We start from the raw sequence: 104,368 nt of genomic DNA, 5'->3' as shown, positions 1-104,368 counted from the left end.
AACCCCTGCCATGGGCAGGGACACCTTCCACTAGAGCAGGCTGCTCCAAGCCCCGTCCAACCTGGCCTTGAACACTGCCAGGGATGGGGCAGCCACAGCTTCTCTGGGCACCCCGTGACAGTGCCTCAGCACCCTCACAAGGAAGAACTTCTTCCTTATATCCAACCTAAATCTCCCCTGTTTCAGTTTGAACCCAGGTCCTGGCATGGCCGGGGAGAAATGCCAAAATTTAGGTGGAATCTGGTGCCTGTGGTGAGCAGCCTCATGCCCTGGGGCAGCCTGCAGTGGTGGGATGCATTTCTGGGTGGCCAAGGTGACACCAAGGGGACGTTCACCTTCTGCTATCAGCCCTGGCTCACACACTTGGCATCAGTAAAAGCTGCAGCATGTCCAGAGGGCAGCAGCAAGGCCGAGATGTCACTGCCCAGCTCAGGGCAGCACAGCATGCACCAGCTCCGGCACAGCCCACACCAGTTGGCTGTATGGGGTCAATGCTATCTGGGTGGGTAAACGGAGTTTATCAGTTCCTCTCTTGTTTTTTCCTTTCCTTTTTTGTTCAATGCAGGCACAAAGGAAAGGGAATGTTTCTACAGGGTAACTGCAGTGAGAGAAGCTTACGTGCTGGAAACAAGGGAGGGACCTGTTCCCACATCCAGCACTGAGGCACTGCACATCTCTCCCCAGGGCCTGCCCAGAGCAGTGGCATCCTCTTTGGAGCCCCTCCCCACTGCCATCCTAAACCTGACCCAACTCCCCAGCTGCAGGTCAGGGCAGAGGGCCATTGAGTGAAGCCAAACTGGCCGGAGAAATGGGTGACCTCTAAGGGTGAAGTAGCAGCAGAGGGAAGTTTGTGTGCCCAGCAGTGAGGAGTGAGCAGGGATTATTTCCCTGGTGCTAAGCGGGCACATGCTGCCCCCAGGTGCTGTTCCAGCACTGGATATAGGGTGGCAGTTAAGCATCCCCTGAGCAATGCTGGCAGGGACATCCCTAGTGTGACCTCCTGCTGAGAGCAGGATATAACCAACACAACACCAGTCATGGAGATCCCTCCCCTTGGTACCTGTATGGGGCTGCACATCTCCCCTGCAGAAACTCTTCTTGCTGAGCATCCTCAGCCTGCTAGGCTGCAAGCAGCAGCCCTCACCCCTCATTACATTGACTCCAGGATGGAGCTCTTGGGTGCTGCCCACAGCCAAGCCCCACGTGCATTTCAGAAACAAAGCAGCAGTGAAATGTGGTGGATACAGCACTGGATTAAAGACTTGCATCCAGCTGCGTAGCCTGCAAAGTCCCTTTGCTCCTTGGAGCTTAAGTCCCTCCATGTCCCACGGAGGTCATACCACCACCCTCCTCTGCAAGGAGGTGGGAGATGGCTCATGGGAGGGAGGCAACACTGGAGCTCTGAGAACCGTGTGGGGAAGAGTGGAGAAAGAGAGCAGTCAGCCTGACCCTGCCACCACTGCTCATTAAAGCGGGAACAGATCCATTGTTCCGCAGCAGCGCTGTCACCAATCCCCTTCCTGTCAGGGCTCTGAATCCCAGCAGATGCCCCCAGTCTGGGACAAGGCATCAGTGGGCACCAGGGCTCAGCTGGATCATCTCAGTGACTTCAGCTGTGTTGTGATCCCAAGACATGCAGGACTCCTGCAGTGCCACAAGGGAACGCCACTCGTTCCCCACAGCCCTTCCTGCGGAGGGCTCCTCCAGCAGGAAACTCTACCGGCGTGATTCATATCTCCAGGTTTACAGCCGTTTCGGTCAAACAGGTAAACCGAGCACCTTGTGGAAACAGGTTCCAGTGGGGGGAAGGTGCTGCAGCACCAGCTCACGCTCCCTCGGGGACATCGCCTGCCTCCAGCTCAGCACTGTGGAACACCGGGGTGCATCCCCTCCTTGTGACTGCCGCAGAGAAAGAGAAGCAGGTTTTGGCCTGTCTCTCTTCTCCCTGGTAAACACGAGGAGGACGGAAGCATGAAAACCCCCAGAGGCAGCACTGCAGGAGCCTCTGCAGGCTGAGAGAGATAGATTAAAAAGCCTTTCTGCAGCAGCCTGATGAAGAGATGCCTGCACGGCACGCTATTAAGAGGGGAAGTGACACCCAACGCTCCTCTCGCACACCTGCCCCTTGGGCTTTCTCCATCTCCTTTGCCAGATGAGGCTATGAGTCACTGCAGGGTGCCCGGTTCAGCCCTGCTGCTGCTCCACACCCCAACAGCCTGGCACAGCTCACGAGGGGCCCCCAAGCAACCTGACAGCCAATTCCCACCAGCTTCCTCCAAGGGCCTTTCAAAATTCCCTGCAATCTTTCCCTGGCAGGGCTCCAGATCTTCCCAGCCTTGCTTCTGCACACGGATCCTTTATGGCTTTACCTACACGGACTTGGATTGGGCGTGCATAGCGTGGGCCAGCCTGCTGGTGCAGGCAGCATGCGGGTGATGCATGCTTGGCATCACCCTTACGGAGGCACATCTTGCCCCATCATCTCTGGGAGATGATGCGTGTGCTTTCTGAGGGTGACTGTGCTGTTGCAAAACCCACCCACACCAACAAAAGGAGCGTGGGGACATCACCCTTCCGTGATGAAAGCTACTGGATTCAATTAAAAGTGCAGCAGGAACGTTGCTGGTGTCAGCTCCTCAGCCTCCTGGAGTTCTCCGTTGGGAGCAGCCAGGCTGGCAAACAGGCCAAGCAGGGATGGAGCTAACCCAGAAGTGAACTCACTGGCACCCAGTCACCTCACCAGTGCACCCTTCAAAGGGAAGCCCGGCAGGCAGCAGAGCTCATCACGGAAGGACGTCATTCCACCACCCGGGACACCTCATCTTCCTGGGGAAACACCCTCCTCCCAAGCGCTCCCGGCGGGACAGCCTCTGGAAGGTGGCCAGCCATGGTGCAGAGCCCTGTTTAACGTGGTTAAACCCCCATGCTTGCCTCCACCAACCCTTGTGGAGTCCTTCACAAGACCCCATCATGTGCAGGGAGTGGATGAAGCCCGCTCCTGGCAAGCCCTAGGTGGGCTGTCCCCCTGTATGGCTCCGGCAGTAACTTTTCCCCCATCCCCTCCAAGGTTCAGGAGGTTTTCTCTAACCCAGCACCGTCTTCCACCTGCATCACTGTTCCCTATCAAATGGCCATGCTTGAGGTTCTGCCCTGCTCCTAAGAGGAGCAGGGGCACCCTCACCCCACCCAGACTGTTAAAAGGAGCTTTTATGTCCTGCTCCTTAATCCTGTTTCTGGAACGAGAATGTGTTTTAAAAATCAAGGGGAGGTTGCTAAGGGACAGTGAGCTCAGCAGGGACATCGCTTGCAAACCCGTGGTGCTCAAAAGCAGGAGGTAAATAACTCGAGATATTATTAATCCTTCGCTGCCCACACGATAAACAGAAATTTATTATTCTTGTCGAGGACAAAGGAGCCCATATTTCCCTGTAGCCGAGGAGCTGAACCAGCAAATCTTTTGGATTCAGCCCCACAGCGGGTTCAGCTGCGACTGAAGTTGTTCCAGTTCAGTTCCCGTTCAGGCCAATAATGGTTCATTAACTGTTTGTTAACCCTGAGTCCATTTCAGCCAGCTTAACCTGAAAAACACAGCCTGCAGAAGCAGTCATGCGATGGGGACTGAGCCGTTTTCAGCCCATCTGTGGTTTCCAGGGCCTCTGCTCCCATCCTGGTTGGACATCAGAGCTTCTCACGAGCTTGGCAGAGCTGACACATGGGGCCAAAGGGCAGAAAAGCTCAATATTGGCCTGGGAGCACGTACTGTGCTGTGAGGGAGGAGCTAGGTCACTGGCAAACTGACCTGCTGGGTCTATTCCTCCCTGAAACCAGCACCTGCATAAGCATGGTCAAGGCATCAGCTCCTAAACCACCAAGTGCACTGACAGATTACATGTTCCCATCATCGGACTTGGAAGTCAAAACACTCCAAGCATTAAATACCCTTTAATGGCCCAAAACCTGAATCTGGGGACAACCAGTGGCTATTTAGCAAGAAATCTCCCCCAGCAACAGGCTGACGTCCTGGGAGGCGGTGAGGTCTTGCGTCAGCACCCACTGCATGGCCATGCAGCAGCACCATTTACTCCCTGTACAAAGGCATGCATAGGGCTGGGGTGTTAAAGGACTGGGTGCCCCAGCCTGGCTGCCCCCCCCCCGCTATTCCCGGAGAGCACCCAGTGAGGCTTTATCCATGATGGTGCCTCCAGAAATAAAGCCCCCCCCCCAGGACGGCAGCAAGGGGAGAGGGGCGTCAGCCTGTTCGCATGCGGCTCGCTGCACGCCAGGAGACATCTCGGTTTATATTTATCATCTGGCGGTCCCGGCTATATTTAGAGCGTTGCTGCAGCTGCGAGGTGAGTCAGCCGGGGGGGAGCTTCACCCCGAACTACCCAAGTCAGGGTGACCCCAGCGGCCCGGGGAGCTCCGCAGTGCTGCCCCTCGGGGCGCTGGCAGAGCCCCTCGCCTCCTTGCTGCTCGGGGTATCCCAGCAGCCATGAATGCTCCCACACCGGCACCGGGGGGTCCGTGTCTATGGGTACCGTGCCCGAGGGGCCGTGCCCGGGCCCAGCGCCCCCAGAACAACCGGGCTGGGGTCAGGGCGATGTCACCCCACCCTGCCCCGGCGCTGAGCCACGCCACGCCCCCTCCACCGGCGGCCAATGAGAAGCCGCTTCTCTTGGCCACGCCTCCTTCCTTGCTGTCATCACACACCCGCACGTGGAGGGGGCGGAGAGAAGGCTCCCGGCGTCACCGCCTCTCCGCCCGCCCATTGGCTGCACGGCTGCACTTTAGCCCCGCCCCGCGCCGTGCCCCGCCCAGAAAACCAATCAGCGTGGGGCAGGCGGGCACAGGGGGCGTGTCCACGCCGGCACCCGGAAGGAGCGGACGGAGCCGCGCAGCAGTCGGGGCCGCGGCGGCGGCAGCAGCGGCAGCGGCAGCGGAGGGGGCGCTGGTGGGTCCGGCGGGGCCGCGGCGGGCAGGGCCGGGGCACAAGGAGCAGGGCCGGGCCGCCTGTGCGGTGTGGGAAGCGGGGGTGCGCCCCGTCCCCGCTAACTGCCCCCCAGGTTGCAGGAGGTTGGGGGGGCCGTGGGAGCCCTGACCGGGAGGGGCCACGGTCGGCGGGGACCGTCAGCGCGTAGTACCGGGGAGGTCGTGATGGAATGGGAGGATGTGAGCTGGGGGGGGGGTCACCGAAATGGGAGGCTGTGAGCTTGGGGGGGGGGGGAGGAGGGGAGGAGTCCGGTACCAGCATGGGAGCCTGTGAGCTTGGGGGGACAGTGACAGGGATGTGGGGCCGTGAGCGGAGGGGTCCGTGACAGGGACTGGGGGCTTTGAGCTTGGGGAAGACAGTGACGGGAATGGGGGCTGTGAGCCTGGGGGGGGGGGGGGGGACGACAGGACAGTGGGGGGGCTAAGACCTGTGGGGAGACCGGGGGGGGCTGTGCCCGGCAGTGCGATGTACCGAGCATTGGACGGAGTGTTCCCGGGGGGGTACCGGGCAGAGCACGTTTGGGGGGGGGGGGGGGGCTGGGTGCCCTCCCTCCCCCATTCCCGCCTGGGGTCGGTGCTGGGGGGGCTGTGTCAGGACAGTCAGAGGCAGGGCTCGGGGAACCGAGGGGTGCTGCACTGCGGCGGGGCGTCCACCCCCCCCGGATCCTGGCTCCCAGCCGCCACCGAGCTCCCCGGCCACGTCCCCTCCGCAGTGACACGAGCAGGGACAGCCTGCCACGGCTCTGCCTGCGGGATGGGGCCTCCCTCCGCCCTATTCCTCCTCCGCGCTGAAGCTACCGCGGTCGGGACTCGGTGGCTGCTTTGGTCCCCCAGGACCATTATGGGGGGGGGGGGGGTCCGTGTCGGTGGGGCCATGCCGGAGACTACGGGGGATGCGGGGAGCGGGAGACGCGGCTCCCCCCGCGCTGCGTGGCCGGCACCTGCCCACCCGGTGGGTGAGCCGCAGGCTCCGAGTGGGGCTGCGAAAACAGCGCTGGAGCGGATGTGAACGGCAGAGAGGCCTGCTGCCCTCTGGTGACAGCCGCCACGGGCGGAAGGGACGGCGGGGGGTGGGTATTTACCCACCCGACATCTGCAGTTACAGACCTGGGGGGGGCAGGTTTGAAGCGTTCCGCTGCGGGCGAGGCACCCCATTTGTACGTAAATCACACCGCGTGCTCTGGGCAGTGCCAGATGTTGCGTGATGGGAGCTGGGGCCGTGGGCTTCCTTCCAACCCACCTATGAACGGATCCATCAGATGATGTGGATGGGGGCATGGAGTTGTCTCTGGGGTTTATAGGCTCGGTTTTTATGTAATGGAAGAAGTGTGCTGTGGAGCTGCTGTATAAAAGCCTATGGTAGAAGAATGCTGTGCTGTTGTCTTCAGGTATTTTAAAAGTCACTTTCCCCTCGGTGCTGCTTTAAAAAGCAGCAGACAAAGCAAAGGTCTCGTGACAGACCTGTTCTCTGTCTGAATTGCCTTAGCAAAGAGGGGAATCTGGGACTTTGTGGAGAGTATAGCAGACTTGAACCTGACACAAAGGAGAGCCTGAGCAAACTTGGTAACACACACAGAAGGTGAACAAGGTCTGGCAGGTGAAACAGGGGAAAACTCCCAGCGTCATAGCACTGGAGTCACTTTTGCCTGTGCTGTTTTTTAGGCAAGAGGCTGAGGATGGGGAGAATTAAGTCATCCTGTAAAGCCTTGTCACCGCCTTGTTGCACAGCAGCGATTCCCATCCTGCGGGTCTCGGCGTGAGCGAGTGGTGGGGCCCTGGCAGGGACTACACGTCCCAGCATGCAGCTTCTGCACAGCCAGACAGCAGGCTGGGAGCTGCAGCCTCCTGGCAGCTCTGCATGTGCTGAGGGCAGCAGGGTTCCTACAGGGTTTGGGTTGGAAAGCAATGATTGCAGAGGAGACAGTACCTGCCTTTGCCTCCTCTGCTCCCACAGTGTTCTGATAGTCTCCTGCTGACTCTCATGGGGCCCAAATGCATCCCTCCCCATGGATGCTGGGGTGGCCAGGGTGTGTGGGGAGAGCAGAGGCCTCCTGTCACCTCAGCTGTAGAGCTGTGGTCCTTGGGGAGCTTGTGGAGTGAGGTCTGGCCTGCAAGTGGGGCAGGGCTGGGGCTGTTCCAGCTCTGCCATTCACCACCTTGTTTGTGTTCCCTGTATGGGAGATTTCTTACTCACTGCCAGAAGGAAAGCGGGGGGATCGTTCTGCACTGACGTTAGGAGCCCTGCCTTTTGCAGCAGCTTGGGCAGAACAGCACTCGGTGCTCTGCTCTTCACATCTGCCCTCTCCAGGAATGGATAGCAAATCATTTTACCTTTACTGATAGTGTTGCTTCCTCCAAGGCAGATTGAGCCCCTCGTCCATACATCCTCTCCTGTGGTGCTGAGCTTTCCCAGCCTCTGTTCTTCCTGCTGTTTCGGGTCTTCTGAGCAGTCAGAGCAGGAGGAGGGAAGGAAGCTGCTTCCCTGTGTTCAAGGCACTTCTGAGGGCAGAGAAGCACATCTGAACCCCTGGTCTTCCTACCAGCTGCTTGCCCTGACATGTTTCTGTATGGCCATGCTGAGTAGCAGAGGCCAGAGATGCCCAAACCTTCCTCACTGCTTCTGAGTCTGAGGGTGGTTCAAGGGGATAGTTATTGATCTGACTCTTCAAAGTCAATGGCTGTCCCCTCTTCACAAGTCCTTTACCTGCCCTTACTGCTCTGGGTCTGCGCATGCTTGTCCCCTGTTAGATTTGGTAGGCTCCATAAGTGTTCTGTTTGGAAACACACAGTGTTTGGGGGCCAGGTCGCTTCCTGGGTGCAGAACAAGAAAACCTGTTGTTTGTAGGTATGTGAAAAGAAAAAGTGCAGCCATTTATGTCCTCAGCACACGGTCAGTGGAGCTGTAATCAAATTTTCAGAGGCTTCTGTGGCTGGAGGAATTAATGAGTCAGGTTTGAAGCAGGACAAGGCAAGGTGGGAGAAATCCCAAAGGGAGACATTTGTGCGTTAACAGTGGCCTGTGGAGGGTGTTGTTGCAGGTTACTTGGCAGTGAGTTTTCTGTAGTGGGGGGGGTTGCCTTATCCCTCCCCACCTTGCATCACTTCCAGGGACCACTTCCTCTATGGAATTGTGTGGTCCCTGCATCCTGCTAACACCATCAGGCGTTCCTGTTGCTTCCTTCAGCCTGCAGTGCCGTCTGTCTTCTAACCAGCTCTCTTCCTTTGTTTTCCCATTCTGCTTTCTCTTGTGAACAAGCGAGCCAGGTGAATGTACCCTGTAGAGAGCTTGGTCCCACGGAGTTTGAGGTTTGCTTTAACAATGGTTTTCTTTGACTGGTATGTGTCGTTGCAAATCTTTATTCTCCCTTTGGCTTTGCTTCTCTCTTCCACAGTCTCCCTTGCTTGGCCTCCTGAATGCCCAGCTGCCAATTAACATGTTTTCCCCCTGTTTCTCCCAGTGTCTTCAGCTGGTTGTGAATCCTGAATGAAGGGCAGCTGAGCTCACATGCTCTGCATGTCAGAGAGCTTTTTCAGGACTATCCAGCGGTTTGCAGTCACACTCGCCTGCGCTGTGGCCTGCACAGCCCCCCAGCTAAGCAGCATGGTGGTAGAACAATACTTGGATGGGAAGCCTTCAGAGGAGTCCTGTGTGAGCCAGTGATTCAGCTGCAAGCGCTTTCTAGTAATGAATCAGTGTCCCAGGCCAGGACTGATGTCAACCTTGTGATTCTTCCTGTTGGAAGTGGACAAAGATGCAAAGCCCTTTATGCAAGAGCCTAGGTGATAATCCAGATCCCCTGGCCTCAGTCCATGTAGGGTAATTGCATTCTTCCTGCATAGTGTTTTCAACCCATTCCTGTTGGATGCATTGCTGTTGTGTCCTGGGCTGCAGCAGCATGTGCGTGGCAGTACTTCAGCCATGTCCACAGCGATTCTTGTCACTACTCAGGCATAGAGCCTTTTGAGCCTTCTCTGGAAGTTACTGCGGTAGAGCAGGGAAGTGGTGGAAGGTTTTATATATCTATGCTTACACACACACATGCAACACTTACTGCTTAAGCTCTCCAAAACCATATCCCTGGTGACTAGCTGGTACAGCTTGCAGGTGGGACCTCTCATGGACACTGGTGCAGGTTGAACTGCTAGCTGTGTAGGTGCAAGTGACATGGAGCACAGACTTCCTGGGTGTCTCTGTGACTGTGTTAAGGGCTGGTGCACCAGTAAGCTGTTGTGGCAGTGCCTACCCACATTCACCATGTAGATGCTGTGCTCTGCTCACTGGTGCTGTGCCTCTGGTCAGAGCTGAGTGTTGCAGTTTAAGCCCAGATGGTAACTCAGAACCATGCTCGCTTCTCCCTCTCTTCTTCTCCATGGCTCCTGGTGGGATGGGGAGGAGAATGGAAAGAATGTAAATCCCATGGGTTGAGATAAGAACAGCCCAGTAACTAAGGTATAACACAAACCACTTCTATTAACTACTACTACTAAAAATAATGATAAGGGAAATAACAAGGGGAGACAATACGGAACTAAAAAGGGAAGGAAAATAAACCAGCAATAAACAGCAGTGATTCACAATACAATTGCTTACCACCCGCTGACCAGTACCCAGAACGACCCAAGCAGTGATCTGTGTCTTCCAGGTGACTCCCCCCAATTTCTATGTTGGGCATGACGTGCTGTGGTATGGAATACCCCTTTGGATAGTTGGGGTCAGGGGTCCTGTCTCTTCTTCTTCCCACCTTCCGAGCCCCTCCTACCTGGCAGAGCATAAGAGACTGAAAAGTCTTTGGTCAGGGTAAATATTATTGGGCAACAACTATAAACATCCATGTGTTATCAGCATTGTTGTCAGAGTAAAGCCAAAACACAGCCCTGCACTAGACACTAGGAGGGAGAAACACAGCTGTTACAGCTGAGCCCAGGGCACTGCGGTATGCTGCCGGTGGTACCATGGGGTGGTGGCCCCTACAGGAGGGCAGGCTGGGGAGCCGGGTCTGCCCCTAAGCAGCTTTATCTCATCGTGCCTGCAGCCAGGGGAACGTCGGACCTGGTTTGGGGAGGCTGATCCCATCCTGGTTTTCAGGACCTCCTGGGCACGAGGACCTAACCCTGCAGTGCAGTCTCCAGTAGTCTGTAATTAGAGCATTGTGAGCCCGGGGAGCAGGCTTAAACACCGTCTTTGTGACGGTGTTGGCAGGCCCCTCGGAGATTTCTATTAAGCAGTTGTCGTTTTCCCCCTTTGTTGTAGCCTGGGAAACGCTGCAGTGCTGGATTTGGCTTGGTCTGATTTGGTTGTTGGGAATGGGGTCTTTCCAGCAGTGATGCTGGCCCTCCTGCCCTGGCTCTATGTCTCTGCTAGGTGGTTTAATGGGTGGCTTGTGAGGACCACAGCTTGGTTTTGGCACCCACTCGAGTACCAGCAAAGCCTGTGTGGTAGAGCAATGTACAGCTTCTCCACCCTTCTTAGGGTGGAGGAGAACAAAGCAAACACAGAAAGGCCTCTGCTTCCCATTGGAATATGGGGAAGGGGGATGGTGGACGTGACCATAGCAGCCCTCCCTCGGTGCCAACCAGGCATCTACCCGGCGTCACACAGGGAACTGAGGTGATGACTGGGATCCCAGGAAGGAGTCAGGGCTGCAGCTGGATGGGCAGCCTCAGCACTGGTAGAAGATGTAGTGGGATATTTAAGGTGCTGCCGTGCTCAGGGTCTGTCTCTTCTGTGCGCAGGCCTCTAACTCACTTGGTTGGATGAGCAGTTACTGCCCACCCGGTGTTTGGAAAGCCTTATTGTGTGGACAGGACATTCCCAGCCAAGATGAATGTGTATCTGTGCACTTGTCTTTCCAGGTGACTCAAGGATCCAGAGCAAGCAACCCCAACACCACGCTGTGGGTGCTGACACCTGAGAGCTGCCCTTCCCCTCTGCTTCAGCCCTACACCAAGGTTAGCACCTGTTCCATCATCACTGGTTTCTCTTCCTTCACCAGGGCTGTGTGAAGAAGGAGGGGAGCCCTGTGTTCTCCTCTCTGTGGCCCACAGGGGCAGCTCTGCAGAGTACGTGTCACCCAGGTGAGGTGTTCCTACAGCCCAGTGGGTGCTCCGGCCTCCCACCTGGCTGGCAGTGTGTGAAGGGAACTGGGATGTATGCACCCAGTGCTGCCAGGACTGCTGAACCCTCCACCAGTTGTTGGGAGCTCAAGGGCAGTGAGTTTTAAGCCCCTGGGAGCTTGCAGACTGTGCTGTTCTGCTGCACTCATGCTTCTGTGTCCTGACTCTGTGGAATGGGAGCGTATCCCAGCTGTTGGTCTCTGCTGGTTGCTGTTCTTCACCTGAGCAAACAGAGATAAGGCTTCACCCAGAGCTCTCAGCAGACATGAGCTTGCTCTCTATCACAGAGTTATGAAATGGTTTGTGTTGGAAGGGCTCTTAAAGCTCACCCAGTTCCAACCTCCTGCCATGGACAGGGACACCTTCCACTAGAGCAGGTTGCTCCAAGCCCCGTCCAACCTGGCCTTGAACACTTCCAAGGATGGGGCAGTCACAGCTTCTCTGGGCACCCTGTGCCAGTGCCTCAGCACCCTCACAGGAAGAGCTTCTGCCTAATGTCTCACCTCAATCTCCTCTCTGTCAGGTTAAAGCCATTCCCCTTTGTCCTGTCCCTACAGGCCCTTGTCCCAAGCCCCTCTCCACATTTCTTGTAGCCCCTTCAGGCACTGGAGCTGCTCTAAGGTCTCCCCTTCAGGAGCGTTCTCTTCTTCAGGCTGAACCAGCCTGCACTCTCTCAGTCTCCGTAGCAGAGGTGCTCCAGCTCCTGGATCATCTTCGTGGCCTCCTCTGGACTCATCCACATCCCTCTTGTGCTGGGGTCCCCAGTGCTGACCACGGTACTCCAGGTGAGGTCTCACTAATCACCAGTACCTGCTCAGTGGTCTCTTAGTGATGGTAAAGACACATGTTATGTTGCTAAGAACAGATAAAAGGATTGCCCTCCATTCTGATGGAGCTGCTTGCAGATCCCAGTCCACCAAGCTCACAGCACCCTCTCAGGGCTCCGCTGCCTCTTGACAAGAGGCATTTTAACACAAGGCTCACCATGTTGGATCCACTTTTCTTCCCCCACCCTGCCCTGCTGAGCAAACAGCTTGGTATTGGACAACAGATCTCCTATATATGTGTAATGCAGCAGCTTCTCCATTTCTTATTCTTGGTATGGACCTCTTCTCTGGTTTGGATATCGCCTAACCCAGGTGATATTAGTGAACTTGTATTTGAACTGAATTAATCATGTTAGTTCAGTTTAGTGCAGCTGGCATTAGTTTGGAAGCTGGTACAACTTGCACACCCTTGGACAGACCTGCAGTGCCTGTCTGGAATAGGATGGAGTGCTTCACTGGCAGACTCAAAAGATTAGGCACAGTGGAGGTTATATCTCCAATAGAAAGTGGTCAGCCTAACATCCTTCAGTCTGCTCTTAGCTTGTGTGGGCTGCCATCACTCCTTGGTCCGACCAGCTCATCTAAGACTAGGTCTTTTTTCCCCTGGAAACACCAAGAAAATGCTGCCCTCCCCTTCAGAGATGGGGTCCTGTGTCCCATGTGAGTATTGGCACTGGAGTTATGCAAGGAATCCCCTCTTTGCCCTACCATCTCTGCTGCAAGTAGGTCGGGCATTCGAAGACCCTGTTCATGGGAGTGTTGGGACAGCTGGATCCTTGTTCGGTTCTTGCTGCTCCCAAGAATGGAGCAGAGGATCATCTGCTGAGGCTAATTTTAGGTCTCCGAACGTTGCCGGTGTCCCTCTGAGCTCCTATTTGTGTGCAATCCCACAGCTCCCTGCTAAGAGCTATGTGACAGTCCCGTACCCTCATGTGTGAAGGTTTTGCTGGAGCATAGTGTCCCAGGGGTTAGGAAGAACTTTGGATTCCTCACTTACCTAAAGCATCTAAGCCATATCAGATGTATGTGTGACCCCTTTTTTTAGCCTTAGCACCGTGCACACTTTGGACCTTGCTTTGTGGGTGCCCACACACTGTGTGGTGGGAATCAGGCTGCAGCTTTCCAGTCTTTTACTGCTAAAAATGCAGCATTCAGTTCCTGTTGTCTCAGATGAGTGCTGCAGAACCTCTGGGTATGGAAATACCCCAAAGCCCACAGCCGGGAGTGATGAGAGCCCAGCTCTAGCCCTCTCTGTACTGCTGAATGGCTGCTGCACATCTGCCATCTCTGTTCCCCAGCACAGCACAGCGTGAATGAAGCCTCTTGGCCTTTATCTTGTTTGTACACCCAAGCCTTTTGGCCTCTGCACTTTCTGTGTTCCACTCACTCAAGTGGAGCTTCATTAAGCGCTGAGCTTTGCTAAGTTTTACGTCAAGGCAAGATGTGGCTCTGCAGTTTTGGCCTGTCTTTATTTTTAGCCTGTGTAAGACATGGTTGATGATATCAGAGGGAAGTTGCACAGTCTTCTGAGCTCTGTGACTCATGCTGGATCAGGACTGAGGCTTCAATAGCCTCTGCTGTAACCCACAAGTGATGTAACTGGATCTGATGGGCCCTGCTAGATCTGGGGAAGGACAGAAGGGAGAGGGAAGCAGAGCTTTAGAAGGTTTTGGGTTTTTAAGCCATTCTATTAAGTCATTGGATTAATTAATTAAAAGATATCACATATTGCACGTGAGTGTGGTTCAGGAGGGTCCTTTTTCTTCTCCATGTATCTTGTACCCATATGGGAGAGGTGAAAGGGAGAGGAACTCTGTTTACGTGCCAGGTTAGGTAAGTGTTTAGCAGCACATAGCAACAGTAGACAGCAGCTTTTAGGACAGGAAGCAAAGCAAGATCCTGTCTCTTAATTCAAGCCCACAGAGAGGTCTGGAGCAGCAGAACAGACCAGCCTGAAGTGGGAGTGGGCTGGGACTGGAGAGCAGACACTCAGGAGGTACCTGCCAGGCTGCAGCAAGAAGAGTCTGGGACCCCCATTTCCACCAAAAGCTGGTACTGAGACAAGGTGGAAAGAGCTCCTCACCTGTAGGCAGATGTGTTGTGTTTTGCTGGGCTGAGCAAGGGCTGTGAGTCACCACCATGGAGAAGGCAGCATGGGACAGTCAGTGATGCTGAAGCATCCCTGCCTGCCACAGCACAATGGGGTTGCAGCTAGAAAGGCCTCTACACCCCAAGTCTGGCTGCTGTGTCATGCAGACACAGTGGGGTGTGAGGCACCAGGTACAGAGTAGGCACCTTGCCCAAGAAACATGTGGGGATGATGCTTGGGGAGTGTGCTTCCACCTCAGCTCCCTTCCTTCCTCAGGGTGATGAACAGCCCTTCAGGAGCACGTTGAGGCATTTGGATGTTGTGCAGCAGGTTTTATGTGTAGGGGAGCGGGGAGGGGACAGCAAGGTTGGGGGAGCAGAGACAAGGGAGGCAGGAGCATTCTTGGGGGGATTGCTATGGCAGCTTGCCACAGCCAGCATTGCTGCTGTGTGCTTTCTGCAGCGCACGGTGAAGGAGTAGCCAGGGCAAACCTACAACCTGCCACAGCTCTTGATGCAGCCCCATCGCAGCCATGCCATGGGCTCAGCACCACTGGGCTCCTGCATGACATCTAGCATCCAGAGCTGTTCCCCTCCACCAGCAGCGTTTTGTCCACCTCCTCCCTTCTTTCGCCCCTCACTGGGGAAGGGTCAGGCAGCTCTTGTTTGCAGACCTGTTGTGTTTGAAGGCTGGAGTTGCAGAGCAGGCTAAACCAGAAAGAAAACCAGTCTCCTGAGCCCTCTCACTGCACCACCGAGGAAAGCAAGTCATTCTGCTGCCCTTGCTTATCCTCAGTTAATCAATGTAAGTGGCTGCAGTCATGCATGTGTCTTCCCAGGATGCCTGGCCCTGTACAGAACCATCCACCTCTCACAGCCAGTTTGCCTTGCTCTGGGGTATCTGTACTGTGAGGGAGAGCAGAAGCCCTAGTGTGCCCTCTGAGGCAGGTAAAGGAGGGGTTAGATGTTTCTGAAGCTGCCTTTGGGCAGACCCACTGCCACGTGCTGGTGGAGAGCTGGCTCCTGTTGCTGAAGGAAGCAGGGAACATCATGATACCGCTGTGCACAGAGAATAGGTCAGGAAGCCAGCTCCAGCCTGGCCATGTTGTGTACTGTGACTTGACCTGTTATCCATTATGTGCCTAAAGCCCTGCGTGCGAGCCGGGCGGAAGGGACAGGCTGGCTGCAAGCGCAGTTTGCCCATCTCAGTGTGGATGGCTGTGTGATCTGTAGAGCTCTCCCATTACACCTCCCAAAGGTCAGTGCTCACAGAGCTGCAATGCCCTGCCTGCAGCTCTGCGCCCAGAACAGAGGGGAAGAAGCCTGCCCCACCGCTTCCACCTTCAGAGGATGCTCTGAGCTCACGTATGTGGGGTTGTCATGGGTTGCTGCTGTGGTGCCTGTGATCAGTTTGTCTGGGGTTGGGACGTTCAGGCAGAACTGGGGAGGAAAGGACGCCTGTTTGTGAGCTGCCCATCAGCCCTGTGCTTACAAGTGTCACAGCCTGAGCTGTTACTTCTCCATCCACCCTGAACGAGGGGACAAAGCCTCAGAAACTCCCCTGAAAACCATTTCACCATTCCCAATATGCCATCATGTCCCTCTCCTGTTTAGGGTGATTGAAAGATCTGTAGAGGCTGTGCAATGCTGCAGTTCCAGATCACCCATTCAGTACTTAAAAGGGACCTATAAGAAAGATGGGGAGAGACTTTTCAGCAGGGCCTGTTGCTACGGAATGAGGAGTTATGGTTTTAAACTAAAAGAGGGAGATGGATGTGAGGAAGGAATTCTTTACAAAGGGGGTGTAAAACACTGGCACGGGTTGCCCAGAGAGGTGTGGGATGCACCATCCCTGGAGACATTCAAGGGCAGGCTGGACATGGTTCTGGGCAACCTGATCTAATTGAAGATGTCCCTACTCGTTGCAGGGGAATGGACTAAATTGAGCTTTGTGGGTCCCTTCCAACCTAAACCATTCTATGATTAGAACTCCTGAACAGGTTGGATGCGTTTGTAAAATGTCCCCTGGACTCTGGACCCTGGTGTTCCCAAGGGAGAACACCTCCTTATTTAGGAGGTGGAAGCTGGAACATGGTGCCTCTGGGAAAGCTGTCTGCAGCAGAGAGCAGTGTGCTTCCTCCCTCCCTCCCACTTCCTGCAGGTTCCTTCCCTTTTCAGAGGGGAACAGCTTGCTTCCCATGGAGGATGCTGGGACGCTGGTACCTGACCCTGAAGGCAATTCCAGATCAGCATCTTGAGCACTGCTCTTCACATATGTGACCTTCAGCACCTGGTATGAGAATTGGTGTTTATAATATATTACGGGTGTGGATGGTGGTGGAGAGTGGTCAGAATCCAAACTGTACTTCCCTCTTACCCCTCTTATACAGCCTGTTGTTTCTGATCTGCCTTCCAGACTGTGGCCTCAAGATGTGCCATGAACCATAGCATGAAGTGGATGCAGAGCCCATGAGAGAGGGCTCTGAGTTATGGATGTGTGCTGGGGTATGAATGTCGGTTTCTAGGGCAGGTGGTGCTCTTTCTTTTGCCATTTTTACAGCACCTTGCCTGAGACTCAACTCCTGGGTGCTGTGACCTGATGGGGTATAACTGTGTCATCTCTGAAGTGCTGCTCCCTTTTACTGCCTTGCCTGTTCCTACTGCAAGCACATCAGAAAAGCCCGAAGGTGGTGTGGTCACATACTCTTCTCCCAGTCTGGGGAGTATTTAAGACAGGCAGTGCTGGAATAAGCATTTAGGGAGAGGCAGCCAAGAGAGATTTCCTCCTGGCTGAGCTGCGGTGTTGAAGTTTGGAAAGTCCTGTGTGGGTTACGTGCTGCTGCACTTCACCACTGCCATCGCCTTAGGCAAGTCGTGGACGTGCAAACCTGCTAATAGTCAGTGGGGACACCGTGCTGAGCAAGTGGCCAGTGTCCTTTCGGGCATCAGGAGCAACCTGAATGGTGCTGCTGTGGAAACAGAGCTGGGGATTACAGCAGAGAGATGATGGATCATTGGAACCAAGAGGAAGCTATGACTCGATGGATGTTTCTGCATTCCCTAGCCTGTGAGATGATAGCTGAGCCCAGCAGTGCTGTGTGGATTGCCCCATCTGGAAGGTGCATAACAAATAGCTTGCAAGAGCCAACTCTTTGCTCAGCTTGGAAGTGGAGAAGATACCTGGACTCTGTGCAATGGGGGTTTCTTCCTGCCAGTCAGCAGAGCTGTAGCAGTGCAGAGAGCACAGCACAGGCAGGTTAGCACGGTCACTCCGGTCCTTTCTACACCAGTGTTTGCACTGCTGGTGAGGTTAACATAGCTGGGCTGGTGGTGTAGGGAGGGCAAGCTCAAAGTCCTCACTGCTGTGGCATCTGGCAAAACAAAGCTGCCATGGCATCAAGTACTGGGTCTGAGCTTTGCTTTCAGTTCATCTTCTAGGAGCAGCAACAGCTGAAAGTACGAGCAGTTTTTGAGGAACTAGAATGTTCTCAGGCTTTTTGTCTGTGTCTGGTCTGCTGACATCCTCCCTGCGCTGATGGCCTGAGATCTTAAGGTGTTTGCAATGGTCTGGCCTGGTCCTGTGATAAATCTGGACAGAGAGGACACAGAAACCAGCGGTGTCAATCTGGCCCCCTGAAAGTGCTCCTGTTGCTGCTGCGCCTGTTCCTTGTAACCGAAGGGGTGTTTCGTGGCTTAGATTTGCTGAGGAAACAGAGCTCCTGTCTTTCTCCTGTGCAGCTATCTCCCTGGCAGCTCAGGAGGAATGATTTACTATAGATCACAGCTCTGCTTAATTCTGTTTCCCTTCAATATCATACTGTTAGAGCAGCAGAGCAAAATGCAGTAGTGCTTCCGGAGGAAGGCTGCTATCAGAGGCCACCTCTGTAGGAAAGGCTGGAAGCAAGGAGGAACAGTTTACCAGGAAATGCCTGTGTTCATGTGCTGGTCACTTTTGGGAAGAAAAAGGCATCTCCCACTTGAAAGCTTCCTCAATACACAACCCCAGGCCTTGGTGATGGAGCTGCACCAGTGTGAGCAGTACGGAGAACACTCAGTTCTTCCCTCCAGAGCCTGGGAAAGGTCTGATCAAAGCTGTGGTCTGAAAGAAAAGTCAAATTCTGTCCTTAATCAGCCTTAAAGTGGAATTTTTGGAGTGCTTTTTGGGTGGGGGGGGAGGGTTGATGGTGGTGTTTTGATTTGGTTTGGACTTTCTTTTGCTACCAAAAAGTCATTACTTGCACAAATCCTTGTAAGGAAAGAGCAGGGAATTTCCTTTGGAATGAGCCTGCCTGACACTCGATACGTCTCAGATGTGTGTTAACAGAGAAATGAAAAGATTGCGCCATAAAGTGATAGGGGATAATGAGTTTAATCTCTGTTTTGCTGTCCTGGGAGACAGAGCTGGGGCAAGGGTATTGGCACTAGCGTTATGGTTTTATGGCAACCACAGAACTTACCACCTTAACGTGTTTCCCTGGGGAAGGGTCTGTTTTCAGGGTCCCCAGGAAAGTGGAATAAAGGAACCAAAAGACCTGAGCCTGGGTAAAGATGCCAGGAGATTTTCAGATGAGAAGGGTATAATACCTGTGTATTTTCTGCAGCTTGATCTCTGCTTTCCCATTCAGCGGCCCAGAAGGGCTCTTAACCTCACTGTGATCTTGAGAAATGCAGTAAAAAAACCCTTAACTTTAATAATGTTGGTGACATGTCTAACCCAGGGCCTGAATGAGCAAATCTTTAGCTTCTCTGCCAGCAAGGCAGATAAATGGGTGGTGATTTACTACTGCACCAGACATAGGGATTTTAAAGGATGCTGGAGTGGGTGAGCACTGTTGTGGAAACCTTAACTGGAAAGCAGGCCCTCAGAAGGGTTTCTGGAGGTGTGTGGTGGAAGCAGAGAGGCTGACATCAGTACCTGGAAACTCATCAGCTCTAGAGCTGGACCAGAATATCCAAGAGGTTACTCAAACGCATGAATCTTTTCAAGTAAAGATTGCAACCACTTGCTGTCAAGGAGCGTCCAGTCCCCTACCAGCCTTTTGGGATCCAGGACACTCTTCTGGTTTATAATGCTCTGTCTGGGTCTTTAACTTGTTTGGGTTTGGTTTGGGGCTTTTTGTTCCTATGTGCCATACCTTGCTCTGGGCCATGCTAAGTTACATGCATTGGTGCAGGGCCCTGCATGTTCCCATTCTCTCTGGCTCCAGGGAGCATGCGAGTCAGTCCATGGGAGCAGTTGTAGCCCAGCAGAGCTGGGTGCAGTCCGAATGGCCAGCAGCAGAATGGGGCCAGCTTCTGCTTCAAGGGAGGTGGGAACACAGGAGGCTTGTAATTCAGGTAGCTGATTAATGTGGGGCATGTGGGTATCCTTATCTCTCCCCATCGCTGGGGTTTTAGAGGTGTCGATGCCATCCTCGCCCTACTCCCCATGCTGTGCTGGGTGCTGCCTCCCTGCTCTCTGTCCTTTCACTGTGACTCAGTTTCCCTGTGGCGGAGCAGGACCGGAAAGGGGCATAGGGGAAGTTACAGCAGCTGGTAGGAAATGGCATTTTGGGGTGCTGCAGAGCAGCCCTATCCCATCCTGTCTACAGAGGTGGTGTTTTGGGGTGCAGCAGTGTGAGCCTGCTCTGTCTGCTGTGGAGCTGTGTTTCAGGGTGCTGCAGGGCAGCTGTGTTCCATCATTTTGGGATGCCACAGAACAGTCCTTGCTGCATACCGCCTTCTCCTGTGCCAGGGATCATGCTAGGGGAAGGAGGGCTAGCTGCACCTTCCATCCCCTCTGCATTCCCATGTGCAGGGCATATGATCATGATAAGTCCATGGCACTGCTTCCTCCCTCGTGTGATTTATGGGCTGCTGCTCGGGATATGGGTCTGGGCTTGTCTCAGACAAAGCAAGAATCCGGAGTGCTGTCACCACACTTACCTATGTGCAGGCTGCAGAGGTGACAGCATGGCATCCCTCGCTGTCTCTGCTTTGGCCATGGAGCAGTGGCTGTAGCTGAGGACAGGAGCAGAGGATTTCCTGATCCTATCTGCTTCTTTCCTCAATCCCATTCCTTCCTTGCAGCCCCAAATCTGCCTGCATGGAGCCTGCTTTGCAATAAACCTGCTGAACTGAAGGCAGGCAGAGTAAAACCAGCAGGCTATAAAACACTGTGAGCTCAACCCATGTGTCTGCAGCAGTGTGGGGCACACGGTCCCCACATGCACATGTTGGTACTTGTTTGTACTGATGATGAGGACGGTCAGAGCATCACCCCGTGCTGCCCATTGTGTGTATCCAGTGTGTCCTGCAAGCCACCAGCAGACTGTCAGCACAGCTCTTTTGTAGGTCCAGCTTCCCATGGATGCTGCAACCCGCCTTGCTTGTCTGAAGCAGTCTTTATTTGAGGCAGTGCCCTAAGGGTTAAGCCACAGTTGTGGGATAGGGTTTGTAGCAGGAACAAAGAGGGCTTTTAAGGTCTGCTTTGGGCTGGGAATAGAGGGAATGGATTGAGCCTTTCCCAGTGTGTTGAATTACAAAGGTCATGGAGACCCTTTTGCTGAGAGGCAGCAGTGGTTGAGGTCGCTGCTGGAAGAGGGAGAAAAGAAATTGTGAAACTCAGTGAGAACAACTTCATGGGGAGCTTTAGGAGCAGAGTGAAAACTGGAATTGTATCCTGAGATGAATGAGTGGTGAACACAAGCCTGGGAGCCAGGAGGCCAGGACTGCTGGCTTTGTGCAGGCCTTCTGCCCTGGGACTTTGGGGTGGGTTGGTTTTGTTTTCCCCCTCCATATAGCATTTGCAGCTGCCCTCACACATGGCATGTGAATTTGCAGCATCACTCTTGTAGGCAGCTCTTGGGCCTCTCCCACCAGATCTGGGCAGATGGAGGCTGCAGAGAGTAAAAGGCAATGCCTGGAAGGGATGATCTCTCCAAAATGGAGACAGAGGAGACAGCTCTGGGTGCCTGCAGGCACATTTTGCCTGGACAGAAGAGGGAAGTTGACTTTTCAATGCCTGCCCAAGCTAAAACCGTATTTCTCACATGTACTCAAGGAGTAAAGCCCAATTATAGCCCCTCTGCTTCATGTCATCTATTCAGGCTGCCGTGCGGGGGTCCAGCAATAGAAGCCAGGGAAGGGATGGATGGCAGAAACATCTGTTTCCCTTCCCACAGCAAGGTGGGAAGAGGACACAGCCCGTTTCCATCTTCAGCTTCGGATGGCACGAGCCAGCCGGCCGGCCCACCCAGGACGTGTATGGAGGGCTGCAGGATGTGCTGAGTCAACAAGAGCATCCCCTTGCTGAGGGCGGGGACCTGATCAGGGCTGTGGAACAATAAGGGCTTCCAGCCTGCAGGAAGGATGAGCACCAGCTGTGAAGCACACGGTGGGCTTTCCAATTTTAGCCAACTTGGATTTGTGTTACCGACCAGAAAAGGCGGTTTAGTCCTTAAAACTTGGCACTTGGCCTTTCAGCTCCATTCGCTGGCGCAGGATGATGGAGCTCCCCCGTTTCATGTAAAGAAATTCCACATCTGGTCTTTATGTTGGATCAAACGACCTTGGATGTGATTTTTGGGGCAAAAGGCTGATGCTTCGTTGGGCTCCGTCTAGGAGGTGAGAGCTGATCCCAGGGAATACTCCATGAGGGCCACTGCATCCACCACCTGACCTAGCAGCCTGGAGGCTGCTCTACTTTTCAAGCACCAAGGGAGAGCTGTAGGGAGCACAGAGCTGCTGTGAGGAGAGCCCAGAAATGGAAGGCTTCAGGGCTCCCAGAGACCATATCATCTTCTGCTCACCTTTGTAGATGGCCTCAGATTTGTGCTCCGTGTGCCTGTTCTTGTAACCAGGAACCATTTCAGCACAAGGGTCAACTTTGTGTACTTCTTGCTGCTTAGCGTTGACATTGAGAAAGCCTGAACTTCCTCACCTGCTGTTGCCCAAAATCCTCTCTTTCAGCCCCATCTTCTGGCATCACGTGTGCTGCAGAAGCATGCGACTAACGTAAAGGTGGGTGAGTAAACTCCTCTCTGCTGACAGGTCCCAGCCTGCTGACCTGAAACCTGCTGTTTGAAGGCAGCAAGGTCTAGTCACTGTACTTTGAAGGGATGCTCTGCCACTCTTCTTAGCCCCCTGCACTGCAGAAGGGAAACCAGAGGCAGTTGCAAGGGATTTCCTTGGTGTGAGAGAGGTGTCAGAAGCAAGAGCAGCTTGCTGTCTCTTCTCTGCTCTTCTGGGTGTTGCAGATGGGGTGTTACCCCTCTGTTAGTCACAAATGGGGGGCTGGAAGGAAATCATCATGGTCTGTCTCAAATTGGTCTGTCTCATACATTGAGCACTATGGAACCCCATCCTCCATCCTCCTTAGAAGGACCCCAGGGACTGAGGCATCCCAAGAGAGGAGGGTGGTGTGCAGGGGAACTGTTGTTTTCTTTGCCCCGAGAAGGGAGAAAGGCTCTGTTTGTACATGGTGAGGGTCAGGAATGTAAAAATCCATTAAGAATCACCAGTTCTGACGTGTAGTCCTGAGCTTTGGCAGAAAATTGGGTTTTGTCTCTTTTAATGCATGATAGCCCAGCCCAAAACATTGTTCCTCCTCCCTGGCTAAAGGACAGTTAGTCTGGCTTTAATTCCTGGATGTCAGGGCCTCCTGACCCAGCTGGAGCTGTGTGACCCTGCTGGAGATGCGCTGGTTGAGTGACTTGTCCTGTTGCAGCACCAGAAAGCTTTGTGTGAGCAGTTCCATGTGTAGGCAAAACGCTGCAGCTGGCCAAGTGCTCCTGGGTGGAAGGGATTGGAAGGGACCATAACCACCCCTTGTCAGCGTGACTGTGACACGTGGGATGTGGGGAGGAAAGAGTGAGAAAAGAGCCTGTGTCTGATCCTGAGTGATTTCCTCCTGTAGTCAATGGGAAACGGATCCTACAGCTATGACAGGCAGAGGCAGAGGTCCGTGACCGGGTGTGCTGCACAGGCTGGTGTCTTGTGTGTGCGCCGGCGCTCTCGTGTGTTCCTTGACACAGATGGATGTGCTGTGGTACGCGGAGCTGCTCGCCGGCTGGGAGGTGTGTGCTGCAGCTCTCAATGGGCTCCGGCGTGGCTGCAGTGTGCCGTCCGCCTCTTGTCGCCTCTGCTGCTGTGGTCCTGTGATGCTGGGGGAGAGGTGGAGGGAAAGGATGTGGGGTGAAGCCTGCTTGGGCTTCAGCTCCTAGAATTAGGGGCACTGCTATCAGGAAGCAGCCTGCGGAGGATGTGTGTGCATGGTATTGTGTGTGTGGCTTGTACAAGCCATATCCAGGAACTGGACTGTGCAAGCCTGTGGGCCCTTGTCATGGCTTAAGCCCAGCTGGTAACCCAGAGCCATGCAGCTACTCACTTATCCTCCCTTCTTCTCCCTCAGATTCGGGTGGGATGGGGAGGAGAATGGAAGGAATGTAAACCCCACGGGTTGAGATAAGAACAGCCCAGTAACTAAGTATAATGTGAAACTACTACTAGCAGTAATGGTAATTATAAGGGAAATCACAAACAGAGAAAATATGAAACTAAAAAGGGAAGGGGAAAAAAAAACAATAAACAGCAGTGATTCACAATACAATTGCTCACCACCTGCTGACCAGTACCTAGCATGACCCGAGCAGTGATCTGGCCCTTCCAGGTGACCCTCCCCAGTTTCTATACTGGACATGGTGTGCTGTGGTATGGAATACTCTTTGGCTAGTTTGGGTCAGGTGTCCCGTCTCTGCTTCCTCCTGGCTTCTGGTGTCCCTGGCAGAGCATCAGAGTCTGAAAAGTCCTTGTTCAGAGTAAACATTACTGGGCAACAACTGAAACATCCGTGTGTTACCAGCGTTGTTCACAGATTGAAACCAAACCACAGCCCTGCACCAGCTACTGGAAGGAGAAAAAATAGCAGTCACAGCTGAACGCAGGAGAGCGCTGCATGTGCAGTGGCACCAGCTGATACCCACCATAGCCGTGTTTAGAAGAAAACCCTTTCTGTCCTCCAGGAAGCTCCCAGTCAGACTGGGAAGCGGCACGGCCCCATGGGGCATGTTTGGCTGTACCCGAAGGCTGGTTAGTGGTGTGGATCCAGGCTGCGGCAGCACCGGGTAACCTTCCCACAGCGGGAGGGTTATGTGCTGATAAAGCACACGGGCTTGCCTGGAAGTCAGGCTCGGAGGAAGCCCTCCTCCAGCATCGCTCCTTATCTCGGCAGCGCTGGCACAGGGCAGTGCTCCCAGCGTGCCCCGGCTCCCGCAGTGGACCAGAGCCAGCGTGGCTGTGTGTGTCTGTGGCTGTGTGTGTGTGTGTGTGCTGCAGGAGGCACTGAGCCTCTGTCACGGGCTCCCTGCTCCGTTTGGTGCCCTGCAGAGCGTGTGGCACGGCCCGAGGGCTGCGTCCAGGGCGCACGCAGCGGCACACGTGTGGATGCACAGGGCTGAGGCAGCGGTGGGGTGAGTCAGGCAGGAGGGTGTGAGCAGAGGCGATGAGTCAGCGGGAAGCAGAAGGCATGTGCTGGCCCAGGGATGGGCTGTAAGGGAGCCCAAGGGGCCTGGAGGGTGCTGGGTCTCCAAGCGATGGAGTAGGGGACGGAGGAGAGCTGTGGAAGCCGGAGGATGTAGTGTGTTGAAGCAGTGCCCGTGGCTTGGGAATGGGCTGGGATCTGACTCAGCCGTGTGCCAAACGTGTGCCTTGCCCACGTGGAATCAACCAGGTTGGAAAAGACTTTCAAGATCATTTTCAACTCGTTCCCTGGGACTGCTAAGACTAAACCGTGTCACCGAGGGCCTCATCTACACCATTTGTGAACACCTCCAGGGATAGTGACTCCAGCACTGCCCTGGACAGCCTGTTCCAATGCCTGAGCACCCACTTGGTAAAGAAATCATTCCTAATATCCCGTTTAAACCTCTCCTGGCTCAGCTTGAGGCCATTACCTCTTGTCCTATCACTTATTACTTGGGAGAAGAGACATCTCCAGCGATGGGTACGTTGCTGTCCTAGGGTGGGCTGGGGCATCCTTGATGCTGAGGCCTTCACAGGAGGGACCAAAGGAGCAGAAGGGAGCAGTGCAGTGACCAGGTATCCCAGCCACCGGTGCATGGGGTGGATCTTTGTCCCTGGACTGTTCAGTTTCCATTTAGCTCAGTTGATCTCTTCAGAGTTTGGCTGCTGATGGTCCTGCTTATCACTGCTGAGGACAGGTCACTGGTGGGCGTGATGGAGATACCACAGCACTGAAGCCAAAGCTCTCTGTATTTAGGACCAAACTTCTCAGAGCAGGTATTTGGGATATCCCAGCTCAGGATAACCTATGTTTGTTGCAGGTTTGCTATTGCTACTAACCAGGGCAAGGATCAAACACTCAAAAACCAGCCCCCACTGCTCTCAGTATTGAGGTGAGTCTTTATATCCAACATCCCCAAGGTGTGCAAGTGCCTGCTGCATGCAGGTACCTCCTATTTGCCCTGCTGGCACCCTTGGCTGGGCAGGATGGAGACTTAGAGGCTCCAGCAGCCTCCAGAGATGCTCTGCCATGTGGCTTCTGATGTACTGCAGCAGGCAGAGCCTGAGAGCAGTGGGTTCAAGCAGCCTGGGAAAGGGAAGGCAGCAAAGGGGGCTCTCACTGCTGCCAGTGGCTGTGGGTTTGGAGAGAAGCTGGAGCTGAGCTCTCCTGGGAATCGCCCAGGCACAGGATGAGCATTAATGGCACAGAAGGGAAATTGCAATTAGATATTAGGACAAATATTTCCCCAAAGGGCAGTTGGGCTCTGGAGCAGAGCCCAGAGAAAGGAGGCAGTGTCCACATTTGGAGACACTCAGCCCTTGGCAAAGGCAAACCTTAAGCAACCTGCTTGAGCTTGGCCCTGGGACCAAACCCCCTGATGTCCCTTCCCACCATTGTTATTCCCAAGTTCTGGAGTTCTTGGGGTGCTTGGTGATGTAACTTCTGATGTTGGACTCAGCAGTCCCTTCTCCTCGCTTGGTTCATCTCATCCATGTGGTATTAGCAGTGCCAGGAGATGGAGGCACTGCCTTAGCAGCACTGCCCAGCTCTTTGATTGAGAGAGAAAGTTTAGACGTACTATGAGTCTATTCAGGCAAGCATCGAGTAGGATGGAAATCAAATATCACCTGAAAGAAGGCAAGCTTTATTTTAAATTGCCTAAATAAAATCTGCACAATGAAAGCAAGGAATGAAAAATGTTCCAGTTATATCAAGCACAGGTATTCTTCTCTTCTTAGGACCAGAGCCTCTGGATCGCTTTGTAGTACATGCCCCTTTTCTTTGACTCTTCCTTTAGTTGAACTAATAAGCTCTCAAATCAAAGAGAGCTGCAGCACCCATCTCTCCGTTGTTCCCACCCTGTGTGAGCACAAAGAGCCAGTTGGCAGTGAAGCTCGGGGTGTAAACCACTCGCCCTGCTCTGCTGGCAGTGCAGAGCTGTGATCAGTACCGGGGTGCTGGTGCTGTTGGGATGCTGGGGAGGACTCTGGCCCCAGCCCTCCGGCTGGAGGGGCTGCAAGTTTATCTTCCCCTTGTCTGTCCTGGAGACAGTGGTGATTGCAGGGGCAGTCACCAGTAGCCTTTCTAAAAGCTCCAGCTGCCTGACCATCCTGAGCACATGGAGGTTGAGATGCGCCCAGAAGGGTGTCTGGAAAGAGTTATTTGCTCACGGTATTTTCTGTTTCTTTGCCAGCCTTTTATTCTCATGGCTGCTCTTTTCCTGATCCCGTCCTGCAAGGCTGGCTGCTGCAGCCTTGTCTTCAGGAAAAATCTTTGGTCAGCAGTTTATTGTGTCTCTGAGCTTTGACCCTGCTGCCTGATGTTGCAGAAGCCTGTGTCTGGTGTGTGAGTGCTCAAAAGGGGTTTAGTGTTCGCCCCATCCTGTGTGTGAGAGTAATAAACCAGAGCAAAGGGGGCTGTGTGTAGCCATGGTGCCTGGGTAGAGCTGACCTGCAGCAGTAGCTACGTCTGCCTCCCCATCTGTCAGAGGCTGGGACGATGTCCAGGCTCCCCAGATGCTTTTATGTGGGTTTTCAAGGTCTAGGACATTCCCATGAGCCTGTGTTAGTCTCCAAATCCCTTCGAAAGTTGTTCCTCTTAGCCTTTCCTTGGGTTTTCATTGATGCTGGGCCGCTGTCTTGCTCCAAGTCCTATGTGTTCTCCCTTCCTTGACAGTCCGCTCATTACCCTGTGATGCTCTTGGCAGTCTTGTGTCGCTTGGATATCCCTGTTACACCACCTGAACACATCAAGAGCAGCAGAGGCTGGTGGTCTGAACCGAGAAGCCCCTGGGGTCTGTTTGCCGCAGCAAAGGTGGAAACAGCAGCATCCCTTTGTGTCCAGGATGAGCTGATTCCCGACAGTCCATGGAGAGCTCTCAGGTGTCTCCCTAAGAAGACCGGGTTTCAGGGGACACCTCTGTCCCCAGCAGCATATCTGCCACCAAGGCTTAAGGTGTTTTGGACCCATCTGCTGTAGTTCAGCTGTTTTCTGATGTTTCTGAGCTTTGTGTGCTCCTGCAGATGCAGCACAGCAAAGCAGGGGCTGCACAGTGGCAGCACGCAGTGCTTCCATGGAGGCTTTCACCTCTTGCAGGCACCAGCATGGGGCTCATGTTCAGTGCATGGGGGTTGTCTGGGGATGCATCTGCCTTTGGAGCCTGTCCCTGTCTGCTATTGCTTCTGTGAAGACCCAGGATGCTGATATGCCGGTGCCCTGGTGCTCTGTATTCCCTGCAGGCTGCACGCACCAGATAGCCCTGAGGACACGTCCTCTCCAGCCTTCTCTTGACTTGAAGCACCCACTGAGCCTTTGCTTCCTCCATATCCATGAAGCATACAGTGCCAAGCGGGTTCCCCCTTCCGTCTGGAGGGCATCCCTAGCTGTGTGTGTTGCTCATTGGCAGCCATGGTGAACGCACTGGGCAGAGGGCTCTGCTGTTGGTGGGGACACTGCAGGTGGTTCAGGGCATGTGGACTGGGAGTTTTGCCAATTTCATGGGATGAAATAGGAGCCAAACTTTGTCTCCCAATGCCCTGTGTATGGATATGCCTACAGTCAGACATGCCAGTCCCTTCGACCCCCTCGTTCCCTTTCAAAGGGGCTTGTGCACTCATATATTTGCCTCCATTATGGGTAACAGTATGCTTACATGACAGCTGTGACATTCTTTTGCTAATGCCAGTAGGATGTTCCTCTCTCACCTTCAGTCCCATGGGAAGGAAAGACTTTCCATTTACAAGAGAAGGCACAGGGACTGAATTCATGCTGAAAATCCCCCTTCCCAGCAGCATCCCGCAGCTCTGTACGCTCAAAGATGGACAAAGCCTCAATCCCCGCCCAGCCCTTGTCACCATTCTGGCCTGTGCTTGAGCCTCTCTAAATTGCTGCTGGGAAAGGAAGAGTTGGGTGGATGAGCATGGCTCTGTGTGTGTGTGTGTGTGTGTGTGGTATCTCCTCCATCTGTGACACACAGATGTCTACCACAGGGAATGGAAAAGATGCTGAGTGTCCCCACAGCTGCAGCCTTATCTGCAGGCTGCAGCTTGGTAACACCAAGCCCGAGGCCTGATGCCTGTGGCCAGGCACCTCCCTTGGAGGGCTTTTATGGTAAAAGGAAGCGTATTGCAAGAGGGGTTGCGGTGGGGACAGGCGGTTCCCATGGGGCAGATGCTGCAAGCACAATCCTTGCTGCCCTCCCCACTGCAGGCACTTCACCTGCTCCTTCTTCCCATCCATGGCTTTGGAGTCTGTGCCCAGAGGTGACTGGGGAATGCAACATCCTTGGGACCTTCTCCACTGCTCTGCGGTGTCCTGGTGACCATTTTGGGAGGTATGGAAAGGTGACACTGCTGCGGGCTCTTCCAGATGGGCATCAGGGACTTGTTAGTGTGGTGTGTGCTAGGCGGATTGGGCTGGCAGAGCTGCCCGGGGATGGGATGGGAACAAATAGGAGGGTGCAAAGCCCAGTTGCCCTGTGAAGGATGTGGGGAAGGTGAAGTATTGTGCATCTGGGATTGGGCAGTGTGGATAGCTACAGGGTCAGGGTACAGAAAGAGTTATCTTGGTTAAGGAGGAAAGCTGGGGCTGTGGTTGGTTGTGGTGGTGACTGGAGAGGAGACAGCAGAGGTGGGAGCAAAAGGTGTCTCATCACTCGCTGATTGCTGTGCTGTCTTCTCTTGGCTCGCACAGCATCACCTTGGCTGTTGGAGCTCCCTGTCAGAGGCTGATACTTCTGTAACTGGCTCATAATGATGGAGAGCTGGCTGGGCTGTTAACACTTCGCACATAGTATGGCCTGGCACAGGGAGCTTATGGGAGGGGAGTTACCAGCAAGTGATTGCCTTTCCATTGGTGTTGAGTTAAACCAGTTAGTGTAGGGTTCACAGGGCTTCTGATTCAGACACCAACCCCAGGGCATCACTCCCCTGGGGAGATCAGATGAAAGGGACTGTTAATACTACATCACTCAGTGTGGTGGGGGTCTAGTCCTACTTAGACCTGGAGCGTGGCTCCCTCAGACAGATGTCCATATTGAACTCAGAAAATGATGTGCATTGGTGCCTTGGTTGTGTCCAGAGCCCCCAGGCATTGTGCAAGCACAGAGCAGAAGTGGTCCCTGCCCCTCTGCCAGGACCTGTTTGCCTTCTCACGTTCACCCTATGACTGGCTGCACAGGCACCTGGCTGTAATCACCGGCGATGGAAAACTTTCCATGGGTGGCAGTTGCCACCAAGGTCTGGAGCAAAGCAGCTGCTCTGTGCCCGCACCCAGTGCCCAAGGTCTGTGTCCCTCAGGACACTGCCCCTGGGGAGGGACGGGAGGACGGGAATGGAGCTGGCTGACACATCCCTGTCCCTGGGTGGCCGGGAGCTTACTTCACTCTGTGCATGTTCTTTGTTGCTCCGGGGTGATGCTGAGGCCACAGTACCACTTGCAAGGACCACGCCACTGGCGTCCATGGTTTTCCCTGGTGGCAAAGCCTTGCGGGCTCAGTGCTCCTTCCCCCGGGAGCAGTGGTGTCAGCAGCAGATACCCCGAGGGGCAAACACACAGCTTTCCATGAAGCAGAGCCAGCCTGGAGGAATGTGTGGCCAGCTGTTGTCCTGGGCCTGGCTTGTGTCCTCCAGCACTTCCCACCCGGCACTACCCAGGGGAGGGAAGCGGGGCTGGCCCACCCTCCGGGCTCCCTGCACAGGGCAAGCGGGTACCACCTCGGGCTGAATAGCCACAGTGGAGCCCAGCAGCATCCTGCTGCCTCTGCAGGGATCCTCTTGGGCAGCGGAGTTTTCCCCACCCCCAGCTCTGCCGCTGCCTCTTTGTTTTCTGGCAGAAGCCTCTGTGCCTTTTCATTGCCGTTGAGGCGGCAAGCAGGAGCCTCTCCGTGTGCAGTAAGTGCGCCTCGCCGGGAGCGTGATGCGGGCTGGCAGTCCTGCCGGGACCGGCATCTCCCTCGCAGGGCTCAGAGCCCACTAGGCATCTTCAGGGGTCTCCTTTCCAGGGGCTGTTCCTCCGGTCGAGCGAGGCTTCGTTCGAGGTCACCGCTTTCCTCCTCACAACCCCTCTCTTGCGCTGGCAGCGTTTCTGCACCTTGCCACAAGTGGAGTAAGTTGGGTGGGAAGGGGCCGGTGCCCAGCTCGGCTCTGCTGCGGTCCTCCCTCGCCCTTGCTCCCTGCTGAGGAGATACCTGAGATTAGAGCAGAGACAGGGGCTGCGGAGCCGGAGCCGGCGGTGGCTGAGGATTGCTTGTGCTGCGCCTGCCTCTCGGTGTGTTTGATCTCTCGACTTCCAGCGGGGACTGAATTCCTGTGCTGGATTCTGGGCTCGGCTCTTGTGAAAGGATCCAATTATTTCAGGGCTTTGAGCATCTCCATTTGCTGCCCATATTTGCGGCGCCCGGGTCTGTGCTGGCTGGAATTCCAAGTGATTAACGTGGGCTGTGACAGCCCTCCTAGGGGTGTTATCTTTGCTCACTGTCCCCCACCGCCCCTCTCTTCCTCTTCCAGCAGCCAGCGAGCGAGACAGGCAGGCAGAAACAAAGGTCTGTCCTCAACCTGGGCTATCCTCTCCGTGAGCGGCTGCTGAATGGGATTTCCCTGCCCTGCCTGCTGCAGGTTTCCTGGGCTCGAAGGCTGGAGGTGGGCAGCCGAGGGCTGTATCGCTTGAGGTTTGATCCTGCTCTGGTGCTGGGTGGGCAGGGGGCTGCTGCCTGCTTTGGAAGAGCTGCCCGATTGTCATGCTGCATTTTAAGCTGCTTTTCATTCTTTGTGGTTTCCTGGCAAGAGGGGCAGCGGTGCATGGAGGGGAGGCTTGGCTGGCGCGGAAGGCGGGTTGGACGTGGGGAAAAGCCATACACAGGTGTCTGTTCAATAGCAGGATCTGCCTGCAGACCCTGCGAGCCCCCGTTCCCAGCCGCGGGCTATTGTCAGCATCGCCGCCCGCACGTGGGGCACCGGGGCAAGGTGTGCGGAGCCGATCCGTGCCAAGACGTGAGGCATCAGATGGAGCAGGGGTGAGTCCCCAGCCCGGGAGCTCCGCTCCTGCTCCCCGAGCTCCCGGGAGAGGTTTCATTGTGTTATCCAGGCTCAACCAAGCGGAAGGGCTCAGTCCCTGCGGCACCTGAGCGTGGGGCTGGGAGGCATTAGCATTGCTGGGCAGACCTCAGCCCCTCAGGAGCCTGCGGCAGCCTGGAGACCAACCAAGGTACCCTGTGGAGAGGGCCCCCAGGGGCTTCTGCACCCCATGGGTGTCCCCTCCCGTGGGATGGGAGGAAGGGCAAAAGCAGGACCTCGCAACATGGGCATGGGTGCTGAGGGGCAGAGGGAGGTGTTGGGTCTGTCTCTGTAGAAGCTGTCTCTGGTGGTTTATAGGAGCTCACACTCCTGACATGGGCACTGCCTCTTGCCCCATCTTCGTCTTCCTCTCCATTGTCAGCACAGGAGCCAGCACTGAGCGAGGCTTTGTGGCTGCATGAATCTGGCACTGCAGGGGGCCTCCTGAGGACCCCCAAAGAGCAGCACTTGCGCTTGAGTGGGGCAGGGATGCTCCTTCCCTCTTCATCCTCCCTCCCTCTCTCAATCCCAGCAAGTGTGAGCTTCTTCCTCTCCAACCTGAATCGCAGACGTTGCCAGAGCCACGTCCATGTGGGTCACCTTTCCCTTCAGGCACAGTTTGTTCCTTGAGCATCTCTCTAACCAGCTTCTCTGCAGGATTACCACCTCTTCTAGGCATGGTGCTGGAGGTAGTCCCCAGTTTCATATGTCTGTGTCTCTCCTCGTGTTGATATACCTGGTCTCTCACGCTATGGTGAAACCCTTCTCTGGTGGCAGCATTGCTGCTAGTGCTGCTGTTCTTCAGGGTTGTGATAGAAACTTTCTGCCTGCTGGAACTTCTCAAGCTCTGCTCTTAGCCTGTGCCAGGAAGCTTCTGGGTTTGCACTTGCGCTGGTTAGATTTCCTTCCTTCTCCTTGGGTTCAGATAGAACCAGCAGAGCTGCGATTTATCCTCCAGACAGTCTGTTTCCAGCAGCTTCTATTGCCTCTTCTCTTGCCTTGTGCTCTGCTTGCACCAAGGGTGATTATTTGCCCTCTTATAATGACTGCCCCTCTCCTTCTTAGCTGTGTGATTCCTGCTGGGCTGGCACGGTATGGTGCAGCCCCTTGTGCCAGGTTAGCGCACTGCTGCCTAGTGCTAGCATCACCTGGTGACCAGTGTTGAGGTGTCAGCTGGGATGGATTTATAGTGCCTCAGCCCCTCCTCATGGACCCATTTTCCTGAAAGGCTTCTGCTGCTTGAGAGCAAAGGTCTGTGGCTGCAGAGGGACATGGGAGGGACAAAGAAAGAACGCAGGTGAAACTGCTTACTTGTCCCAGCAGAGACACGCACAGGAAGGATGTGGCTTTCTCCTGCTGCACTCTGCTGACTCTTGCTGCCAGTGCTGATGTTGCTTCCCAGTGGTTGACTGTGCCATGCAAATGCAGTACCAGTCTCTCCAAGGGATAGAGGAGGGAAGCAGGAGCCTTCCAGGCAGGCAGAGTACAGCCTGTTACCACCTTGGTATCTGCCCATTCAGGCACTCAGTTGCTTTTCTACCTGCCCTGGTGCAGGCCCCATGTAGGGTGCCATGAGCAGCCAATCTTTTACAAAGGGTTTTTGCTGAGGTTTCGGACCAGAGGTTTACGGTGTTGATTTCCCCTGCTGCAAGTGCTCCTCGGGAGCTGGTGTATTGTGTTTCTGTTGTGGTTGGTCACCAGCAGTGCCTTTCCCATCTGTCCTGGGTTCAGCCGTAACAGGTATTATTCTCCTTCCAGTAGCTGGTGCAGGGCTGAGTTTTGGTTTCAGCCTGGGAACAACGCTGATAACACCGATGTTTTCAGTTGTTCCTTGGTAACGTTTACCCCAATCAAGGACTTTTCAGTCTCTCATGCTCTGCCAGGGAGGAGGGGAAGCCAGGAGGGAGCAGAGACAGGACACCTGACCCCAGTTATCTGAAGGGGTATTCCATACCACAGCATGTCATGCACAGTATAGAAACTGGGGAGAGTCACTCAGAAGGCCCAGATCACTGCTCGGGTTGGACTGGGTATCAGTTGGTGGGTGGTGAGCGGTTGTATTGTGAATCGCTGCTGTTTATTGGGTTTTATCCTTTCCCCTTTTAGTTTTATATTCTCTCCCCTTGTTATTTCCCTTATCGTTATTAGTATTAGTAGTTTTACATTATACTTTAGTTACTGAACTGTTCTTATCTCAACCTGTCATGTTTACATTCTTTCAATTCTCTTTGCCATCCCACCCAAAGTGGGAGGGAGGAAAGGGGAGGATGCATAGTTCTGAGTTACCAGCTGGGTTTAAGCCATGACACCAGCAGTGCTGATTATGCCTTTTGGGCTGGCTGACTTTGAGCGTGCCTGTCTGATGATTACAAATCCTATTGGAAATGTAATGAAAGAACAGCCCATTTCCTGGGGCAGGCGAAGTCAGGCAGTGAGCACACTGAGTGACCCTGCTGAAGCTGTCTTCACACCTGCAGGATGATGGGATGCAGAACTGGAGCATGGTACCAGAAAGGGGCTGCACTTGGGTGATCGGTGCCTTTAAGCATCCCTTCACGGATTTTGATCATCTGCCTGGCCGTGCTGTTTCCAGCCTTGAGCAGTGCTTGGTGCTGGGGTGGGATGCCCAGGGGGACACACGGTGGCTTGGCTCTGGATGGCCGCTACAGTGAGCCCCACACTGAGGCTGCATGGGAAGGGAGGGCACAGTCCCCAGGATGGGCAGCATTTCCTCTTTCACATGGAGGTTCCTGGGCCATCAAAGCTCATGGGCTGCCCCTGTGACAGAGGGGCTGAGCATGGAGTGCCTGAGGACTTCTGCCTACCCTGAGAGTGTTGCACCACAACCTGCTGCCCGAGCTGACTCTCCTCCTTGCCTTCTTCCAGACATCAAAGCTGCGGTGCTGGTGGATTATGACTGCAGGGGAGCTGTGTTGAATCTGCAAATCTCTGTTGTGCATCAAGGACACATCTGAGCAGGTGAGTGCTGTGCACATGAAAGGACTTCTGTCTTTGTGCTGGGGAAGCTGGTGGGGGGCCATCATGGCTCAGGGCTGTCAGGCTCCTGGTTCCTGCCTTCCCTGCCAGGGATCTCAAACTGGAAGAAAACATTTGCAAAGCTCTTCTTGTTTGTAGGGCCAGAAGGCACCCTTTGATGTTGTGTGTGCAGGAGGCAGGAGGTGGACATGAGACCAGCAGCTAGCTGGAGGCCCAGAGGTTGCTGGTGATCTGCAGTGTCTTGGGGAGCAAGGCATGAACTGGTTGCTAGAGCAGGGATCTGTTCATATGCACAGTGTTTCATACAGGAAGGCATGAAAAAGGGATGTAGAACATGAGCCAGGTATGAGAGTTCACGGCTTAGCTGAAAGTATTTGTGGCTTAAATGGAAATCAAGGTGATAGCACTGCCTGAGATGGCCAAGATGTATGTGGCCTTTGGGTTTGGGATGTTGGAAGAGACTGAGCCTCAGTGCTGCCTTCTTTGTCCATGTGACCCTGCAAACAGGCATCACCCTCCTGCCCTTCTGGAAAGCATCTGAACCACCCCAGCCCTGCATCTCCTGCTTTCCTTCCCTCAGAGCCACTGTGGAAACCGAAGAGCTGGAGAGGACAGTGTGGCAGTTCAGAGGCACACCGTGATGGTGGGAGCCATTCCACGGCAGCCACGCCGCTTCTGGGGGGTGCCTGGCTGGCTGGTGTCTTCAGCTAATTGTGCCAACAGCCACCCCCTGCGGGACAGGGAAGTTAATCCGGAGCAACCTGGGGTTCTGCTGCAGAGAGGTGAGTGTGGGGCAGCCAGGACAGGCTGCACTGTGGCGTTACACGGAGGGGATATCTGGAGGTGATCTGGTCCCTCTGCTCAAGCAAGCGCACCCAGAGCCATTGCACAGGACCATGTCCAGACAGCTTTTGAATGTCTCATAGAATCACAGACTGGTTTGTGTTGGAAGGGACTTAAAGGTCATCCAGTTCCAGCCCACTGTCACAGGCAGGGATGCCTTCCACTAGAGCAGGTTGCTCCAATCCCCATCCAACCTGGCCTTGAACACGGCCAGGGATGGGGCAGTCACAGCTTCTCTGGGCAACCTGTGCCAGCGCCTCAGCACCCACACTCTTTCTAAGAAGTGAGGGTGGTGAAAAGAACTTCTTAAATTCCTAAGTTCTTATAAAAATTTTTTCCTAATGTCTCACCTCAATCTCCCCTCTGTCAGGTTAAAGCCATTCCCCTTTGTCCTGTCCCTACAGGCCCTTGTCCCAAGCCCCTCTCCAGGTTTCTTGTAGCCCCTTTAGGCACTGGAGCTGCTCTAAGGTCCCCCCTTCAGGAGCCTTCTCTTCTCCGGCTGACCCAGCCCAGCTCTCTCAGCCTGGCTCCAGAGCAGAGCTGCTCCAGCCCTTGCAGCATCTCCATGACCTCCTCTGGACTCGCTCCAACAGCTCCACATCCCTCTTGTCTTGTGAACCTAGAGCTGGAGTTCCCAAGGATGGAGATTCCACAGCCTCTCTAGGTAGCCTGTTGAGTGTTTGGTCACCCTCACAATAAAAAGAATGTTTCCTGATATTCAGACAGAACCTCCTGTGTTCCAGCACCTTCTGCCTCTGGTCCCATCGCTGGACATGACTAGAAAAAACCTGGCTCTATCTTCTTTGCACCCTCCCTTCAAGAATCTATATCCAGCCTGGCCTGCCACTTTCCCATCCCCATCGAGGCAGAGCCAAAATACCACGCACAGCCTGAACCAGATAGCCTTGACCCACTCAGAGAGCTGATTTCCCTGTTGCTCACCTGCCCCTAAGCCTTTGCTCCACAAGAGCAGGCAAAGCTGTGTGGACAAAGGGCAGAGCTGCCACGGGCAGTTTGTCAGTTTGTCTGGAGCTCCTTGGTCTGCAGTGATTTGTGCAGCATCTCCTCAGCTCCTGCAGCCATTTCAGTACTTAACATGCCAGAAAAACTCGTGGTCACGATCCTCACAGCTCTCAAACTGGGCTGAAAATCAGAAGTGAGGTGCTATGCCTCATGAGGGAGGTCAGACCCTCAGGGCAGGAGCCTATGGTGGGTTCTGCAGCCCCTGGTACCACCCAGATGCTGACTGAGGTGGTGGAGGGGCAGGAGATAACTGTGATGTTATGCCAGGTTCCTGTACTCTGTATACGGGGTACAGCCCTGCCTAGTTCAGCTCATGTGGCCAGGACAGGTCTTCTTGGTGAGCAGGGGGAGATCTTGTTGCTGTTGCCCAAAGGGGTGATTAGAGGCCAGAGCCCCTGGGACTGGTCTGACTTGCCTGACTCCTGCTCTCTGGAACAGTGCAAGCATGTCCCTGGCAGAGGGCAGGCTTCCTTCTCCCCACTTGTCCAGACTTGTCCCCCATAGTCTCCAGCCTCCTCTATGTGCCCAGGCTGGGGAGGAAGTGCTGATCCTGCAGATGGGTGACGCTGCAGGGCTCCCTGGAGAGCCACAGCAGCATGGTTCCTCTTCTCTTCCTGGCAGAGGAAGGTCTGAGTGAGGCTGTATGAGGACCTGTCTGTGCCACAGTAGGTCCCTCGTTACCAAAAGCCAAGATGAGCACAATATCCGAGGCTGACTCCCATCCTCCTGCTCTCTCTTTCCAGATGCTGTGCTGCAGTGTATCTCATAGTGGAGGGCTCACCCAGGCATCCTGAGTGAGGGGAGGTCCAACTCCCACCCCCTGTCCTCATACCCTGTCCTGTGGCACTTTACAGTCTCCTTTCTGCTACTGCATGGGCTGTTGTGACTCCGGCTCCGCTCGGAGTCCAGGCAAGTGAGGCTCCATGCGGCACATCCACGCGGAGACGTCCCTGCCCCCGGAGCACAGCGCAGACCCCAGCCTGTCCCAGCCCAATGGAGAGGCACCCTTGGAGGCTTCCTCGCAGCACTGCACCCACCGCAGCATCCTCATGGGGTACAACGAGACAGAGATCAAGCGCCAGAAGGTTTATCAGGTCTCCATCTTCTCGCATCTCTCCAGCTCCTCAGGGAGCGCAGAGCAGCGGGCAGGCAGCCGGACGGCTGTCAAAAGGGGATATCCCGAGCAGCGAACTACAGAGGGAGGGCGAGACCCCAAACGAACTCAATGGGGTGTTGGAGGGGTGGACGGCAAATGCGATGTGGACCCTGGGCAGGCTTCCCTGGATGATGATGATACCTTTGAGGACGGTCTGTTGGTGGAGGAGCTCTCCCTGTGCGGCTCTGCACAGCACTTCTCCCACAGCGGGCTGCGGGTAGTGGAGCACCGGTGTGAGAGCAGCCCTATCCACAGCCCCAAGGCCAGCAGAGAGGACAAGTTGCAGGACGTCTCCTCTTCCTCCTGGCCCCAGCACATTGCTTGCAGTACTTTGCACACAAGAGACAGTTGCCCTGTCTCTTCTGGGGATCAGCCCATAGACTATGGGCAGAATGGAGAGCGGGCAAGTGGCCACAGCTTGCTTCACCTTGATTTGCACAATATTGCACACACAGCACAGCTGGACTCTGGTGGGAAGGAAGAGAAGTTGGGGAGCAGTCCGGCACACAGCAGCAGGGCTAGTGGAGGAGAGGGATGGTCAGCAGTGCCCAATGGGTGCAAGGAGCCGGCAGCTCCACAGACAGTGCTCAGCCCTGAGCCCAGCAACCTGGGCTCCCTGGACAAGACACCCTGTGGGAGCAGCCAGCTCAGTGCCAGCAGCTGCCCGGCCAAGAGGAAGCTGCTGCCCGCTGGTGAGGTTGTGGCCGACTCCTGCTCCGAGGATGAGAGCCTGTCCCCACCAGTAAGGAAGAAGAGGGTCCTGCTGTGCCATCCTGTGCCCACAGCCTGCCGCAGCACTGATGCCAAGGGGGCTCCTTTCTGGAATCACCTGCTTCCCACGGCCAAGGTGAGCATCGCTCATGGGCGGGATGCAGGGAATGACCTGAGGACACCCAGAGCACTGTGGCACCATTCCCTGTGTGTCCCAGTGCTGCAGCACTGGTGTGAGCAGGGCAGCTCACACACACTCTGTAGGTTATCATCACCTTCTGACGCCTTGGAGTTGCTGCATCCTCTGCTTGCAACCAGCTGTTTAGCCTGGAGAACCTTGCTCGGGCAGGACATGACCCCCCCTTGACACATGGACACATGGCGTGGGGCCACACTCAGTATTGACAGCTTCGTGTTAAGCTATACTTACCAGAAGGCTTGGGAGGAGTGGCTGTCCTCTGTCTACGTGATGAGGGAGAAGGCAGAGGTGTGGGACGGCTTTGGTCCCTGGCCATGATATCCATCAGGACAAGGGTTTGGTGGCAGGGAGCGGGATTGGACATGCTCTGACCAAGGAGTGTGAGCCCCAGTGCTGTGTGCAGAGACACCACTGTCTTTCGTGTGGTTCTGGGATGCACGTGGCATACCCCCGTGGTGCCACCAGCTCTCAGAAACAGGGCAGACTCCAGAGGTTTGCAACCAGCCTGGCAGCCAAGGAGCTGCCTTTGATTCCTCCCTGCTTACCCACCCATCCTGACCAGCTTCTTGCCCTCACTGTGTGCTGCTGGCTGAGGCTGCAGCAGCCTTATGCCAGAGCTGGCACTCTCCTCTCTTTCCCTGGGGCATCCCACAGTGCTGGCACCCCTCGAGGGCCCAACAGCAGAGCTTCCCTGGCTTGGAGCTGGGATACGCCATCCATGGGACACAGCTCCATCCCTGACCATGTGCTCTTTGTGGTGCCCGTCCCCCAGCCCTGCTGCCTCCACCACTGCCCTCCAGCAACTTCCCTCAGTTTTCCTGCCTGGTCATGCCAGCCAGCGCCATCATTCCTTTGTGTTCTGCTGCCCTTTGTGTGGCTTCCAGAAGGGAAAACCCCTGAAAAGGGGATGTCTTTAAAAGGAGGCTGCAGTGTGGCTCTGGCCCCACACCCTAAAGCTGTAGGAGTCTGGGGTGGGCAGCACGACTCTCTGCCTGGTGGCACTACTTCGCATGAATCTCCAGGGGACAGGGCTGTTCGTGGGCTGGTCAGGGAGCTTCATTGTATGTGTTACCATTCCCTGGGAGGTACAAGGGGTGTCACTGCATGGCTCTTATGGGGGTGTCTTGTCAATGGGGCTGGTCCCAAGACCTGCTTTGTGAGGTAGGAGTTGTGTGATGCACCCTCAGCTTGGGTACCAACACCTTCATCCCCAGCAGAGCCACTCTGGGGTTTGGGCAGCCCCATGTCTCCACCAGACACCCCACCCCTGCGGAGGCCAGTGACAGCTCCCCATGGATGAGAGCCTGTCTCATCCTCCTGGAGCTATGAGGCAAGGCAAGGGTTGATGGCACCTCCCAGGGTCAGGCCCTGGTTGCTGCCCTAATGTGATTCTCACTTCTGTGCCCCCTCCAGAGCTCTGTGGGCTGTACTGCAGTCGGGAGGAGGCTGAAGAGCGAGCTGCGGCTCAAATCGTGAGTGTCCTGGCAGCCCTGTGGGATGGACATGGGGGCTCGGGATGCCCAGACACCCCAGCACCCTGCAGCCCCATGGGAGGTTCAGGCTATGGGGCGGTGGGGAGTTTCCTCTGCTCCTGAGGGGTAGGAAGGTGTGTTCAACCTCCACCAAAGAAAGGGACTGGGGATGTGGAGAAGGATCTCCAGGGACATGGGCAGCTCTCCAGTCCGACACAAATGTTCTCTCCTGTTTCAAAGGCGACATCTCCGGAGCAGCCTCCGGAGGGGCACCAGGTCCTCCTCAGCACCCTGGGCCACCACCACCATCAGCCATGCTCTGCTTGGCAACTTTGAGGTAACAGCACCCATCCAGGGGCTCCAGGCTGGGCTGGTGATGGGCATGAGAGGCTGAACCTGACCAGAGCCCTGGTGTGGGGCTGGGCTGAGTGTCCCCAAAGCCTTGTTGTGTTTTAAGCCCAGTGGCAACTGAGCACCATGCAGCCACTCGCTCACTTCTCACTCCCCTCTCCCTCGCAGGGTGGGATGGGGAGGAGGATTATAGGAAGGTAAAACCTGTGAGTTCAGATAAGAACAGTTTGATAATTGAAATAAAGTGAAATAAAGGGTACCTGGACCCTGCTGAGACAGCTGCTGCTCTTCCTGCTTCTCTGCGTGAGATGGATGGCTTTGTGTCAGAGGAAGCAGCCAGGGCGCCTTACAGGTAGTGTGGACACATGAGAGCAAGCAGAGTTGTGGTTGCAGCAGGGACAGGGGTGATCTCACCTGCAGCCTCGAGGCGAGGGGCAGGGCTGGTGTTTGAAGGTCCCTAACATCCCCTTCCTCTCTCAGGAGTCCATCCTGAAAGGGCGCTTTGCACCGTCAGGGAGGATCGAGGGGTTCACAGCAGAGATTGGCGCCAGCGGCTCCTACTGCCCCCAGCACGCCACGCTGCCCGTTGATGTCACCTACTTCGATGTCTCCGAACACAGCGCGCCTTCGCCTTTCCTGGTATGCACACGGGAGGGCTGGGACCACGGGGGAGGTGAGTGAGGGCTGTACCCGGGCACCATGCATCCTGGGGATGTGCCTCTCTGGATAGCGTGGCTCAAGCAACCCCCTGCCTGAGAAGATCGCCACTGTGCTGGGAGCGGTGCTTAACCCACGAGAGCAAAGAGGGAGAGAAGAGGGAACCCCTTGCAGTGTCATGGTTTAAACCCAGATGGTAACTCGGAATCATGCAGGCACTCACTTGCTCCCCCTTCTTCCCTCCCACCTCTGGGTGGAATGGGGAGGAGAATTGAAAGAATGTAAACCCCACGGGTTGAGATAAGAGCAGTCCAGTAACTAAGGTATAATGTAAAACTACTAGTACTACTAATGATTATGATAATAATAATGATAATAATAATAATAGAAGAAAATAACGAGGGGAGACAATATAAAACTGAAAGGGGAAAGGAAAAAACCCAATAAACACAAGTGATGCCCAATACAATTGCTCACCATCCACTGAACGATACCCAGCCCAACCCGAGCAGCGATCTGCCCTTTGGGTGACTCCCCCCAGTTTCTATACTGGGCATGATGAGCTGTGGTATGGAATACCCCTTTGGCTGCTTTGGGTTGGGTGTCTGTCTCTAGTGCCTCCTGGCTGCTTGCAGCACTGGCAGTGCATGAGAGACTGAAAAGTCCTCAATCAGAATAAACACTACTTGGCAACAACCAAAACATCCGTGTGTTATCAGTGGTGTTGTTCTCAGACTGAAGCCAAAACACAGCCCTACACCAGCTACTGGAAGGATAAAAAAACCCTGTTACAGCTAAAACTGGGACATGCAGGCATAGTAACAGGCAGGCTGCTGCCCAGCTGTGTCATGGCTGTTGCTTCTCCATAACCTCTGTATTGCTGCTTGTTCGTCCTCTGGTTTGAAGAGGGGCTGAGATGGGCATCCTTGCTGCCCTGTGCCAGGTGTTCCTAGCAAGGGGAGCTCTTAGCCCCATGCTGGGCTCCCAGTGAGGTTTCTCTCTCTCACACATGCTGTTCCTTTTGCCCCAGGGAGTGATTGACTTGGAGGCCTTGGGAAAGAAGGGTTACAGTGTCCCCAAAGCTGGAACCATCCAAGTGGTGAGTCCTTCCCTGGCCTCCTCCCTCCCCTCTCCTCTCCTCTCCTCTCTTCTCTTGTCTCTCCTCTCTCTTCTTCCCTCCTCTCTCTTCTCTTCTCCTCTCCTCTCCCCTCTCTTTTTCTCTCTCCTCTCTCCCCTCTCCTCTTCATGGCAGTGGGGAGGGCAATGGTTGGGCTCTGCTTCCCCCCCGGGTGGATATACTCCATCACATTGCTTGGCAGGGCAGCAGTCAGAAAGCTTGTGCAGAGGTGGTAGTCTGCCTACAAGAAATCTGGAGAGGGACTTTTTAGAGAGGAATGTTCTAGTAATAGCACAAGGGGAAATGGCTTTAAACTGACACAGGAGATTTAGGTTGGATATAAGGAAGAAATTCTTTCCTGTGAGGGTGCTAAGGCCTTGACACAGGTTGCCCAGAGAACCTGTGGCTGCCCCATCCCTGGCAGTGTTCAAGGCCAGGTTGGACACAGGGTCTTGGAGCAACCTGCTCTAGTGGAAGGTGTCCCTGCCCATGGCAGGGGTTGGAACTGGATGAGCTTTAAGCCCCTTCCAACCCAAACCATTCTGTGATTCTACGATATATGGTCACCTAGACGGTACAACCGAGGTGAGCATGGGGTCCCTGGTGTGCTGGCAGGGAGACAAGGTGATGGGAGATGCAGGGAAGAAGGAAGATGGTGAGGGGGGACAGGGTCTTCTGCAGTGGGGATGGAATGTGATGGTGTTGGGATCACAGGAGTGGAGGTGGGTGGAAAGGAATAATATGTGGGCTCAGGCTATGCCCTCTGGGGCTGGTGCAGGGCTCTCTGGACCCTTGGTGCTGGCCCCAGATACCCCATCCCTGCCCTATGGCTCCATCCCTATATCCTTCCCAATCTCACTCCCTACCCCTTTGCCCCCAGACCTTATTTAACCCCAACAAGACTGTGGTGAAGATGTTCTTGGTGACATACGACTTCCAGGACATGCCTGCCAACCACATGACCTTCCTACGCCACCGCATCTTCCTGGTGCCCGTGGGGGAGGAAGAAGGGGCCACCATGGCCCCCAGGGACCCATCAGGCTCCAGCCCACCGCGCAGGGTGCTATGCTACCTGATGCACCTGAGGTAGGTGCATGGAGGGATGTGTGCCCGCCCCACGGTCACCCCATGGCTCCTCACCCGTGTGTCCCTGTCTCCCCAAAGCCTGCAGCTCAAAGCAAGGGGGATGGCAGCCTGAGACCCTCCCCTGGACCTGGGGAGCAGCAGGGACCCTGCCCAAGGGTGTCTCTGTCCCTCTGAACACAACTGGAGCATGGTCACCTTGACCCAGGGGTTAAAGGAGGTGAGGGGATTGTGCCTCCCACCGAAGCTGTCCTGCTCGTGCCCGGTGTCCTGACATCCCTGTTCTTGTCTCCATGCAGGTTTCACAGCTCCAAGTCGGGGAAGATCTACCTTCATGACGACATACGGCTGCTTTTCTCCCGCAAGTCGATCGAGGTTGACTCGGGCATCCCCTATGAGCTGAAATCCTTCACGGAGATGCCGAGGAACCCCTGCTACTCACCCCGGGCCTGACCTTCTGCACCCTCCAGGGCCGCTGGGGAGCCTCCAGCCCAGCACTTCGGGCAGTGATGAGTGAAGGGCCAGCGAGCAAGCACTGCCTTGAAGGATCACCCGCCCCAAGTGCCGCTGTGCTTCCAAGCAGTGTGGACACCGTGCCCTGCAGCAGGGCTGGCGTTACCAACCAGGCTTGCGGAGCAGCCCTGGCATTCCAGGGACATGCCCAAGCCCTTCTGGCTGCGCTGCTCCCACCTTGGACACTTGTCTGTAGCTGTGGGGGGAGTGAAGAGTTGTGCTGGGGGGCTCCGGGTTAGGCTGCCCACGCTGGTACCGGGACTGGGAGCAGGAAGTGTGGAAGAGTTTGTATTTATTAGTATTTATTGTTGCTGGGAGCCCAGAGGAGGCTTGTGCTGAGGGTCGGAGGTGCTGTGCTTTCTCCCCCCCATCCTGTCGGTGACGGATGAGGCCCCCCGGCAGCGCAGGGCTTGGGGCAGGGATCATGAGGGTGACTGGGGACGGGGAGGGTGAATGGGGATGTGGATGCTGTGCAAGAGGGGGTGAGCTGCCAGCAGCCGGGTGCGACACTGCTGCGCTGGGGCTGTGTTAAACCCCTCCGAGGGGCTGAGATCTGCTGGGCACGGGAGGGAAGGAGCAGCCTGGGGAGGCGGGGGCCTGTCCCCTGACCCCTTTTAGACCAAGCCAGACCCCAAAGGGGCTGTGGCTGGCAGGGACGTGGTCATTGCTGTGGTCCGTGGGCAGAGAGACGTGCATGGGGGCCTGGGCTCTGCGGATGTGGGGTCTGGGATGAGGTGGAGATTGCCAAAGAACAGGGGCCTTGTACCTCTGCCCGATGCGTGGAAGGGACGTGGGGCAGCGCTGCGGGGCGGTCAGGAGCCCTGGGGAGTCCGGGGGAGAGGGGACATCAACCAGGAGCCGGGACGGACCTTCATGAGGGGGTTTGGGGATACACGGAGCATGGGGAGCCTCCCGTGTTTGATTCTAATTTAATAAACACCACTTCGGAAACCGACCCGGCTCCTGCCGGCGGAACCAGCGGCAGCGGCCGCCGCGGAGGCCCGGGCGCTGCACACGGAAGGGGCGGTGGCTCCCGGAGGCCTTCCGGGGCGGTGGGGCAGCGCGGCGGCACGGAGCGGAGCGGGGCGGAGGGGAAGGAGGGAGGGCGGCGGGAGCGATGCTGGCGAGGGCCGCGCTCCGGGCAGGGCCAGGCCTCGGGCTGCTGCAGGTGAGGCCGCGGGGGGGGTGCACAGGAGGTCTGGGGGTGAATGGGCACGGGGGGCAGCGGTGGGGTGGGATGTGGGGGGCCGGGAGGGCTGAGGGAGCACCCGTGGGGAAGCGGGCCCTGGAGCAGGGCAGGAGGTGGGGAGGGACAGGGGAGGTGGGGTGGGAGGATGGGTCTGGCCAGGGAGGCCGCATGGCAGCTCTCGAGTGCCTGAGGGGGGCTGGCTGCAAGGGTGCTGAGAGGGACTCTTCATCAGGGACTTTAGTGGTAGGACAAGGGGTGATGGGTTCAAACGGGAGAGTCGGGTTAAAGATAAGGAAGAAGTTCTTCATTGTGAAGGTGTTGAGGCGCTGGCACAGGGTGCCCAGAGAAGCTGTGGCTGCCCCATCCCTGGCAGTGTTCAAGGCCAGGCTGGACACAGGGGCTTGGAGCAAGCTGCTCTAGTGGAAGGTGTCCCTGCCTGTGGCGGGGGGTTGGAACTGGATGAGCTTTAAGGTCCCCTCCAACCCAAACCATTCTGTGATTCTAGAGTGTAGGGCCTGAATGGGGCAGAAGAGACCCACACACACCCTGGCTGTGTCAGGGAGGCATTATTCCTCCCCCAGAGTGGGGATGTGAGGGAAGGGGGGACGTGGAGAAAGCTCCAGCATGAGGGTGAGCCCCCATGCCTGTGGGGACAGCCCAGGAGCACTCATACTGGCTCTGGGGCCCGGTTCTGTTCCCTGTAGGGGCCGCCTGTGTTCCTCACACAGCACGGGTGGGCTTGCTGGGGGCATCAGAGCTGCCCTGGTGTATTAGGGCTATAAGCAGTGATTCCAGATGGGAGACCAGGGGTCGTGCAGGGCTCTGAGGTGCAGCCGGTCCCAATCCCTTTCTTTCTCCTTCCTGCAGCGCTCCCATCAGCTGAAGCGTGCAGCATGGCTGGCCCCAGCTCCACACCGCTTGAACTCCAGCTTGCCTATGAATATTGGGGTGCTATTTGTGCCGCAGCAAGAGGCTTGGGTGGTGGAGAGGATGGGCAAGTTCCACCGAATCCTTGAGCCTGTAAGGAGACACTCTTCTCCGCTTCTGGATTCTGCGGGTTCCTAAAGCTGTGCGAGGATTCAGGGGTTCCAAGCTTATTCTTTCAGATCTGTCTGTAGACTAATTTCCCTTGGTGGAGTATTGAAAGCACTGAGAAACCTAAGTTTTCCCCATGTGTAAAGCATGTTTGTTTTGCCTGCAGTATCTGCAGCTTGTAGCATACTTTGTTTGCACAGCTTTTTATGTGGGGGGGGGAAGAGAACAGATTAGAGTGCTCAGCCATCTAATCCCACGCTTTTCCCAGGGTTTGAACTTCCTCATCCCTCTGCTGGATCGGATTCGTTATGTGCAGAGTCTCAAAGAAATCGTCATTAATGTCCCAGAGCAGTCAGCTGTCACACTGGGTAAGGAACAGCTTCCGTGTCCTGCCCCTTTCCTGCTGCTGCATCTGGGGCAAGCAGAGGACTTTGTGGGGACAAGCGGAAATGGCCCAGGCTCCTGCACTCAGCCCTGTCCCTGGGTTGGCTATACTGCTGGTCCTGAGCAGTATAGCCAACTGCAGTATAGCAGGACCCAGGAGGTCCTGACAGCCCTCTTGGGGCTGCAGCTGCCTCTTCGTGCTGGATTGAATGTACTAAGGTAGCAGTCTGGTTTTTAGATGTTTTCCTGTCTTGCACCACAAAAACCCCTCTGTGTTTCTGAAAAAAAAAAAAGATTTCAAATCAAGTTAATGGGCAGCTCTGTTAAAATTCTAGTGTTACAGTTTTGTTGTGTCTTGTTTTTCCTCTGTTTCTATCTTTATGAACGTAATTAGGGCATGAAATGTTTTGCTCTGGAAACCTGAGACTTCTTGTTTATTAGAATAGTCAATATACAGTGTTTTCTGAGGCACGTCCTTTTTACAAAGCCTCTTAGACAAGGAGATCTGTTTTCGGCCAGTCCTTCTTCTGTGCCTTGCACCTTACACCAGGAAGGAAAGGGATGACACTGCCCAGCTCTGCTGATTCTGCTGAGGGAGGGGGACTTGCCATGTTCTGTCTTTGCTGCTGCAGTAAACAGGATGTGTTGTTCTCTCCTGGCAGATAATGTCACTCTCCAGATCGATGGCGTGCTCTATTTGCGGGTTATGGACCCCTACAAGGTATGGCCAAACTTGCAGCCTCTGAGCTATGCCCCACATGGTTTGTGTGTGATGTGCTGCTCAACTGGCTCCCTTCTTCCCTCAGCACACGCCTCACCCTCTGCCTCGCTTGCTGTGCCCCGTGAGGCGGGTGGGCTGAGCACCCAAATCCCTCCTGTGGCTCCAGACTCTGCTTCTCTTTGGCAGGAGTGTCTGTAGCAGGTTTCTTGTTTTCCCGTCCTGCCTTGTTCAGGGGTTTCCTTCTCAGCACTGCCATTTGACTCTGTTGTTTGCTCCTGCTCTCCAGGCCAGCTATGGGGTGGAAGATCCCGAGTACGCAGTGACCCAGCTGGCCCAGACTACCATGAGATCTGAACTTGGCAAACTTTCCCTCGACAGAGTCTTCCGGGTGAGCTGGGGAGGTAGATCACAAAGCAGCCTCTCCCTCAGCCCCAGGGCAGGCTGATGGGCTTAACAGCAAAACGCCCTTTGCTTAGAGGGCTTCTGGCTTCTGTTTCCAGTTGACCTATTAGTGAATCCTTTGAGATGGGTCCTGTTTCGGTTATTTTTTTCTGGCAGGAGCTATTTTTTACCCTGCCCTGGGTTAGTTGGAAAGGCTGATGGGGTGGCGTGTGCCCAGACCCAGCTGGTCCAGATGCGTTTCTCTTGAGACAGTGGCACTTTGGTCAAGCCCAGAATTAATGACCTGGGTCATGGCGGCTGCAACCCTCATGCTGTGTTTGCTGAGCAGGAACAGGAGCTGTTGGCATTCCTGCACAGTGTTTGCATCCATGTGTACACCAGTGTTTGTATCCCAGCAATTTCAGTTTGGGGCACTGCCCTCCTTAGGAAATGGAGACCCCTTCAAGAGATGTGGGAAGCATGTGACACTGCTTTATGCCTGCGGAGATGTTTTTTTTCTGGCTGTTTGTGGCCAGAGGGACGGTGTCTATTTCCCCCTTGATCTCTGTTTCATCCTAAGCACCTCTTCTTTGCTCTCTGCCGTTCCCTTTGTGCCTCCCAGGAGCGTGAGTCCCTCAATGCCAACATTGTGGATGCCATCAACCAGGCTTCAGACTGCTGGGGCATCCGGTGCCTGCGCTACGAGATCAAGGACATCCACGTACCCCCACGTGTGAAAGAATCTATGCAGATGCAGGTTTGGCTCCCTAGGAGAGTGGTCTGGAACAAGAGGGAAAAGTCTCTTGTCTTGCCCCATGGGTGGGATTTCTCCAGCATGGCCGTGGTGTCCAACCTGTGTTTGCAGGTGGAGGCAGAGCGACGGAAGCGGGCAACAGTGCTGGAGTCAGAGGGGACGAGGGAATCGGCTATCAATGTGGCTGAGGGGCAGAAGCAGGCCCAGATCCTGGCATCAGAAGCTGAGAAAGCTGAACAGATCAACAAAGCTGCTGGTAGCGCACCTAGGCTAGGATTTGGGGCTCCATAGCCATCTGCACTGAGGGGTGATGCTCCTGGGAAGAGACCGCATCACTGTTTGTGTGCCAGGCTTCCTCAGCCATGCTGATCCTTCCCTGCTGGGGCCTTCAAAGCTGTCTGTGGCTGTCCCACAGCCTGGAGCAGCGGGAGGTGTCTGGCAGGAACACAGCCATGCTGCTGTTGGGGAGGAGGAGGTTTTGCACGCGTGAAAGCCTTGATTTTCTCCTTGCAAGTACTTTGTGGCAGTTCTGATCTGTGTTCTGTTGTGGTTCATTGCAGGAGAAGCCAACGCCATGCTGGTCAAGGCCAGGGCAAAGGCAGAGGCTATTCAACTACTGGCAGCTGCTCTGGCACAGCAGGTGAGTGATGGCTCCTTGGGGCAGCCACCGCTTCGGTGCTGGGCAGGTAGAACCATGGCTGGTACCTGTCTTTCTCTTGGGCACTTCAAAAGCAGCAAGCAAGGGATGTGCTGTCCTGGGGACCATGATGAGCCAGGGGTGGGGGTCTGAGTGATCCCTTGGGGGTACATGACCCAGTGCTGAGCCCTGTCCCTCTGTCCACAGCATGGCAGTGCTGCCGCCTCTCTCTCAGTGGCAGAGCAATATGTGAATGCCTTCTCCAATCTTGCAAAAGACTCCAACACCCTCCTGCTGCCCTCCAACACTGGCGATGTCACCAACATGGTCGCACAGGTTAGTGTGGTTGGACGGACCTTGTCTCTTGCCTGATGGGATGTGAAAGGGGCAGCCCAGTGGGATCAGGTCCCCTCCTCTTTCATCTCCTCCATGGGGCTCTCATTCCCTCCAGGCCCTGGCCATCTACAGCACATTGACCAAGCAACAAACTGTGAAGACCCAGGATGAGGCACCTCCAGCCTGTGAAGAGCCCCAGCCTCCCACCACCGAGGTGCTCAAGGCAGAGCAGGCTGGCTCCAGCTAGCAGAGCCAGCAGCATCTCTCACCCTCGCTCGGGACGTGCTGGGATATGGCAGTTCTCTTCTGCTGTCTTCCCTGGTCAGGTGTTCTCTTTCCCTCAGTCCTTATTTTGTATTTGGATTTCAGTCATGGAATAAATGGTACCAGTGCTGCTGCAGTGCGTCCCTGGGAGCCTGACCCCACCATGTGCCAATGAAGAGGGGCTGTCGCTCCTAAACAGGCTCCTAACAGGAGCTTGCACAGACACACAATGATATACAGGAGGAGCTGGGCAACCCTGTCCCAAGGCAGAGAGGACTGATCCAGAATGGGCTGGATTGGAGAGGACGTTTAAAGCTCATCCAGTTCCAACCCCTGCCATAGGCAGGACACCTTCCACTAGAGCAGGTTGCTCCAAGCCCCATCCAACCTGGCCTTGAACACAGCCAGGGATGAGGCAGCCGCAGCTTCTCTGGGTAACCTGTTTAGGGCTGCAGCACCCTCACAGGGAAGAACTTCCTAATGTCTCATCTCAGTCTCCCCTCTGTCAGGTTAAAGCCATTCCCCTTTGTCCTGTCCCTACATCCCTTGTCCAAAGCTTCTCTCCAGGTTTCCTGTAGCTCCTTTAGGCGCTGGAGCTGCTCTGAGTCTCCTCGGAGCCTTCTCTTCTCCAGGCTGACCCAGCACAGCTCTCTCAGCCTGGCTCCAGACCAGGGCTGCTCCAGTTCCCCCCGGGGATCCTCATTGTCCCCTTTCTCTCCCACTAGCTGCCCCTGCGAGACCGCGGCTCCTCTGGAGAGTGCAAGGAGGGGGACACCCCTAGCAATCAATCAACTAATTAATTAATTAGGAGAGGCGCCGCGGTGGAGCTGGGGGTTGTCGGGGGTGCCGCAACCCTGGGGAGCTCATCGGCTCCACCCCGCCAGGGGGCGCTGCCGTTCCCAGCGCCGCCGCTCTAGGGCGCCGGTGCTACTCGCGGCGCTTCCGGGGGAAGGCGGCGGGGCCAAGGCGGCCGCAGGTGGGACGGGACGGGACGGGACGGGTGAGCGAGGCCAGGGGGGGGTCTGGGGGGTCCTGATGGTCTGTGGGGGGTGTGAGGGGCTGGGGGACAAGAGGGGAGGCTGGGGTTCGGGGGTCCAAGGGCTTGGCTGTGAGGTGGTGGCCCGGGGTGTCAGGGAGCAGCCCGATAAGGCGGGGTGCTCCGGGCTGGGCCGCAGCGTGTCCCGGAGTACCGGGGCCCGGTGGTATGCGGTGAAGCTGGGGTCTCAGGTTGGGAAGTGGCGGGGGTGGTGCCAGGCCCAAGCCTGCTTGTCCTCCCCTTAGGATGCATCGGTGGCCAGTGCTGCTGTTCCTGGCCTGGGTCTGCCTTCTTTTCTTTGCTGGCATCGGGCTCTTCATGAGCGGCTTCCTGCTCACCCGCATCGAGCTTGCCAGCAGCAGCTCCTGCTCTGACCCGCTGCTGCCGCCACCCTGGCAGAGACAGAGCCTCCCACCGGGCTCCTGCTGGGCACCCCAGCGCTTCTCCAAGGCCGTGCTTGTCATCATTGATGCCCTACGCTTCGAGTTTGCCCGCTTCAACCCAGCCAAAGCCAGCCCGCTGCCCTACGAGAACAAGCTGAGTTTCCTGCACCACCTCATAATCTCCCAGCCCCGCCATGCCCGTCTCTACCGCTTCCGAGCAGATCCCCCCACTGCCACCATGCAGCGCATCAAGGGCCTCACCACCGGGTCACTTCCCACTTTCATCGATGTGGGAAGCAACTTTGCCACCTATGCAATCCAGGAGGACAATCTGCTGGCACAGCTAGTGCAGAACGGTAGGTGAGCAGGAGCTGTGGCCCACGGGAACAGGGCAGATCACTGGCCAGTGCTCACACAGGACCTTTATTCCACTCTCCTTTGAAGGAAGCTGCTCACAACACCTCCACCCTATCAGCTAACTCTTTAGCCCTACTCAGATGACAGTAATCATGTAGTCGGGGTTTCTCCATCTTGTACTGAGAGTAGGAAGGAGTTAGGACCATGGCTTCATCATCTTCAAAGATGATGAGAAAGCAGGTGAAAGTGGCTGTGCTGATGGCGACTGCCACAAGGTCACCTCCACGAGTGGCTGCACTAAGCCAAGGGCAGTCGTGTCATGTTTGCATTCAGGTGAGCTGCACTATGAGGGAGGAGCTGGTGCCTATGAGGAGGCATGTGCTGTGGGGCTGTCCTTCAGGCACAAGCCGGCCTGGCTGGCTGCGTGTGGCTGTTGGGCAGCAACCTCATTGCATTTTCTGTGGTGTTTGGTGCTTAGTGGAGCTGTAAAAGGCTTGTTAAGTTAGAACAATGGAACAGAGAGAAGGGAATGGGACACAGTGTTATCCCCAGAGATTTCCTTCCAGGGGTCAGAGTGACACAAATACTAGTGCTTGGGATGAAGTAACATGGCTGGGTTATCCCCTACCCTGTGTGCAAGCGAGAAGGCCAAACTGAGCAAATCATTCAAGTTGAAAACCAGAGGCAGACCTTGTCATACAAGAGCAGCAGCTTGCAGGAAATAGTTCTTCTCCCAGGCCAGGGAGGCTGCGTGGAAATGTGGAGGGTTTGGTAGTAGCAGGCAGAGCAAGCAGAGCGAGGGCAGTGGGAAGGACCAGTGGTTTTGCCTTCTCTTTTTTGTGTAGGAAAACCCACCACCGTAGTAGTATAAGCTGGAGGCAGGGCTCATGGCTTCTGCTCACCCCCTGTCAGTGGTTATCTACTGCCTTGTGGTGTGCAGGGGGGCCTTGAGCAAGGGTTTGTCTGCTTCATGCTGAACCTTCCTAAGTGCTGTGTTAGGGTAAGCAGGTACTGTACTAACAGGCCTGCTTCCTGACCTGTTCAACCCACTGGTCTTTCTGTTGGGGTGATGTGTCAGAGGTGGATTTGGTGCAAGTGGACTTGGTGTGGGGAGCCCTGTTAGGCTCAGAAACAGGGCTGGTTGCTGCCTCTATTCAAACTCATTTATCATCAGCCAGATGGTCATTTTAATTTTAGGTCACTTTTGAGTGTGTGTTGAAGAGGAGCCAGTGCTCCAGGCCCTGACCTGGATCTGCCCAGGCTCTTTGCACTAGGTTGGATAACAGCATGACTTGGGTAAGCTTCCTGGTCTCATTAATTCCTTTCTTGCTAACTCAGGAAGAAGAGTGGTTTTCATGGGTGATGACACTTGGGAAGGACTCTTCCCAGAGAAGTTTTTCCGCTCGTATTTCTTCCCTTCTTTTAATGTGAAGGATCTTCACACTGTGGATGATGGGATCCTGCAGCATCTGTATCCAACTGGTAAGCAGCTCTTTCCCCAAGTCCTGGTTAAGTGCTGTACCTGGGTCAGGGAAATCCCAAGCACAAATACAGGCTGAGTGGAGACTGGGTTGAGAGCAGTCCTGAGGAGAAGCACTTAGGGTGTTGGTTAACAAGAAGGTCACTATGACCTGGCAATGTGTGCCACGAAAACAGTCACAGGGCTGGAGCACCTCTCCCATGAAGAAAGGCTAAGAGTGTTGGGGTTGCTCATCCTGGAGAAGAGAAGGCTTCAGGAAGACTTTGTAACAGTCCTCTAGTATCTAGAAGAGGCCGACAAGGAATCTGGAGAGGGGCTTTTGACAAGGGCAGGTAGTAACAGGACAAGGGGGAATGGCTTTAGCCTGACAGAGGGGAGATTGAGGTGAGGTGTTAGGACAAAGTTCTTACCTATGACAGTGGTGATGCCTTGGTGCAGTGTCCTGAGTTCAGCAGTAGCAGTCATTTTTCTCCTTCTTAGTAGCTGGTGCAGTGCTGTGGTTTTGAATTTCAGCGTGAGAACAACACTGATAAGACCAATGTTTTTAGCTGTTACCCAGTAATGTTTACTCTGATCAAGGACTTTTCAGTCTGTCATACTCTGCCAGGGAGGAGGGGCACAGGAAGCCAGGAGGGAGCAGAGACAGGACCCCTGACCCAAACTAGCCAAAGAGGTATTCCATACCACAGCACGTCATGCACAGTATACAAACTGGGGGCAGTTAACTGGAAGAGCCAGATCACTGCTCGGTCGGGCTGAATATCGGTCGGTGAGCGGAGAGCGGTTGTATTCTCTTCCCTTGTTATTTCCCTTATTATTATTATTGGTGGTAGCAGTAGTGGTTTGTGTTATACCTTAGTTACTGGACTGTTCTTAACCTGTGGGATTTAGATTCTTTCGATTCCCCTCCCCATCCCTCCGAGAGTGGGGGGGAGGAAGAAGGGAAGGGGTGAGTGAACGACTGCGTGGTTCTGAGTTACCGGCTGGGCTTAAACCATGACACACAGATTACCCAGAGAAGCTGTGGCTGCCCCATCCCTGGCAGTGTTCAAGGCCAGGTTGGACAGGGCTTGGAGCAACCTGCTCTAGTGGTAGCTGTCCCTGCCCACGGCAGGGGGTTGGAACTGGATGAGCTTTAAGGCCCCTTCCAACCCAAATCATTTTATGGTATTTTTTTCATTTATATGGGGGTCCTGCTGCAAGTTTAGGGTAGGGCTGATGATTTTTTCCTATTACGAAGTGGCACTGGGCGATCACACACTGCTGCCTGAGAATTATAGTACTCTAGCTGATAAGCCAGCTTTTTGGGCCTGTAAACTGTTCCTGTAAATACCTTTCCTCCATTTGAGCGAGGGTGCAGCTTGATGGGATGAGGTTAGGCATCTGCATCTGTCCTAGATACACACTGCCAAGATGAAGCAGGAGGAGCAGCTTAGCTTTGACATGTGGGTTGCCCAGGCAGGCACACAGTGCTCTGGGAAATGCAGCCAGGATGTTGGGGCACAGTACTGCTGTCAGCAGAGCATGGATAGCTCCTAGTCCTGGGAGGAAGGTGACATGTGAGGTTGGTTTGTGAATTTTAGGTGATTTCAGACTCCTCTCTGAGATTCTGGGACCCAGGGGAATGCTCTTTGCCTTCTCTATGTATGAATGTAAGTGAATGAAGGGTGCAGTGGCCTTTCTCAGAGGTGTCCTTGTGCTTTGTGGTTCTGTATTCATTGTTTAACTACAAATATGCTGGTTTTCATATGTCAGAGCCCTGAAGCAGGAGTAACTTTCCTGGAGAGGCTGGAGTAACTTTCTAGCTATGAAGGGCGTTGGCTGGTGTTCTGCGTCCATATCCTGACTGGGATGCAGAGGGGCATGTTGATGAGTCCAACTTGAAGTATCTCCAGGCGAGGACTGGTGTTCTGGGTTCTCTTTTTTCTGACCATCCCTTTGGTTTAGCACAGTTTGTGGGTGTTTGAGTTAAGGGTGTTTCAATGTGACTTGGGCCATTCTGCTACTGCAGGATGGTGAATAAAACCCGTGGATACTGGGGCAGTGCTGGGCGTTGAACTCCCTGCGGTATTGCTTGGCACCTGCAGACCAAGAGTGTGCCTCTTAAAACCTGCATCCATCTGCTTGAGAGCTGGGTGTGACAATGGCAGGAGGGGAAGAAATAGCAGTTTCCAGAGGCAACCAGAAAGCTCTGATGAGAGGATCCAAGCATAGAGCCTGTTCTGAACCCAAGGCTAGCATGTGATAAGGGTGCTCTTGTTCTGCAGTGGACAGTGGTGAATGGGACATGCTGATTGCTCACTTCCTCGGCGTGGACCACTGTGGACACAAACATGGGCCTGACCATCCTGAAATGGCAAAGAAGCTCACTCAGATGAATGAGATGCTCAGGTGATCGGTGCAGTGGTGCGGGGTTGCCAGCTGGCCTCTTCCTTCAAGCAGGCTGGTGGGGTCTTCCTAGGGGATTTATGGATGCAGAGGGCAACAGGGAATGCTTACTGTGCCTCTTACAAGGAGAATGGCTTTGACCAGTGGCAGCTGAAACCCCAGCTGTGGCGCAATCTTGGTTGCATAGACACGTGTTCATAAGAGGTTTGGTTTCAGAGGTAAGGCTGTATTCAGGCCTTGGAGCTTTGGTTCTCAACCAAACCATCAGGTGGTGGTGCAGCTGCAGTATGGCTGAGTGTCACTCCTTCGATTTCTGAAATGGAGACTGTCACATTGAGGCTGGCTATTGTTTGAGAATCAGCTGGAGAGCCCTGGCTTGGGAATGCTGCATTTACTCGCAGGCCCATGATCTGCACCTCTGTGGTCAGAGGGCAGAAATCCTGATCACACAGCCATGCCTCAGCTCAAAATGCTGCAGCTGTCAACTCTGAGGACTGCTTTAATTTTTGATGTTACAAGGAGCAGGTAACTTGCCCTTCTGCACCTGAGAGTGCATGCCTACAGCATACTTGAGGGACAAATCCCCCCTTTTTTCCTTAAAAGTAAGAGATTGTTCACACAACATGAAGCAATATATAGGACCCAAATAGAAGCAGCCTAAAATTCATTCCTGTTGGGAATCCTTCTTTTGAATTGTGTTTTGTCACAATCCCTGAAGGCACTGAGGAATCAGCTGCCATTCACTGGGGCCGAAGCAAGATCAGTCCCCTCTGGCTCAGGGCTCTGCATTTCCAGTTTGGTTTTAAAGTATCTGTTGCCCTTGTACTTGGCTCAGTTACAGCTCTGCATCAGCACCTAGTTTTCCCCATGTCTTTTTGTGGACTTCACCTCTGTGGTGCAGGCAGATTTGGTGGGCATATGTCGTCTCTTACTTGGGCTCTTTGGGCCTGTGCCGAGGTAGGAGCTAACCTGCCTTATCCTGGTGACAGGTCCTTGGTGGATCACCTGGGGAATGACACCCTTCTTCTGGTGGCTGGGGACCATGGCATGACGGAGACCGGAGACCATGGTGGCGAGAGCGAGAAGGAAGTGAATGCAGCACTGTTTGTGTACAGCAGAACACCCCTATTTGCCACTGGCCCTCCAGAGGTGAGAAGAAGCTGATGCTTAGTGGTCACTGCCTGAGGTGGCATCCGGGGTGAAAACTGCATCCTGGGGTTACAGAGCATAGTGGTTCTAGTGGGATTGTTTAGGTTGAGAGGAGTCTGTCACCTTACCTAGGAGAACAGTGGAAGAGCTGACAAAGGATGCAGGTGGGTAAAGGGTTTAGGACCTGTGTTCAGGCTCTGAGGGGTTTTGAGGTGAGGCCAGGTGAGCTGTTAGACAGCCAAGGCCATAGCCAGAGACCTCCCCTCCACAGGGCCCTTGGGGATTCCAGAGCTTCTGCCTGCCTCTGCGTTTTCCACTCCTGGCTTCCCCAGATTCCCCTCTGAAGAGCGGATTATCTTCCCTATCACCCTCCAGCCCAAGTGAAAAGCTGTGTTGCTGTGTGATTCCTGAATTTCTGATTCCTCCCCTGTCTCTCCAGGAGCCCGAGGCCATTCCCCAGGTGAACCTGGTGCCCACTGTGGCCCTGCTGCTGGGTGTGCCCATCCCCTACAGTAACATAGGGGAGGTGATGGCTGAGATGTTCTCTGGGGACGGCGACACTATGTCTGCAGCCTTGCAGCAGCTCTCAGTCTATCATATCAACGCCAAGCAGGTACGCCCTACAGCAGGTCTCCCATTGTACCAGAGAGGGGAAGGAATGGTTGCTTAAGGCCAAACCTCTTCTGTTTGGTGGAGGTGGGGCAGTGACATGGTGTTACCTGTATGGAGAACTTACTTTGAAGAGTTACCTTTTTGAGGTGTTTTCTTCAGTAAAAAGTGGCACCATTTTCCAAACAGAAAAATGAGATACCCATTTAGTAAACCCATTGAGGTATACCCTTTTAGTGCTTGGTGTTCAGTGCAGTGGTGAGGAAAATACTGCCAGTGAAAGTGGCATTCACTTCAGGATGAGGGTTGGTTTCCAGTAGTAGGAGGTGGATTTGGTAACTGGGGAGGCTGGTGGAGAGGCTGGTTCCTCAAGACTGAAGATGACTAGAGGCAAGTCTCATTAATGGGGATTCAGAAGCATAAATGGGTGTTTTGATGCTGCTTCAGTTCTGGAGGAGAAACAGGGTTAGCTATTCTAGATCAGTGGCAAAAGGAGAACAGTAACTAAATACGAACCATGTAACGTGACAGTAAAGTGGGATAGGGAAAGAACAGTTAACAGCAAGCACAACAAAATACAGAACCCCAAAAGCTGAATGACAAAATTTGAGAGTGACTGTACCAGGTGTAAAAGAAGTCCAGGCAATGAAGCAGGCCACGTGCCAGGGAAAGCCAGAGCCTCCATGGAGGACGTGAGGGCTGTCTTGTGGCTCTCAGCATGCCTCGGAACCAGATTTGCCACACGTGTTGCAGACCACATGTCAGCAAAGTGCCAGTGTGCCTTGGAAGGACTCCTGGATTGCAAGGAGCACAAGAATAACTCCTCCAGCCAGCTTCTCAGTGTGCCAGGTGTACACCACTGGTGCAAGTCAGTGAGGAGAGGATATGGCTGCTGATGGGAAGAAAGAAATGTGCAGCCTCTCTTCTATGTATTTATAGGTCAGCAGAGTGCTTTGTCATTTGGAGGTGATAGTTTATGTTACTGAGGATATTGATTATCATCAGGTATAAATTAATTGTTATCCAGTCTGCCTGCTTAAATACTTGCACTCATTTGAGGTTTCTGGCTCGATCATGTTGGTGTTGAAGAAGATTTTGCATACCAGGGAGGTCGTGCAGGCCTGCAAGAGAGCTGGTGCATACATTTGCCATTCATGGACAGGAACAGATTGATTCTGTCTGTGCTCCGAGGCAGCTGTAAGGCATGTGAAGACCTGGGTGCATTTTTGGGCTTGAGCAGATCTACTGTTATGCAGCTGGATGTTTGTAAGAACACCCTGCCCTGGTAATGCCTTTGTAAGACTTTTTTTATGACTTTGGGGTCATAGCTGCCTTTACTGCTGTCTTCTTGAAAGGAGAAGGAAACAAAACAAACTTTCCTTAGACTATACTACAGTGTGTTAATGTGCCTGTATTGAAGAAGGGGGAACAGTTTGATTTGATCCACTACAAGCTCTTTAATTTGATATCTATCCTCAGCAAACAAAATAAGATCAACACTGAGTGCAGACTAATGGCTAGTAATGACTCAAAGTTTTGCGGGACCTATACAAAGACTGTGTAAAAGCCCTTGGTGATGCCCAACGTTACCAGAGGTAACCCTGCAAGTGAAGAACTGAGAGGAGCCAGTTTGGCTGTTGGCGTGGATACTTCAATTGAGAGGGATGTCACTTTGCCAGAGGGACTGTGTTCCTGCCAGTAATATCCTGGATATAGGTGACCACCTCTGGGTAATGCAGCTGGAGCTAGGTCTGTTCCTGCAGGGGACAGCATAGAGGGCCTGTTTCCATTCTGAAGGGGTCTGTGTAAGGCAGTGAATCCCATTCCCAGTGTCCCTATCTAACCCTGTGTCCTCTCCCACAGGTGGACCGCTTCCTGCAGTCCTACTCACTGGTGGCTCAGGACCTGCCAGCAGAGCAGCTCCAGCGCCTGCAGGAGCTCTTCTCTGGCGCTGTGGAGGAGCACACTCAGCTCTTGGACCAGGTGCAGGGGGCAACGTTGGTGCCTCCAGAGCTAGAGTCCAGGCTGGGAAGTCTCATCAGTCGCTTCCAGCTCTACCTGCGGGAGGCACGGGCTGTGTGCACCCAATCCTGGGCCCGCTTCAACTCCCTGCGTATGGTGGGGGGCTGCACCCTTATTGCTGCTTCCTGCTTGCTCTGCTACATGGCTGCAGAGCTGGCTGCATCATCAGACTCCTTCTACCGCAGCTGCCTCCTGTACCCACTGCTCTGGGGCCTTGTGGTGGCTGTTCTGCTTGGGCTGGCCCATGTCTTCACCCAGGAGGGGCCGGATCTCCTCCTGGTGTCCTCGTGCACAGCCGCTGCTTCTCAGATGGGATTTTTCTGGCACTGGTGGGGTCGGCATCCCAAGCGAGGCCTTTTGGTGGGCAGTCAGCCACCTTTGGCCAGCGTTGGTCTAAGGCAGAGGCTGCGAGCCTGGCTGGGGCTGGTATTCCCCATGGGCATTCTGCTCTTCCGCTGTGGAGCCATGTTCTCCGATAGCTTTGTCGTGGCCGAGGCCCGGGTGGCCCCATTCCTGCTGGCCTCGTTGGTGATGCTGCTAATAGGGAAGCTCCACTGGGATGGCCGCCTGACTGTACCAGAAGGCCCCAAGCAGCAGGTCCTTGGCTTTAGTTCTTACCGGCGAGAGATGTGGTACCTGCTGTGCCTTGTGGCCATGCTCCTGGTCTGCGTGCGCCTCTCTGGTTTCTTCCACCAGTGCCGAGAAGAAATTCCTCAGTGCCGGCCTTCTCTTTTCCTCTCCCCGCTTGCCAGCCTGAAAAATACACGGGCCAAGAACCTCTTCTACCTCCTGTGTGTGGCCTTGCTGGCCGGGCTGGTCTATGCAGTGCGGAGCTGGCTGCGACACTATGGCAACCTCAACAGCTCAGACCCCCTTGTGCTCTTTGTGCGCTGGGGTTTCCCACTGGTGGTCCTCTGCATTGCCTGCTACTGGGCAGTTGTCTCCAGCGCTGATGACTCTCTAGGTAAGCTGCAGGAGCTGGTGCAAGTGGCAGTTCTTGTCTTTCCATGGGCTGTCTATGGGCTAGCATCCGTGGGGCTGCTGCTCCTGTTGTGCAATCCGATGACAGTGTTTGCAAAGGACACATGGGAGTCGGCAGGATCCATCATCACTCCGTACCTGGGAGTTCCTAGCTCTGAAGTGGACTTCCTCCACGTCATCCCTCAGATCTACAAGAGGATGCAGGAGTCTCAGAAGAGCCGCCTGGAGCGGGGCAGCTGCAGGACCACTATCGCAGCATATGGGTTGGGCAGCGTGTATTCAGCAGCCCTGGTCATAGCACTCACCCTACTGGGCTTCCTTCTGATGCTTCTGCACAGTGAGCGGCTGAGTCTTGCCTTTCTGCTCCTCTTCCTGGAGGCCTTCGTGCTGCTGCACATCCACACGCGTGCCAGAGGCCTTGCTGGAGATGCTGGTGAGTCAGGGCTCAGTAGAGCATCCTCTGGGTATGAGAGCCGGGGCCTTATCTGCTGTGACTGTGTCTTATTTCCAGCAGGAGCAGCAGGGTCCAGTCTGCTCTTGGGGGGTGGTGTTACACTGATCCTCAGGGATCCTCCTAGCTGTATTGGAGCTGCTTCAATCCTCTAGCAGAGATGCATGCAGCAGGGACATAATGCAGGAAGAGGAGTTGTCCCTTGTGTCAGGGAAGGGGGCTCTATACCTATTCCTTCTCCCCAGAGTGCAAGCAGGCATCAAACCCCACTGTTGCTGACTGGTTCCAGCAGAGGGAAGCAGAGGCATGCGTGGCCTTTCACTGTATCTGTGGTGGGAGCGTTACTGGTTTCTGTCTTCAAAGGAGACAGCGTGGAAAAGGAACCTAGAAGAAAAGTCAATAGCTGTTTATTTTTGCTATGGATCTGTCTTGTTCCTCAGTGTTGATCTTTCTACCCCCTCCCTTTTTATTTTTTTTTTGTCTCTCAGAGCCTTTTTCTGTGCCCTGGTATGCAGTCATCTCCTGGCTCCTTGCTGCTTCCCAGTTCTTCTATTCCACAGGCCACCAACCCGTCTTCCCAGCCATCCATTGGAATGCAGCTTTTGTGGGCTTCCACCTTGACCACAGCACCAACCTCCTGCCTGCTGTCCTGGTGGGCGCCAACACCTTTGCCTCCCATATCCTCTTTGCAGGTAAATCACTTTCTTCCTGGGCTGTTGAGCCTGAGCAGACACGGTTCACTGCTTTGCCTTGTCTGGAGGCCTGCAGGCTGAGCACGAGGCGATGAAGGCTCCAGCACCAGCTGAACAGCAGTATCTTCACTGTCCCCTTCTGGGGCCACAAAGATGCCCGTGGCCTGCAGCCTCCATGCAGTTATGCCTGAACAGCAAACTGGAGCTGGGGTATATGCTTCCTGCACGTCCAGGGCATGATGGCAGAGCCTAGACTGCTCCTTACCTCCTGGGCTTGAGTAACTTCATGTGCCTTTGTCCTTGAGGTAGTTGGCTGCCCTCTGCTCCTGCTTTGGCCCTTTGTGTGTGAGATGCCCAGCTTGCAGAAGAAGAAGCCCAAGAAGGAAGCCCGAGAGGGACTGCAGGAGATGGAGGAGCACATGATGGAGATGAGGCTGCGGGAGTCCCCAGAGAAGTTCTCCACTGCTCTGCTGCAGCTGGGGCTGAAGTACCTCTTTGTCCTTGGGGCACAGGTATGGACAGAGGTGGGAAGGCTGCAGAGAAGGCTGTCTAACAGGACACTGGTGTGCTGTGGGAATTGTGGGGCCCTCTGATGAGGGAAAGGGGTCAGGCAGGGCACAGACAGGCCTAAGGGTGACATGTCTGGTGGAAGGGCAGCTGCACAGGTCCTCTTTTCAACCATGCCATTTGCTCTGTGCTTTGAGAAGGGCTCCAGCACAGAAGCCACAATGCAGATTAAGCTGCTTTTCATACCTGTCTGCTCAGAGGGGGAGCGTCTGTTCAGAAACTGCAGGGTTGTAATCCTGCTCCCTCTCTTCCCCACCATGCCTATCTATTTTATTCCAGCTCTGGTTTTCATTTGATCCTGTGCTGTGGTGATATGGGGGCTAAACACCAGAAATCTAATCCTGTGAAAGAAGCCAATAACTTTCTGGGATTTAGCTCTTCAAATTATTTTCCTGTATGTCCAGACCAGACACAGTGCAGGGGAGGGGTCAGGCCCTGTAGCAGAGAGCAGGACTGTTCCTCTGAGTGAAATACTGGGTCAGGTTAGCCCCAGTGTGAGTCCTCCTCTGTACTGTCCCAGTCTGGCCTCAGGAGGGCCTGCGTGTGCCTCAAACTGCTTCTGTTTCCTGACTTGAAGACACAATGGAAGGGAATTCTGTTTGGGATGCTTATTTCTGGTGTGCACAGTTTAGTAGAACCTTTAGATGTGAACAGAGGGCCCAGGAGGTCTCTCCAGGGTAATCTGTAATTTGTTTTTCATGATCTCCCCTACAGCTTCTGGCCTGTGTTTGTGCAGCTATGATTCTCAGGAGGCATCTCATGGTCTGGAAGGTCTTTGCCCCCAAGTAAGTCCCAGGAGTTGCTCTGATGCTGGGTTAGGGCTTCTATCCCTGATGTCTTGACTAGAGTTCATAGACAGTATGCTGGAAGAGACCCTGTGATCGGTCTTCTGACTCTTCCTGCCTAAGCAGAGGCTACAGGACTGTCCTTAACTAATTCCTGCTTCAAGTTCAGAAGCTGGACTTGAACTAGAGCCTGGAAATTTCTCTCCTTATCTTGATTTCCAAAGACATACAGAACCCACCTGGAAGCTAAGAATATTCAGGGCAGAGAGCCAAAGGCAGGGATACCAGACCAAAAATGGTAAACTCAGAAATGCTAAACTAGTAAACCTAATAGATTTGTGTTGGGTGGACTTAACCTCTGAGCAATTAAGAAGCCCACCTGGGTGTTGTCCTGAATGGCCTCTAAATTAGAGGCATGCTTGGCTTACAGCTTGCAGGCAGCAATTGCTGGGGAGTGAATGTAATTCGTGTTTTAGGGGCTGGGGTTCTACCAGCCTCTCACTTTCAGGATAACCAGCCTGCTGGGAATGAGGGTAGCAGCCTGTCTTTGCAGGCAGTTCAGCTGCCATACCCTTACTGCATCTGTTGTACCTGCAGGTTCCTCTTTGAGTCACTGGGCTTTGTGGTGAGCAGCATCTGCCTCTTGCTGGGGATCTCCCTGGTGATGCGTGTGGACTGTGCTGTCAGCACCTGGTTCAGCCAGATTCAGCTCAGGTAGCGTTGGAGATGTGGGGAACCCAACCTGCTCATCAGCCGAGGCTGTGGTTGTCTCCTTTCCTTCCTGGGGCTGGGAAGGATCCATGAGCCAGCAGGTATGAGTGCCTGCCGACAGCAGACAGGGTTTATCCCCAGCTCCCTGCCTCAGCGCTGCACAAAAGGACTGGAGCCAACTGTTGCCCGCTCGTCATGATGGTGTTTCTCAGCAGTGGAGGTCAGAGCTCTCAATGGGTGTTCGTTGGCAGCAGGAGGACTCTGCTGCAGGAGCCCAAGAAGTGCTTCTCTGGAGAAACACCAGTGGGGGGGTGGGGGGTCTTGCTGCTACTTTCCTGACAACTGTACCCATTGTGCAGCTTCAGTGGTCAGCAAGGTGTCACTGTGCCTGTGCAGAGACAGTGATTCATGGGAAAGGGGCCTGCTGACAAGGGGAGAGGAGGTTGGGAGGAGAAAGAAGGTTCTTCAGCCACCACTTCTCTTCACATGCTCAGTTTTCATGCTGGAAGCAAAGCGCACACGGTTACACGTGCACAGAGTTCCTGGGGTCTCACTGACAGCTGCTCCTCTGTAAAGTGAGTTGGTTGCTCTGTAGTGAGGCCCCTCCTGCCCTACACTCACTCCCATTTTCCTTCCTCAGCCACAGGGAGGACACTTGGGAGTGCTCTGGGCTACCTCATACAGCCTGAAGCAGGCTTAGCTTGTTAGGGAGTGGTAGCCGGGAGAACTCTGTCCATGACCGAGGAACTCTGCACTTGTGGTCTCGGCCTCTTGGTGTCCCCATGGGCTAGGCTGTGCAGCCAGGGCTTCCGATGTCTTCCTGAGCTTGTGCTGCTGAATGCCAGTTGTTGATTGTGAACAATTAAGATGCAGTGACAGAACATTGGCTCATCCCCTTATTGGGTCTGGTCAGAAGGAAAGGGGAGTCTGGAGTAGTTGTCCCAATGGCAGGAGTGGCCTTGGCATGAGCTCCAGTGTCTGGTGCTTATCTCACTCTTGACCTCAGTGTTCTGCATGGGACTTCATGCCACAAGTGAGCTACCCCAAACCCGCCCTTAGCTGCTCAGTGTGTATCTTCATGAGCAAAGACTGAGGACAGTGACCATGCTTTCTGGACACATCCCAGCTAAGTTCCCCCTGCAGTTTTGATGGGAGCTGGAAATCCTTACTGCCCTGATCCACTGTGTGACATTAATTGGTGCTATGAAAACTTCAGTCTCTTTTTGCTCTGGAAAGAGCTGAGTACTGCTTGCCTGGGATTCCTGTGCTAATTTTTGTTCTGATCCCATTTGGTTTTTAACTCTTGCACTGTCACTGCCCCTGTCTGAGTTCCTCACTGCAGACTGATAGCATAACTCCAGGCTCTTCCTGGAGTTACAGGTTCCTGCAGTGTCCTGGGGAAGGTGTCACGGCACCTCTCTCATCATTTCAGCTCTTGCCATTACACCCAGGTGCCCGGTCACTGTGGAAAATGTCTTTTGAGGGCAGACAGCCCTTGTATTTTAACCCCTGCAATATGCTTGCTCAGGCTTTAGAGTGAGATTTCAAGGAGCCTTAAACTGCTCTGACTTTGGGCTTCAGTTTCCACTGCCTGGCCTCCTGATCTGCTGGCTGTGCTGTTCCACCTCAGCCTCACATCTCCCCTGCATCATTTCACCCAACACAACCAGGGACTGTCTTGTAGATGGCATGACTCCCTGGGCTGCACAGTGGGGAAGCTGGAGAGGGCAGGAACAAATCAGCCCACAGACAAGAGAGGCTTAGAGTCCCACCCTTAAAAATAGGTGGTTTGCTGTATACTGTGACTTCTTGGTGCCTGTATGGTTCTTGGTGCTGAGGGACCATGCTGATGGGTGAGGGGTGCATCGGTGTGGAGAGGAGGAAGGGGATGGAGCTAGCGGCTACCCAGTAAATTTCCATCTGATGTGAAGTTAGTCTAGATAATACATGTTGCTAAACCCCAAGGCTGGATCCCAAATAGGTCTTGTAACCTCATAACCTGGTCAGGAGTTTGCTGCCTTGGATGCCTTTGTGCTGGCAGAAAACATTATGGTCACTAATGCTGTAGAATTGGCCTCTGATGTCCCCACAGCTGCTACCGAGGCCCTTGGGCTTTCTTCTGGGCCATTTCTGGGACTAGTTCCTCTTCCAGTGATCACCATAATGCTGCTGAGCCTTCCCCTGCTCATCGTTTGTGGTCACAGCACTCAGCAGGCGCTTGGGAATCCTCTCTGTCTCCCCATAATTCTCTGCCTGCGGGGATTTATGGCCACAGGGTGGAGCAGCGGGGACAGCAGAAGACACACACATTCATCTCGACTCAGAAAATTTGCAATAACAAAGCTTTTACTACATTTGTGCTAGCGATATAGATGGCAGTAGCCTGGAGAACATTAAGAAGGACTACAGAGCCCTTGGAGAGGTGGTTAGGGGCTCTGGAGCTCAGACAGTCTTTTCATCAATTCTTCAGGATAAAGGGAAGGACCTTAAAAAGGCTAGGTGGATTTGCCAGGTTAACAAATGGTTAGAACAGTGGTGCCATAGTCAGGGGTTTGGGCATTTAGAACATGGGACTCGATTTGGGAAGCCAGGTCTATTGGAGGCTGGTGGACGAAGGGGGTGGTTTTGGTAGGAGGCTTGCCAGACTGGTCAAGGATGCTTTAAACTAGATGTGTTGGGGGAGGGGGACAGAGCCTTGGGTGGCATGGTTTAGTGTGAGGTGTCCCTGCCCATGGCAGGGGGGTTGGAACTAGATGATCTCAAGGTGCTTTCCAACCCAAACCATTCTATGAGTCTACATTCTTGTCACTGTAGGGATGCCAAGGAGTGCTGGCTGCTTGTCCAGGGCAGACTGGCTACAACACCAAAGAATTCAGATTTGAGAAGACAAGTTTTCCAAGGGCTGGAGATGCTCTTGCTTTCTTTCATTGACTGTTTTAGTCATTGAACCCTGCTGGCTGTCTCCTGGAGCAGCTCTTCCAGACGGTTTGTTCTGGTCCTTGTGTCCCTTGTCTAAGTGTGCAGGGGATGTATCGTCCTCATGCTCAGCAGCACTGTTTCCATTGTACACTCCACAAACCTGCTGCACTTTGGGCTTTTGCAGGTGGTGTGTGTGCTCCTTTGCTGGGCAGGGAGAGCTCCACTGGGGTGGTGTGTCCCATAGTCCTGGCATGGGTCTGGGATCAGTTGTGTCTCATTTATGCCGCATGGAAAATGGCAACCAAAAGCTGCCACCTATGCAAAAAGGTTGTGGCTGTTGGGAGCATCTCCTGCTCTAATCCATAGGGATGCTTCGGGGAAGTCAGGGCTTCATGGATCTCCATTCCCACACCTGTTTCTCCGTCCCATCTCTCTCTTCTTCCCTTAGCGCTTCAGGCTGCTTATTGATGCCAAGGTATGGTCTAGGCATGCATGTTTCCCTTTCCCTCAGGAAGCAGCAGTGCCTGTGTGCAGGAGCAGGGCTGGGAACGCTGCCTTTCCTCAAGCTCTGACAGGACTCACTCATGTTTTGGAGCAAGATGGTTGTTTTATTTTTCTTTATTAACCTCTCTGTGCCTCAGTACCCTACTTGGGAAAATACTTAAGGGGATAGACCCAGGTTTGGGACGCAATTTGGAAGCTCTGCATGCAGCATGGTGCTGCACTTTCCTGGGGATCTTTGCATATATTTGGCTGTTAGTGCTTTTGTCTCCATTCAGCAGCTACACCTGGATGGTGGAAGGGAATTCTGGACTCTGCTGGGAAGCAGAGCCTTTTTTTTTCCTTCAAAATAACCCTAAAACAGGCAAGTTGGCAGCGCTCATTCACCGACAGCTTCAAGTCCAGGCTGAGCCGTGGCGGCTGATGGCCCGCGGGCCCCCGCTTGCCATGCTGGGCTACCGCTGACCGACCTCGGCATGCGGGAGGCTGCGGGGAGCAGGCGCTTCGTTATTAAACGACTAATTAATTAATTAATCGGGTGGTGTGGGGAAGATTTGCTGCCTGATGGTGGTGTGGGGCTCTGGGCAGCTGCAAAGCTGATGCCTGTGAATAAAGCCGTGAGATCCAAGCGGACCGTGCTCGTCTCCTCCTTCAAGCCCGTCTATAGCAGGGTGCATGCCGGCAGGGCACTCCGCGTGTCAGCTTCAGGGAGGCTTCGCTCACCAACGAGGTTTGTTCCTCCTCGACCACCGTCGCGGTTGGCGGGACGGCGACCTCTTCCGCTCCACGCGTGACTGTTGCCTTGGCGACCGCCGCTTCCGCTCTATCCCGCTCGCCAATCGGAAGCGGCGGAGAGACGGGCGCCGGCCAATGGGCAGGGAGGCGGGAGCGGCGCGGCGGCCATGAAGCGGCGGCGCGGCGCGGCCCCGGAGCTGGGCTGCCTGCAGGCCTGGACCGCCGAGAACCGGGACCTGGCCGAGCGCTGGCGGGTGCGGCCCGTCCCTCTGGGCCCCGGGGGCTGCCCCGGCCCGGCCCGGGCGGGTTGGTGAGCGTCTCTCCCTTCCTTGCAGGAGGCGGGGAGAGCGGTGCCCGGTGCAGCGGCGGGGCGGCAGCAGCGGGGCGGCTTCGGGGAGCTGCTGCTGAGGATGCGGGGTGAGTGCCGGCCCCGTGCGTTGCCTTCACCCTCCTTCCCGCTGCCACCGAGCGCCGGGAAATGAGCTCTTTAACCACAATGGTTTGGGTTGGGAAGGACATTAAGATACAGTTCGCCCCCTCCCCTGCCGTGGGCAGGGACACCACACACACTAGACCCTGCCACCCAAGGCTCTGTCCAGCCTGGCCTTGAACACTTCTTGGTTAGCCTGTGCCAGTGTCTCACCACCCTCACAGTAAAGAACTTCTTCCTTATATCTAGCCTGAACTTCCCCTGTTTAAGTTCTAACCCATTACCCCTTGTCCTGTCACTACAGTCCCTAATGGAGAGTTCCTCCCCAGCATCCTTATAGCCCCCCTTCAGATACTGGAAGGCTGCTATGAGGTCTCCACGCAGCCTTCTGTTCTCCAGGCTGAACAGCCCCAACTTTCTCAGCCTGTCTTCAAAAGAGAGGTGCTCCAGCCCCTGATCATTCTCATGGCCTCCTCTGGATTTGTTCCAACAGTTCCATGTCCTTCTTATGCTGGAGAAGGCTGAGGTTCCCAATGCAAGTGCTCTAGCCATGCCACTCAAGTCTTAGAAGGCAGATGCACGGACTGTGAGAATGAAGACCTTAGGCCCACTGTAGGACGGGATCAGGTTTGAGATCATCTTAGGAACCTGAACAAGTCCATGGGACCTGATGAAATCCATCTGCAGGTCCTGAAAGAGCTGGCAAATGAAGTTGCTAAGCCACTGTCCATCGTATTTGAGAAATCATGGCAGTCAGGTGAAGTTCCTGACAACTGTAAAAAGGGAAATATGACCCCCATTTTCAAGAAGGGGAAAATAGGTGACCCAGGGAACTACAGACCAGTCAGTCTCACCTCTGTGCCTGGCAAAATCTTGGAGCAGATTCTCCTGGAAGGCATGCTAAGGCACATGAAAAACAACAAGGTGCTTGGTGACAGCCAGCATGGCTTTATTATGGTACTGGGTGCATAGAGGATCGCTCTGCTTACCACACACATCAGGAAGAGACAGATTGATCTTATATACCTTTATTTTAGACATATTCTTCATAATTCTGTGAAATGCCCACCCAATTCCCGTTACTCGTTCCATATGGTAATTAGATAAGGCTGTGGCACAGGCACTGAATTTGAGGAGCAGTGCCTGGGGGTCGTGGTCGTTGTTTGGGCTGTCATAGAATCAACCAGGTTGGAAAAGACTTTTAAAATCACCAAGTCCAACCATTACCCAGGACTGCCAAGTCCATCACTAACCCATGTCACCGAGGGCCTCATCTACATCATCTGTGAACACTTCCAGGTATGGTGATTCCACCACTGCCCTGGGCAGCCTGTTGCAATGCCTGAGCACCCTTTTGGGGAAAAAAATTCTTCCTAATCTCTAATCTAAACCTCCCCTGGTGCAGCTTGAACCTGTTGCCTCCTGTCATAAATAGCCCCACTCATTCTACCCTTTTACGGCAATCTGTTAGTGAAGGACATTGGAATGCATGTTTAGTCTCACAATTAACTGCATGTTCTTGTTTGGGTTAATTTATGACCCTGAGAGGCCCGTCGAGCTGTTTTTTCTTGCAGCTGTTTAGCTATTTCTCAGGCACTATCTAAAGGAGGACTGCACACATTGATTGGAGGGAAGACATCTGCTACTCTTGTTGCAGCCTTCCTTTTCTTGAGACTCCCTGTAGCCTTGCCCATGTCTAAGTCTCTACACACAAATGAAATACTTGTTTAATTAAGTATCACAGAATCAATTAGGTTGGAAAAGTTGCTGCCCTCCCAGACCAATGGGTATGTGGCAGGCTGCAGTTCCTGGTAGCCTGGCGCTGAAGGGAGAGGAAAGAAACATTCCCTGCTTACCTAACTTGAGCTTGGCCTGCAAAAAACCTCTTCCTAATCTTGCTGGTGGATCTGGGCAGAGCTTTGGGGTTTCTGGAGATAAATGAGGCAAACTTTGTCCTGGGAAGCTGGGGAAAGGGGTCCCTGACATAACTGTGGTACAGAGGAAGTCTGTAAAGAGGGAGAGAGATACAGTGTGCAAAAACCTGTTCAAAGGGGTGTATTCGTTCTGGAAGAGGGCAGGCTATTGATGCTCTTCTGGGAGAGCTGAAAGGTCTCAGTCTTGGAGAACTGCAGCTCCTGGATAGCTGGGAATGGTGTTGGGACCTGGAGAGATGATGCCTGATGCATCTCTAGCTACTGCAATTCCCAAGCTGTTAAATCTCACCACAACAACAACAACAAACAAACAAGAAAGGACAGTTCTGTTGACCCACTAAAGGTGGGTGATGATACCTTAGCATGGATGGATGTTGGATTTTTCCTAGCCAGCTCAATTTGTTGTTGGGTTATCTGTGATCACAGGGCTGCCAGCCACCCTCCCCACCATGCCTCTGGAGCTTACTGTCCTCTACAACTCCCTGCTTTTTACAATGGGAGCACCTGACTCTACCATGGAAGGACAAGAGGGAATACACCAGGGACTCCTCAGGGGTAAGAAGATCGTCCTCTGTACAGGGTGAGGTGGCATTCTCTGTGCTTTGGACATGTGTGGTGACTGACTGGAGGGTGTCAGCAGGGAAGCTCTGCTCTGTTGGAAAGGGCTGGAATGGGGTGGTTTGCAGCCAGGGGTGATGTACAGCTGTCTGTCTGTCTGCCTGCTGCTGCCTGCAGGGGGTGGCCAGAGGGTTTAAGAACAATGCGTGTTTTTAAGGTGTAAGGTGCCAAGTCTCTAGCAAGGTTCCAATGACAGTAGTAAATGAGTGCTTTCTTCAATTATGGTGTGCTGGCTTCAAAGAAAACTTGCTGAAATAGGCTGCAGGTCAGAGGGGGATCTGCAGTGTTGCCACAGGCTTGCCTGGGGGCAGGTGACCTCAGCAGGACCCAGCAGAGCTGGAGTTGTAGCTCTGTTGCTTCCTAAGCATGCTGCTCTTAACTCCACTGTCAGCTTGGTTTTCGTGCTGCTGAGGCCAGGTCAGCCCTGTCAAAGAATCACAGAATGGTTTGTGTTGGAAAGGACCTTAAAATCATCCAGTTCCAACCCCCTGCCATGAGCAGGGACACCTCGCACTAAACCTTGTCGCTCAGGGCTCTGTCTAACCCGGCCTTGAACGCTGCCAGGGATGGAGCATTTACCACTTCTTTGGGCAGCCTGGTCCAGGGCCTCACCACCCTCACAGTAAAGAACTTCCTCCTTATATCTAAACGGAACTTCCCCTGTTTAAGTTTGAACCCATCACCCCTTGTCCTATCACTACAGTCCCTGATGAAGAGGCCCTGTCTGGATAGAATCTTTCCCTCACTATGAGGTGCCTATGCTTGTTTGAGTCCTCCTCTCCCTCTTGGGAAGGTCTCTATTACAAGGCACCAAACTGTTGTCTCATGGCTGGGTTTTTGTGTCTGTTTTCAGTTCTGGAAGCCTGTGGGGCTTGCGGACAGGATCTTAGCAGCGAGGAGCTGTGGCAGAAAGTGCTGCAGGAGGTAACTGTGGCAGAGCTGCAGGCACCTCTGCACCAACTGGGGGCCCTGCAAGCAGCGTGGTGGCTGTCCACTGGCCACCTGGGAAGCATCAGTAGTCTCCTCAGGCTCCTGATCAACGCTGAGGTAACTGGGCATGGGCAGGTGCTGCACAGCTCCCAGTTACCTGCACCAGTGTATCTGCACCACTTAAGTACCCACATGCTTGCTAAGGGAGACAGAGCTCTCATTAAGTACTCTTTGTCACACACATTGCAAAGTGTTGCTGTGGCATTTGGAGACCCGAACCCTCCAGCACTGCCCAATCAGCATATGTAATCCTCTCTCTAGTATCCCAGCATAGTCTAATGGTCCTGAGTGTGTTAATGAGTCCCATAATACCTCCTGCCTCTCAGGGTCCTGGACCTCAAGGTGCCAAACAGGAGGCTTGGGCAGGCTGGAAGGGGGCTGCAGGTGGGCTTGTAGGGAGCAAGCTGTGAGCAGTGGGATGCAGAGGAGCCTTCCCTGCTGCTTCTGGGGCTGCTGAGGGGTCCCACCTTTACGAATGCCCTCCAGCAGCATTTGGATCTGCTTGTCCAGGAGCCCCTCGAGGCACAGCTCCCTCTGAAGTGGGCAGGTGCTGCCCTGGGACAGGCAGGAATCACTGCAGCAGGAGGGTTGTAGTTGAAATGACGGGTAGTAGGACATTGCTCCCCAGCACAGAAAGAGCTGTTGAAGGGTTTGGTGGGACTTCTGTTTCCCTGTGCCCTGGGATCAGTGTTTCCTGCTTCCTTTCAGCATTCCCTGCCCTCTCATCTCTTTGTATTCACAGGACCTGGGAAAAGCTCACTGGAGCAAGGTGGAGAATGAACTCCTCTCGCTGCTCAAGGCATGGCGAGTACCTGCTGAGGAGGACTCCCTGCGCCTTGTACAGAGCACCAGAGACTTGAAAGAGATCCTGTGCACTTCAGCAGCCTTCCTGCAAGGTTTGTGTGGAGGAGGTAACCACGCTAGCACAGCCTCCCATTGCGCTCCTGTCCCAGGAGCCCTCTCCCTGCCCTTATCCTGGGTTCTTTTCCCAAACAAGCCCTTGGGGATTTCTGGGCTGTTGCTTTGAAAGAATGCCTGGGCTGAGCCTCTGGGTCTCAAGTTACCATTCAGTATTCAAAGAGCTTCTCTGCTTTTTCCCCAGCTCAGCCTTTCTCTGTACTGTCACAGGGTTCCTCCTCCTGTCTGTGGCTTTAGGTAGGTGTCTGGGCCACGCAGTCATCTTGTATAAAGCAGAAGGCTCACAGGGAACTTAGAAGGAGTTTCCTTCCTTCTGTCTTCTGGTATCTGCCTTGTCACAAGCACTTTGTTCTCATCAGATTACCATGCTGCAAGAGCCACGCAAAGCTGTTGTGCAGCTCTGTACCCTGGTGTCACAGCCTTTGACTGCTGTGTTCTGTCCCTCACTCACTGTCATGACAACCCCAGCAGCTTCAGGGGCAGCTGGGCAGCTCACAACAGCACTTCCAGAGGGGAGATGGCAGGTGTGAATGTGATGCAGGCACCTGAGAGGGAAGCTTGAAAGGGGGTTGAAAGAAAAGCAAGTACCATTCACACTAAATATTAATGCATTAATATCCCAAAGCATCCTGCTTGGAAATGGCCCAAAATAGTCTCTCTGAGACTCTGTGTGTGTTTCCCCAGCTGCCCAGCACCTACCTCTGTCCTAGTTTGGAGCTAACTATCTGGGCTTGGAAGCTGCTATTATTTCTGCTGGACATTACCATCAAGTGGCTTATTCTCTTGCAACAACCATCAAAACAAAGAAGGCAGCTTGGCACCATCCTTCTGTGCAATGCTGGGATCAGGCAGGCACCTATGGGGAGGCTTGCCCACTGGGAAGAAAAGGATGTGTGCCTGTCTGGGGACCATGTAGGGCGGGAAGGGGAGCTGCAGAACTGAGATGTTGGGTCTGTCCTAGGGCTGCAGGAGTTCGAGGCTGGGGACTTCCCTTCTGCTCGCTCCCTCCTTCAGGAGGCTGCAGGAGGATTCTGCTCCAAGAAGGTTCTGGCTCAGATCTACACCTGCCTCGGCTGCTGCGCTCAGCGAATGGTAACAGCCAGTGGGGAGAGGGGAAATGCAGCCTGGAGCAGGATGGGGAGGCTCGAGTTGACTTCCACATTCCCTCTGTGTGGTCCTAGGCTGCTGCATAAAAGCAAGGTGTTACGCTTTTGTGGGCCCTTGTGGTCCCAGTTGTTTACAAGGCCAGTTGCAGAATCCAGGCAGGGATTTTGGCTGAGCATAAAGGGTTGCTGCAGAGAGAAACTCAAAAAACAGCTTAAGGAGTGCTGCTTTTGACTACAGTGCAGCCTTTGCTTCGTGGGGATCATTGGGGAAGCAGAGCAAGATCTGGATTACACTGAGCAGTAAAGATCTCAGCAAGATGTCCTTGCAACATGCACCTCTTCCCGTCTAATTAGGGCAAGCCTCAGACAGCTCTTCAGCACCTGAAACAGGCCCTCCAGGTAGACTTCCACTGCTTTCCTGCCCTGTCCCACGTGGCAGCAGTGTACCATGAGCTGGGGGAGACCGACGCGGAGCTGCAGGCCCTGGCTCTGCTCTATGAGGTTTGTGTGTTTCCTGTAGTTCTGGATTGATGTTTGCCCAGTAGAGCTTGCACAGAGCTTCAAGCAGGCTCCTGCCTTCTGTATTTGAGCCTGGAGGAGTCTCCCAAAATAGCCTACAGTGTTCCAGCTATGATGCTGCTTTCAGCAGTGGCCAAAATGGAGCCCAGCATGATCTGAAATTCCTGCTTGGCACTTTGCAGTTCATGTTGTTGGCAGCTTGGAAGAAGAGGTTACACTCATGTTGTTAAGTATCAATGTCTTAATAAAGTACCTAATAAGAGGCCTTTAAAAGGTAGATTGTAGATGGGGGGTGGGGGGAAGGGGTATTAGCCATAGCAACCTTGGAATGCCTTGAGGGATTTGCTGCCTTGACTCTGCTAAATTGATAGTGCTTCACACCAAGTTAGCACTTAAGCTGTTTATGATCCATAAGATATAAACCCAGCTGTGGAGAGGGATCTTTCTCATTGCAGATGGCCCAAGATCTGGTCTAGTTCTGCAGCTGCAGCGGGAACATGGTGTTCCAGGCAGCTCATAGCACCTTGAACTAAAAACCTGAGGTGATACGGGTGATTTTGCAAATCTGATGCCATGTGGAGATTGCAGTCTTGCCTGTGCCTGTGCAAGCCTGGTTGCTTTTCCTGAATTGAGCTATGCTCTAGGGAGTAAGAGCAGGGTAACTGTGCTTATGAAGTGCAGAACTTCTCATCTGGGTGCACTCTAAATGCCAGAAGTGGTAAGTGATAGCAGCTGCGTGGGACTTGACCAGCATTGTGTTGACCATATTTTCTGTTCCTGTTTCACAGGCTCTGGAAAAAAAACCTCCAGCAGCTGCTTCCTCTAGCCCGTATTTCCTAATCCAAACAGAGCTGCTTGTCCACTCACCAGTACTGGCTTCTCTCCTTCGCCATTGTCACCCCTCTGAAGTGAAGTACCTCCTGGCACAGCGGTGTCTCCAGAATGGGAGGTAAAGGCACCTCTGGTCTACTTGCAACATGCTGCTTGTTTGGGCTTTTGTGGTTTTCTTTGTGCTCTTGGGAATCATCCAGTCCAGTGCTGCTGCTGTAGGTCTCCTCAAAGCATGGGTATCATGACCAGAGTCAGTGTGGTGCAGGGGGAGCCTGTGGGCTGGAGATCCAAGTTCTTTCTGGCTGCTGGCACTTCTCGGAGTCCCTCTGCTTTTTCCACCACATGTTTTGTCCCTGTTGCAGGGTGGCTGATGCGGTGGAACATTACCTGGATTTTCTGGCTCTGCTTCAGGAGGGTCTGCAGCAACAAGTAGGTGTCCTGCTGAGGTGACTTGGTAGATGAGGTTTGGATCCCCACCCCGAGGCCTGGGCCCAGGCATCACCCCTGGACTCCAGGCTTCAGTGTCCAGTTTGAGATAGAAAGGAGAGGAGGTGGGGACTGGCACCTCTGACCTGTGGCATGTCTACTTTGGTTTCACACCAGAGACCGTTTGGTACTGCTTTTTGGAGAAACGGCTTCTCCTTCCCTTTGGGGAGCAGCTGACAGGCCTGGTTTAGGATGTCCTTCACTTGAGGAGTAGGGATTTGCTGCCTTTATTGTGCTAAACTGATAGTGCTTCACAGCTCCTGCCTTGTCTGATGGGCTCTGCAGTTCTGTGTCAGCACTGCCACCACTTTTGCTCTCCAGGTGCCCCTAGATGGTAGCTCAGCCGTTCCCAGGATCCCTGAGGTGTTCTTGGAAGCAGCATCTGCCTTGGAGCAGGCTGAGAGACACCAGGATGCCATAACTGTGTGTGAGGAGGTCATCAGCCGCACGACTGGCCTGATCCCACGAGTGTTACTATTGGAGGAGAGGCTGGAGCAGCCAGAATGCCCATCACCACAGGCACGGCTGGCCGGTGGACTGCAGGCTCAGAAGAAGGAGAGCCTGTCCTGCCTTGCCTGGAGAGCAGCTGGATACCTGCACCAGGGGTGGGCGTGGGGAAAGCTGGGTGAGGTCAAGGAAGCTATAACACAGTTCAGCAGGTAAGAAGGGGCTCCACAGCAGGCAGCAGTGGCTGGTGGGGCCAGAGCAGGGCTGGATGACAGCTTGCAGCTTGCTTCCCCACATGGGGGTTGTATGAAAGCTCCTCTGTCCTCACACCCGCAGATGCCTCGGAGAGCTCTTGCGAGTCCAGCTTTATGGGCCTGGTATTGAACCAACAGGTAGGACACTGCCGTGCTGGGACTGGTGGGGTTGGGATCTGTGTGCTTGGAAGCAGGGGGCACTGAAAGGACTGGCTGGAGCAGGGTTTAGCCTCTGCTTTGTGTCCTGCCCCATGGTCTAGGTGACAGTTAAATAGGCTGTGAAGCAGAAAGCTTCTCCAATCCAGATTTCAGGGAAGAGATTTCTAGTGGTTGTGCAAATGGGCAGCCAAAGGCCAGGCTGCTGCTGAGGTCACTGCTCACCATAGCCATGTAATATACCAAGCTCTTGGTGTTCTTCCCTCTTACTCTCTGCCACTTGTGGCCTCTTCCACCCTGGCTGAGAGGCTGATTTCACCAAGGTTTTAGGGAGGTGGAAGATGAGCAGCCCAAATAAACATTTGGCCTGTCCTGACTGCAAACCTGGCTCTGCCTGCTGGGACAAGGGAGGGAATATCTGGAGGATGCCGTCTTCAGCTACATGCATTTCTTTGCCAGAGAATCTCCTGCCAGAAGTGGAGGTGCTTCAGAAGATCAGGTTGCTCGCTCTCACTGGGAGGGGTACACAGTTCCTGAAGCTGGGGAGGCACAAGAAAGCCTTGCTGGATTTCCAGCATGGTTTGCAGGTTTCGCCAGGTAGGAGGCTCATTTTGGTGAGGGACAGAGGGGAATTCCACAAATTTGTTCAGGGCTGTTTTGCTCTCTTCAGAAAAGCTTTATAATCCAAATAATTATGCTTTAGACCATACTTATTTGGACATCAAGGACTACAGTAGTGCTACAAGCAATTTTACATATTTGAGATGCTTCTCTGGAGCCTGGTCACCTCACTGCCTTGGAGCAGCAGACCAAAACTATTGTTAAGAGGAGTGTATCAGAACCCTTCCCACAGCCTGTGCCTTGGGACAGCTTGGAAATTTTCCTTCTTCCTGCCCAAACCCCAGCCTGGTATTCAGCCTTTTCCCAGACAGGGTCTGCTTTCCCAGACAAGAGGGGCTAGAGCCTTGCTTCATGCTGGGAAGCAGTATGTTCATGCCTGGCAGCGCAGAGGCTGAGAACAGAGACCTATCAGGGAAGAGGGGAGCAGAACAGGAAGCTGTACCTCTGAGCATAGCTGAAGTATGTATAGTGCTGCTCCCAGGGGTGACCCCGTGTTCAGCTGTGCTCACACACTGCACGGTGTGAGCTTCAAGAGAATCTGCCAAACCTGCTGCTCCTGATCTTGACAAAACTCCCTTCACTTGGAGGTGCAGACTTGCCTGCAAGGAGAACCCCAACCTGTGTGCAAACAGAGGTGTGTCTGGCTGCACCCCAGGGCTGATGCCATCTGCCTTGATTGCCAGCCCCAGCCTTAATTAGAGTCTGTGATGCAGCTGGAACCATCTCCTCCCCATTACACCACCTCTCCTCCTGCTCTCCCCCCTTGTCTGGCTTCTGACCTTACTTTGCAACACCCTGCAACACACAGCAGCAGGCACCTGCTCCTCCCCTGCTGAAGGCTGAATCCCATTTTGTGTCTTGCAGGTGACCCAGCTGCTGCCTCCTACCTGGTGCAGGCCTTGTGGAACCTGGATCGAAAGCAGGAGGCGGCTGCTCAGTGGCAGAAGCTCTCACAGAGGCCCCTTAAGGAGGATGGGCAGAAGGAAGGACAGGGAAGGTGTGTAGAGGGATGTGTGGAATCTCAGGTAGCTGCATGTGAGCTCCAGCAGCACAGCCCATGTTTCAAGCTGGACAGTTGAGCTCAGCTCCTACCAGTCTGAGTGCACAGCTCAGGTGTGTCTGAGGAGCTTCCCCCCTTGTCTGCTCTGAGAGACCATGAGCTGTGGCTCTGCAGGGACTCCCCACAGCACAGAATGGGAGGGGAGAGGCTGGGGATGAACTTCTTAGTGAGAATGTGTCCAGGGAATGTCACAGTCCTCGCTCATGCAATGCTAGCTTCTCTTTCAGGCCTGTCCCTTTGTACCTGGTTTCGTGTCTGAAGCAGGCAATGTTCCCACACAGTGATGATCTTGCCAGGAGCATACAGAATTACCTAGGGAGCACAACACAGGACCACCCAAGCTAACCCAGTCAGTTTCACTGCACGGGGCTGGCACGAAGCCTTTCAGGACTCCTCCAAGACTCAGCGTTACTCTTGAATAATGCTGGATTCCCAAAGGACTGAAACAGAACTGATCTTTTGTAGTAAAGTGTAGATTTTTGCTATGAGAGCCCTTGGCTTTCAATCTCATGAACTGTAAAATCCCTCTGTTTGGTGTAATGACACACTGGCTGATGTATCCACAGAACCCACATCAGGTAATGCTCCGTGTCAAGCCATAAACCTTTAAAATTGGGATGAGAGTGCTGGGGCTGGTAATGCAGAAGCAGAATAAAGGCAATGATGGTTGATACAAGGAAGTTCTTTATTGTAAGGGTGGTGAGGCACTGGCACAGGTTGCCCAAAGAAGTGGTGAATGCTCCATCCCCGGCACTATTCAAGGCCAGGCTGGACAGAGCCTTGGGTGACACGGTCTACTGTGAGACATCCCTGCCCATGGCAGGAGGCTGGAACTGGATGATCTTAAGGCCATGATTCTATGAAAAGCCTCCTGTGTACTTCAAGGGCAGGTTTTGTGCGCTTTCTCCAGCACGCACTTTTTTGAATCCTGAATGGCACAGTCGAGACCCAGAGGCTCAGCCCAGACACTCGGAAACAGGGCAGGAACCTCCAAGGGCTGTTTTGCTTGGGAAGAGAAACCGGGATAAACAGAGGAGCACCACAGGCAACGGGCGCTGCCACGAGTACCTCCTCGCTGCGAGCCCTGCACCACCCTCAGCATCCCCCAGCGCCCTCCTCCGCTCTTCCTGATTGGCTGTTCCTCTGCTGCCCGCCTCCCTTTCCTTGGCCACTGGCTAATCGCGAGGCGCAACTCATCCCGGACAGCCGCGGAGGCGGGACTTTTCCCCAGTCCGGATTTTGCCATTGGCTGCCCGGCCCGTGTTGCTAGGTAGAATGGACACAGCGGGAGCGGCGCTGCGATTGGCTGGCGGGTGTGACGATTGGGGAGGGAAAAAGAGAGGGGCGGGGTGCAGGAGGCAGAGCGCTCTTTCCCTTCTCCTCCTCTTCCTCGCCCCTTCGGTCCCTCCCATTGGCTGAGGCGCCGGCCGGGCGGAATTTCCGATTGGTCCGCGCACGCTGTTGCTAGGCAGGCCAGGCGGCGCGAGGCTGCGCGGGGCGGCGCTCCCCCTTCCGATGAGTCGGCTCTGAGGTGCAGTCATCGCCGAGAGGCCGGAGCCGCCGCCAGCCCGACCACCGCCGCCCGCCGCCACCCGTCCTGACGAGCCGCCGCCGCCCGCCTCCCCTCGCCCCTTCCCCCCCAGCACCATGGCCTCGGGATCCGAGTAAGTGCGGGGTGCCCGCCCGCCGGCACGCCGCGGCCTAGGCCCCGCCGCCACGGCGCTGGGCCCGGCCCGGCCTAGCCCGCGTTACCTCGTCTCTGAGCGGCGCGGCCCGGGCCCGCTCCGTCCCACGGGCACGCTGTGTCATGCAGGCCCCGAGCAGGCGGAGGCGGTGCCGGGAGGGGGATGGGCTGCTCCCGGTTGGGCCTCCCCGGGAAGTGTCGAGTCATGGGGCTGGGGTGGGGGCGAGGCGAGGCCTGGCCGGGCCGGGCCAGGCCTGGCCTCCCGCTGGGCCTGGGCCGTGTTCCCTCCACGGGGCCGCCGGCCTCCTGTGCCCCGGCAGGGCCCGGGGGGCCGTCCCGCCAGCGCTAGGCCTTAGCCAGGGAGGGCTTTGTCTTCATGCCTTGGAGCGGCTGTCGGGGCAGCGAGGAGGGGAAAGGCATGTCCCGGCCTCCACCCCGCAGCGGCCCTCGGGCCGGGGCTAACGAGTGACTTGGCATGAGCAGAGGCAGACATGTTGTGGCCGCTGTGGCAGCTGAGGCAATCGGCTATATTTTCATCTCCGGTGTCTTGCCTCACTCTGTTTTCAGTTCCAGGCTGAGGATCATCTTTCGTCCTCGTCAAAAACCGTTTGAGTAACAGTGGTCTCTTGGATCCCAGCCCATGTGTGTGAGCCTCTTCACTGCCCCCTGAGGAGTGGAAATAGAGCCTAAAGATAAATTTCCCAGATCCAGGAATACTTGGAAGTGACTTTTTGGCCTTGCCATAGGCACTTTCCGTCTCTTTAGTGTCCCTTGTTTATGTTCTCCTTTTTGTTTGCAACTCCTAAAATTTAGACCTGCTTCATCCTGCTGAGTTCCAACAAGATATGCCAAGAATTCAGTGTCTTTGATAAAACTTGTGATGGAAGCGATCTCTTCAGGGGCATATTTTGCAGTGAGCGAGGTGAACAGTATCATTAAAAATTAATTTCTACTCGAGCAAACTTGTGACTACACAGGAACCAACAAAAATTTCCCCAACTGGAAACCAGTTACTTTTAATTGCCATTCTTTGGGTCAGCGCTGCTGGCAGCCATCTTGCTGTACTGAGGGCCAGCATGGCAAGTAGCATTGCAGGAGCTAAGAGAGTGTGGTTTCCAAAGGAATTCTTGTTTTCATATGCCTGCCTGCCTGAAACAGTGTTTGAGAACTTGGCATCTCAAGCAGGGGTATGAACTCAGCGCTTGGTTGTCATGTGCTGTTTCAGTAAGCAGCTGCAATCATAGATACCTCACTCATTTACTTCTATAGATAAAATGTTTCATGTGTATTTTGAGGGGGTTTAATTCCTACCTGGGGAAAGCAGATCTGCCTGTAAAATGGATGTTCAGGGGTGTGAGACGCCTCAGACTGGTTTTATCTCAGAAGCAAGTTGATGAGGACATTGATAAAAAGGCAGACCAGCGTGCAGAAGGCATGACTCTTCACTTTCGTTACTGCAGCTGGAATCACTTCGAGTCAGTGACTTTTTGCTATATATTTAGCACAGACTTGCAGGAACAACTTATTTCCTCTGTATAAGTGGAGCTTTGGAGATTGGTAGTTGTTTTGAGAAGAATCACTAACTGATAATTACTTTCTGCTCTTGCTCTTCATGCCACCTACCATAATGCATAGCTGCTGGGCATTATCACATGCTGAGCAAAGGGAGCTGTGACATAGATAAAAGCTGTGAATTGATACTGTGTTGTAACAAGTTCCCTCACCCTTTTCCTTTGTCAAATGGGGCTGTTGTGACTGCTCTGAGAGAGAAAAGGGCCCTGAGGATGTGAATGGGCAGCCCATCAAGTTTGCTTCAGTTTTATTGATGGCTTATTCTTCCTATGCCAGTTTGGCCATTAGCTGTGCCATTATGGCACAGGGGCAGGCTTGATACAGGCTTTGAATTTCCTTTTAATTCCAAAGAGCTCTAAAACTATGTTTTGTGCTTGGTTTATCTCTTTGTTGAGTCAGTGAAAGGAGCAAGAGGGAAAGTGTGTGAGGGAGCTGACCAAAGGGGTGAGTAAGGGAGAGAGATGATCTAGAGGATTTACATCACATTCTCTGACAGGAAGCTCATTGAGGAGCTGTAAAAACTACCCAGGTTAGCTGTCTGTCCTGCCACTTGCTGAAGTTTACCAGCACACATAGGAAAGTTGGCTGGAGAGAGCCCCAGCCCATGCCTTGGGCTTTCCGGCTTGGTGTTCCAGTTCATGCTCTCCTTTGCTGATGGCGGGTCTCTGGGATTCTCTGAGCATGGTTGAGGTGCACAGGTATATTTTGCTCTGTCATTTCAGTTACGCACTGGAATGTGTAACTCTTTGTGAAAGCACAAGGAATGCCCAGGAGAGATGCAATGAGGGCAAATAGTGATAATAGTAATACTCTAAATTGCTCCTGGAACATAGGCAGTGTTTGTCTCTCAAAGTCTGTTGGAGAAATAGCATCACTCTGCTGTGTAGCTGACATGAAATGTCATAACACCTGTGTTTCTTTGTCTGCAGAACTCTTGGGTCAGAAAACTGAAGCTGACCTTGCACATGTAGATGCCTACATCTGAGACCTGTGTTCCATTTTTAATGCGTCCAAGCTTTTCGATTGCTCTAAGTGCAGTGATGTACTGACAGCATTGATCCAGCCCTTACTTCTTTCTTAGGAAACTGTAGATTAAGTTCTTCAGTACTAAAACTTTTCTTCTCCCATTTAGCAGAACCATGTGGACCTCATGCTGTGCTCTTCAGCATTGTTTCATATCTGAAGGTGCCTAAACTTTCTTCCCAGATTCATACAACTTTTTGTTTATGGACAGCTTTGGTCCAGAAACTTCCACTTGCTGCTCAGTTCTTCTTCCATTTATGTTTATCTGTCCCATACTGTTTTTCAGACTGCCTGGCAGTGACTGCATCCCATGGGGCAGACACTCAGTTTCAATGACAGTTTATGTAGCCAAACTCTGGCAGTGGTTTTCTTATCAACAGGTCTTTGGATCCACATCTTGTGTGCAGAGGGGTATGAGTTACATGCACACTTCCAACAGGCTAATCAGGAGTATTGTTTCTTTCTGGTGTCGCTTAGGTAAAGTTCTAAAATCTTTGTGCTAAATTAATTTCCAGTGGCCAGGAACTAATGCTGAGGCAAGGTCCTTACTAGTAGGTTGTTTGGTTTCAGTACTGGTTTAACCACGAGATCCTCTCTTGGCTTGACAGTGTATTGGTTCAGTTTTCTTACTGCTTGCTCAGTTTTCCTGGAAATCCCAGACTTTTTTCGGACTCTACAAGACCACATGGTAGGTTGAAGATGAAATTCATGAGCTCCTTCCAGGGTGTATCCAGCAGCCTGTTTTGTGTCTTCTTGGGTTTGGAGAATGGATCTGTAAATCTTACATTGAAGGGGATGGATGTTGATGGCTTAAATCTTGTGCCCTTTCAATGAAAAGAGAAAAAAGATGACTTTCACAGTGCTGGCAGTCCACGAAAGACATGTTTTGCAACTACTCCTTTTGTTGACTTAAAATAACAGTCTGCCATTTGCAACGTATTTCCCATGCTACCAGGGCTTATGTGAAGCTTGAAAACTTCTTGGAAGCAAGCTGTCTGCCTTCCAAGGCTTGCTTGGTGGTGTTCCCCTTTTTACATGTTAGAGAAAGGACCCAGTAGCATATAGCCAGTCTTGGAAAAACCTCTGCTCTGAGGAGTGGGGGGGCCTGGGGTAACATTACAGGGTACATATGTCACCCCTCTGTGATAGACTTCTAAAAATGCAGTGAGTGTGCCAAGTGTCACACTGCTGCCACGGTTGGTCTTCTGCCACTTACAGGCAAGGCTTTATTTCTTCTGGTTATTTTGTCCTTAACAGAGTGAAATCATAGAGAGATAGAATGGTTAGGGTTGGAAAGGACCTTAAGATCATCAAGTTCCAACCCCCCTGCCGTGAGCAGGGACACCTCACACTAAACCATCTCACCCAAGGCTTCGTCCAACCTGGCCTTGAACACTGCCAGGGATGGAGCATTCACAACCTCCCTGGGTAACCCATTCCGGTGCCTCATCACCCTCACAGGAAAGAACTTCCTCCTTATATCCCATCTAAACTTCCCCTGTTTAAGTTTGAACCCGTTACCCCTTGTCCTGTCACTACAGTCTCTATATATGCTCTCCAGCATCCCTGTAGGCCCCCTTCAGATACTGGAAGGCCTCTGTGAGGTCTCCACGCAGCTTCTCTTCTCCAGGCTGAACAGCCCCAACTTTCTCAGCCTGTCTTCATACGGGAGGTGCTCCAGTCCCCTGGTCATCCTCGTGGCCCTTCTCTGGACTTGTTTCAACAGTTCCATGTCCTTTTTATGTTGAGGACACCAGAACTGCACACAGTACTCCAGGTGAGGTCTCACGAGAGCAGAGTAGAGGGGCAGCATCACCTCCTTCGATCTGCTGGTCACGCTCCTTTTGATGCAGCCAGTGTCGACACCATTGTCCACAAAGCTTCCACCTCTTTGCTGGTGCTTTCTGCTTGCTTAGAACAAAGCCAGACTTCATTTTTTTTGTCAGAATCAAACCAAACTCTGCAAAGTTTTCTGGTCTGACCCTAGGCACTGGCACATCTGGAATACTTGGAGAAAGCAGCCAGGCATGCACCAAGGGCGGTTACAATAGTCCACCACTGTTGTGGCTGGCTGAAGTGCAGCTTCCGAGGGAATCAACTGGTTCAAATTCATATTTATTTCATAGGGGAAATTATTTGCTTTTTTGAATCCCCAGATTTTGAACGAAAATACTTAATTTGCCTTTCTTCTGTTTCCTTGCTGTTTGTTTTGCTCCTTTTTGTTAAGGGGGATCTGTTGTATTTCTTGTGGCATACTGGGCTGGAGCTTGCAGTGATTTCTGTGAAGGTATCATGGAAAGATGCTTACCTTCTATAAAATAAAGAAGCCCCCATTTTGAATATTTCTACTGGCTTGCTAGGTTTAACTAATAAACCTCGACAGGGTAAACTCTTACAACTCTTCCTGTTAGGGGAGCTGCAGCATTATCCTTTAATTCCCCTATTTATGTGGGATTTGACACCAAATAGACTTGAACTTTTGTCTCGGTAGCAGTGGTTTCATGTGATTTCAGATGAGCCTGACTAATTCTTTAAAGCAAAACATCTTGCAGTCAGCAACATCTCACTGACCACTTCTGTTCAGAGATAGTTTCATAGCTATTTCCATTTGAGGCTACTGAAGTAGTTATATTTACTGACAGAAAATATTGTGCTTTGAATTCCTTCAGCAGGTGCCTGGGAAAATGTTCTCCTTTGTCTGAAAGCGTAGTTTACAAAAGTCAAGGTAACAAGCCTGTAGAAAATGGAGATAAAACCAGGCAGAGCGTGGAAAGGGGACAGCATTTATCAGTCAGACTCATAACTTCTGTTTTCTGTACCAGTTCTAAAGCAGATGACTTATCGACCGCAATTCTGAAGCAGAAAAACAGGCCCAATCGGTTAATTGTTGATGAAGCCATCAATGAAGACAACAGTGTTGTGTCACTGTCCCAGGTGCGTCATCTGTAAGGGTAAAGCATTTAATCTGGTAATTTGCAAGCTGTTGCTGTGTTTTGGCTTGAGAGGTAACTTTGCAATGCGAGTCTGAGTATTTGTGTCAGCAGCTGCAGCTGTGGCAAGTATGGGGTGGGTCTTGTCTTGTTTCCTAATGCTCTTCCATGGTGAAAGTATATTTTGATCTCAGATTGTGGGATTCAGTAGAACTTGCTTCCAGGATGACCACCTGAGTGGGAGTTGGTCCTTGTGGACTTAGTATTATTTTTCCCCAGATGTTATTTTCCAAAATCAAGTAACTGTCATTCAACTGCTTGAAGTCTTTTTTTGTCAAAAGCTTTTGCTAATTCTGTCACTATTTACAGGCAAAAATGGATGAATTGCAGCTGTTCAGAGGAGACACTGTTCTGCTAAAAGGAAAGAAGAGGAGAGAAGCAGTCTGCATTGTTCTCTCAGATGATACCTGCTCAGATGAGAAGATTCGTATGAACAGGGTTGTTCGCAACAACCTGAGAGTGCGCCTGGGTGATGTGATCAGGTAAGGATTTGCTTGCTAATCCTTGCCTGTCCTGGGTTGCCTAAGTGATCTGTATGGTGGTTCTGAACTGACTGAGCTGGCAATAGAGTCAGGGTCTGCAGGAAGTTCTCTTACATCTTCCAGGGGAGATCACAGAAATGTTTGCAAGATCATAGAATCATAGAATGGTTTGGGTTGGAAAGGACCTTAAAATCATGCAGTTCCAACCCCAGTGCCATGGGCAGGGACACCTCACACTGAGCCCAACACTCTGTCCAGCCTGGCCTTGAACGCTGCCAGGGATGAAGCATTCACCACTTCCTTAAGCAGCCCACTCCAGTGCCTCACCAACCTCACAGTAAAGAACTTCTTCCTTATATCTAAACTTACCCTGTTTAAGTTTGAACCCATTAACCCTTGTATTACCACTACAATCCCTAATGAAGAGTCTCTCCCCAGCATCCTTGTAGGTCCCCTTTAGATACTGGAAGGCTGCTATGAGGTCTCCATGCAGCTTCTTCAGTCTGAACAACCCCAACTTTCTCAGCCTGTCTTCATACGGGAGGTGCTCCAGTCCCCTGATCATCCTCGTGGCCTCCTCTGGACTTGTTCCAACAGTTCCATGTCCTTTTTATGTTGAGGACACCAGAACTGCACACAATACTCCAGGTGAGGTCTCACGAGAGGAGAGTAGAGGGGCAGGATCACCTCCTTCGACCTGCTGGTCACCCTCCTTTTGATGCAGCCCAGGATACAGTTGGCTTTCTGGGCTGCGAGTGCACGCTAAAACCGGCTCATGTTCATTTTCTCATCTACCAACACCCCCAAGTCCTTCTCCACAGGGCTGCTCTGAATCTCTTCTCTGCCCAACCTGTAGCTGTGCCTGGGGTTGCTCCGACCCAGCTGTAGGACCTTGCACTTGTCATGGTTAAACTTCATGAGGTTGGCATCAGCCCACCTCACAAGCATGTCGAGGTCCCTCTGGATGGCATTCCTTCCCTCCAGGGTATCAACCGAACCACACAGCTTGGTGTCATCGGCAAACTTGCTGAGGGCGCACTCAATCCCACTGTCCATGTCAGCGACAAAGACGCTGAACAAGACCGGTCCCAACACCGATCCCTGAGGGACACCACTCGTTACTGGTCTCCAGCCGGACATTGAGCCATTGACCACAACTCTTTGTGTGCAGCCATCCAGCCAGTTCTTTATCCACCGAGTGGTCCACCTATCAAATTGATGTCTCTCCAATTTAGAGACAAGGATGTAGTGCAGGACGGTGTCGAATGCTTTGCACAAATCCAGGTAGACAATGTCAACTGCTCTGCCCCTGTCCATCAGTTCCATAGCCACATCATAGAAGGCCACCAAATTGGATCAAGGATCTCTCTTTATTTTTAAGTGTTTCTGCTGTATGCGTATTCAGATTAGTATTATTAAATTATTCTGAAGGTTCTTGAAGTCTCTTCAGGACCTTCACAAGCCCAGGTCCTGTTACTAAACCGAGTTGTTCATTTATCCCACTGCTGTCACATCCCAAGTTCACATTGTCAGGTGAACTTGCAAACGTTTCTTGTCTAACTTTTTCATGTCCAGTGTTAACTGTGGAAGGCATTAAGCAGCATTGTAGTTTATCTTGTAGTATCTGTGGCAAACAGAAGTTAAAATGTGTGCTAGAAGTGAGTGACAAAAGCATGAGCCAGTCAAATAGGTTAAAAATCCTTGAAGGATGTTTATATTCCAGTTTTCCATGGAACATGTTTGTATTCCAGTTCCATGGGAATGTCTCGCATGTTCTGGGAGAATTGAAGCCTGGTTTCTGACAGTACGCTTTCTGAGGCAATCTCTGGAATAACCTTTAAATGCAAGATGTGTTTCATATAAACTTTGTAGAGGGAAAAAAATGAGGCTGTTCCACCCATCCCTCTACTACTAGAAAATGCAAGTTTTAAACGCCACTGTATTTGGAACAGAACAGTGCTTTGTACCAGTCTGGATTTAAAATTAAGGTGAATCTTTACTTAACCTCTTGCGAGGTAACTGTTGGAGTAACTTGTGACAGTTCAGCCTGTGTTCTCCCCTCCTCTGCTGAGACTGTGTCTGTGTACTTCTCAGCCTCCCAAATCTGTTACTAGTTGTCTTAAATTCATTGTGGGGGTGATAAAATTTTAACACTTCCTGACCTCAAAGTTTTTCTTGCTGATCTCTGATTGCTTTGTTGTGTTAGTTTCTGTGGTTTGTTTTTTGCCAAAATCCAGACTCATGCACTAATAACTTCCTGCTTGTGGTCTGTCTTGTCCTTTACCCTTCTGCTGTGTCCTCTCTATAAGGCATGTGGTAGAAGACTCCAGTAAAAGTCTTTAACAAGACTCACATACACAGAGGTGCATTTTCAGCTGAAGTTCCACATAGGCTCTTAATAGCTGGCAAAGCCAGTTTGAGCTCTCTGCCACAGCCTGATACTCTGTTGTCTCAGGCTGCAAAATAATAACTGCAGTGTTTATTTAAGAAGGAGGAAGGGGCCTTCAGACTTTAAGCTAAATGTCAGTCTCTGTAAAATGTGACAGACACCTGGCTCCCCCTGGCTGGTACTGCAGGAGCCCTTGCTCAGAATCAGAGTTGTTTGCCGCAGGGGCTCTGCTGTCTGTCAGTAATTGGAGAGAGGCCGCAGGAAAGAGCTACTTCCAGCTTCCTTTTCCCTTGCAGCCGGTTCAGGAGTAGCTTGCTGTTGGAAAAAAAAGTTAGCTTGCAACTCTTAGAGTTCTTTAGGGTGCATTAGTAACTTGTGAATGTGCCATGGGGATAACAGTGAGGGCTACAGAAGAGCAGAAGGGTCAGAAGACAGTAGGAAACTCCCCAGTGGTCTTGGTTAAGGCTAAGAAGAGTGAAGGAAAGCATGTGTTGTGAAGGCTGGCTCTTGATTGGTATGGTTTTTGCATAGTTAGCATTGAAATGTTCTTATGCAGGTGGGAAATACTCATCAGGGCTTTGGAGGGTTCTTTCTGTTTTTTGTACTGGCCTGGGAAGGGGCATCACTGATGTTTCCAGACTGGAGTTAAGTCCAGCATGATGTGGCTAACTGGAGTTTCCTTCTGTTGCAGCATCCAGCCGTGCCCAGATGTGAAATACGGCAAACGTATCCATGTGCTGCCAATTGATGATACTGTGGAAGGGATCACGGGGAACCTGTTTGAAGTCTATCTCAAGCCGTACTTCCTGGAAGCATACAGACCCATCAGGAAAGGTAATAGTGCCTGTTACTGAAGTCCTGATGGTAGTGAGTATGAGCTAGTCTTGAGACTGAATAAAAAGAATTTCTAGACGCTCATACAGATCTCTCTGAAGCATTAGACTAACATCTGTAGAGTGAGATTTTGCTGGTGCTGATTTAATTTTCCTGGTCTTCAGAAGAAATGGTGATTGCTGCTGCTGTGTGGCCGAGTAACTTGATAGTTCTGGGGGGGGTTTGTGCTACATGAGATTGGAGAACATGAGAAAAGGCTCAGGTAGAACTCGGGAGAAAATCTCATTAAACTAAGTGGCTACCACGTGATGGAACTGGAGAGTTTCTGCCATAGAACTGGGGATTTGTTTGGATGTACCACTTGGCACCCTGATTAAATTCATTTCTTCAGAGTAATTTAATCATTAACAGGGAGACCATGTAGAAATCCAAATACACTTTTGAAGCTGTGCTAGCAGCACTTCTGCTGGTACAAAAGGTCCTAATACACTGTTGCACAAGTTGAAGTTAATCCAGTTTCTATACCCCAGCTTAGCGAGGAGTAATAGTGCAGTATTATATATCATTCTACTTTTGGAGATAACCATCTGTAACTAGTAAAAACTAATTATCCAACTTCAAAATGTTTTGGTTTTTTATTGTTAGGACTCTTTGCCTGTTTCAGAAATATTACATTGAAACTGATTGAAAAAGAAATGTGATTCCTTGTCTTTGTACTGTGTATTTAGGCAGCATTCTATTCTATTGTTTGCTTGTTTTGTTTGTTACTGGAGGAAATTTGAGAACTTTAACTGCTGTGGATCTAAACTGTGCCTGGATCATCACAGTACATGCAGCTCTGCAGTTCAAAATGCAGAGCATGCCAGCAGCCTATGCCTGTAACCCCCTTCCCTGTCCTCTGGCACTGCTGGTAGTACAAGGGTGGACTTTTTGCACATGCCTGTTGCAGCAGGCTACTGAAGTATGGGGTTTTACAGGTGACATCTTCCTGGTACGTGGGGGCATGCGTGCAGTGGAGTTCAAAGTGGTGGAGACAGACCCAAGTCCATACTGCATAGTGGCTCCAGACACAGTGATCCATTGTGAAGGAGATCCTATCAAACGAGAGGTGAGCAGAATCCTGCCACGCAGTTCTACTACTGAATACCCTCTGTCCAGAATCTGTGACAGTGCTTGAGAGCAGCAGTGTTTGTGGTTCCTGTTTTGGTATATTGTTATTTAATACATGAGAAACTCTGGTTTCAATAGATGTGCTGCTGCTGAAGGTAGTCAGAGAAATGTATTTTCAGTGTCCTCCTTCATATGCTGAGGTAGCATCACTGTGTAGGTTTGCTGAAGAGATGCCATACTTTGGCAGCAGCTGGTTTTGCATCTGCTTCCAGATATCTCACGCTGGAGTTGAATCTTTGAATTCCAGAGTTCCCTTGATGCATAGAAGGGAGAGCTTACAATGCTGCTAAATTTCATGTGAAAAGAAAGCAAGTAGTGCTTTTTCCAGTGATGAATTTGAAATCCCCACGATTGATTTGAAGGGTCTGGGATTTAATACTTTTTAAAGTGTCTAGCGTTGAGTGTACCAAGCTTGAGACAGCCTGAGTATCTTGTCTGTCAGGTCTCAGCCACCTTGCTGTTACACAGTAGAAAATCTCAGAGGGATGAGCTAAGGTGGTTGTATACTTCATAAAAGTAAGTGCCTTTTTACCACCTGCACATCAGAGTGAGGGCTGGTTTGTAGTTAGCTGCCTTATGAAAAAATTGACCTATGTGTGACACTTGTGAGCCTGCATCTGGACACCCCCATGAGTCGAATTAGAGTTCTTTGTGACACAGCAGAGACACTTAGAAGAAAGTTCAGCCAAGGCCACTGAAGTGATGAGGGGCTGGAGGCCAGAATGAATGAGGAGAGGCTGTGAGAGTGGGATGATGCAGCCTGGAGAAGGGAAGACAAAGGGATAACTGCCTGATGGGGAAGGTAGATGCCCAGGCTGTTGTAACAATTGTGCCCAGGCAGTGGGTCAAGAGAAATTCCCAGTAGATACCAGGAAGAAGGTTTCCCTCAACCCTGGAGCAGGGCCCAGGGTGGGCAGGAATCTCCAAACTTGGGGACCTTTGGTGTTAGAGAAAGCAGGGGATGCTGAGTGTGACCTGCCTGAGGTAGGAATTCCCATTTGTATGTCTTGGACTGAACCCTTCTGAGATTCTAGGCTGTCTTATTTTATTATTTTTAGTGTGACTTAATGTTACAGATATATGGGGCAGCAGAGATCTGGACAGCCAAATGAGTGGCTGCTGTAGAGCTGTACCGGAAGAGCTGGTTACAGTTGATCTTATCCGAATGTCTGGATCATAACATTCTCTGTTAAATTTTGAGTCAATCCTAAAAGACAACACTACATCTGAGAACTGTATGTCAGCTTCAGTGTGTTGAGTAGTTAGAGGTATCACAGCTTAAGGAATATGTGTATTTTATACTGAGCTTCGCGGTCTTTACTAGTGACATGAGCAGGTCACAGAGCTTGTTTTGTGCTGGAGTCTGTAAGGAATCTGGCAGTAGAGTCTGTTATTCAAGGTACATGCAGGCAGTTCCCTCTCTATGTCTGAGCTAAAATAACAATTGTAGAAAATACCAGGAAGACTTGAAAGTCTTTCTGGATCTCGAAGATCTCAAGACAGCACAGAAACACCTACAAGCAAAAACCCAGACTCCTGGATTCTATGGCCTGGGAGGGGTTCTTGAACTATTGTTTTCACTCAGATATACTTCCTTCCTGGCAGGATGAAGAGGAGTCACTGAATGAAGTGGGCTATGATGACATTGGTGGCTGCCGGAAGCAGCTGGCTCAAATCAAAGAGATGGTGGAGCTTCCCCTCCGACACCCTGCGCTCTTCAAGGCCATAGGGGTGAAGGTAGGTTCCTCTTGATGTCAGAGGCTTGTGAGGCATTGGTGTGGAAATAAGTAATTGGTGAGGGGTTTGTTTTTTTTTAATGCTAGTGTTAGGAAATTATTTCCTTACGTGTTCTGGACACATGTACTGGCAGCTTGTAAAGTGGAGTGATGCTTTGAATCAGTGCTGTCAGTTACTGGCAAGATTTTTGTTTGTGTGTCATGCAAAGTAGAAAGGGTGTTGATGAGCAATGCTGGGATGGCAGCTGTTGCATGAGTTTGCATCACAATTTTGGACTGGCTTTATCAAATGCTTACAATTGCACTATGAAGCTACTTACACATTGAAGTACTAGCTCACCACTGAAGTCCTTTGCCTTTGTCCTCAGCCTCCACGTGGGATCCTGCTGTATGGTCCTCCTGGCACTGGCAAAACACTGATTGCCCGAGCTGTGGCCAATGAAACAGGAGCTTTCTTCTTCCTGATCAACGGTAAGTTTTGTGGCTGATTTGGCCCCAGATCTGCTGTGTGCTCATTCATCTATCTTGTGGTAATGAATGGTGTCAGTAGGGCTCACAGAGCCATGTTGTCTCTCTGACATCCTTCCTTACCCCTTCCAAGTGTCTGGAAACATCTGTAGTGGCACTTCCCTTAAGCTCATTGTGTTGTGTCAAGGTGTCTGGAACTTAGCTTTGGACTTGGAGTCTGTCTCTCTGGGTGTTCATTTATGTTGAAGAGGACAGAGTGGGGAGTGAAGCGCTGAGGTTATTCTGAGTGTATGGGGTGCAGGACACTTAGATCTGTTGCTGCCACCACATTCCATTCAGAAAAGAAGCCAGTCTGCTGTGGATTACTTTTATCTCAAGTAAATCACAAGATCTGTTTTGTTTCATGTAACATTAACTGGGGGGAGCTTCCCTGGAAGCTATAATGAGTACCTTAGGACTTAGCTACAAGCGACAGAACCTGCTGTCAATAGCTCTCTCCGAAACCAGCTGGGATGATTGCTGATAATGTCCAGTAAGGACTGAATTCCTCACTGCTTTTACAGTCAGTGCTGGAATAACTGAACATTTTTACTTAAGGTGTGCAGCTTTTCTTTTCTGATTTCAGTCACACAGACCCATGAAGGTGATAGCAAAGGAGTGTGTAGCACAGCATGGAAGTAGGGGAGTGACTTCCTTTGTATCTCGAGACAGCAGATGTAAATGGGCTGGTTTTAACCATATGTCGCCCTTGTCATATACTTCCTGAAGTGTGGAAGCTGTCACTGAATGCTAATGAGCCAGCCGTTCCTTTAGGCACTTGTACTCCGGTTGCATAATAAAAATAGCACTGTTAGAGTTAGTGGTGGGTTCTGTCTGCTGGTCCCAAGCCTTGGAGCTGCTGTAGACAGAGCTAGTATGAGCTGGTGAATTACCTGTAATGGTACTCTTAGTATTGGTGGCGTTGCCAGGCTTCAGTCAGCTAGCAGCTTTGCACTCCTGAGGGTCAGGTTTCTTTCTCCTGGGTCCTTTAGAAACATACTTTCATGACACTCTCATCAGCATGGTGGAAAAATCCATAAAAATGGAATGAATCTGTAAGCCTGCAGTATTGTTCAGCAGTTGTAGGAGATCTCAGGGGAATATGTCCTTCCTTGGGGGTTGATGTGCTTACACATTCTTAGGGTTTTATTTTTTATTTATCCTCTGAGAGGAGATAGGGTTTATTGTTGTTTTGTTTTTTTTTTTAATAATTTATAGGATTTTACAGAGGTATATATGTATATGTGTGTGATATAAGCTAAAGGCAGCTTCAGTATCTAGAGCTTTTTCCTTCCATACCGTGACAGTTTATCACCATATAATTTGATTGCTTCTCTTGCAAGCTAGGACTGGCATTAACAGTGTGCGGTGTCTCACTGCAGAGAAGCTCACCAAGTGTGAAAATAGGGTAAGGAAAGAGGCAGTTAAAGGTAGCTCATTGACTAGCGCTGCATTCTGTTAGAGTAAACTGAAAGCATCAGAATAATCATAGAAGGTAATTCTGAACGCTGTTTTTGCCTGTTCAGCTGCAAATTTAGTGAACTCCGTTGATAGTATTTGCTTTGGCTTGAAATATAGATTGTTCCATGTGAAAGTTGTACTAAGAAAGACTGAGCTATGTGTGTTGGGGCTGGCTGCCTTTCTTCTGGGTGCCACAGTGCTGCTGTTTTTCAGGTCCTGAGATCATGAGCAAGCTGGCTGGTGAGTCTGAGAGCAACCTGAGAAAAGCCTTTGAAGAAGCAGAGAAGAATGCTCCTGCTATCATCTTCATTGATGAACTGGATGCCATTGCTCCTAAGAGAGAGAAGGTAAAGAAAACCTGAAGGAAGTAAAGTAGTACCTCCATTTTGATAGTAGCTGTCATGAATCCCTGCATTTGACTGCAAGGTAAAGCAGTATTTAACTTAACACCTGATTTCAGTTGGACATGAGAATTGGGTATCGTTCTATAACAGCTTGTGGCTGTCATATCTGTCCACTCTGGTGCCATACTACCTCCTGTGCTGTGTTGTAGAGCTTTTGACCTAAGCACTGCTTTCTCTCTCCATAGACCCATGGGGAAGTGGAACGCCGCATAGTGTCTCAGCTGTTGACTCTTATGGATGGACTGAAGCAGAGAGCACATGTGATTGTCATGGCAGCTACCAACAGACCTAACAGCATCGACCCAGCACTCAGGCGATTCGGTAACCACAGCTGCCGTGCCTTTCCTGTACATCATACACTTTGTTACAGGCTGTGCTTCAAGGGCTTTGGAAGGATTAAGCAGAAATTAATGCTAAACATCTTCCATATGTTACATAAACTATTGACTTGTCTCCAGCTGCTTGCTTGAAATCCAATTCTAGGCTTCCAGCCTTTGGTATCATTTTTCATGCCATATTAGGGTAGAAATGTGTAGGAAAAAAAAACCACTTTGAAGAGAAAAAGTACGTTAGCCTCTATTCAGTGAACCTATTTGAGGACATACTGAAGGAGTAAATGCGTAAGGGGATGTTCATGCCTTCGGTTGCATAAGGTTCTGAATTGTCTGATTCTCTTACTGATAAGAAATCCATTTCTGAAGTCCAAGTTTTCAGAACTTTGTGTTGTGAATTAATGTCTGGTGTCAGAGCAGTTGGTAAGGTCTGTAATAGCAAACAAGTCAAGTGTGCAGGGGGAAATGGCCTCTTAAATGTGTAGTGAGCCATTTGAATGCATAGCTATGGCTAGAGGAAAATGATAGTGAAGGTACCTGAGTTAATATTGCAGTAATACCTGGGTTTCCCAGCTCTCCAGACACTGGGACTACTTGTACTTCTGTGAAAGCTCTGAAAAATTGAATTTCTTGGTATTTGTGTAGTTTTGTGATGAGGACACAAAGGTAGTAATAAACACAAATGTGTCATGGTGCATTGGTTGAGGGCGGCATATTTTCCTAAAAATGAAGCTTAGAAAAAGTTAACTAAACCAGCAATCCTCAGTGTTATATAATCTTGAACTGTAGTTGATAAGTAGTCTCACTTTCCCTACATGGCCAAAGCCTTTCCTCCTTCTCTGATCTGACTCTGCTGTCTACTGTGCTGACAGATGCTGCAGAGAAATCCCAAAAGTCTGGCGTTTTCTGAAATTGTATGTTTGTGGCTTGCCATCATGTTGTTCAGTCAGAGGAAGGCAGCAACTGCAGCTCCTCTGGTTTGCAGAATCAGCAGCTCAACATCATGTTTTGTATTCCCCAGGTCGTTTTGACAGAGAGGTAGATATTGGTATCCCAGATGCTACCGGGCGCCTGGAGATCCTGCAGATCCACACAAAAAATATGAAGCTGGCTGATGATGTGGATCTGGAGCAGGTGAGTAGTGAGCTATTGGAAAGCTTGTCTCTGCAGACAGATATTCCCGATGCTCTCTTTTATAGTTGAACAGTTGTTAAGGTTTGATCACACAACTGGAGTTGCTCACTTAGGACAGCATGACACTCTGCGAGTGTGTGATCTCTGGGCTTCCTTCTAACCAGTTTACCAGTGACCAGAAATCATCGCTCACTATTATGGCTAAATGAAACAAATGTGTATCAGTTCACTGTGGGCAGGCCTTACCACTGTCCTCCTGGGGTTTTTTGCTGACACATTCCCTTTTAAAGTAAAACAAGCTCACACAGAGCTGGATGAGCATTGTGGTGGCATTGGATACCACATGTAAACTGGATGGTTCCTGTCATCTCTGTCCTGAATGAAGAACTGCAGTCCTCTGAGTTATCTTTCTGCAAGCCACCTGAATTCCAGTTGCAGCTTTGATCTCAAGTAGGAGGTGGAACAGGAGTGTCTTTGCCTGTTAAATATGTGGTAGTACTTGTCTTGAATCTGCAGCAAAGTACTGATGTTGCTGTCCTACAGAGCTTTGTTGCACTTCCCAGTGGGTGACCAGAGTATGCATCGCCCTTGCAGTGCACTTGCTTGTATCCCTGTGAGTCATAGTCAGTGCTCTGCTTTCAGGTGGCAAACGAGACCCATGGCCATGTTGGTGCTGACTTGGCTGCTCTTTGCTCAGAAGCTGCTCTTCAGGCTATCAGAAAGAAGATGGATCTCATAGACCTTGAAGATGAAACAATCGATGCTGAAGTGATGAACTCCCTGGCTGTGACGATGGATGACTTCAGGGTAATGCAGGAGTGCCCTTTTCTTTGGGGAGCAGTGTCTTAACTGCTTATCTGAAGCAAGTGAATGTAAACTATTAGCATTCATATAATGCTATTTCTTCTAACAACAGTGGGCTCTGAGCCAGAGCAATCCTTCAGCTCTTCGGGAGACTGTGGTGGAGGTGCCACAAGTTACCTGGGAAGATATTGGTGGTCTAGAAGATGTAAAGAGAGAACTCCAGGAGCTTGTACAGGTAAGGGTTTCCAGCAGATTTTTGCTTAGCGTTCTTGAAAGATAATTAGAATAACAAGATCCAGTTCTTCAGATTCCCATTTGGGCTGTGAACAGGGTAAGTGCAGGGGTTTTTATGGTATTTGGACTAAAAATATCAGGCTGTCCATCTTGGTGAACTTGGAGAGGAAGACGCTGACAAACAGCATCAGGCTTTCCTTCTCTGAGTCTCCTATGTCACCTTGGGTGTGTGTTGTGTTACATGCAGAAACAGCAGCAGTTCTGCTTCTCTTTTTGGAGACCAGCAGTGCGACCACTGCTGAGAATCCTTTCAAGGGCTGGCTTTATATGCCAGAAAATAGATGAAGATTCTTATACAGAGAGCCTCTGAAGGGCTTCTCATTGGCATTACCACAGGTACAGGTGAGAAGTAATTGGGAAGCCTTCTATGAAGGGAAAGACTGGGACAGAAAGTCATGGAGGATCTATGGAAACTCTTGGGAGCTGTATTTGGGTGGTATGGGTTTGATACGTTCCTGCTTTCAGTTGGCACTGTAGGAACATCCTGTCTGTGAATAAAAGAATCTTAATTTTCAGCCTAATTTTCTGATGTTGAAATTGTCACCTGCCTCTGACCTCGTTGCTGAGGATAAATGCTCACATAATACACCTTGCCTGTCTCTGGAGAGCAGAGTGAATAGGGTAGATAATGAGATGTTCCCTTTTGCTTCTGCGGGGCAGAGTGAAGTTGGGATTAAGTTGGAAAACTGCCCAAACTGGTATTTAGTTCTTAAGAGGTGAATAGGTTGTTTAAGGCAGCTTTCTAATTTAGCTGTGATGCTTTTCAAACCAGCTTCAGTTTAAAAACTCCAGCAGACAGGATCTTTTATTTAACCCACCAGAAATCTCAGGTAGTATTCCTGGTAGGAGGAGAAACAAAACTGACCTACAGAAAGATGTCCCTGCCCATGTCAGAGGCATTGGACTGGATGACCTTTGAAAGTCCCTCCCCACCAAAACCATTCTGTGGTTCTAAAATACAGGCCTGTTCTGCTTCATGAGAAGTTTCTGTTTGTTTTGATCTCCTTCAGTATCCTGTGGAGCATCCAGACAAGTTCCTCAAATTTGGCATGACCCCATCGAAAGGGGTTCTGTTCTACGGGCCACCGGGTTGTGGTAAGACACTGCTGGCCAAAGCCATTGCCAATGAGTGCCAGGCAAACTTCATCTCCATCAAGGGGCCGGAATTGCTCACCATGTGGTTTGGTGAGTCTGAAGCCAACGTGCGTGAGATCTTTGACAAGGTGAGTGCTGCTTCTGCTCGCTGTGCTGTGTTTGTGCTCAGGTACCCCTAGAACTTTGCTGCGTCTGTCGAACTGGCCTGGTGGTTGGTTGTGTCTTTTATGTTTTCCCCACTTGCACTGAGAGCAGGAGCTGCTTTCCTGCCATCAGGGAATTAATCCTCTTCAGCAACATAGCTATTTACACTTGTTCTCTGATTGCAGTTTGCTCTGTTGGTACAGGACGATAGATGCTCCAGTGCCCTAGCAGTGAGGCCAGTGTTAGGATGGCACAGGATACCCTCCGCATCCCTGAGAATTTACCTTAACACCTCATTAGCTGTCACCACCTAAAGATTTGCAAAATATCCTGTGGGTTCTTGTCCTGCAGTATACATGGCTTAGGAAGGAGCTCCCTCCTGCCCAGTGCCCTGTAGATAGAGTTACCTCCTGTCCCAGAAGGTATCAGCATGGAATATCTTGGGAATCTTCATCCTTATAGCAAGGGAATGTGCTGCCAGGACAAAGTAGAACTAAGAGTGAGAGAGAAAACTTTAGGGGACCTCAGAGACAGTGTAGTCCAGCTGTTTTTCCAGAGCAGGGAGATAACTTGGGAATTTGATCGAGTTGCTCAGGGCCTCATGTTCTGAGCACGTGCTAAGGGTGGAGAATCCCTGATGTCTCTGGACCTGCATGTTAATGTTTGAGCTGTGAGTGTGAAGAATTTCCTTATGTGTAGCTGGAATTTTCTTTGCAGCAGTTTGTGCTGATGGGCTTTCATCTTCTCACTGCACACCTTGAAGAAAAATCTGGGTTTTCCCTATAACTGCCCATGAGGTAGCTGAAGACAATGATTGGGTTTCCCCCTTCCATTGGATATAACTCACCTACCGACACTTGAGTGCCTGAATAGCCAGTTGACATCCCCAGGTCTTGCAGGGTCAGTTTGGTCCAGGCATACTGGCTCCAGCTTTCCCTCTGGGCATCAGAGTTATCACACTTCTGCTTGGCTAACCACATGCCCAGCTGTGGGGAAATTCAGCTTGTGTTTCGGGAGAGTCTGACTGAGGGTTTGTGTGGCAGGAGACTGCTCTAGAGCAGCTCCCTCGAGCTCTTCTTGCTGCAGCAGTGCTCTCATATTCCTCTTAGGTACTTCAGTGGTAGGGTAGGCATAGTCATTGTGCTCCTTGCTGGGTGTTAATATGGACTAATTGTTCCATTTCGCTTTTTGCAGGCCCGCCAAGCAGCCCCTTGTGTGCTCTTCTTTGATGAGCTGGACTCCATCGCAAAGGCTCGAGGTGGGAACATCGGCGATGGTGGTGGTGCCGCAGACCGTGTCATCAACCAGATCCTGACAGAGATGGATGGCATGTCCACCAAGAAGAACGTCTTCATCATCGGTGCCACCAACCGGCCAGACATCATTGACCCAGCCATCCTGCGCCCCGGCCGTCTGGATCAGCTCATCTACATCCCTCTGCCTGATGAGAAGTCCCGGGTGGCTATTCTTAAAGCCAACCTGAGGAAATCACCAGTTGCTAAGGTAGGACCTGCCCCCATGTCTGGCTTGGGTTTGCTGTGTCCTGCACATGTCTCTCACAAGCTAGGGGCAAAGCAGAGGGGTGGCGGCCACTCCAAGTAGTACTTGGTACAACTGGAAAACGTCCAGTTCCTTAAGGGTGGAAATGATGAGGTAGTGGGAGGTTTGAGTTCTGAAGTGTCCGTGTGTACATGCAGCAGATCGTTGAATGAAGAGGTAGAGGGAGACTTTGAGTTCTGAAGTGTCCGTGCGTACGCGCAGCAGGTCTTTGTCCCAAAGTGGAGTTCTGCCCACAGTGCAGTAATAGGAAGGCCTGTACAGCAAGAAGAGATTCCTGCAGTCTGAAAGGGAAGTAAATGTAGAACATTTACTGGGGGTGGAAAATGGAAATTGGAGAGGAAGCGCTGCAGTTAATTATTGCTGAGCTCAATCATAGGCGAGAGCTGTGTCCCTTGCCTGGGGCAGAGGCAATAATGTAGCTGATAGTTAGTCACAGAAAAGCAAATGTCCAGTGAGAACTCAAGCTTTTTTATGTGAAGCTTACCTTTCTAGGTTCTGTTCAGAAGAAAAGCTTCAAAGGAGACTGCTGTACTACCCCTTCAGTTGAGGGGAAGGAGGAGGAGGTCCCTTCATAGAATAGTTAGGGTTGGAAAGGACCTCAAGATCATCTAGTTCCAACCCCCTGCCATGGGCACGGGTGCCTCACACCATTGTCTTGGTCTGCCTGTGCTCTGCTTTGATTTCCATCCAACAGTGTTTGTTTGACTCCTTATTCTGAGACCTGACAGCCTGAATCCACAAGTACAGAGGCATTTACGGAGGCATTGTGAATTCTTGGTGGTGGGTGCCTTCCTTTGTGTGCAGTTAACTGCTCCTCAAAACAAGAAACTGAACAGCTGATCTTTCCAGAATTGCCCAGAGTTAAGGCAGCACCTTGATACCATGGGAACCTCTCTATCTGTAAGGTGCTAAGGAGGGACATCCTGTTCTTTCTCTAGGATGTGGACCTGGATTTCCTCGCTAAGATGACGAATGGCTTTTCGGGAGCCGATCTGACAGAGATTTGCCAGCGTGCCTGCAAACTGGCCATCCGCGAGTCCATCGAGAGCGAGATCAGGCGGGAACGTGAGAGGCAGACCAACCCCTCTGCCATGGTGAGTGGGGCCCTGAGCTCTCCCTGCTCACCTGAGCGAGGTGTGAGGGGTTCCTACCTCATGCTTATGCTCAGAGGGTGGACCTGCAGCACCTTGTTCTTGTCTTGTGGGAGGTTGAGGCTCTCCTGGGCTGCTTCATGATCAGTGTTCATGGTCAGAGGCCCTCTCCAGCCCCTGTCCTGGTGGGTGTTGTGGCCTCCTGGCCCAGAGGGAGGCTGTCCATGGACCCTCTGTCCTGCTGCAGGAGGTGGAGGAGGACGACCCGGTTCCCGAGATCCGCAGGGATCACTTTGAGGAAGCCATGCGCTTTGCCCGCCGCTCGGTCAGTGACAACGACATCAGGAAATACGAGATGTTTGCACAGACTCTACAGCAGAGCCGTGGCTTTGGCAGCTTCAGGTAACCACTGGGGAGAGCCCCAGAGCAGAGCAGTGAGGCAGCTTGCTGCTGGGCTCTAGGCAGCAAACCTCTCTTCAACCGTGCTTCCCCATTCTCCCCAGCATGCACAGCAGACAGCACACTGTGGCTGTGCTGGAGGTCCACTGTAGCTGCTCTGTTAGTGCTCCTGAAGCTCGTTAACCTGTTTCGATAGAATCCTAGAATGATTTGGGTTGAAAGGGACCTTAAAGCTCACCCAGTTCCAACCCCTGCCACAGGCAGGGACACCTTCCACTAGAGCAGGTTGCTCCAAGCCCCTGTGTCCAGCCTGGCCTTGAACACTGCCAGGGATGGGGCAGCCACAGCTTCTCTGGGCACCCTGTGCCAGCGCCTCAGCACCCTCACAGGAAAGAACTTGTCCCTCATATCTAATCTAAATCTCCCCTCTGTCAGGTTAAACCCATTCCCCTTGTCCTGTTCCTACCTGCTCTTGTCAAAAGCCCCTCTCCAGATTTATTACAGGCTCCTTTAGGTATTGGAAGACTGTGATTAGCAGAGGTGCTCCGGCCCTCTGATCATCTTCATGGCCTCCTTTGGACTCGCTCAAGCATGTCCGTACCGCACTTGTGTTGGGGGCCTCAGAGCTGAATGCCAGGACTCCAAGTGGGGTCTCACACGAGCAGAGCAGAGGGTCAGAATCACCTCCCTTGAGCACAAGCAACAGGCAGAAGCTCTGTGAGCCTTTTGCATGACCTGCCCTAAGGCTCCATCCCGTTTCCATTTGGGGGTGTCCTAATTGTCATGGGGTGTTGGTGTAGAGGGAGGGATAGTGCTGAGCTGTGAGGAGGCTTCTGAACAGCATCTCTTCTCTCCCCTTTGCACCGCTGCACACAGGTTCCCATCTGGTAACCAGGGTGGTGCTGGTCCCAGCCAAGGCACGGGAGGCAGCAGTGGGAGCAATGTGTACAGTGAAGACAATGACGACGATCTCTATGGTTAACTCGCTGTCCTCGGTGGACCAAACTCCAAATCAGGCCACGTTGTACAGGGGAAAATCCAATGTTCAATGGACTCTTGGCTTCTTCATTCCTCGGTCAGAACAGTGTAGCTGCACGTCAGACTTTGTACAGAGGATGTTTTCTGCAGACACAGATCCAAACCGTTGTTCAGTCGGGAGGCAGACAGTACATTAACAAGGAGGGGAGCTGACTTAATTTCTGAGAAATTTCTGTTCTAGTTTATGTGGCAGAATCAGCAGCTTTAGCAAAGGGTACAACGCTAGCCTGTATTAAAAAAAAAAAAAAAATCACAAAAAGGCACCATAAAAATAATAAAAAAATAATAAAACTCCCACAAAACTCCACCCAGGCCCCAGCCCTTCCTTTGTGTGGTGCTGGGGCTGTCTGCAAACCCACCCATCTCTGTACTGTGATGGAGCCCATCTGTGTGTGCACCCGCTCCCTGCTGCCCTCGGGGTTGCTCTTCCTTTTAACACCCATTAGCTCACATTAGCAGAAGGAATCGCTTTGGAAGCAGCATCTGTGCTCTGACTGCAAGCACTGAGTACCAGAGCCTGGCTGCAGGTACCTGGTGTGTCCTCTGTGCTGGTCGTGAGCAGTCAGAGCTGCTGCTTTGGCTCCTGCAGCAAAGGGCTCCAGCAAGTCCCATCTTGTCCACCCTGGCTGGGGGCAGCACGAGGGGCACTGGGGCTCTCATAGGATAATAGCTAGGGGAAGAGGTTAAAGAGGTTTCTCAGTGCTGCCAAGGCCACCACTAACCCATGGTACTGAGGGTCCCATCTGCACAGTTTGTGAACGCTTCCAGGGATGCTGATTCCACCCCTGCCCTGGGCAGCCTGTTCCGATGCCTGAGCATCCTTTGAGGAAGGAGTTGTTCTGATGTCCCATCTAAACCTCCCCTGGGGCAGCTTGAGGCTGTTACCACTTATCCTGTCACTTGTTTCTAGGGAGAAGAGACCAACCCCACCTCACTCCATTCCCTTTCAGGCAGCTGTAGAGAGTGGTAAGGTCCCCTGACCCTTCTCCAAACAACATCCCCAGGTCCCTCAGCTGGTCCTTATCACGCTTGTGCTCCAGGCCCTTCACCAGCTCCTTTGCCCTTCTCCGGCCCCACTCCAGCACCTCAATGTCTCTCTTGTAGTGAGGGGCCCAGAACTGAACACAGGATTCGAGGTGCAGCCTCACCAGTGCCCAGTGCAGGGGGATGATCACTGTCCTGGCCCTGCTGCCGTGCTATTGTTGGTACAGGCCAGGATGCTGTTGGCTTCTTGGCTGCCTGGGCACAAGCTGGCTTATGTGGCATCACTGTGGGTAGGGTAGAGGGGAGCTTCAGCACATCCCCTTTATCCCCTTGGGTTTCTGTGGCCAGCCAGTCCCGTGTTGTGCCCCAAACTCGGGAGCTGGGCTCTGCTCATGGCTCTTCCATTCCACTTCCACCTCAGTGCATTGCTCCGTGGCTCATTTCCCTTCTCTGAACTGAAGAACATGGCATTGTCATCCTCGTTTGTGTTTCATGGGACACAATTGGCTCTGTGCACAGGAGGCTGCATCTGGCCAGCCCTGAGCCTCTTTGGGGCAGTGTCTATGGGATGCACAGAGCAGCCACGTGCTCTTGGCTTTTAGGGGCGCGCAGGACCTGAGGGTGTCTGTGAAGGGATAAACGCAGATGGGGTGGCAGAAGGTGACCCCAAGCCTTGGGGCTGAGCCAGGAGGGAGAGGGCCCAGGCAGCAGAAGCTCCTGGCTCAGCCTGTCACATCTTGGAGGGCTCCATCCAACCAGATGGGTTTAAGGGCAGAGCCGTGTCCGGATGGGGCTGCCCAGGAGAGGGGGCTTGCACGTAGCAGTGGGGAGAAAAGAGCTGGAATTGGGAGCACCGTGTTTAAATAGCACCTCTGTGCTGGGGCAGAGGCTGGGCAGCCCCCGGGGAGGGTGCTCTGACCTACTTCGGAGCTCTGCTGTCCTCACACCACCTCTGCCCGAGAAGACGCTGCTGCTCGCTCCGGGGGACTCCAGCCATCGGCTATGGGGCAGCGGGGATGGGGGGGCTAGTGCCACCCTGCCCCACACCAGCCCGTGTGGGGCTGATGGAAACTTGCACCTCAGGGCTGCTTCCTGTTCCCACCAGATGCTGCCGCTGCTCCACCAGGGCAACCCCAGAAGATGCAGCCCCGGTTGGATGAGCTGGGAACCAGACGCTTCCCAGCCACCCGGGAAGGGGAAGCTGCTGCTCTGTGCCCTGCAAGAGCTCGTCAGGACTCCCCAGAGCCTTCCTCACCCCTTGCAGCGGGTGGGGTCTTGTCCCTGTCGTTGGGACCGTCATCACCCAGGCAGTAAGATCCACCCCATCACCTGTCTGCTGTGGAGGTGAGGACAAGCAGGACACGGGGTGCCCTGTGATTCCATTCGGGGTGCGTGTCCCAGCTCCCGCAGCCCTGCTGCCTCCCCTCATTGCAGGTGCTGGTTAAATCCAGCAGGAGGGCTGCAAACCCTCATCTGTCTCCCCTGACACCCGTGGGACACGGTGGGGACAGCACCCATGGGAGCTGTGGGAGCCTCTGCCCCTGCCTTGGAGCAGTGGGGTGAGGGTGTCCCCGATGCCTGGAGCTCGGCCATGAGCCCCAGGAGAGCAACGGCCATCAGGGGCCACCCCCAGCACAGCCCCTGGTAGCTGCAGGGGCAGGAGCCTTCCATGCACCCTCTTCTCCTGCCCAGTGCCGTGCTGAGGGGACTG

The 104,368-nt window shown here is 52.8% G+C and overlaps 5 protein-coding genes across 20 annotated transcripts; all 5 read left to right on the top strand.

Moving 5' to 3' along the window:
* The first annotated feature begins 4,855 nt into the window (after positions 1–4,855).
* ATOSB (atos homolog B) lies at positions 4,856–43,975 on the top strand. 12 transcript variants are annotated; one of them, XM_062620413.1, is made up of 11 exons: positions 4,864–4,951; positions 10,843–10,938; positions 34,458–34,550; positions 35,149–35,350; positions 37,178–38,437; positions 39,914–39,972; positions 40,213–40,309; positions 40,804–40,962; positions 42,011–42,079; positions 42,978–43,183; positions 43,480–43,975. In XM_062620413.1, exons 5-11 carry the CDS (start codon positions 37,358–37,360, stop codon positions 43,631–43,633), a joined length of 1,824 nt encoding a protein of 607 aa, XP_062476397.1. In that variant the 5' UTR covers positions 4,864–4,951; positions 10,843–10,938; positions 34,458–34,550; positions 35,149–35,350; positions 37,178–37,357; the 3' UTR covers positions 43,634–43,975. The 12 variants fall into 12 exon arrangements, with proteins under 12 accessions (XP_062476398.1, XP_062476388.1, XP_062476397.1 ...); XM_062620405.1 differs by having other exon boundaries at positions 35,076–35,350; XM_062620408.1 differs by lacking the exons at positions 4,864–4,951; positions 10,843–10,938 and adding exons at positions 10,982–11,064; positions 21,621–22,019 and having other exon boundaries at positions 35,076–35,350.
* Positions 43,976–44,735: 760 nt separating this feature from the next.
* Positions 44,736–49,532, top strand: STOML2 (stomatin like 2). The gene is made up of 10 exons (XM_062620417.1): positions 44,736–44,861; positions 45,750–45,902; positions 46,186–46,285; positions 46,964–47,022; positions 47,309–47,410; positions 48,026–48,160; positions 48,269–48,413; positions 48,718–48,797; positions 49,002–49,130; positions 49,246–49,532. The coding sequence occupies exons 1-10, from the start codon at positions 44,811–44,813 to the stop codon at positions 49,375–49,377; spliced, it is 1,086 nt and encodes a 361-aa protein (XP_062476401.1). The 5' UTR covers positions 44,736–44,810; the 3' UTR covers positions 49,378–49,532.
* Positions 49,533–50,627: 1,095 nt separating this feature from the next.
* Positions 50,628–64,264, top strand: PIGO (phosphatidylinositol glycan anchor biosynthesis class O). 3 transcript variants are annotated; one of them, XR_009965181.1, is made up of 10 exons: positions 50,628–51,169; positions 52,509–52,652; positions 54,918–55,041; positions 56,028–56,187; positions 56,627–56,800; positions 58,660–60,232; positions 60,739–60,942; positions 61,252–61,454; positions 61,789–62,126; positions 62,224–62,294. XR_009965181.1 is itself a non-coding variant. In XM_062620399.1 (10 exons), exons 1-10 carry the CDS (start codon positions 50,677–50,679, stop codon positions 63,010–63,012), a joined length of 3,267 nt encoding a protein of 1,088 aa, XP_062476383.1. In that variant the 5' UTR covers positions 50,630–50,676; the 3' UTR covers positions 63,013–64,264. The 3 variants fall into 3 exon arrangements, 2 of the variants coding, with proteins under 2 accessions (XP_062476384.1, XP_062476383.1); XM_062620399.1 differs by lacking the exon at positions 61,789–62,126 and adding an exon at positions 62,892–64,264 and having other exon boundaries at positions 50,630–51,169; XM_062620400.1 differs by lacking the exons at positions 61,789–62,126; positions 62,224–62,294 and having other exon boundaries at positions 61,248–61,428.
* Positions 64,265–67,274: 3,010 nt separating this feature from the next.
* FANCG (FA complementation group G) lies at positions 67,275–77,982 on the top strand. 3 transcript variants are annotated; one of them, XM_062620403.1, is made up of 14 exons: positions 67,275–67,414; positions 67,496–67,577; positions 69,951–70,079; positions 70,996–71,189; positions 71,875–72,028; positions 73,012–73,142; positions 73,511–73,657; positions 74,464–74,624; positions 74,869–74,935; positions 75,314–75,651; positions 75,776–75,831; positions 76,309–76,446; positions 77,335–77,467; positions 77,812–77,982. In XM_062620403.1, the coding sequence occupies exons 1-14, from the start codon at positions 67,328–67,330 to the stop codon at positions 77,873–77,875; spliced, it is 1,881 nt and encodes a 626-aa protein (XP_062476387.1). In that variant the 5' UTR covers positions 67,275–67,327; the 3' UTR covers positions 77,876–77,982. The 3 variants fall into 3 exon arrangements, with proteins under 3 accessions (XP_062476387.1, XP_062476386.1, XP_062476385.1); XM_062620402.1 differs by having other exon boundaries at positions 77,758–77,982; XM_062620401.1 differs by having other exon boundaries at positions 77,746–77,982.
* A 1,098-nt stretch (positions 77,983–79,080) lies between these two features.
* Positions 79,081–101,980, top strand: VCP (valosin containing protein). Its single transcript, XM_062620398.1, has 17 exons — positions 79,081–79,194; positions 84,632–84,743; positions 85,109–85,281; positions 88,362–88,504; positions 89,482–89,612; positions 91,280–91,411; positions 91,779–91,881; positions 93,592–93,725; positions 93,968–94,103; positions 95,136–95,248; positions 95,891–96,055; positions 96,165–96,287; positions 97,357–97,569; positions 98,780–99,088; positions 100,084–100,239; positions 100,484–100,638; positions 101,512–101,980. The coding sequence occupies exons 1-17, from the start codon at positions 79,178–79,180 to the stop codon at positions 101,615–101,617; spliced, it is 2,421 nt and encodes an 806-aa protein (XP_062476382.1). The 5' UTR covers positions 79,081–79,177; the 3' UTR covers positions 101,618–101,980.
* The last annotated feature ends 2,388 nt before the right edge of the window (positions 101,981–104,368 follow it).

The sequence above is a fragment of the Pezoporus occidentalis genome, unplaced genomic scaffold (assembly GCF_034315485.1).
Source record: "Pezoporus occidentalis ecotype Australia unplaced genomic scaffold, CSIRO_AGI_Poc_V1 ctg220, whole genome shotgun sequence".
NCBI lineage: Eukaryota > Metazoa > Chordata > Aves > Psittaciformes > Psittacidae > Pezoporus > Pezoporus occidentalis.
The sequence above is the reverse complement of the archived record's forward strand: the minus strand, read 5'-3'. Positions and strand labels throughout refer to the sequence as shown.

Bases quoted from the DNA above. Each gene is read 5' to 3' on its own strand.
- ATOSB (XM_062620414.1), top strand. From the start codon at position 37,358: ATGCGGCACATCCACGCGGAGACGTCCCTGCCCCCGGAGCACAGCGCA. The intron at 39,973-40,212 runs GTGAGTGTCCTG...CCTGTTTCAAAG, and splicing joins AGCGAGCTGCGGCTCAAATC to GCGACATCTCCGGAGCAGCC. The intron at 43,184-43,479 runs GTAGGTGCATGG...GTCTCCATGCAG, and splicing joins TGCTACCTGATGCACCTGAG to GTTTCACAGCTCCAAGTCGG.
- PIGO (XM_062620399.1), top strand. From the start codon at position 50,677: ATGCATCGGTGGCCAGTGCTGCTGTTCCTGGCCTGGGTCTGCCTTCTT. The intron at 55,042-56,027 runs GTGATCGGTGCA...TCCTGGTGACAG, and splicing joins CAGATGAATGAGATGCTCAG to GTCCTTGGTGGATCACCTGG. The intron at 56,188-56,626 runs GTGAGAAGAAGC...CTGTCTCTCCAG, and splicing joins TTGCCACTGGCCCTCCAGAG to GAGCCCGAGGCCATTCCCCA.
- STOML2 (XM_062620417.1), top strand. From the start codon at position 44,811: ATGCTGGCGAGGGCCGCGCTCCGGGCAGGGCCAGGCCTCGGGCTGCTG. The intron at 45,903-46,185 runs GTAAGGAGACAC...CGCTTTTCCCAG, and splicing joins TCCACCGAATCCTTGAGCCT to GGTTTGAACTTCCTCATCCC. The intron at 49,131-49,245 runs GTTAGTGTGGTT...CATTCCCTCCAG, and splicing joins TCACCAACATGGTCGCACAG to GCCCTGGCCATCTACAGCAC.
- FANCG (XM_062620401.1), top strand. From the start codon at position 67,328: ATGAAGCGGCGGCGCGGCGCGGCCCCGGAGCTGGGCTGCCTGCAGGCC. The intron at 67,578-69,950 runs GTGAGTGCCGGC...CTGTGATCACAG, and splicing joins GCTGCTGCTGAGGATGCGGG to GGCTGCCAGCCACCCTCCCC. The intron at 74,936-75,313 runs GTAGGTGTCCTG...TTTGCTCTCCAG, and splicing joins AGGAGGGTCTGCAGCAACAA to GTGCCCCTAGATGGTAGCTC.
- VCP (XM_062620398.1), top strand. The intron at 96,056-96,164 runs GTAATGCAGGAG...TTCTAACAACAG, and splicing joins TGACGATGGATGACTTCAGG to TGGGCTCTGAGCCAGAGCAA. The intron at 97,570-98,779 runs GTGAGTGCTGCT...CGCTTTTTGCAG, and splicing joins TGCGTGAGATCTTTGACAAG to GCCCGCCAAGCAGCCCCTTG.